Source organism: Anguilla anguilla, chromosome 16, assembly GCF_013347855.1.
Source record: "Anguilla anguilla isolate fAngAng1 chromosome 16, fAngAng1.pri, whole genome shotgun sequence".
NCBI classification, from domain to species: domain Eukaryota; kingdom Metazoa; phylum Chordata; class Actinopteri; order Anguilliformes; family Anguillidae; genus Anguilla; species Anguilla anguilla.
In genome coordinates this window covers 25,349,161-25,452,206 of record NC_049216.1, presented here as the reverse complement: position 1 = coordinate 25,452,206, position 103,046 = coordinate 25,349,161, and the positions used below count along the sequence as shown (strand labels likewise).

At 41.0% G+C, this 103,046-nt stretch overlaps 1 protein-coding gene across 1 annotated transcript; it reads left to right on the top strand.

Annotated features, from left to right (window-relative positions):
* Positions 1-64,439: 64,439 nt before the first annotated feature.
* Positions 64,440-100,503, top strand: LOC118214877 (inhibitory synaptic factor 1-like). Its single transcript, XM_035395153.1, has 2 exons — positions 64,440-67,094; positions 98,472-100,503. The coding sequence occupies exons 1-2, from the start codon at positions 66,951-66,953 to the stop codon at positions 99,261-99,263; spliced, it is 936 nt and encodes a 311-aa protein (XP_035251044.1). The 5' UTR covers positions 64,440-66,950; the 3' UTR covers positions 99,264-100,503.
* The last annotated feature ends 2,543 nt before the right edge of the window (positions 100,504-103,046 follow it).

The following is a 103,046-nucleotide window of genomic DNA, read 5'->3' as shown; positions in this document are numbered from 1 at the left end:
TCACCTTTAGCTTGGCATGGGCAGATCATTATTTTTCACGATGGCTGGTGCACGCTGTTAAAATGTCAACCCCTCAGTCACAGAGGGAAGGTATTACAGGTCGGCAGTAATTGCCATCAATTCATCCCTTTTTAGTTAACAGCGGGGGCACACAAGAGAGTTAGACCGGTTATGCTTTTATCTTACCTTCCCGAATAAGAGTGCCTGTCACTCCGCTGCGTGACACAATGTCATTTCCACTCTCGCTACATACGAGAAAAAAATTATCTCATGAAATGTATCATTTTCTTAATAAAATTCTGATTCGACAGCAATGTCATAAGGCTTGAACTGGACTAAATTAATCATTTATATGTATGTGCCACAGAGGATAAGTCACAAAGGAAGCATGGATGAGGCTCTTTTATCTGTGGGTTAAGTGCCTGAAACTCTGCAGCTACAAGGTTTTGTTAGAGGGAAATGTAGGTAGTCTGTATACTGTCCCACTCACTCACCCACAAGTCTTAAGTCACACATGTTTTTAATTCCCTCCTTTACATACAAGCAGCATTGTAATTTGTTCAAATTCGTGTAAAAAAAACAAAAAACAAAACAAAACAGGCCTGTTTCACTGACTGGGTTCCATAAAAGGAGAATGGTTGCTGTTTGTGGGGATTTTTTCTCTGGCAGGAGTTCTAAGTGCCTTCGATGATTCAGTTAGAAAAAACAAAGTCGACCACAGCTGTCCCATTGATCCAAATTGCCAACAAAGATTCATGACTAAATAACGTATGAGGGTACGTTGTAATTAGCAACAACGATGCTAAAGACTGTAACGTAACTCCTCTGGGCCTGTTCGACTGGGCCCAAGTGTCAGATATGCCACACCCCTTCCACACATTCCTTAAAATTAAGTTTACGTCAGTAAAAAGCAGAATGACACTGCACTTTCTCCTTGGCTTCTAATGAGGTGAAATGAAACCAAGAAAATGTCTCACAAACAAGGTCTAACCCTTTTTTCTAGCATTAAAGTGATTTAGTACTTTAAGGGTAGACAGGTGGACAAGAGTGAATGTCAATTCTAAGTCCGTCGGGAAAGAGCAGTCAGTGTCCTTCCCATTATGGTGTCTGTGACATCTTTGTCCCTGGCAACCTTCAGCACGTAACATTGTCTGTTTTACATAAAATTATAAATATTTACAGAAGCAGGTTTTAGTATCTCCCTCAATCTCCCTCCACTCCGACCCATTTGGGTTACAAACACAGCTCCCACTGGACTACACTCACTGACTCACTCAGTTACTCACAGACAATCCCAGATGGCCATTCATAGAAATGAGGGTAATGGAGTTTACTGTAAGTGTTAAGTTGTTAAAACATATTTACTCCGCAAAAATGATGCTCGATAGACCAAAACATTCCCTAAATACCCCCTAAATTAATTACACCCCAGTACGAAGATCTTTAATTAAAATCATTGCAGTAGGAGGTCCTTTTCGTTCAGATGGAAAAATGTGCAATCTACGGGACGGACGCTGCGATGCAGATCGTTGTGATCGATATAGGTTGGTGTGGGGAATTCGGGGGGATGATTTGATGGCAATGGGCTGTTACAGTGACGTTACTTGACAAGAATGAATGGCGCTGGCTGATGGTCTTGCACACAAGAGGGCAATTTTCTTCGGTGGAGTGGTATCATTTCTGAGCTGCGAGGTAGAGGGGAGTTTTCAGTGTCCTGAATCCATGCAGGGACTGCGGTAGTTATGCCATCGCAAGTTAAAGGGTAAGTTCTGCATAACAGCATCCCCTAAAGATATTCTTTCAGTTTTTTTTTTTAATTCTAGAGGTATTCTTAAATTTTTATTCAATTAAGCTGAAATTGCTGTTAGTATGGCTTAAAATTTGACAAACTGATCACTGCTGATGCTGACACCTGAAGTCACACCAGAAAATTACTTCTGTGATGCGTGATGTCACAAGTGGAGCACAAGCAGCTCAGCTATTATACTTTAGGTTGAAAAGATGACAGAAATGGACAGTATTTGGTTGAAAAGATGACAGAAATGGGCAGCATTGACATGTCAGATTCTGTATCAAAGAACATCATGAGTGACTCACATGACTCTGACGAGTCTGTAGATGACATAATCGCTGATCCTGATACCACAATTCAGCTGTTCAGATTTGAGCCAGAGGAGTAGGGATCAGAGTCACAGGATTCTTAGTTGTTTTAGAGGCAGCTACATTCGGAACTATAAATTAATTGCCGAATAACTATCCTTCCGCTTGGCACAAAGCAGATGGATAAAGGGTCATTTGATAGTTCTGAATGTAGCTGTCTCTTAAACAAGCACCTCTAGTATCAAAAGGAGGGGCTTTTGATACCAGAGGTGGTTGATTTAGAGGCAGATTGTTTCTGCGTGCATTTTCACCCACCAAACACTTTTGGCCCCCCTCCCAGTCACCCCTAAACCCAAAAAACAAGGGGAGACCAAAAGGTCTCCACTTCAGTCTATGTCTCTTATCAAAAGGCGACTGAACTTCTCCATCTGTTTCCCAAATGTGGAAGTTGTTAACACTGAGCATTTGACAAACTAACACACGTGCCAGTGGTTTTTGCCCCTGAGAAAATAAACACAAGGAAAAGACTAACAAAAACAACACGTGAGCAGTAACTGTTTGTTTTGTTTATGGGGGGAGTCTCAAAACTTTGCTACCCTCATGTGAAGCCAGGCAGACGAAGGCACCGGGGCCAATTCTTTTCAGGTTTCTGCCCGATTGTGACCTTTGTGCAAATGATACGAGTTCTTGGTGGCAGGAGCTCCAGACACAAGCAGAACACAAATGAGAATATAACGGAAACTGAGGCCGACATCCTGGCGATGCATAAAAAAAGAGAGAACAGTGATAACGATGAGGTCAGCTGCAGGCCACAGAACAGAAACCTGGATTTGAATATTAATCAGGACTTACCAGGACAAATAGACACGGAGTCAGGGTGAAAGTAGAATAATGGTTCTGGAACTGGATTTGCAACACCATGGCTGTAGGTTTGTTTCCCAGGTGAGACACTGCTGTGTCACCCTGAAGCAAAATGCATAAGTGTAACTTCAGAGGTGACACTGTAGTATAATGGGTAAAGAACTGGGCTTATAACCTCAAGGTTGCAAGTCTGGTTCCCATGCAAGCCACTGCTGTTGTAATTATATATCCAGCTGTATAAATGCATACCATGTAAAAATGCTAAAGAGTTGCGCAAGTCACTCTGCATAAGAGCATCTACTAAATGCCTGTAATGTAATGGTTGACTGGAATGATAAAGTCTGGGCTGTGGTTCGATGGCCACAGAATTAAACACACCAGGGTCTCTGCACAACCAAAGCTAATGGAAAAAGAATGCATAACAAACAACTGGAAAAAACACATGTTCTTCCACATCTTCCAACACAAACAAATGTACAGTTGATGAAGCGGTCCTTTCAATTTGTTGCAGACACAAACAGCTGTCCCCGGGGAGCTATTAACGCAGATGTTGAGTTTTCTGTTGTTTTCGGACTCCAATGAATGAATCCCCCAGCAACCCCCCCCCCCCTTCCCCAAATCACACCTTATTTTCTGCCCCAGATAAACATCATAAACAACAAAACATGGTCTGAGCATGGCCGCCAGTCTGGGAGATGCTGGGGCACATGCACAGTTACGGACTGATCACTCATCTGAATACTCAGCTCTGTGGGGCTCTGCCCAGGTACTGACTCATAGATATGGTAAATGGTAAATGGACTGCATTTATATAGAACTTTTATCCAAAGCGCTTTTATCCAAAGCGCTTTACAATTGATGCCTCGCATTCACCAGAGCAATTAGGGGTTAGGTGTCTTGCTCAGGGACACTTCGACATGCCCAGGGTGGGGGATCGAACCGGCAACCCTCCGACTGCCAGACAACCGCCCTTACCTCCTGTCGCCCCTATCATAGATGAGAATGAGCAGGCATTTCTCCTCAAACACTGGACCACACCTAATGCACAGTACAAGTAATATCATTTAGAATTAAAACAACATGGGATCAGAGAAGGTTTTCTGCATAGATATGTTTTTCCTTTCTTTCACCCATTGAATTGAGGAAATACACATTCATCTGGGATCTCTGGAATTTTGGTATCCTATGGCGATCCTTTTAAAATTATAATCCAATGAAGAATGACACGTTCTTGCCATTGCACTTCATGATTTTCATAAACAAAAATTCACAACATGCACACACGCACATTTATGCACAATCACGCACATACACACGCACATTTATGCACGATCACGCAGATCCACACGCACATTTATGCATGGTCACGCACATGCACATACCCATCTTGGTCTCCTGTGATCATGGGTCACCTGGTACACATCTGGCTAGTGTAAACAGACAACACAGTTCATGTTCATGTGGGGTCCTCCACTCCATTATGCAATATTTTAATAGTTAAATATTAGAATAAATAAAAGAAGTTAAATATTAGAATAGATTCAAATATTCAGCATTGACTTTATGGAAAGTAGTCATATGTTCATACAGAGTGTTTGGTATACACAGAAAACAATTTCTTACATCAAGCAGAAATAGCATGAATAAATTACAAAACATATTTGCCAAGACCCTGTTATTACCCACACAAAGATGTTCATAGTTCTATTGTCAGCACAATCCATTTATAATTTTTCCAGAGTACATTAGTTTCTGTCGCAGAAACAAAAGTGTTGAAACTACAGTGCAAATTACATTACGTCCTGATTTTCTGGAAGAATTTACCTAAGCTATGAAACCTGCTTTCTGAATTAGAGCATTTTAGACATATCGTTTTAGTGTTGAATGTGGAGCCCTTTCCTGAAATTCCCACTTTTAAAAGCCAGGATCCTGAGAGGTCAGGGGCATCGAAGGATTGAGCAGAAGACGTCAGCCAGCCGCTGAAGTGCAGCAGTCAGCAGAGATGGATCTCCAAGTGCAAACAGCCACTGACGTGACTGACGGTAGCTGCGCCACAGGCCATTGCTTGCTTCAACTCATATGTTTGGATGGCACATTCATTCACACAGCAGCTTACCTGAGCATTATGCTTTTCGCAAAGAATAGACTTAATGGAGATGCTGTACTGCATGGATGAGAAGATGAATTGTACAAGTTTAAAGAAATTTTAAAGATGCAAGTGTAAACAATTTGTCTGAAAATTTCACTTTTGGCTTTTTTGCGTTTTTTCTTTTAAACAATTTGTTTCAACAAATGTTAAAGATTGACCAATGACATACACAAAGGAATAATGTATAAGCTATAACTATTTGCAATGAGTTGTGTAGCTATTTTTGATTGCGAATATGAAAGAGAACATAAGCAAGTACACTGAAAGCTCAACGTGTGGGCAGCAACCAATGTTGGGAATATGATTTCATCGGGGAACCTAATGGCAAAAAAATCATAAACATATCACTAATAAAGCCTTTCAAAAATAGTTTTCAGCCTTGTTGTGTCAATTATACTGTAATGTATCAAACTAATGTTCTAAAACCAATCACTTAGGAATAATTGACATTTATTTTACAAAAATTATTTCATGCACAAATGTAATTTGCTATTAATTTACACCCCTATTCCGATTGACATCATTATATACTGTTACCATAGTGAGACTCATCAACACAACTCCTTCCCTTGCTGCCATTGACAACATCACTGAGGAAAGAAAGACACCACACAGAGATAGGCCCAAGCCTAAAGGTAGCATCTCTGTTTCAGTCAGTAACTTCATACGGCCTCTTTTACAGATCAGCAAGTATGGAGAAAGGCAATTGGGAAACAGCAAGTGAACCTCTCTGAATTATAGTCCAAAGTAATGTACCTTCTGAGCAATTACACTGGCTAGGTCAGAGATTTATAAGTAGAATGATGGCTGAATCAGTGAGAATGTCTCTAAATGGATTTTTTTTTTGTATTTAATGTGACCACAGTACTTGTTTCTATTAGTGCTTGGAAACTTATAGCACAGTGCTGTAAATGGCCCCTCATATTGGTTTACATTTCTTCGCGTTTTACTATTTGATGTGTCCATTATTTAACGTGGATCACATGCATTTCTAAATGGTGTTACTAGGCAGGCTATCTCATGATAATATCTCAAATACTTTAGCACTGGGTGTAATTCTCCAAAATGAAAACACTCTTGTAATGTGATTTTTGTGATCTATGGCAAATGCCTTCTCTGCATGTTTGATATCGATTTTCACAACACTATTGGACATGGGCGTGTGATGAGAAAATAAGTCATGCACACACACACGCACACACACACACACACACACACACACATATATATATATATATATATATATATATAAGAGGGAGACAGAGAGCTCATTAGCTTTGAAATACATTGACCTCATGCATGCAATGGCATGGAAGACTTTTTAGAGAATTGAATTGAAAGAGAAGGACAGAGAGAAAGAAAAAAAGGGGGTATAACACCCAGAGCAAAGTGCCTGATACAGCATTTACCTTTCATATTCTAATTAACCACTGGTCATGACTCTGATTAAGATGGGCAGGTCAAAACACTTCCCAGGCATTTTCTGATGACATGTCTCACCTAAACACTTTGTCTATCAGACAAGCCCATATACTTGTATACTTGTCCATATACTCCAAATAGTGGTACTGTAAGCCAAAATTAAGTTCATTTCACAGAACTGCCAAAAACTTGGTGTGTTAAGTCCAATTACAATTACCCACAATAACATTGCTGAGAGCAATTTTGTTGTGATTTTCTGTGAAATAATCTATTTCTGCTTCAATATGTATTTATTTCAATAGCAATTCTGATTTCATATGTTCTAACCTGAAATTAAATAGATAAGCATTTCACACCCAATCTGTGGCCTTTGTGAAAACAGACACTCGAAACAGGACACATTCTCAAGCACGAGTGTAAAACAGCCCCGGCTCCAGATATAAATGCCTAATAGTCCTCCTACTTCCTTTCCCGCTTCCTCAAGCATTGGCACTGCAGAGACACGTCCCAGCAGACTCAAGAGCTGGAACTGAGAGGGTGTGCTGTCAGGAGCTTGGCTGCTGGTCAGAGGAATTGCTGGGAAGAAGGGCTGGAATGCAATGAAAGACACCATATGTCTAATGTAAAGCCAACATCGCGCTAATATCCCTCTGTCTCATAAAAATACACTTTACGCAGTCCTTTAAATCATTTACAGATTGATTTGAGAACATATTAGCTATCCACAATGATGAGTGGGCACAACAGCGCAAGTTCACTTTCAGCTTAGCAAATGGTTTTAGCTTACCGTTTAGGAATCCATTACCGTGGTCTTAGATGAAAAACCAATCAATGGGAAGTTATGCATCCCGAGTAACAGCTATGTTTCGGGTCTCCTTTCCGGGCATGGTGACAGCAGTAACCGAGACTGCCCTCAGCTCTTCATCTTAATTTACACTCTTTTAAAATGCATGTATTCATTTTGCCCCGGATTTTGAACCCATTTCTGCTTTCAGAAAACATCTGTAAAAATTGTAAGCTGATGACGGAATAAGGGCTTGGCCTACCATTCCTTTCAGGCAAGCTACAAAAATACAAAAAAAATACAAGACTAGTTGGAGCTGCATTAAATATTTCAGAAAGAGAGGTGAACTAGCTTTGTCGGTAGCCAGAACTGAGCAGTGTTGCCATCTAGGGGCTTGGTTGCACTCTGTGAATGCATACACTCCTTCCCCAGAACATTAAGCAAGCGATAAGTGAGCATTGAGGTGGCCTTAATATTGACGTCACTCTGCCATAATACCTGGGCATGAGTAAAATACTAATGAAAGCATGACTGTCTTCTCCTGTGTGGAAGGTGATCTACTTGGGAGTTCTTTTGACTGCTTACATGGATGTTCATAGGTGAGATTTCATCTATTCACCAATTAAAATAAATCAGGATAGTTGAATTATGGATTTATATTCAATATTTAGATAAAATCTTGAGATTAGCATTTTATCCTTGTCATCTTAAAGCCCAATGAAACACTAAAACCCAGCTTGTATAATAAAAGGAGTCATAAAATCAAACTGTGGAGTTATCTTTTCATAAAGGAAGTAATATAGATTGTTCAGATTAAAGGTGAGTGCACACCATGTTTCTCATTTGGGGTCTTTTGTATTTAAATATAAACTACAACAGTTCAATCCACCTCACACTAACTACTCCTAAATCACAGGTAGACAGGAGCTGGAAAATAAAAAGTTTTGTCAGAAAGGTATGGTGTGTCCTATTTCAATGTGCCCTTCAAGAAAAAAAGGTGATGAAATAAATAAATGAATGAATCAATAAAGGACAGGTATATTATCCTTCTTGTGCTGAGCTTCTCCGGTTCCCCTCCTCCTCCCATTACCTATTCACTATTCGCTCCCCCTTCAGAGGCTTGTCCTCCAGCTTAGAGATAAGAGGAGTGACCTTTATTCACCAGAGGACTGCCGTAAGGATGATAAATAATAATTTGGTGTACGTCCAGGGGTTAAATTGGGGGTGGACGTGGGTGGACGGTGTACACCCACCTTTGGTAGCCTAAATAAATAAATAATTTTGACCGGCAGTTTTACAAATAACTATGACAATCCAGTCCATTTTCAGTACGCTCCAGTCCATGTGTTCCCTCTAGCCAGTTACTCGCTCAACCAATCAAAAAACTGAAGGAAAAAAACTCAGGAGGAACAGTCATTTATATAGACAGGCACAGAAAGAAAAATATCGTTGATTGTCTTGATTGTTTGGAAGCGGACGCGGTAGGTAATTTCATTAATATGTAATTTCATCTATGCAACATTTTAAAGAGAGGTGAATAAACAGCCCCCACGAATGACGGCTATTATTAACGGCAACTTTGATAGCTTCAGCAAAATCAGCAGGTTGCTGGTCAGCAGCTAAGCTAGGATTGAATATTTCCCACATACATAACGTTTTATTCAGAGGCGACTGGTGAGCTGAAAATTGGTGGGGCGCAAAACTTTCCTTTCAACTAATCATTGATCTCAAACTGTTTTCATTAGTAATTTTCCTTTATTATCAAGCGTGCCAACGACTAATCAAATAGCAAGTGGCCTAACACACGTCTTCATACCATGTTAGGGGGATTAAATCATGTATTCAATTTATCCGTTAAAAATCTGTTTTAATCACCAAGTAGTCTACACAAACGAGATACACCAGTCTGTTATCTACCGTGTTAGCTTCCAGAATAACCAGCAAAAACAAAACCTGCACTTCAATTTTGTTTACAAACTACGCATTGCAGATATTTTCCATGAATACCAGTACGGACAAAGAAGTGCATGTATCCGCAAATAATTTTGATTAAAAATGTGCACAATTTCGTACTGCAAATGAAAATAAATGTAGGCTATATGAGGCTTTGGCTACTCGCTAAAACTGCCTATTCGGGGAGAGCTGGCTATATATGACAGTATTCAGTAGCATATTTTGTAGATTAATTGTATTGATACTCAAGGAAAATCAGGGGAAGATTCCATTACTGCTTAGTGATTAAAACGGATTTTTCTAAATCACATTTATCATTTAATCTCCCTAACACAATGCGAAGAAGCTGTTTGTCCCTTTCCAATCGATTAGTCAGATGTTTGCGTGCTTGTTAAGCACTGAAAATTTGTTAAAACAGTTTGATATCAATGATTAGTTTAATGGAAAGTTTCGTGCCTCACCAGTTTAAGAAAGATGGATAAAGGAGGAAGAAAGGGAGGACAAAAGAGGAGGATGACCGATTATTTTCGTGGGTAAAAAAAAGAAATCTCAGCATTATGACACTCAATAAACTTGAAATATTTTATCTGAAAGCTTGCATCAATAGTATACATTCTTTTTAAAACATTGTTTTCCTTAATTACAATTATGTGCACAATAAATTAAAGATACAACTATTTTGAGCTGAGACATTCATTGGTTTGTACCTTTTTTCACCCACCTCCCACCGGATCTCAGGGTGCACCCACCTTGCAAATCCCAATTTAACCCTTGTGTACGTCCCTCGTGCTGGAGAAAGCAAGAGTTTTGCATCTTCACCCTGACATCATGTCACCCTTGCGACAAATCATGCAACGTTCCACGGTTGGTGCTCCACACACAATGCTGTATTTTTGGCATCCTTACTTTTTCTATTTGTCTGTTTAGGGCATAGGCCTAAGGGCAGACTTACATTATATGATATTGTCTTGGGTTACGACGTCGGGACTTTGGATGCCCTCTCACGCTTAACGAGGTTCAGATTGTGAAAACCAGTCAGATGAGAGCATAGACCATATGAGCTCCCAACCAAAAGAGATGACATTACAGTCAGTAAAGCACAGTGGGGGAAAAGTATTTGATTACGATTCTCGCCTAGCTCCTCTGCTTTGTTTGCTGTTTGAATTTTGTGTTTGACCATTCCCTCTTTCTTGACCTCGTCTCTCATTTTGCCCCTTGTTCACCGTATAGTGCTCCAGTTAGTAAGTGTGTTCCCAGCTGGGCTACAAATCCTTCCATCGGGACACAAATTTGTTTTTTTGTATTTTTGAAGATTTAACACTCCGTTGGGGGTACACTATTCAGACTTTTAGTTTCAAACTATTGGCTAACTGTCTGATGTTTCACGTTCAAAGCCATTCTGTGCCTAGTAGTCTTTGAAGACTAGCCAGCTTTCTGTTAGATTTGGGTAGGCAGATAGGGAATGGAATTACTGGTCAATTTTCAGTAAATTACCCATTCCCCACTCATTTCCCTTATCATTCATCCTGTTACGGTCTGACCCTAGGCCAGGTCGTAACAGTGAGGATTAAATGGGTGGAGTTCAGGCTATGAGCTGTTGCGTCCAGGTCCTTCATGACGTCATGAAGAACCTTATGCAATGGTCAGTAAATGATGTAGTCTCATTGCATATCTCCTCCCATAGTTTGAGGCAAATAAAAGTATTCTGCCTCCTAAAACAGGCTCTTTGAGTCTGAGCAAAACTCTCCGTTGCCATAGAAAATCATTCTTTGCATTATCAATAGAGATTTGTAATGGTTAGCTGTAGATATTTTGCTATTTTTCTGCTCTTAATCCCTACCAACCTTATCCTTCTGCCACTCTCCGTCTTTCTTCAACATACTTTTTCTCCCACCTTCTCCATCCCTACGTGGTGGTGCTACCTAGCTGGCTGGCTAGCTAGGCTAGTTGTATTACCCTCAGGCTGATAGTTTTTGTTTAATTATCATTATTTTGTTTTGTTATCAAGCCTCTGTATTGCAAGTATGCTGAATTTATCCTATACAGGGGCGTGGGTGGGCCTGGCTGGGCCTAGGCCTTCCCACTTCTTGCCTAGGCCCATCCTAGGGTGCAACTCGCTTCTCGAGTCGCGATAAAAGCAACAAAGAAAAAACGCGGACTTGTCACCGTCGTTACTTAGAGCGTAATTTCCCTGCTGATATGATACCCCTCCCCCTACTTAGCCTAGTGAAAGCATTTTTATCTATTGAACATCTGTTCAATCAAGCTCATCCAAGTTCAGTGCGTGGATTCCACAAATACAGTACTAGGGAATGAAGCCGAACGACTAAGGCTACGGTTACACTACTCTTTTAAATTCGATTTCTATGTGTTTTTTAATATCCGAATCAGGCGAGGCTGCATTAAGTGGCAGGTGTGGACGCGCACAAATCGGATATTGCTCGCATTCAATTCGGATCTGACAAACCACTCGGCGAGGTGGTCTCGCACACATTGTGATCGGAATTGCTTGTAGTCTGGACATAATCAGGCATCTCAAAACGCTTTCACCGGAAAAATGTCATGGAATAGCGCAATAGCCACTCGTTTGCGCACAGACACGGGGGCACGGAGATGAGTGTGCTGGCGGTGGAGACGAGGCTGCAGCTGATGACAAATGTGGTCCAATGTATGCTTTCGCATACGGAAATTGACAAGCCAGTCGGAATCTGTGAAGTTGTGGACAATGTGGTTCCACCAGTGCTGGCTGCGTTCGCGTATCCACACCCTCCTCTCGACCGAAACAGTGGATGCAAACAGTAGCATAATACTCGCACTAACAGCACGCCTCTGCTGCTGCCTCCTGATCAGTGCACAGCTGGTGCGGGCCCTACTTTGACTACTTAATAGTTTAAATATAATTAAAAAGAACACAATCTCACGAATACTGAAAGCCATTGGAATGTCTTTGCCGGTTTTTTTTTTTTTTACATATTGCCTGGGATAATGAAATCCAAACTGAGATCTCATCACAAGAGCTCGCATTGAACTGTCAAATGTGGACGCAACTCAAATGTGGCCTGGTGTGATCGGATGTTGAAATTTCGATTCCAGAAGTCGCATGAAAATACTAGTGTAACCGTAGCCTACGTGGAAGGGATGAAAATGCTAGCGAGCTTTGATTGATCCCCCTAACTTTCAGGTAAGGAATTCTGGTAACAATTTTGGTAGCCTATATAGCCTAACAAATAGCAACATGTACTTTTATATTTCGACTCAAATTTTCATTCATTTTCAGCAGCTGATTTATGAGACTTTCTCAAGCCGATATGTTTTGAGGACATCGACTAGTTTACGTTACCTGTAATGTTGTTGTTTAACATGATCTTTAAGTCTAATAGTAATGACAAATCTGCAAATAAACCTGGCAAAAAAAACATCCACATAAGTAGGCAAACTAAATAGATAAACAACAGCAGTGTAACACAGCAGGCCAACGCATAGCAGAACACTTTCGCGCTTGTAATGTACTGTAAATGCTATTGAGCTACTTATGGAATGAATTGTGTGGCCCACCCACTTTTATTCAGGCCCTGCTGCAATTTCATTTCTGGCTACGCCACTGATCCTATGTATTTGCCCTCCCTGGGATTCAGAAACATATAGGAAGAGGTCGAGGGGAACGTTATGGTGTCATTTTTTTCAGTTGCTTAGGTATGCTGCAATTCAGAAGAAATTAGTGACTTTTGGAAAAGCTATGTCTACACTGGCACTCCCCAACCACAGCCATACAATCTTGAGGTTTTTTTTTTTCAATACAGACTTTATGTCTGGCTTGAAATGTACGTGACATTACAGTACTTTGAATAGATATTGTTGGATGTGCGGTGGATACATCCCTCTGTGATAATTAATGGTTATTTTCAGCTCATTAACACTCACTTTAATTCAGATGATATCAGTTGCATTCTCGTAAAGTATGCATAATGCATTCAAATTATTGGTCAGAAGTTAATGTAAATTATTCAGCAAAAAAATGGTCTAAGTCAGTGTGCTTTAGAAAGTGTGCCCTACGTGTGTGCTTTAGAAGGTACTTGTACAACATAAAACAAACTAGCAGAAATTACGGATTCAAACAATAAAACTTCAATAACCTTTACTTTCATTTTAACCTTAACCTTTAACTATCCAAGAAAAAAAAAAAAACCACAGTGCCCAATGGGTGTGAATGTCACCAAAATAATATAATCCAACATATTCTAATATTAAGATTTTTTTGGGTGATCAGGGCGAAATGTGCATGCTCAGTACAAGTGATCAACATCAAAATACCTTTTAATGTAAAAGCTGGCTTGATGTAAAAATTAGGCTACTTTATTTTTAATTCAAGTGTATTATTTTTGCAACTCTCCAAACTCTACTTGCAATATGTAATGTAGAACATTACATATTGCAAGTGTAACTCCAGATACCAAAACTAGCTTGTGTAAAACTGCATTGTTTACATTTCCAATGGCACAGAGTGGAATTTGTTAGTTGTTAGCTGCGTGTGGCTAATGAGTGCATGAAAAACCTCTTTCGAAATTCTCGAAATCGGTGGCTGTGTTTCCCAAAGCCAGTGATTTTCCCGATGTTTGAGGCAGGTGGGAGGAGTGGCTTGCTTGCCAGTGGCGCTGATTGGGTGGCGCTTGCTTGATTTGACTCACCTGTGCTTGATCAGCCCCAGGTTTTAAAAAGCCTGACTTTTTTCTTTTCTTTTCCCATTCGGTTGGCAGTGAAGTTGGATGTGAGAGTTTTTGCAGAGGTTTGCTTTGCACTTTACCTGGTAATTTTGAAAATGGGAGCAACCAAAGAAAATGTTATGTTTAAAACAAGAAAGAAAACTGACTTAAGATAAAAATACATCTGTTAAAGAAAATATTCAGAATAAATTTTATGCTTCTGACCTTTTTTTATTTGGAGAGCTGGATTCTACCAGTGACCAGGTGTGTGCAAATGTGACAACTTGTTTGCTTTCTACCAATTCACCAAAATCTTGCTGTCCTACAAGCTGTTAAAATTATCATAACTGAAGATTTTTTTTTTTTTTGATCCAAAAGCCAAATGTGCATGCTCAGTTTGTGACCAACATCATAGCTGAGAAAACGCTAAGCACTTTATTTTTAATGGATTCAGAAACATTAGCATATCTACAAAAGCACTGATTTGAGCTTGTGAGCCTGGTTTTCACTGCTCTCCTGTCCAGGAAGCTGACATGTGCAGTGAATGAATACATGCTCTGTGATCTTCACCTGACCAGGGTAGAATCCCTCATCAGACCTGAATTCAAATGGCATTCTGGCCTGGTGGATGCACTTCATTACAAGCCTTGACTGTGTCGTCTCCTCCATTTGCCTGATAGAAGAGACATGGCTGTCAGCACGAGAATGAATCTTCTCCAGGAAATGTCTTTAAATAATTATCTGCGGGAGAGGTGTGATGAAGACCCTGCAGAAAGCATCAGTCATGGGGCTGTAGAAGGGAGCAGGGCTTTCTACAGGGAGAACGTAGTACTTTCTTGTCCCCTTAAAGCTTGGAATCTTAACATTAAGATATCATGGGCTTGTGAACCACGTGCCTGGTGATGGTCAAAACACATCGTTTTTCATTATTATTCATTGTAATTTTTCTCGTTTTCTTTCTGAAAATGGCCCTGTTCCCTGTGAAAGTGGGATTCTTCATCAGTTGACTTTAATGAGCAATGCCTTTATGTCCCCCCTGCTCACTGTCTATGAACATTGTGAGCTGCAGGCCCAACCTGGGAATGTTTAATAAAGACAGATCGTGTCCCACGGTAGAATGCCTCATATGCTCATAAGTTCAGTTCAGACACACTTCAGTAACGATGCTGCATCATTATGCTTAAATCAAACACTTTTGGTTTGTCTGAAAAGAAAGCACGGCTCATGTCCTTGTTGACTTTGCTGCTCACAAAATGGGTTTCCTCTTGTGTGCCAGCAACATGGACTCTGGTGTGTTGCTCTATATTTTGTGAGTGGTACATTGAAAGATATCTAGTGGTTTGATGACCCAGTTGTTAGAAATCCTCTCCTTTGTTAGTGTCATTGACATGAGCCATGCAGTTCCCCAAAGGAGACTGATTTATGAAACCATATGGCTGAAATCTCAAGGAGCTTTTTAGATCAAAAGGACCTTCAGGATAATCACTTACATGGGTACTCCAAAAGGCTTCTCCAAAGGGTAAAACCCCTGCACACTGTCCAGGAAGTGAAGATTAATCAGGCAGTTGTCTTGATATCTTGTCATATTTTACATTCCTAAAGAAGAATGTAACAACATATCAAAGGCACTTCTTCACCTGCATGTTTAGTACTTGGACCATGATGTACATTTTTCCTGACAGGAAAGAAAAATGATCACTAGTTTTCTGCCAGCAGTCAGCAATGGCACAGTCATAATTTGATTCTGGATCTCAGGGCGCTATGATCAAGGGGCAAGCGACTTAGCTCGGTGCCCTACCCTTTACTCTTCAAGTGTGTTGTGAATGTAAATCTTGAAAAAAATGAAAGCAATGTAAGAAACTCCAACCAGAATAGAGACACAAGACTCCCACTCCCCAAGCCTGCACTGTAGTGTGTTGTAGCATTCTTCACTCTCATATGAATAAAAAGCACAGTACCATCAGATTTAGTTTTTACTTCTTTTTTTTTTTTTTTTTTTAAGTTCTAAAATCCCCATCACTCAGGAATGGCGGCTGCCCCCTAGCCCTAGAGTGTTTCCCTGGGCACTGACTAATCACAATCCCATCATGGCCAGTAGATGGCGTGGGCACCTCAACTCTGCTGCTGCATGTGGCTAAAGGCAAACATTTTTTCTTCCACTCTTCAGTGTTCCATGATTCCCAGAAATGAAACACTGGAGCTTGGTAAAGAAAAGAAATTGTACATATTGGGATTTGATTACTGACTTAATTACAGAAGCTACTGATGAATATAAACACTCGATACGTTGTGCAAGTGAGAAAGCGGAAAGGGACCTCATGTAATACTTTGATATATTTATTTAATTTCTCTATATATTTTGGATTATATTCTCAATGTGTCTAAGCTGAGAGGCAGAACAGCAGTAAACCCTAGCAGGTGAGATATAAGGAGAAACTGATGAAAATACAGAGGTGTGTGTGTGTGTGGTGGGGGTGGAATATAATTCCCAAATAACCCTATCTTCCTGGAGCCTGTTCCACACACCGAAAGGGATGAGCGCTCCTGCAGATGTGGCTCCTGTGCATGTATGCACTGCAGCCTCTGTGGATAAAACTGCTGGCCTTGGAAAATAAGGCCTAACTGATCAGAGGTTCACTGGGCAGCACAGACACTGGTTGAATATGAGGAGCACACAGTGCGGCAGCCATGATGTTTGCGGATTGCTTTGTTGTGATACTACTTTACCTCTCATTTTAAACTGCCATCCCTACTTAAAGCCGGGAGATCCCCTTCGAAAGCACAAGTGGATCTGGTACAACTCTGTCTGAGAAGACTGAGTCATACAGTTTATATTGGTGCGATGATATGATTTGTTGCAGCCGTCTGAAGCTACTGTCTAAGAGCCCCTTCAAGAGGCACTACATTCAAAAGTGAATACACTTCTGCTCAGAGTAGATACTGAGGCTAATGTGAAATGTATGAATTAAAGTTTTTTTTTTTTTTGATGGCTAGTGTTGGGGCAGTGGATCTGAAAATGAATACAAAGCATTATTGGAAGGAATCAGTCCACTGTTCGTCCCTGTCTATTTCCCCTATATATATATATATATATATATATCATTTTGGTGAATCCCAATATTAATAGTCCTATCTTCAGACAATGATCACCATGCACTCCAACCAGACCTCTCCATTCATCCTCTCGCCAGCTGGCTGTCCCGTCTCTTTGAGCACCTGGCAGCTGCTCATTGCTCTGGCTCTTTTCTGCCAACCTTCCCCATTCTGCAGATGTCTACAATATACCTCATATGGATATACCTCAATGTTTTTATTTTTTAAAATATGATACGGTGCAATTTGCTTCCCTGGTTTCTTTTCCCATCCTTTGCCGAAACAGCTACACAATTTCATATGAATGATCTATGGATTATTAACTATTATTCTCTCACTCTTCTAAGTGACACTTTATTTTGAGAAATAAAGGTTAGGTTTTAGGACTTAGGTCTTATTCTCATTTACAATGCTTGTGTGAGCTGAGCTGTGTATTAGTTCAGTGAGTTGTGATTGGCTGAGGGACAAGAAGTGCCACACCCACCATTCCTAGGTACGTGGAGCAACTACTGTAAATCCTACTAAAATGAGGATAGAATTTAATACAATCACATTTTCTTTTATAAAACGAAACTAGAAGCAGTTAAAGTCCTCCTGGGCCCTTTCAGAAGAATTTTAGCCTCAGACAGACCTTCTCAGGACCTGGCTCAGTCTTAGGTATTTGGTTTTGAGGGGAACTGTGATTGACCAGGTACCAAAGTGCAGTAATTCCTGAGATGGGGAAAATACATTTCAGAGATGGCAAGTGCAAGAAGTGAAGACTCTTGATGTCTACAATATTGAACTTTTAAACTGTTATAAAACAATAACAAATCTACCCTAATGTGAATGTTAAAGTACATGAAATTAATCACTGAAACAAAAAAGGTTATACTGATCTGGGCTTGGTAAAAGTTCTAGAGAGGGTAGAGGTACAGTACTACCCTGAGAAGTTCATTGCATCACTGAGCAGACAGCAGACATGACGAGGAAGTGTGGAAAAACTGTCCTCAAATGATGAAAACTGGTCACTTACTCAAATAGAAAATAACTGAAATCTTATCTCTGACAGAAATCATCATTCACGCATGACTACATTCACTCCAAAAAAGAGAAATACATAAATATTTTCTTATAATCAGAAGGCAGAAGAAATGTTCCTGTCGGAGCACAGCCGTGTTTATGAATCTCAAAGACTGTCATCTGATGACGGTAATGACATTTTCTGCTAAGATTTGCATTGCTAAGTGGCAGCCTTTCACCAGGAAGTTAAACAGCAGGAGTCTGATCCTCTAGAAGGAGGCCTGACAGGCCTCTTCTCCCAAGGCCTTGTGTGAAGTTCCCTGCCACTCAAAACTGTAAAGGAGAGTTGGGATCAAAGGCCCTGACTGGCCTCATCCCACTTAACCTCTTTGAGAGGACTTCAACCTGAAGCGGGGGGAATCAGCTGAAGGTATAATGCCTTCTCTGCCATACTTCATCCACCCTTATGTACCTGAGAAAATGTTTCCATTCAGTGTTTCCTACGTGAATGCTTTAATGCATTGCTTATTGTTTCTTAAATGGGGTCTTTATTTATGCATCAAATTAATGCAGCTACTGTATAGCTGCTGTGTGGTAATCTGATTGTAAATTAAGCCATAAAAACTAAAGGTTGATTAGTTGAATGGCAGTGTTAATTCGCAACTCTGCCAGTGTGCAAAAAGACAGTTCTGAAATTACACTAATGCATGGAGGATTCTTTACAGCAGAGGTGATGTCATTGGTCAAAATTTGCTTGGTAATGTTTCCTAGAAAGTCCAACATTTGGTGGGGGGGGGGGGGGGGGGGGTAGGAGAAAGAAACCCTATGACAGTGAGAACTTAAACTTATGATGAATGCTTCTATAAAATCCAACTTTGATACAGTGAGCTGTTTTCAAGTTTAAGTGCCAATACTGCATATAAAAAGCCAGGGCTTTCAGCTCAACCATTACAAAGTCAATACCAGCTTATGAGTTTAATTGACTCGATAAGCAGTGGACCAGACTTAATTAAACCTCGGGAATAAAGTAATGGAGCACAGGAGCTACTTCAAAATCTCACATTCTGAGAGTACCACTTACTTCCTGCTCCACTTCATGTTTTTTCCCAATGTGACCATCTGCATAAATAAAAAAATAATCAAAGGTTATACTGCTTAAATGCAAGTATACTGCAAAAAAGGGAATCCCTAAAAAGGGGCATAATTTCAAAATGAAGGGGGTGCTACATTAAGAGCATTTCTTATTTGATTTTGGGTCTTATCCTATTTATTTTGTTATCCGCATTCAGAAATGTAAACCAAGTCTGAGGTATACTGTACTCTTAGTGAAGTCAGTAGCACCTATTTCTTCAAAATACAGTGCAGTATTTTAACAGTGACACTATTTGTTGTTTTGGCTCTGCATTCCTGCACATGGATTTGAAATTAAGCTATGATTATGATGTTAAAATGCAGACTATCTGCTTTAATTTAAGGGTATTTACATCCATATCCATTGATCATGTAGGAATTACAGCCATTTAAATACATTGTCCCCCCATTTTAGAGGTCCACAAGTAATTAGAAAGATTAGCTGCCTTAAAGAAGGTCATCTTATTTAACACTTGGTTGCAAATCCTTTGCATTCAATGACTGCCTTCAGTCTTGTCTTCACACCAGTTCAACATGTTCAGTTGGATCCAGGTCGGGTGATTGACTTGGCCAGTCAAGAACATTCTACTTTTTGGCCCTGAAAAACTCCTTTGTTGCTTTAGCAGTATGTTTTTTGCAGTATATGGTCATTGTCCTACTGCAAGGTGAAGGGCCATACAATGAGTTCTGAGGCATTTGGCTGGATCTGAGCAGATAATGTTTCTGTTCACTTCAGAATGCATCTTGCTGCTGCTGTCAGCAGTCAAGTCTTCAGTGAAGACAAGTGAGCCAGTTCCAGTGGCAGTCATACATGCCCAAGCTATAACACTCCCCCCACCATGTGTCAATGAGGTGGAATGCTTTGAATCATGAGCATCTCATTTCTTTCTTTCTTTCTTTGTTTTCTCTTTAGATGGCGTTCTGTGAACATATAAAACCAAAAAAAAACATTTGCTATAGCGACTCAGAAGCGGTAACTAAGAGCTGAGCAATACAGTTTTTGGTCACCTAGCATCCAATCCCAGCAATAATACACTCCAAAACCTTTTCAAGGTCAGAGTACTTTTTAAAAAAAAATGATGTATGATTTCATTTATTGAAAATAAAAATAAAGCCTTACACCGAACCAAACCTAAAATGGCTATGGTAGCCACTTTGTAAATTAAATTATTGACGTGTTATATTTATCAAGCGTTACATTTATGGTGACCCTCCCCTACATTTGTTTGAGGAGAGAATTATTTTAAAATCTTTATAAAACTCCTGACTCCTACATCTTTAGGAATAGTTTCTTGTTCGACAAATTGAGAGATAGTGATTATGGGGATGCTTGGCTATTAGGTGCAGAATTAAACCACTTTGAACTGTGTTTGAACGTGTTAACATTTAAAGGTGCCAGTGCCTATCCATTGTATGCATGGATCCTGACACCTATCCAAAACCCGACTTCACCAGTGATGGAGCTGTACAACAATGCTTTCCTGCCGTGAACAAGATGCGTCTTAGCTCTGCCGGCAGTGCACTAACTGCAGTTCTGCTCATTTACGTAACCAGTCACAGTAAATATCCTGCTAAATTGAAAACATACAGTGACACAGAAATTTGCAGCACTGACAGTAATTTGTGGAACGCTTAGTAAATGTGGCCCCAAATGCAAATGCCTCACCTAGAATGAACTCTAGACCTCCTGTTAACTTTTGTGTGGATGATCTAATGATGCAACAACATTGAGTTGAACAGCCAATTGTCCAATTAGGGCAGCGATTTCTACCTTCAGCTCACCTGATATGGATGTACATTCCCACAAATTAAAGCCGACAATCTGCAATTTCACCTCATTGTTTCATTTCAAATACAACGTGTGAGTATAGAGCCAAAACGGGGGCGACATAGCTCAGGAGGTAAGAGCGGTTGTCTGTCAGTCGGAGGGTTGCCGGTTCGATCCCCCGCCCTGGGCGTGTCGAAGTGTCCCTGAGCAAGACACCTAACCCATAATTGTTCCGCACGAGCTGATTGGCACCTTGCATGGCAGTCTTTCACCGTTGGTGTGTGAGTGTGTGTGAATGGGTGAATGAGAGGCATCAATTGTAAAGCGCTTTGGATGAAAGAGCTATATATATAAATGCAGTCCAAAACAAAAGATTCACGGTCCAAATACTTAAACTGCATTGTATATTCTGCCTTATTAATTAGAAATAGTGCTTCTTAACACCCTTCAATGCTAAATCCTTACATAGTGAGATGCAATTGGAAGTGCTCACTGATAGCTTATGCACTTCCTGAGCCACATATACCTGTTCCCATGGAACCACTCTGTATATACATGTACTCCTAAGTTTGTGTCTTTGAGGGAAAGTGAGAAACAGTATGGATGCATGCATGCGTGTGAACTTGTACCAGCGCTCGTCTCTCTGTGAAAACAAAGCTCTCCTGATATCCAGAGTCAAGCTTTGACTGATTTTTCTGTAATTCCTCTTGTCAGCTTGCATCCTCTGAGCCACAACTGAACAGCATGGAGAGCCTTATTGCTTTCCCCTTGTCACCGATCAGCAGTCTGTCCAAACTCTGTCGTGCCGGAATGCCTTTGACTGCTTCAACAGCAAATATCCCCTGATCGTTGACAGAAAAACAGAGAAGGCTCCGAGTCAAACTCCCTTTGCGCTGCATTTTTAATCGATTTGCGCTGCAATAAGTGATGGTTCAAAGCAGTTTTTCAAAAAAAAAAAAAAAAAAAGTGTTTCTTTAAGGTAACATGTCAGTAACATTCATTTGGCTTTCAGTACAGAGACTTCAGACTCCTTAGACTCCTTTGAGGTTCGTGTTCAGAGGGAATATACATTATTAAAATGTGAACATTACTAGTGTAACGGCGTTGGAGGGTGCCAGCGGTGGGTTTATTTACTTTCACTTTATTTTATCTTCACAGGAAACTGACTGCGTAAATGAATCATAATTTGAGCACTCTCACCACCCTAAGATTAAAAAATTGATGTGATACCTTGGCAACAGCTCAAAAACAGATCACAAAGAGAGCCTTAAAAATATTACAACATAGGAATGCACTGCAAGTTAATCCCAGTGTCATTAGTTAGATATGTAGGGCAATAAAAAAATGATTAAACTTCAGACATTTGCTTTTATGTGCTTAGATCTTCAGCTAAGCAGCAAAAGCGAGATGCTTTTCTCTTTTAGACAATGTCCTGAAATCCAGTAATTAGGTTATTCAGCCATATTGTATGTGCAGCTGGCTATGAAAATATTTTCTACCGTTCTGTGTTCTCTACCTCAGCAGTGGATCATTGGTTTCCTATAATAATGTGGGAATCAGTTAATGAATTACATGAGCAATTTAGTTTGTAAGTAATGGAGTGAAGAAAGCTTTACCTTGTTTCAAAAGGTGAGTCTAATGTACTATACAGTCTTGTAATGAATGGTTCACCACATGGATGAAGCCGCTTTTGCCAGTACCTTGGAATCTGTTCTACTCTGGAACAGAGTAAGCAAATTGACCTGGAAGTGTGTCCCACAACCAAAGCCATTGGTCAGCTGCCACATCCTTCAGAACAGCCCTAAGATTTTTGGGGAGTTTACCTCATGGACACTGCACAAAACCACAGTAAAAAGAAGTCTGAACTACACTGACTTTTGACCAAAAAAACAAAACAAAAAAAAAAAACAATCAAAATGTGGAAGCTTTCCAGAGAATTACAAGTGCTTCTGAATCATGGGGGTGGATGAAAAGAGCTTATAACTGAAATTGAACCACCTGCCAGACTTGAATTTCCCAGCCACACAGACAATAGAATTTAAAAGCTGTTCTACATCGGCCCTGACAGAGCACACAAATCTCCAAGGCTCTTGAGATATCTCACTGACTTCTGCCCCTCAATCACTGTATCAATGGCAGGGCTCCAACCAAGCTTTTAAAGTTTTATTTATTTATTTATTTATTTAAATGACTGCCATGAAGATCATTTTCGCATCAGCATGCCCACACCTCTAGAAACTGTCACCTCTAAAAATTGGTGTGAAAACATGACTCACCAGTTCTGCATCTGCTAGGGCATCTTTCCATTGGCAGCCAGGAGCCAGCTGCTGTCAAACTTTATCATAACAGCTGCATCGCTGAGCATTAATAAGCCAGTTGAATTTACTGCTTTTGCTCTTGTAGAATTTGTGGTCATAGTGTGTGCGTCTTTGCGCGTGCCTGCATGTGTGTTCAGTGTTTGAACTTTTAAACTTGTTCATAATTTTGTATTGTTATTGTGGTTAAAAGGTAATGAATTGCCTTTCTGGCTCCAGTGATTGTCTTATTTAAGCAACAACACAACTTTGTTTTAGTTTAAAGTAATAAATGTCAATGTCAACAACTGTTACATTGTACCTGCTTATGTAGCATAATTATACAGGTATTAAGGATACTTGCATAAAGGGGGAACCAATTGAGACATACAGGAAGTGGAAATGTCTTTCAGTTAAAGACCTTCCAACAAATGAGCAGAGGTTATCTCCAGTTGAACACTAACTAAAGGCATTAAACAGAATGTGTGTGTAGAAATTTTTATGGTCAAATAATTTAATACATTTCAACCTCCACAATAAACCAGTTCATTATCCCGAAACGATGGTGTTCGATCTGGACAGACGCTGACCAGACATTTTATCCTGACATGAACTCACCTCCATTAATCACCATTCGGCGCAATGAGCCATCCGGCTGTGCCTGGCCTTGGATGCATCCATTAGTGTAATATGATAAATAACACACAAATTGTACCCAGAGCATGATGGCCCCCTTTAATGTGGCTCACGGTCTCATTTGGAGATATCGCTAATCTTTACGGCGCTCTCTATCTCCATCATGGCATCTCTTATAAACCCTGTCAAGACCTCTCACTTCTGCGCTATTGACATTCCCATTAGGGCAATCACACTGATGAATGCAGCGCGGGATTCCAAAGGGGACGCGTTAATTTTCACATCTTCTGCAGGCCTTGAGACGGCTATAATCTTTGCTCTCTGCCTTTAAATTACTTCTTATTTCTCTGCACAGTAAACTGGGAGCCACAACACATGAATAATTCATTAATAAAATCAGGACCTTCCACTGCCCATAGAAAGAGATTGATATATACCGTACTGGCTTAGGTGTAGGCTACAAAACAAATAAATCTCTATATCCCATTTAAGTATATTTATAATCTATGTAGCCTGTGTCATTTAAATGGTTATTTTCTACAAAGACAATATATGCAGAAAAGGTACACAAAATTGTGTACATGATAAAGGACTCATGAGGATGTTAAGACATCGATGGCTCCATTACAGTAAACCAGATGATTAATGGCTGAAAGGTCAGCATCATTTCCTCTGTCATTCAAATATATTTTTCATCATTGCCTGTGAAGAACTGCATTATAAGGGTACAATAGTGCGCTTTATGGTAAGATGGTTTCTGAGTTAAACCATCTTACCAGTTCTGATAAGTATGCTTTATTGGTTGTGTTGGGGCCAAATGGGGTGAAACTGAGACATTTTTTTTGTTTGTTTTTACATCTATAGCCATTTTTCTAGCAACAAGACCAATAACTGAGACAATGTTTTCCTGTATGTTTAGTGATGTTAATGTTCCCTCACAAGCTAGTTTTCTTCCTTGTTTTCATTATCTTCTTAATCAGCATATGTAGCCAAGATGCATCTCAGTGAGCTTACTCATTTGCCAAATGTCTGATGGCACATGTCTTGTAATTGTATATTTGTATAGGTCAGGGGTATGCAACTCCCAGGTCCTATGGGTATTTGCTGGTATTTGTCTGCAGCTATTTTCTCCAACCATGACTCCAACCTGAATAAATGAGGTAAAATAATTAGGGAAATTAGCTGATGTAGAGCATGCTTGGAGCAAAAACCTGCAGACACTGTGGCCCGCTGGACCTGGTGTTGAGTAGCGCTGGTCTAGATTCAATACAAGGTTAATTGCTTTTAATCTTACTCCTTGTGCACTTTTAGTGCGATTAAAAAAATTTTAAAAGTCATTATCACAAACCCATTTCAGAACCCATGTATGTGGGCGATCGAATCTGACTGATCAGAAGTTACCCAAGCTTAAACCGTACACTCTCAGGTCATGCATTTTGTTACTTCTGCAAGTATTGACTTTACTGTATTAAAAAAAAAACACACAATGGTAATTCCAGACAAAAATACTACAGTGAGTAGTTGACAATGCCAAACAAAAAAAAAGCACCACATCACTTATTGCGGCACTATGTGTGAAAAGTGGCCTGTGTTTGAAAAAAGTCATTACATAGGACATTACAGCAAGAGTACCGTAGTCTCTTATTTGAATTTCCCTGCTTCCCTGCTTGGTCAGCTCTTACTCTCATTTAGAACATAGTTTCATTGAGCTACAGGTAACTTACCACAAATACACATTTATGCAAGTACCTTGTGTGGCTAGATGGATGGATAGACCGATAAATATTGTCGTTTTTGGATCATAGAGAACTACCAGTGACAGTGTGGTGAGTCAGCTGATCAGTCACAGTGCAGAATCCATTCACCCAACTGGAGTAGAGACAACCTGTTATCAGTGTGACCGACACCTCAATTGTAACGGTTCTTCAGTGAGGATCAAAGATTATTCCAAGACCAAGAAAAGGCTTAGAGGCATGTATTTAACTGGGCTTACAGTGTTCCATTCTGAAACAGTTCATAAAGGCGTTAGTATTCACACTCCATCAAATTAACTGGCTCTGACCTGTGATTGTTCTCTCCATAATGGACTTTGAGATGGAGCCTCAACTGTGGAGGTGGGCATTTTATGCTTTGAGACTCTTATGCAGTTATACTTTTCAGAGATTTAAAGGCCCTACTTCAGTCTTTTGTCTCCTCGGTCAACACAAGCATAACGACACACACAATTAATTGCTCACAGTAAGCAACTCTGAAAACCCATTAAAAAATCGGAAAAGAGAAAAGTTCATGTTTAAGTGCTGAATAAATGCATTCCATTGAACAGGTAGTGGTTCTAGGCATAGGCGATATTACCAGGGCACCATCCGTGTAGGTACGCCCACCCTCCCCAGTCCGCAATCACATCCTATCCCCAACCACAATTGATTGCAGATCTCATTAGGCTTTTGAAGTAGTTGTTAAATTGTGTCCTGTCAATAATGATTTGGCAGCTGGGCTTGTAGCTCTGGAGTTGTAGGTTCAACCCCCAGGAGGGGCAATGCCATTGTATCCTTGAGCAAGGTACTTAAGATCCTTACCTAAATTGCTCCAGTAAAATTTCCAGCTATACGGTATAACTGGACTGTATGTAAAGAATGCAAGCTGTGTAAGTTGCTCTGGATAAGTGCATGTTACATGCCTAAAATGTAATGTAAATGTATGATCAGCATATTCATGAGTAGTGAATATTTATTCAAGAGCTTGATTGGGTTCTTCTAAATGAGCATACTAACTGTCACGCAGGCTTATTCTTATCAGAACCTTCTTCTGCACTTAGTTTTTCACTTCCCATTTAAAATCACTTTATTGTAATGATGAAAGAACAGAGGTCTGCAGGTCTGCCAATTGTTATTCTGCATGTAGCACTTTTTTTCTTTTTTTTGCTGAACAAGGCACTTTGACTGAATTTATTCAGAAAATATTGAGCCCTATAAATGGATGTTAAGTAAAAGCATACATAAAATAAATTTATAGTGTGGTTCTACTGAGTAGATACGATAGAGAAAAATGTGTCTATTTTGTTACTACCACCTTTTTTATTGGGATCTATATCATTTTGCTATTTTCTGTCACGCTGGTGTGAGCCAATCAGCTCTTAGAAGCTGCCCAGCCTTTTAATGCCTTGAGTGAGAAACATGGAGGCAAAGGTACTAAAGGCTACTGAGGTGATAACAGACCTTTCCTCTGAGATTCACATCACGCGGATGGGTGAGACACAATTTTCATGCAAATTCCAGGCAGACATAAATAGAACAGTGCAACATCAGTGCATCCATTTCCGCCATCAGCAGCTAGCCGCTATCTGTTTTTTTTCCCCATTAAATTTTTACATTGTCACCCCCTGTCTTGGCTGTAATTTCATTCTCATCCCTCTCTGGCTCTGAGCTCTGTTTGAGGCACACCATGCGCATCAGGGTTTTGTTATCCATTCAAAGTGGCCCTTTTTATTTATTTCCGATTCAGTGTTCAAACGGGAACAGATAGCGTCGATAGCAGTCACATTTGGGCTGCCCAAACGCTGATGGTATGCCAGGCGGTCAGACAACACCATTAATCTCTCTTATCAGCTGCTCAGTAGAACCAATGTCCCCAGTGTTATGCACTTTGCATCGGATCTTTGTCATCCACAGAGGAAGAATAAGCCACTGCATTAACTTGCTGATTTAGCTCCGAGCTGAACACAGCCCTTGTTTTTGAAAGAAAGGCCATTTTATAATTCCTGCTGTTGCCCACTTTGTGATTGTTATGTTCTCCAAAGTGTTTCTTTGTTTCTTAAACTTATGGCTTGACAATTTTTGTAATTGTGCTTCATGATAAAAAAAATAAATAAATAAAAGTTAATTAACTTGTAGAAGACTGCTTATCTATTTTTCACCAAAAGTAACAATTGGATGCCCCAGATAAAATAACGTGCAAAATACAACTTAATTTTTAAAAACTGCAGTGATCTATGTGGATTTGGGTCTTTAGTTTCCTGAAAGTGTTGTGGAAATGTGGATATGGTAATTTGTTCCCCTTACAAATCCAAAATAAATCTACAACCACTTCACTGTTAGCACACACCCACCTTTTCTTTATTTCATTGGGTTGCTTGTGCAGAGAAGAGCAATTACTGTAAATGGCTTGTAGCCTAACATGCACCATTATTGGGAGTCCTATTCTGATACAATACCCATATTTATGTGTGTATTTATCAACTGTATATACAGCACTGGCGCAGATTATGGAAACACTGTGTGCAGAAAGTTTAGTACACTTAACTTTTATCTGTGCCCTTCTGTTCTTTCTCAGAGCCATTTTCACCTGTAAAAATGAAACAATTATAAATTACCTTTTCACATGGGTCATATGGTGTTTGATAACTTTTTTTTTTCTTCATTAAATGCATGAAACAATTTTAAATGGGTTTTGTTTAGTCATGTTCCCTTTGTTTAATATTGTATTTTGTTAGGGTCTGAAACCATTCAGTGTGACAAATGTGCAAAATGGGGGGAAATCAGGAAGGGGTCATATGCTAGTTCTTACAATTCACATGGTAAAAAAAAGGAAAAAAAACACCAAGAGAGTTACAATCGTAAGTGCCACAATGAAGGTGCATGCCTCAAGGCCTGTGATAAGAGTTTTTATTTTATTATTATTTTAAAAGAATTAAATAGAACTAGTGCAGTGTAGATCAAAAAGGTGAGTGTTTAGCTGTGTGTGAATCTGCTCTCCTGACTGTTTGAGGAAGGTTTTCCCACCATCAGGAGATGAATGCAGTGGAGAGCTGGGTCACAAAAAACAATATCTTTGTAAAACACTCCAAAACAGTGACAAAATGATGACATCTTGACTATATAAACACTCACTCCACATGTTAGAATGAACAAATGGACAGATAGCAAAATGAAGGATTCATTACATGAAAATTAAATTAGTTTTGTTTGAGGTTTGTGGTCCCCAGCAGCGTGCTGCAATGTTTTTGTTCTAAGGATACTCCATGTGATTCTGCAGTGCGGTCTAACTGAAGATCCTTGTACCTCAGAAAGGAAATAAACACATTACTTTATACAACATCTTTACAATTGTTAATCTGTTTTTCTTTTCCAGCAGAACAGACATTGAACACCAAAATGAGTCCTCACCAAAAACATAAATATAGTGTTTTAATGCCTGCACTAAATTGGTAAACCCTAGGTGTCTACATGTCTTGAATGCTACTGCAACTTTAACACCAAGGAAGTCAAATATTGCTTCTGAAATAATGGAACAAGGGCTGTAAAGCTGGGGCTAAATACCCATATCAATACTGAATTTCTTTGCTGGGCTTGAATAACTCTATTTCATCTTGCTGGGGATATCATTCCAGGACAGTTTAAAGAGTAAGCTTTATATATGGAGAGCTGGTTAAGACAGAGAGATTAGTTTCTTCTTTTTGTGTTTATTTTTTTTTATTTTTTATATGGGGACAACATATCTGCTATTGTCCTCAGTGGGCTGTTTTTACTGCAAATAATCCCTTCTCTTTAAATGTGACTTTGGGAGGACATAGAGGACACACTTTATAGTAGGCAGTGCACTTGCTATGATTTTATCCTCCCCTTTCCTTTCTCAATCTCCACCCACTTCCATTTCAGCCAATAGGCTGTAGCTTTGTCCTGGAAAGGCAAGCTCTGATTGGCCTCTTTCTCTTTGACATATGCTACCCTGAAGGATGACTAGAACAAAGAGAAGATCATTTTCCAAAGTATCTGCAAGTGCATTTTAATGTACATACTCACAGGGATTTTTACTTCTTAGGTTGACAATCCTAATTGTAGGTTTGATGAGCTGCTTTGTCCAGTTACTATTCATGAACATGCCTGTTGTGTCCTCTCTGTGATACTACTGTATTCCTGATGGTAACACTTATGTTTTCCACTTAGTAATGCTCCAGACCTTGGTCTGCCAAGTGCTAATAATGTAATGATAGCAGGTGGTAAATTTTAGGGCTGATTATGAATAATTGGAGGGTAAAAAAAAGAAAGAAAATTAGAATTCATATGTAAAATAGTTACATTGTCCTGTAAGCTCATTTCATTAACAAAATATTCATCCCTGCGCTCATTTGCATCTTAGAAGCAGATCCACTGTAGGTAGACCTGCCCCAATGCTGGTCTGTTTTTGGTTATAGTGAACTAAAAACGTTGTGTAAATTACCTGAGTGCCACCAGCCAAAAGATAAATATAAAATACAATGTGCAGCTCTTTATTTCACACACAAACCTATTACTGTTTATTTGGTCATAAGTTTGCAGTAGTAAGCTTTAGAACCAGAAAAAAAACTTTAATTTAACAGTATAGCCCTTCAGTACTGTCAAATAAGTCCCTTCGCCATCCAGCACAGACATAAAGTAGACAACTTGGAAACAAGGAAAGCAGCCCACAGTGTGCATATGCCAGCTTAAAATAAATTAGGGGTCTGCTGTCTGTACAAGAAATACATTTTTGCCTGGGACTCCTGGTGCCTGGGGCAACCTGGTGCCTTGTTTACCAGCCAGTAGTTGGTTAATTCAGCAAGCTCCATCCAAAATTAAAGCCCCATTTGTTTTAGTTATTTGTGCCACACAGGAAATGTAAGGAACAAGCCAAGGACAAAATTACTTTTCAATCCGAATGGATATCTGCTTTTGCCCACTCCATACTGGGGAGCTTAATCTAGTGTGATAGGGCTAGAAAAAAAATCTTGAAACCAAAGAACAGATGCTATGAAATGGGGAGGTCTCTCTGTTGATGCTTGAAATATTGTGAAGAATCTTGTCTGGAGGTATTACACTGAAGTACATCTCATATTGCACAACGTATCAATGATCCCTCGCACTGTATGCGATTTGTTTTGTATAAATAATGCAAGGACCGTTTGGGAAAATGGACACAAGAACATGGTGTTCCTGCAACAGCTTTCGTTGTTTTGTTTTGAAATCGTATTTTAAAATGGCAGAGGAGGAGTTCCATTCTGGGGGTATGACTCATGTCTTCTTCCAGAGACAAAACTTGATTTGAGAACACGTATTAGGATGTCACTGTCAGCAGAAAGATTGGACTTGATGATTAATGATTAAAAATGATTATGATCAGAAAGGACATGGAAATATTTTACAGTGCCATACAGTCTGTCAGTGTTATTAGCTTTGCCATTATACCTGTGGTGTATAATCAAATGGGAAAATTTAATTTGCTTTATATTGCATAAGGCCATTGAAACCGTATCCAACCGGGATACGGAAATATTATATTGAAAAAAGGTCTAGAAGAGACAGTTTTGATGAAAGCCATTTTTGTATTAACATGCACGTTTTCCCTCTGCCTCTTAAAATGGGGTTACCTGGAAAATGCATTAAAGAGTAACCCTGTTGTTTTACAATAGGCTGAAATTGATTCTGACATTTATATGCAATGCAGGATTAATTTAATTGAAATCCATATCATTGCCATCGCAACTCAGTTACCATGTTCCAGTCAGAGCACTGCAAGATTCGACACTTAACAGTGCTGCTTGGCCTATCGGGAGCTCGATGGGAAATCCTACCAGCCTATTCACTACCTGGATGCGATTCACATTTTAATTGCTAGTAGTGTTTAGGATGTGGATTATTCATCACAGAGAAGGAAGGAGCTCCAAGGGCCTCTTGGCCACTGACAGATGGAGGATGGGAGAACGAGAGTGAGAGGCCAGTAATCCCTACATGTTACTATTGCCTCATTGTGATGCATCTACTTCCATTTCTGCATAGACAAATGAGTCAATAAATCAACAGAGTATAGGGCAAATTAAGTGCATATATGGAGAGCAGGTTCTGCTTCTACATTGTAGGGCTTCAGCCCCATTCTGGCAGACTGCAATGATGAGTCCATCGTGATGTACAGAGTGGAGCATCGGTCGGTACTATACAATTTGCTGGAGCGATATCTTTCCTTCACCTTTACTGACCTTTAAATATTTGGAAATATGTCAGGGTGTGACGGAAAACTGGTTCTGTGGAGGAACTTATGCACTGAAATAATATATATTACCCCAGCTGACTTAAACCTACCCTGCCACTATCACTGAATGTGCATTTTTGCACTTATAAGCAGCACCATTAGTAATGCAACACTGTGTGTATTTTTCCTATTTCTGTGCACTTATTTACAGAGAAGTGACATTTGGCCATTACATTCAGTTCAGATTCAGTTCAGATTATAGATGCCATTAGATGAGACGAGGGGTTTTTTTTTTTTTTTTTTCCCCTAGAAAGAGATGCCAGAATTTCAGAACATCCTCTGAATTTTTCTGAAAACATTCTCATTTTTCCGCAGCCTGAAAGTGATTAGGGCATTTAGACTATATGCAATGCAGGATGAATATAATTGAAATCTGTTGCGTCCAATAGTGCAATTTCGCCATCCCTTGCTGATTTAAGTCTTAGGATTCTATTTTGTAGTTTCTTAAATTATTTGAAATAGTTTTTACATTTCTTGACTTGCTTTACACTTTTTTACTGTTATCTGCATTTCTTTTTTTATTATGCATGTTTCATTGTGAATGAATTTGAACCTGTGTCCTGAAAAGTACTTTACAAGTTTTCTTTTTTCTTTTTTTCTTTCTGCCAAATGATGTAGATTGATTTTCATTTTTGGCATCACCAACTTGTTTTATTCTAACCTTTGTGTCCCTTTTCCTGTATTTTTTACAATAGAGAATTTATGGAATGCTTATGAACAGAACATATTAGTGGTAGTGCCCCAGTAACCAGTCCGCCTTTAAAAAAGAAGGAAAAAAAGAAAGCTATGAAGTTCTACATTGTTCTTCAACACCAAGTCCTATTTTAAACTGCTCTCTTGTTCCTAAAGCTGCTGACACTTCACATTTCTGCTTCATGGGCCTCTGTAAATCTAAGGCTGATAGAAAATTTAAATTAATCATAAAACAGTATAATGTGAAATTATAAAGCTGGTTAATTTATACATTATATACATAGCCATCAGAGAAGATTAATTGCCGTGTTCATTGCTTAATTAAATTTAACACATGAACAAAATTATTTGACTAAGCAGTACTGAAATTTACTGTTATCATGGCTGGGGCATTTACTCTGTTTGAATGTAGAGCATGAATATTGTAAAGCGCTTTCTAATGTAAAAACTTTCTCTTTTGTGGACTAAAATAAATTTAAGGAAATCCAAGATGTATTGGTGGGCAGGGCAGTCTTACATGACACAAGTAACCCGGGGGAAAATTACAATTAAAAAAAAAAAAAACTGGGTTGACATTTGGAATAGAAGATGTTTGGAGCAATCAGGTGGGCAAAATATGTTGGCATGTTTACTGCATGTTCATGCCCAGTATTGGACAATGACACAAATAGCTGCATTAAAAGCTAAAATAATCAAAAGAACTGAATACAAAAGACTACATGGATTCTACTAGATTAAATGCATTCTCATTCAACTGCTTCCAAGATGAAATGCAACTGCTCAGTGACTAAGACTTAAGGTCATTTCCTGCTCAGTGACTAAGACCTATGGTCATTTCCTGCTCAGTACTAATGTGTTGGCTGGCCTTTCAAGGACACATCATTGGCCTTTCTATGATTTACCAAATATATATCAAAGAATATATTTAAACATTTATTTATTTTAACCCTTTTATTAGCACATTCTACCTTAACAAAAGGCTTTTAGCATTTTAGACATCTATCACATTGGTAAAATTAAATTTACTTCAGTAAAAGAGCTTGACATTATTGCCGTTGTTATTCATGACTTCAGTTCACCCCTACTGCAAAAAGAGTAATAATGCATCAGTCAGGTTTCAGACTGTGCTGTGAATTATTTGAGTGGGGCGGATATCTTTGCATTGTTCTGAGAGAACCCTGGTCAAGTCCTGTCCAGATTGATCGCTTCCAATTCCCTGCAGTGTCTTCATGCAGAATTTTGCATAATGCATTCATTTCAATGTGCTTCCTTATCTCCTTGTATTTTTATCATACAGTATATCACATTGATGGTTAGGTCTTATTCATTGGCTTGAATCATATTGGGAAATCTGCCAAGTTGCTCTTGGACATGTTATGTCATATTAACAGTATGTGCTGTGCTATGTTTTATTAAAAGTACCGTCTCAGAAATGTTGAGTGAGAGCCCTGCACTGTAATGTACTTCACAAAGTGCTGTACAGTATAATTTAACAGTGCGGGTATCTACTATGTAGTATGATTATGCGTGTATTATACCATGAAGCCTGCTAAATACAGCATGCTAAAGCAGTGCCACTGAAATATTAAATGTGATTCCTTAAAGCTCCAAAAAAAATTGATTATAGCAGCAAACATCCTTTTTTGATGTGAGCTGCTGAGCTGCCACATGCCTCTTGCATACCAAAACCTCCAAATCACAAGAGTGTTCCCATACCCAAAGCTCTGAATTAATAAGGAGACATTTCAGGCAAATGCAGGCCATGCAGATATGCACTGTATAACCAAACGCCAATCATTTACACTGCAAAGCCAATCATCATTCCACACTTTGAGGGATACACTATATAACCAAAAGTATCTGGACACCCCTTGGTCTGGGTCTATTTGTTATGGCTTGTGGTAGGCCTCTTAGTACCACTGAATGTAAATCTTAATGCTACAGCATGCAATGACATTCTAGATGATGGTGTGCTTCCCCAACAGTTTGGGGTAGGCCCTTTCCTGTTTCAGCATAACAATGCCCCTGGGCACACAGCAAGGTCCATGTAGAAATTATTGGGTTGAGAACAATGTGGAAGAACTTTACTGGCCTGCAAAGAGCTCTGACCTTAAACCCATCAAATGCCTTAGGGATTAATCGGAAAGCCAACTGTGAGCCAATCCTTTTTCTGAGAAAAGCACGTAATGGGGTGTCCAGCCAACTGCAGAATATAGAGTAGACACACAATTAACAAAAAAGGAAATATGGACAGCGTATTCATTGTTACATCTATCACAGATACATTGCCTTAGAGCAGGCTTTTTATGTGGTGTCTGCTGAGGGCTAACACTGCATGCAAATGTCATTCGAGCTAGTCAGGCTACAGCTTTTGAGTGTCGGAAGCGTTTGATACAGTGAGGTGATTCAATAGAACTAATGAAGGCATTGGCTTTCTGCCAATCACTGCAACAAGTTGAAATGAAGCAAGTCCCATGAATCGCTCATTATTTCAATGCACTTAGTGATGATGATTATACTCTACACACCATGGTTATTTCAGATTTTTTCCATCAGCTAGCCAGTTGATTGCTATGTTAATGTACAGTGATATTCCAACTTCTGTCATACATATCGTGATGATATATATATATATATATATATATATATTATAATATTAGGCTGGATCGTTGCATTTTTATTAAATTTATCCACTTAACTGCAATTAATAAAATGCAGTGATTTGATTTGGTGATGCTGAAGATAAGAATTGAATCATTGCACAAGTTCATATTTTAATGACAAAATTCTAATATGAATGTGTATTTCTATCTTTGTTAAATAGCATTTTTAAAACACGCATGTTTGTCATGTTAATGTTGTTTACATTTTATATTTAGGTTCCTATGATTGAAACATTGCTTGGTATCTTTATACCATTGTACATATTTCCTGAACATTTCCCTTAAAATTTAGTTTTTTTGTTCAAATGCACTCTGTACATTTCTGAAAGCATTAATTGCTATAGCAGGATCAGAAACGCACAATATAAATACACCCTGAACAAGCTGCCGATCTGTTGTGGGGCACACACCATTCACTCTCATACTCATACCTATGGGCAATTTAGAGTATCCAATTAGCCATCCTGCATGTCTTTGGACTGTGGAAGGAAACCGGAGTACCCAGCGGAAACCCACACAGACATAGGGAGAACATGCAAACTCCTCACTAAAAGGCCCAGCCTGGGATTCGAACCCAGAACCTTCTTACTGTGAGGCGACAGTGCCTACCCACTTGTTTGTTTGTTTGTCATAACAACTCTAAGATAAAAGTAGCCATCCAGCCTCAGGTCAGTAACCATTTGTTTGACTGGCAGCCGATGCTTGGGAAACACACAATCAGTGAGCTTTCATTGATTTTAATAATAGTATACCTAGATGCAAAGGTATTAGAATATGATTTTAATTTAAGGGATTTAATTTACAAAGGACAGAGTTAAGGACATAAGCACATAACTCGTATAGTGCTGTGTAAATAATTTATGTTTATTTTGTAGTTGTCATTATTTCTCTGTCTACAGTTATTACCCTTTGTCTTTCAGATTAAAATCAAGTTTAGCACAAAACCATATTTACAAATCACACAATGAGTGCTGCTGTGACGTGAATAGATTTCTAAATAAGGTGCTCTGGACATTTGAACATGTCTTTATTTTTGCTAGGAACAGACAGTGGACTAACTTCAGCAAAAAATAATGGCAAGCAAGAGAAAAACCAAAGAAAAGAGATACATATGTTTAACAAAAGACATTAATGAAAATATACTATATATAGGTCACTGTATGGTATGAAGAGCAAGCATTTTGCATGATTAGAGAGCATTCTTCTCCCTAAGCATGTTTACCCTAAGCATGTTTACAGATAGATACACTAATTACACACAATAATTTACTGTGATAGTCTTTCCCAGCATGTCATTCTTTCCTTATATTCTATTAGCCCTTTCTTTTCCTTCCATACCATAAAGTCTGCAAAATAATAATAACAGGGCAGGAGGCAGGGTGGTTACACATCAATCAGTCTGGAATAAGCAGTTGTTAATTCCATAATATTGTCTTGCCATTTGGTGCATTGAGAAGTAAAGTTGAACATGGTGCAGAAACTTCTCTCCCCAGTCCTGTTTTTTTTTTTTTTTTTTTTTTTAAATCCAGGCAGACACTTAGGCTTTCATTGAACATTATAAATGGCTAATAGGAGCCTCATCATGGATGGCTAATGGAAATCTTAGATGGAGTGCATATTCAAATATAAATATGTACATTTATGGAACATCCATATGGTTGTGCATTATCTCTAATTGCAGTTAGGCAAAGCTCAGCAACCCCACTCTAACCCCCCCCCCCCTCCCCCCACCCGCAGCCAAAAGTGTGTTAAGTAGCCTGGTGTTACACACATGGACCTGTAATCAATGGAGTACATTTTGGCCATTTTCAAAAAACAAAAAAAAAGTTCAACGATGCAGATAGATGAATGGCCTCGTTTCCGTGGCGTTATAACCCTTATTATGCCTAATTGTCATTCCTGTGAGGCAGCCGAACGGGGCCTGGGCCGTGGCCGTTCCTCCGAAATGAGCTCTCTCCGGGGTGCCCCTTTTTTCATCTCAGCAGTTTCGCACCTCTCCAAATGAAAGCCTGCAGGAATCATTAGTGCTACTCTCGGCATCGGGCTCCTCATTTGCTGCAGTCTCTGCTTCCTTATGATGATTCAGATTGGGAACCTCTGCACGTTGTCCGCTGGGAAATATCATCCTCGGGCGGATGGAAATGTTTATTGTTATTCTTCGTAGTCTGATGGGCTGTGAGCACTGCTTATGTGTGCGCGCGGATAAATAAATGATAATCTCTGCAAATGGACACTCCAGGAGCACAATCACTCATTATCGATTTGAAATTTAAAGTCTCCCTCCCCCTCCCCTCCCCCTCTAGATGTAGTCATCTTACTGCATAATTCAAAGCGAGTCCTGCATTTTCTATTTCAATACTGAAGAAAAAAACCTAATTGACATTGCTGGACATAACAGGCACACCGGGGGTGAGATTTCTGAAATTGTGTCCAGAATGTGTAAAGGTAAATGCATGCAAGAGAAAATGTGATTCATGAAGTGCCATCATTTTACTCTTAGACTAGCTGCATCAGGCAGTGTAATGTGCACTATGGCTCTTTGATCAGGGGGTTGGCTTGTTTCCAGTAATGTGCATGTGCAGGTAAAACGGTTCCTATTGTGCTGTGAGCAAGAAAGACTTTCAGGTGTTGCGACAACACAAACGGTTATACATCATTGGTTGATGGGTTTTTTGTGCTTATGAGATTTATAAATAGCAGACGAATTAATTCTCAAGAAGTAGGCCATTGCCTGAAATTGCTATTAATGACCACATTGGCCATGTACTACCAAGAGACAGAATCAAGTGACAATAATGTCAGATTGAAAAATATCTGTCGAGATTTGATATATGTTTCAATGCTGGTAATCATTCTTTATGGAGCAAAATTTGGTTCTGGTTGATCATAAATTGTGCTACTTATGAGCTTTGGGGCTCGATGGTGAAAGATTATCCCCATGATTCTAAAATATAATTACCACATACATCTTAATATTGTTTCTTTTTTTCTTTTCCTTTTCTTGGCAGATTTTTGGAAATATCCGGGTGCTTACTCACATGTAGGGTGTCAGATGTGTCACAGAAGTGTAGACACAGTTGCTAGATGATGCAGAAATATAGCACATCCACAGGACCTGACAGAACCCACCCCAGAAAGCATTCAACCTGTCTTATCACCTGTGCATGTGTCTTAACATTGTGATATTGTCAGAACCCTGTTGAGCCCCATCTCAGTGGGGTTTTCCTGATAAATAAATAATGGGGGTTGCTGGGGGATATTTGAATATTAAAAGTACCATATTTGACTTAATAGAATGCCAATAAAAACAGAGGAATAATGTTTTAAAACATTGAGTGATTGCTGCTACTCTGAAGTTTTTTTCCTCTCCTACTGTATATTAATAATGGTCCCTAGTGGTGAAATAAATCAGTGGGTAGGAAAAATCTGAGTAGGACTGGGCCTGAATAGGTTGCCAGATTTATGACTTGTCAAAACTGGACAGCATGCACAGCTGGCAGCGTTATATAGTAAACAACAATGGGAGCTGTTGGACCTGAACCGATGTCGAACCGGGGAGTCCCTGGCAGGTGAATTGATAATTCCTTACAAACTACCGGTAATGTCTACTCCGAGTAGCTGTTGGAAAACATTATGTTGGTTGGCGGGGACCACTAACCGGACATGTGCAAATAATTTCAGAAATTGGACATTCTGGTCAAAAACCAGACATCTGGCAACCCTAGACCTCAATGAATTACCAACAATTTCCCATCTGCGTGACAGTAGAAGCAAAGGGCACTACTGAACAGTTCAGAGAAGGGCCACTGTTAGGCTTCAGAGTAGGAGCAGTACCATTACTGATGGTCTAATGTTATCAAATTTTGTTCTGAAAAAAAAATTACAATCAAACAAGCTGCATGGTTTATTGCAGCAGTAGGTGAAAAACGTTGCCATATCATTTGGCATGGAACACAGAAACAATGTTCCCAGCTAACATTAGTACAATCCCAGCCATTTCAGTTCCACTTAAACAAATTCTTAGAGTGGTAGGACAAATGCCGACTTACCGACTCTTCTGGTACAATGCTACTTGTGGACACTGATCTCTGAGACATGAAGGAAAAGAATAAATTGGGCTTGTGTCTGTGTGAAGTGTTGATGACTCGGAATCTCAGACTCAGAAATACCATTATGTTATAAAATCAAGATGAGTCATGTTTTAAATTCATACCACAGAAGTAAGTAAAAAATTAGACTCTCAGGATGTAGAGCATACATAATGATGGAAATGGACTTCCTCTTTCGATCACTCCCTTCAATTTACAATTAGCGTAGCATTAAGAATCCCAGTTAATGCAAAGGTTATGATGGAGTACAATTATTGTTAATGTCCGCTAATGTTTGAGGAAATGTGGTGCATAATCAATTTATTTTATAATCCCCATTTAAATCGGTAATCTTCGTGTTACTGTACCTGAGTCGTGTATGTGCCTATGAATGTTTTTTTTTACATATATATATATATATATATATATATATATATATATATGTATATGTATGTGTGTAAAAAAGGCTTAAAAACAACTGAGTAAAACAAGACTTGTAAAAAGGACTAATTTATTTTAAAAACACCAGCAGTACAAATGTTAGTGGCTCACCTTCCTTCCTCCTGTCTCTACTGACACACTCTTAAATAGTTGAGCCAATCAGTTGCACCTGGTTACAATCACAAATGAAATTAAACAATTAAATAATCAATTAAACAATACACAATCAATTAAAATTAAATGCAATCGATTAAACAATTAACGAACTAGTGAAGGGCCACTCCTTCACAATATATATATATATTGATGGTTGGGATCTTGGGTCACTGCTGCTATTTACTTTGGTCTGCGTGCCAGATGCCCTGGCCTCATTAGCCGAATTACAGAGATCAAACGCGGTGGCCGAGGAGCAGAAGAAAGGGAAAGCGCTCGCCCTTTTCTGAGAGGGCCTGGATGAAAGGGACACAGACAGTGAAGTGGGAATAAGTAAAGGCATTGTACAACTCCAGCACAGTTCAAGACGGAGGGAGCTTTGATTCCCCCTGTCTATTATACATGAAAAAACGCTCAGCCTTTTGATGGTCCTGTGCAGGTCTGCTGAATCCTGAAAATGAAAGGCATTTTTAGCTGTTTGAGTATTAAAGGTACTATAGTGCAGCTTTGCTACATCCAGGAAGAGTTTGTCAGTTTTGTTTACACATAGGTTCATGGGGAAGCCTATTTCTAGCAAAGGCACACTAGATCATGTTACATTCCTTGTATCATCTCATTTCCTTGTATCTATCTTTTTATTCAATGGAAAATTCAAGGGAATTGTATGGAATCAATCTGGAAGCTGTTTGAAATACAGGTCAGAGGTCAGCCTGAGATGTAGAGGTTGTACGGCGATGGAATGAAGAATGTGGGAGTGGGGAGGGGCCAGATGCGAAGAGGCAGAGATCGAGCCGCACACTTTAATGCAACGGGCACAGAAATACGGCAGAGGACAAATCCGTTGCACTGCAATAGTGCCACGTTATGTATTTAACGCATTCTTGATGTGATGACACTCCGACACCAAGGGGGTGGGCGGTACTGTGACATCACTCAGAAGCGCTGGCACACGGCTATCCTGCAACATCATCAGGCTCCATTCACGCCTACAAGTGTTGTCTCCGCTGGCAACGGCAGCCTCGTTTCTCACCCATTCATTCATCGCTGACAGCTTGCTCATATCAATGCTGTGGCATCAAGGGTATTTAAAAAAATGATTACATTAATTTTTCTTTCAGAGACCGGGTGGAAATAAAAAATAAATGTCTCATGACAGGATTAGTGGTACTGATAGACTGCCACTGCAATGGATTATAATGACTTTTAAATGCTAATTACACATCTATTTCCAGTTTTCAATCACTTTTTCTAAAGAGTCACCTGATCAGTTTTCATTTTTACCATTTAGCATCAAATGTTTTTTTTTTTAACTCTTGTTATGAATAGTCAATTGTAAAGAATACTGTGATCATTTGTTTCTGTGATCAAAAGCTTACTGTTTTTACTTTTGATGGCACTCTACACCTATACTGTGCTTGAAGTGAAAAAATAAGTAACAAAAATAATATAAGTGCCCATACTCATATGAGCCAAACATAAAAGTCCCAGTACGGCATGCCGGTCTGTTTTACTGTAGAAACTCCAATTTTTGAGCCAAGCTAACATGTTGAAAAGACAGGTTTCATTGCAGCTGGCAGCATTTACAGAAATACTGTTGGGGTAAGAAAGCAATAACATTTTAGTGGAAATGAGGGACATGGTAGGGCAGCAGTGTGTGAGACTGGTCTGGAAGTCTGGAACTATGTAAGGTAACAAGGTGCAGTCTGGGTAATTAAGTCCATTTGTATGATATGTCAATGGGTGGGCCCATTTGAACTAATTGTGATAGTCTACAATACAAAGTGAATTCATTGTGGTAATGAGAGAAAGAGAATCTCAAGGGCACATAAGGCCTGTGTACATAGCGCTTATGAGAACCAGTAGAAGACTAGAAATAAGTGCTGGTATTCTGTCTATGAGCAAAACAGAAGTCTCATATTGGTCTTTTTTTTGGTCCAATTCGAGCACTGCATCTACATACATCTACTGCTGTAGCACTGGCTAAGGTTGTAGAATTTATTAGTAAACATACAGCTAAGCTTGATATTGAACCATACTGGCCAATAATGCCTTTTTTCTTTCTTTAAGCATTTAAAGGCCAGACTGTCTTGAGCCCAGATTTTTTTTTTTATTCCCAAAAGTGATTGCTCTCTCTCTTGGACTTATCCATTTCTCTATGCCAGCCAATGTACTGCAAGGAAAATACCGTTTCAATGAAACAAAATAAGACTGACCTCCTCAAATCATTAATGTTGATTTTCATGTTAAGATTGTATTAAAAACCAATGAAAACCAATGATTAGAGATTACAATCATTTTAAAGGCTTACATTGATTAGAATTAACCATGTATTAATCCAATTTAAAAAAAAGAATCAAATAAAAACACATGCAGTACACACACGTTTGAAAATGTGCACAAGCAATAATTGTTGATGTGCGTTCAAATGAATGTATCCTACTGCATAGAAATTGTAATGCTTGGAATTGTATTTTATACTTTATTGTTTGTAACACAAACAATATTTTTAAAAAAAAAACATATGTATGTCTATGGATTGTAGAACTGTGAAAATGGAAGAAATCATTATTGCTGGAAGCAAAGAAAAGGAAATCATTTAATCCATTTTTATGTATGTATGCAGTTGTTTGTGGTGTGCTTTAAGTAAACTGGTTTTGTGAATGTGGAGGAACAGCAGCTAGTTTGCAGTGGAATCAGGATTGTACTGAATCCTAGCCTGCCCCAGGCGAGTTTCCCCACTATCCATGAGCTAATTAGTCTAAGACTCTCTCCCCTATCTTATTCTCCATATTGCTGAGCTCAGAATTCCCACTGAGGCCCAACAGAAGAAGCCATCCACAAAAAGCAATAAATAAATGAGAACACACAAAAATCTGTATTTACAGTGCATTGTATCACTTTTCATGACTCGCAAGGAAAAACAGACTGTAAATGCCTCAGAATAATGACGTTGGGGGGTAGTATGATGAGAGGGGAAAGGAGGCCTCATCTCCAGAGGAACGAGAGTGATGGCTGCTGATCTGTTTCTTCTGTGAGGTCAACAGCATTAGGGTCAGAATGCAACTAGCACAGACCCTCCAGTAATTAAGTCCTGACTTGGGTTTAAGATCTGATCGTTGCGAAGAGGTGGGTACTGTGGCTGACTAATTATTTCTCCTGGTACTTGGTATGGATTGAGAGGTCAAATCATTCTAAAGCGCAGCTATGTGGAAACTGCTATGAGCACATAAAATCAATTGATTGGTAACTAAACAAAAGGAAAGTGAGTGTTTGGCCAAACACAGTGTAGTAGGTGACACCAAGAGTTAATTAAAGCCAAATGATTCCATTGAGTTACTGTACAAGTCCTTCAGCATGGTTCGTTCACACTGACAAGTCTCCGGTACAAGTGCCTAACAGATTTATTAGTTTGAGGAAAAGTACAGGCAGAGAAGAAGTGGTCATATGAGACTTAAATAACACTAAGGAGCCATTCTAGTACAGCAATTTTGTTATTCAATGTCATAGTTAAATGCAGATCATATTTAATTCAGGCACAGTGATCTTCAAAAGTGTAATGGACAATAAATTCAAATGAAAATGGACATACAATGTGTGTTTTTTGAAGTAAAACATGAGATTCAAGAAGTATGTTTAGAATAGATGTACTTGATTGGGGGGGGGGGGGGTGGAATGAAGCCTTCAATAAGATGCATTGAAAAACAAAAAATGATAGCAAACAATACTTCTATTTTAAATATACAGTACATGCTGTGTACTTGGATATGTGCATTATATAGTATGCCTCTGTCCAATTAGACAACACATTTTATACACACTAAACAACAAAATATTCATCAGAATTAACCAAATAAAATAGATATATTTAGTATATTTGACTCAAACTGTTAATTAACACTGAATAATATAGGCCCATGCACAATTAAGAGAGACTGGTCTGTATCCCTTTTTTAAATTTTGGTTTGGGTTACATGATGACTTATCAAACTAATGATGTAAATAATCCTAATTCAGCATTATGAAGTTGATTACCATTGCTAGGTTGGAGTTTGGGACAGAGAAGTTAAGGCTATTAAGAGGCTATTGATTCATCGTTCTGTTGAGAGAATAGGTAAGGCAATAAATGCACCATTTTACAAGGCCGGTAATACTACCCTGGTCTTTGCTTTGCTTGACTCTACCTGGCCTGGTGTGGGTTGAAACAGATTAAATGTTTTCTCCTTGAACAGGGACATCAAATCCGTAGAGCTTTCTCGATCGTTGTCTGTAGCAGGAACTTGACTGGCAGTTTCAGGCCGTACAGTTTGTGCTTTTAATGGCGCGGTTCCAGCACACTGATACAATCCGGCAAACACGAAGTACAGTCTCCATGCCGCAACATTGTGTTTAATAGCAACATTGCAACGGTACCATCTGAGACTTACTGGAACAGACATGACAATGAGAGATTCTCTGCTAGTGCTTGTGTATACAGGAAGGATCAGTGGATGGAATAGAGAGGATTGATTGTTAGAGGTTGTTTTTCTGTTATGTTTTTCCAGGTTTTTATAAATCAAGGAGAGCTGAATAGAGTTATCTGGAATTTTCTTTATTCACGTGATGCCTGAGCAACAATATGCACAATGGATTCACGCTCCCTTGTGCATATTGTTGATAACTGACTCAAATTCAATCTTTCTTCTATCTTCTATCTATCCCCGGTGTTGGGAATTTAATTGAGTTTCATGGTATGAAATAGTCACACTTTGCTGTTTTTTAAACAATCATTGCATTAGATACTGAAAAATGCAGTTAAATTGTAAGTAATCATCAATGCCTCAGGACTAATGTGTGTTGCATGTAATGAATTATTGAGCGCAGAAGGAGCAAAGAAAGGTTTTCATGAAGTACTGTGATGGCAGGATAAACACTGGCATAATTGTCAGCGTGCCTGCCACTGCACTGAAAGGCTTCAAAGGTATTTGGAAGCTGTCGCTCACTTACGGGGAAAAAAGATCAATGAGTTAATCCGTAACAGCATTACTGACGCCATTAGACATCCTTCTTATTTTGTGTTATCTTTCCTCAGCTACAGTTTCTTTCTTCCATTACAGGGGTTTCCATAGCTGTGTTACACCGCATCACACATCTCAAGGAATGCAAATGCAGGCTTACCTGGCATCCTGCTGGTGGATCCATTTTGATGTTTCCACTCAGGACAATGCTACCCAGGGGGGTCACTTCTCCTGCAGCATAAAAACATAATAAATCTAAATCGGATGGGTGATGGTGCTCCTTATGAAAGTTTCATTAACAACTCGACCACCCTTAATGATACTGCCTCTGTGCTGCCTGGCTGGTCAGTAGATTTTGATCCCCGTTTATTATATTTCAGGGAAATCCCTCTCCCTCCATATGTCTGTATGCTGTGCATACCTGCTTTAAAGCAAAATACCCTCTGGGAAAGAGACGTTACATTGACATTTATGTGCTATAATATATTTCCCTTGTAAATGGAATTTCTTCTTTTATTGCACCACATTAAGCCCAAAGTAAATGCATGGTAATTTGTTCCTTAACACTTCTAAGCCCTTGATCCAGGTGGGAGTTATCAGTGGGATATCAGGAGGATGTGTGCGCCAGTGGCAGGAGAGGGGAGGATTCATTGCCGCGCTTTCCCATGGAAAAGCTGACGAGCACAAATGCAGATGGGCTATCGAGAAAAGGGTGGAATCACAGCTGGGGAACTTAATAGAAGACAAGACCCCAGGGAGATTGAAGAGCCTCTAATCACATTTTTTTTTTTTTTAAATCAAAAAAAAAAAAAAAAGTGCATATAGTGTACACAGTGCAAAACCTATACCCCGCTAATTGCAAACAACGTGAAAGAACACCTAGAGGAACGGCTGACCCCTGTAAAAAGGACTCGGGCATGAAACGGCGAGTTCTCCATAGTGCTGCAGCCTGACTGAGGAGAAGGTCCTTTGGCATAGTGGGCTGCTCATTCAGAAGGAAATTATGCAGAAGTGCTGCACAACACTGCAGCACTTCTGCTGTTAAAATAAATAGCCCTCCTGAATAATTTAATATACGTTCATTAAAAAAAATAAAAAAGATAAATAAAAACATGCACTGCTAAGCATATCCATGTCTGTTTGAGAAGCAAGTGCATAGTGATATAAAGTGATGCAAAGGAAGCATGATCAGTTTTAAAAAGTATACACACTTAAGCACTTAGGTTGACACTGGTGCACTTTGAACATTTTCATTTTCTCTCTTAACTGAGCATGGAAGTGTCATGCAATACTTTTACCCTGCCCACACTGCAACTTAGTTTGGCAACCATGCTCGTGTGTGTCCAATCCTATAACCCAGTGCTCCACACTTTTTTAAAAAGTCTAACTGGAAGAGGATGTCTGAAACTCTGTTAACCTAACTGACTACATTTCTTGGTAAGAATAACAAAGGGTTTACTACGTAGTTTCTAAGGAAGCTTATAAAGACATGAATTAGGTCCCACACGCTGAAGCAGCCCATTCACAAGACCCTCAGTGACCTTGGCTTTGAGTTGGGGAAAAAAATAATTTCCTCACAAATCAGTCATCTAGTCATTCTGAACAAAAAAAAAGAAAAATAATGGTACACAGAATTAACAGAAATGTTGCATTAAGGAGGAAATGGTCAGAGCCTATACAAAATAAAAAATAAAGAATCACTAAGAAGTTCCAAAATTCAGACTTCAGGCGTAGAACTGTAATTTGGAAAGCTACGTTCCCCACAAATTTCATAATTCCAGAATATAAAAACAGAGCTCTCTCAGCAGAGGCACAGTTAACTAAAGAAACCACATTTGAGGGTGGGGGCAAATCAAGCTTTCGCCCTGTTCCTGCTCTACAGATCTGTGCTTGCTTTTCCTTGACCCATCCATTATCAGGCCATCCTACCTTACGCTCTTCCTCGCTCTGGATTAATGTCTCTTTTAATGGAGGAGAGTGAAGACAGATAGGTGTGCACAAGACCATGCTGTTGACTGCGTTGCAAGGTTCACTGCTGACAAGTCAATCTGATTTTTTTTTCAGGGACGTGCGACTGAGCCTTAATATGAACAGCGAGGGAAAAGCAATAGCACAACATAAACCTGTGTAGCCAAGAAGAGCCTGTCTGCAATGCCCTATTTAAATTCAGTTTGATTTTAACCCACTGTCTCTGACTAATGTCAATGCATTCAATGGTTGGAAGTGCTGATACGTCACTATGGGTAATCCACCACTCCACAGCTATAAATTCTCAAATACCGCTTCTGTTATTATATAAATTTGTAGCTTACATTTAAGTCATTCAGCAGCAGCTTTTAGCCAAAAAATTACAATTCACATGCTAAATAAATATCACATTACTATCAATACAACAATCAATAATTGTTGGTAATTTATTTTTCTATATTACAAACTATATAGAAATATATAGTTATGCCTAAATAAAACAGAGGATACAGTATAGTCAGAAACATCTCACGGTGGTGAACAAATTCTTCTGTTCTAAATATTAGGCCTCAGGACATTGCACCAAAGCAATCTTTGGACCCCAAAATAAGTAGCGTAAGCTTCAGTCATCCATCACAATAAATGCCTGCTCTTAGTCTTTACAAAATGCTGAGGGAGGTGGAGCTCTCCAGTCCAGTTTGTGTTTGAGGTGGGGAGGGGGTTCAGAGGTAGGGGGTGTGGGAGAGGAAATGTGGAGGTGCGCTAGAAACAGAAGGTTCACCTGGTAGGTTTTGGTAGAGGACATAAATCTCAAATTCACTGTTTAATATGGCTTTCTCTCTTTTTCTCAGTGATACTGTTCTATCGGTGATCTAGTCCCTCTAAGTATGAAATGTCCAGAAACCTGTTTGGTGCCCTGTAGAGTGGATCCACTTGGAACATCACTGCATTCCTCACTCAAGGTAGTTTAAAAAAATGTGCTGACAACCAAGGTTTTCTTTTTTTATTAATGCAAAGGAAATGCATATGCAGCCTAAAACCAGCAAAACAGTTTTATGAACCATAAAACGGTTTTATGAACCATCATCCATTGGCAACAGCCAGTGGGGTGTAGTTCATATGGGGTGTAGTCGGGACAAAATGTAAATCTGAATTGGAGGGGAAGAGTGACACGTTTACCAACATGCCAATTTCTGTTTATGAACCTACTAAAAAAGTAAATCCACAGAGACATCTGTTTTAGCCTCAGTAAGTGTGTCAAATATTAGTCCCTTGTGAATGGCAAGGTGTGGCAGAAATTCAGGTCCGGAGTGACTAGGCTCTTTAAAGCTGCAATTCGCACATTACATGCATCCATTTTCTTACTGTTGCCATGGTGCATCATAATTATGGATGATTTTACCAATGTCAGGTCTATGAGCTTTTTTAAGCCACTGTGTCCCGGCTGTATGTCAATGAAACGTAGCCTTCAGCTGACTGTTCATTTCTGTCATCATCTTGATCATTGGCATAATTTCATTGCAATACCATCATCGGCACTCCAAAAAAAAAAAAAAAAAAAAAAAAAAAAACCTTCAATGTCATAAATATTGCATTTCAGTCACTGTACTTTGCTGGGTCTATGCATTTTCATATTATAGTGTTTTTTTTTGTTTGTTTTTTTTTTTTCTGCGGAGGCCCTCTACTGTATGTTTAATATATTCCGAGCACTACACACAAATCAAACTTAAAGCATTAAAGTTATCTTCATGATTCAATGCTTACATTGATTGTTCCCTCTTGTTACCAGGATTTCATTTTTAAAGATGACACCACTTGATAAGTTATCAGCTCAAAACACAATTATTGCAGCCTCCAAAAGCACACGTGTACAAAAATGTATAAATCAACCCTAGACATGGCTAGATATGAAAATGTAAGATCTATACCTTTACATGTACAGAGGATATACATAGCTCATTTGATATAGGAGATATGGTATATCTTGAACAGAATATGCACTCAGTTATATTTATTTTGATTTATTTCTCTTTGAGCTCTGTACATATATACAAAAAAAAAAACATCAAAATAAGATTCCTCTACTTACTGCAGTGCGTTTATCTGTAGCATAGCTGATGCACAGTGCTGTGAAACTATTTTCCCCATTCATACATCCATCCATTATCTATACCCACTTATCCTGTTCAGGGGCGCAGGTGGTGCTGGAGCCCATCCCAACACGCACCAGGCAAGAGGCAGAAATGCACCCCGGACAGGTTGCCAATCCATCACAGCACACCCACACCATTCACTCACACACTCACACCTATGAGCAATTTAGAGTCTCCAATTAGCCGACCTGCATGTCTTTGGACTGTGGGAGGAAACGGGAGTACCCTGCAGAAACCCAGGGGGAGAACATGCAAACTCCACACAAAAAGGCCCAGGCCGGGATTCAAACCCACGACACCTTTTTTCTGCTACAGTGCTACTTACTTGATTGCGGCATAATGTGCTTGTAGAAATTTTGTGGTGACTACTGATGGTAAGGTTCAATATGAGTGCGGTTTAGATTCAACAGGGCCTGCTGCAATCAAGCAGAATCTAATTATCAATTAAGTCTGGCTTATTGCTTGATTGAGTGACTAAGGGGGCAATTACTTATTCACATGGAAGATATTGGTGTTTTTCATTAAATAAATGAAACAATCATTTTTTTTTAAATGTGTTTTGCATTTACTTTGTTTCCCTTTGTCTAATATTACATTTTCTATAGATCTGAAACCACTCTGTGTGACAAATATGCAATAGAGGAAATCAGGAAGGGGCAAATACCTTTTCACAGCACTGTATGCTGGTAAACGAATGAGTGAATTTTGAACTGTTTGCGTTAAAACTGAATGGAAATGGATAAAGCTTGCAAGCATGGCTATTAATGATTTGTAAAGCAATGTATGTGGCCCATAGAAAAAGAAGTGAGCACATAATATAAATTTCTCTTTAGAAATGTACCATTATTTTGAATCACAATGAGTGAAATTGCCCAGATGGACCATACATTTGGGTAATCCTTTGTTAGCAGTGATGAAATATAATTTTGCTCATATTCCTGAAATTCCACTGCACCACCACTCTGAGGTGTTTCGTTTAGAATATCAAAGATTATTATTACTTTTTTTTTTTTTTTTTTTAACAGACCAGTTGCAATTATGCAATGATCTCATGTTTTGAATGAGCACAGGAGCTGATACCTCTACCAGCAGGGTCATGTGATAATACATGGAGAGCTACATACTGTAAAAACATGCAAATATTCATCCACTGTTAACATACCTATAGGAGCATCCATGCACAGACCAATATGCACAAAACAGCAGTCATTACCACCTGCTCTCCTGCAACAAATGAATTTCCCACACCTGCGTCTGCCAGTCCCATTTGAAATCCAAACGAATGCTAATCAGATTAGACCTAAAAGAAAGTGATGCAATAAAGCGGTTCTAATCTCTGATGCACCTTGGTTCACAGCCATGAAGGACGTGGGTCCTTCCTCATCTAGATGAGGTGAAATGTCCTGTTAAAAACCTTGAGGGCCACGTGCTCCCCCATCTGTCATCAAAGTTAAATGACAGTGAAAATTGTAACAAAATTATTTGGTAAAGTGGGTACTAGGCTCTCAGCCAGCTCTCAGAAGACAGTTGGAGGAAACAACAGGGCTCTGTTTCGTAATGCACTTCCAAAGTGATGCATTTTAAGGGGAGGCACTTTATGCAGTGTTGGCCATTACCCACAATTCCATCATGCATTTGCAGCATTATGAGAGATTGAGGTGAAAGATTTCAGGCTTTCCCAAGTGAATGTCACACTGTACGGTTACTGGCTACCGGCTACCGGCTACCGCCAGCATCGCCATTATGACTGATTTTCTTCTTTCTGCAGATTCAGCTAAGATGCAATGCCTATCCTTTTTTAATGCAACACAAGTATGCATGCATATTGAGCGCAAGCACACTTGCATATCTGTTGCAATGCAATAGCCATGTTGCACAGCATATTTATTTGGCTGGTTTGATAGCATTCTTATGTAAATGGTTTTATTTACAACGAAGAAGCGATTGTCAACCAATTAGAAAAAAGACAATGACTATTAATTGATGGATACAATTTTACTGATTATAGGACTATGCCTAGCCTATTTGTAATTTGTAACTTCAGTCCTCACCTGACATTAACTGACATACTTGTTAACGTCTAACTTCAAAATGGGCTTAACTTAAAATCCACCATAATGTTGCATGGCAGAGATTGTAATGGCAAGAGATATGACATTGTAGCCTTTGTGGGGAACTCCAATTCTGTTGCTATACTGCTTAGAAGGATGAGGGGGCAATCATATGGAGAATGGCTGTATGTACACCATACGGTGTAAAAAAGGCATTATTTACTCCTAATTGATCATTGAAGTGCAGCTCTAATTGGTTTAAACTTTGCTATGACTGTCCTGGGACCCAGGCACTTAATTCCAGTGAAATGCCGATATTGATGAATCTAGTGTTTTGAGAAGGAGCAGCTGTAATGATCTTAGGCCCCTTGTCTCACATTACCTTTGAAGGGAGGAAAAAAAGCACCATGGAGATGGATAAAGCTGACCCCGTGGCCACCTCACGCAGGGAAGGGCAGAGGAGAAGATTGAAATTTCAAGCACTGCCAGCCCACGCCCATTTTTTTAATTGCCCTGGACCTCTGCCAGCCCACGCCCCTTGTCAGTTTTTTATTGCCCTGGACCTTTGCAAAATGAGGTCAGATTTTCATATTACAGCAAACCAACTCTTTTTGGCTCAGCTGACTCCAGTATACTCAAAATAGTCTTAATGAAATGGGCAGGCTGTAGGAGGGGGAATACAGGGGTGGATTGACAGGTGGCCATGACACAATGAAACTGAGAGAGAGTGTACGCCAATCAGGAAGGCCTTGCTAGCTATTTTGCATCAGTATGATGTTCTCACTGGAGTTCAACCACAGCGAGCTAAGGATAGTGTACAAAACTGTATCTGTACAAGCTGTTCAAGATTCAGAGAAACTGAAGCATGTCTGCTTCCCAAGGGCTAGGGTTGCTGCTAGTTTCACCTTGCACACCAATTTGTTTTAAGTGGAAAACTTTAATTAGTTGACAATTCAAATCTTTAAGGCTTTCCAGGTGCCATTTGCAGATACGTTTGTCTCTGTCAAACTCATCGATGAGTCCTACAAATAACTGTGCAATCAAATAATGGCTGGACAATTAGCAATTATGTTGAAGAGCCATTCTGCCTCAGGCCTAGGTGAGAGATGGTCTGTACTATCATTAAGTCCTTTATCAATGTGGATTAACAACTTCTTTTCTTGTACCCATGTCCTCATAATTGAAGAAGGCCCCAGTGTTACAATCACCAGTTCATGTTTTTTAAGCTTTTCTTTCAGCTTCTTCGATCAAAGAAATTAGTAGTTCACTCATAGGCCTTGACAGAGGAACACTGATTGGGTAATCATCCTGTATTTTCATCATGCATCACTGCGTACACCACCTTACAGATGAAAACTTACTGTAATTAGTAACCTTCCACTGGTCCCGATGTACAACCTGCCCGGAAATTGGTTTTCATTGCAGTCTTTGTTATTGCAGGTATTTAAAAAAATATTTGCAATTGCTGTTTGCCACACTTCCCTTTGGAATGATCTACACAATGAATGGAATAAATGCAATGACAAAGTAATCAACTGCCTTGCATCTTCTAAAGAAGCTTTTTGAAAATGGCGTCTTCAAATAAAGCGCTAGTCTTAATTATAGGTCATTGCTCCTCAGAGCTCCTGGAACGAACACAGTAATGGGAAGTTTTGAAGGGGGAAAGACAGGCACACTGACATTTGGATTATCATTATCTCCTCTGTGCACTGTCCAGTGCTTGTGAAGACATGGCTCTGCAAGGTGAAGAGATGGTCAGGTATGTCACAGCGGGTTGACAGTTTGACAAGCCGAGCTGACAGGTATAATTAGACAAGGCCGGCACAGCTATAGTTCCCCAGAGACACACGCCTGTCCTGTTCATCTCTGAAAATGTGTCAGAAAGGTGGGAAGCAGGAGGAAAGAAAAGAATGACGGCTGAGTCTGTTTTTTTTTTATTTTTTATAAATAAGCATTTTCTTTAACGAATTGCCTCTGTCTGCTTCTCTAATATGTACTGTGCTACTGGAAAACCATGTGTGCAACTGTTGAAATAAATGGGATTGAAACATTTTACTTTCAGTAGGAAAAAAAAAAGGAAAAAAAAGGCCTGGCTTTGGATTCAACACCTACGTCCAAATTTCACCCCGAAAAGCGGCACATTTCAAACCTGCTTGAAAGCGGTTGTCGCAGTTGCTTTGAAAGCGGAGGAGAGCTGGGCACCGAGGCGTGTGATGCAAATTAAAGTCCTCTCACGGAGAATCAGATTGAAGTCAGGGAGGAAGCGGCCAAGCTTATCACAGACCCCACATGCTCCTTTCCCCTCCGATTCCCACTCAACGGACCGCGGCGAGTTGCGCCTGTCCCAGAGCCGCAATCGTGCGCTACGCACGTTTGAATCAACCGCAAGGGAACATTGTTTTTATTTGGGAATGAAAACGGGCAGTTTATATTTGAACAGAGCAGGCCTCGGCAATTCATTACGAATGTGGTAAGGGAAACCCCATCGCACAAAGCAGGTAGAATAATTGCTCAGACCAGAGTAGGCGTCTGTAAACACAGTCAGCTGTCGGCGTTGGTGCATGTGGCAAAGCGAAAGCAGCCAGCGTTCAGGGGAGCTGAGGTGGTGCCAGAAAGAGGCATGCGCCCGGTGTGACGGATAATGTCTATTTCTGAACCCAGAGGTGCATTAGCGCTGCTTATTTAAACAGCCTGGAAAAGCCTGACTGAAAATGGCTCTTTAAATGAAATAAAACGGTCCCATCAGAGATGGTGAACTGAACTCCCCTCATCCTGGCTCTTCGCCCGTCAGAAACTATGAGGTGTACGCAAGCCAGTTAATGAGAAGCAGAGCTGACTCCCTGGTAAGGCAGAGACATTGTGATACAATGGTGAAGAACCTGAGAAAGAAAACCCGCTGCCCTGTATATAATGTTAGATTTTTCTCCTTAAATCGAAATTTGGTATATATATATATATATATAGATAGATAGATAGATAGATCTCATTTATAATACCTGTATCTTGTAATAATATAATATGTGAATTTTGCTGCCCCCTCCTGTCTCTTTTGGTATTTTTTACTTTGTTCTCCCATTTCAGGTAATTAGGTACACCTGTGTTGCTGTCTATAAAAGCAACCAGTGCACCTGGGCTTTTTCTCTCATATGGCTGTAGTCCTTTTTGGTTTTGCTGTTGGTATTTGGTGGAAGCTGGGTGCCTCAGCCATTCTTGTTTCACATTTATTATGTCTAAACTTTATGTCTGACCAACAACAGGGGATAGGTGTAACATAAAACGAAGCCTTTTTTGGTAGGTTTTTCCTGTATTCAGGACCTGTTTGGGTTTTCTGAGAGTCTCTCCTGCCCTCTCTGGAGGAGCTGAACACGCAGCGCCAGTTTGGGGTTGGAGTTTTCTCTCTGGGATTCCAGATGGGTTGCCTGGAAATTGATTTTTTTCTGTGTGTAGTTAAGAGTTTTGAGGAACTGCTTGATCAGCATTGCATAGATCTGAAAGTGCCGCCATTTTACTTGCCTGTGGAGGTATACCATCTAAGGCTTCGGTTGCCTTCCTTTTATTTATTTTTTTGGTAACACCTATGCGAAATTCATGAGAGAAAATGAATACTTATTTGATAGGTAGTATACCTCAAAATGTTAATACAAGGGGAAAATGTTACATTTGGGGAAAAGTAGTGATGTTGCATAGGATTTCATTTGCAATTCTTATTTTTCAAAGCTTAGTCCTAATGGTTCTATATTAACAAACACCAAAAACTGCACAATAATTTAAAAACGCTGGAAGAAAATATCTACTGGTATTGCCTTGTCTGGAATAGCAATTGGCTCACTAAATCCATAAATTGGTAGTATAAAATCATAAGTTAATTAAATCTGCTAACATTTGCATGGGCATTTCGGTTATAAGTTAAAAGGAGAGTCAAACATGACCGTAAAAAACAAAGTGCACTGTGTCTGCAGTGTAAATTGTGTAAGGGTGGTGTGTCTAGTTTATAATATCACCTGCAAGAAATGCATGCTTTCATAGCTACCTTTAGCCGGCTAAACAAAAACGGTGGTGGGCAAACCTGCAACAACCCTTCTGACTTAGCTGGACTGGCAGAAAATAGCACTAAGCAAAGGTCTCTAGGTTCTAAGTCAATGACACTCCGTGCATCAAAAAAAAAAAAAAAAAGTCACCAGCTCAATTAGTGTGTATTGCATTGAATACCATGCCAAATAATATGGTCAGGGGCAAAGAGTTACAATGGAAGCAGTCCTACAAGTAGAATGGGTTCCAAGGAGTAATTACATTAACAGGCTTAAAGTTTTTCACAAATTGAACTTTCAGCAAGATGGTCATCCCCAGCACCATGCGTACCTCAAAATGAATGACCCAATAAATTAACTGACCCCAAAATTGTTTTGCAATGACAATTTCAGTTTTCACATAAACCTGACTGAACATTAGTGGTTTGACCTGGCCAGCAAGCAGAGAACAATGGATCTTGAAAGATTCTGCATCGGGGAATGGTCAAAGTTCTTCTCCCCGCCATGAATTATTCCCTCATAAAAGACTAAAGAAAGTGAATCCATTTCAAACTTCTGAAATTGCACGTTAAACAATTTAATTCTCTGAGCTATTGTATAAGTATAAAATACAAATTTCTATTTTGGGCATACACTCTCGCCATAGATTTATTTTGTACAGCCTCTTGTACTTCATATAGTGTGTGTGTGTTACGCACACACAAGTGTGCGTATATACTTTTTTTCCCCCCTATAGAATAGAACTCCACCTCTGTGCCACAAAAAACTGCTCCCTTACATATTTAATTTTTTTTCCTAGTTTCCTTGAAACCACTTTCTTTTATGTGTTTAGAAACTGCACATATATTTGCTCTGAAATGCATTACAACCAATAACACCAATTACTCTGGCTTTTACAATTGTGCCTGCTTTTAAGAATTCACTTATCCTGGGCGAAAACACAACATTATGCAACCATTAAATAGATCTGTAATTTTCCTTCCAGAAACAAACTTATTTTCAAAGCATATATCAATTATTAAATCTTTTTTTTTTCTCTCCCTTTTTCATCTTGCTCAGACAATGTATTTTGCATGCCTTCTTCCTTCAGAATCCTGCCCTGCATTGTTTGCTCAAAACTGGGCAAACCCAGAGCTTCCTCATCATATCACTTAAACATGATCTATGTTTTCATTAATTATGCATGCCATGTTGTTCTAAAATGTCTCTCTACACTCTACAAACAAAAACAAGGATGTTTTCACCAATAAATCATTTATGGAACTAACAAGCAATGCTTCCTTTGCATATTCCTGCATAGTGTTTAATGAATGCTTTCCTCTGTTTTTGGCACCCAGGAGAACAAATTAAACTTACAGCATTAATTAAAACCAATACATCTCTTAACTTTGAACTGCAGTTCACTGTCATGTTTTTCAGTTCAGGTTAAATAGAGGTGTACAATGATTTCCTTTTATTTGTTTATCTTAAAATTATAGAGGATGCTATATAATTAAAGAAAAATATAACCCACATTATTTTCAAATATTGCTTTTCTGAATATTCAATTTAATCATTTTAACCCGTCACTTAGAACTCAAATGACCTACTTCTCCACATAAAGTGGTTCCTATAAATCACAATTTCAAACATTTGATTTATTGATTTGAAGCCAAAATTACTCATTGAAACATTTTCCTAATTCATACCCTTGAATAACTAACTATAAACTTCAGTTGAAATGTCAAGAGTGGAAATTATAAGGATTCAGAAGAGTAAATCAGGGAGTTTCTCTCTTTGAGGTATTTTCGTAATAGTGTGTATGGAGTCTACCTCAGTATCTGAATGATTCCTACACTGTTGTGTATATATCTGTATATATTCAAATATATAAAGTTGGTTCCAGGTTGTGATTGTTCTTAACATAATTGTTTCTAATTTTCTGATGTGTAAATGTCTGTATTTTAATTTGTCAAAGCTGTCAGAATATTTTTTCTGACAATCTTTGACAAAACCCTCAAATGGAAAGTGAGATTGTTTAATGACATCAAGTTTCAGACCAATATTTCAGACAAATATTTGTTGAAGTTTAAGTCTTTTCTTCAGACTAAGAAAGTCTGTTTTCATTATATCTGAAAGAAACCCAGTACGGTTGTTGTAGTGCATACAGTGAGCCTCAGCAATTCTGATTGAATTAATATACACGGTCGAATGATAATCTGAATAGGACTACTGTGTGCTGCTGTCTGGACGTGGTCTGTGCTTGCAGAGTCTCTGTGTGAATGAAGCAACAGTGGCACAATCGGTGCCGTGAGAGCGGCCTCATTTCAGTGCCGCAGGGCTAGAGTAGTCCTAGGAGGGATGGCGAATAATTCTTTAAGAGTTGGCTCCTGTGTATTTTACTCCTGATTTAAAACGGAGTAAGGACTAACGTCAAAAAACCAAATCCCCATTCAATCCTCCTCTGATTTTCAGTTGCTGAATGCAGTCTGAATGTTAGAGCCCCCTTGTGGCTCCCAGTTAACACACCAGTCTATGGTCTATGGAAACGCTGTTCAATTTATGGCACGGCAGCTAGGAGCTCAGTCGCTTTTAAGCCCCAGATATCCCTGGCAGGTGCTGGTAGGAGGGCAGTGCGTGAGCGGGAAGCGGACAGTAAGATCTCTTGGTCCGGGCTGTTTGAGACAGCCGCATGCCGCCTGCCGCCTGTTAAAGATGTGCGGACAGCCCTGGGATCTGGGCCGGCTGTTTGCGCAGCCGCGGACGGCTCTATTCTCTCCTCCGCTCTGATTGATTTTCCTGACTGCTGTGGCCTTGACGCGTTTATGAGTCATCATAGGCAGCCTTCAGCCGTCCTATGTAATGAAAACGCTTATACGTCCTCTCCCTCACTCGTTCTTTCTCCTTTTCTCTATCTCTCCATTCTCTCTATCTTATTTTTCACACACGTATGGACAAGTGTGCTCTCCGATATATTTTGCTCCAGGTCCTGTTATCAGGTACATTTTGTACATATATTCATTTTTGTACAAAAGGCTTTCACTGCCAATAAAAAATGTTTATGGTATGTCTGTCAAACTGTCTATGTTTATGATTATTTAATGCAGTATAATGCTAGTGGTCAGGAGGACTTGTAGACATATGCATTGTCAACCATGCTGCTCCCCTGCAGTACAGGCACATCGGTGTGTTGTGTGTGGATCTGAGATCTTAGAATGAAGAAATTAAACTGCCATAGCCCAAAATAGAGGTCTCATTTTCAAGGGCATTGGTTCTCTGGCACTATCTACATTGTATTGGAAAAATCTGAACCTAACTGATCCTGCAAACTGATCCTACAGTACAGACATCAAGTGTGCAAATCCTGCATGTAGCCCATGCCCACCTTTTTTCTTTTTTTTTTTTTTTTTTTGGGGGGGGGGGGGGGGGGCGTAGACCAGTCCTCTACTCTTGTAATCTTCCCCATTGCTTTCAAAGCATACCTTGTGTTTCAGAATCCATGAATATCTGAATAAAGTAATTCTCTTGAGGAATTAAACAACACTGCAGTCCCTGAAAACCACATCCAGTGTGCTGGTGGAACGTGTTTGCGCAAATGGAAAAATGACATTCAAATTAGGCTCATTTCTGCTCCAAATCATGGAAATGGATACTTTCATGTAGACATTCGTGTGACATTGAGAATACCTGAGTGATGAAAAGCAAATGGGGGCTCTGCCTGCATGTTGTTGTCCGCATCAATTTAATGGAAAATATTGTAGTGCAAATACATAGTTTATTTTCAAGAAAATTGAGATGAATCAATGACTTAAGAAACATCTTCCACTGATTTTCTTATGTCAAATATAACACGCAAACTAAAAAAATATATATATAATCAACACAGGCATATAAGAACACTGATATAATCAATGGGGTCTAAGGCTCGAGGAACAGCAATAGATGGAAAAAATGTGCACAGTACATTGTGTGCCGAAGAAATGAGTCGTGTAGCAGCAACACATGCCTGCTGACAAGTTCGGTGAAGGAAGCGAGTTACATTGCTGATCCAGTCAAGGCACATACCACTGAGACTGTAGATCAAGCCTTCTAATCATAATCAAATAAGAAATCACTGATTCATAAACATTTAATGTATTCCCCAGTAAGTGTCATGGCCACATAGGGTCTCATTCAAAGAGAGATCCAAACTGCTTAAAGAGCCATGGATTCACGTTTAATAATGCCTAATATTTATGTCCTACTCATCCATTATGTCTGAAAAAGCATTTCTTGTCCTGCACTAGCACTTCTCTTTATACAAAGCACATGTCAATAAGCCTTTTGAACCCAGCTTAAAATATTTAGATTCTGAAATGTTTTAAGTTTTTAAAGATATCTTTTTTTTTATTTTTATGATGGCAGTTCTGCTTGAAGCTCTTGTGCAGATTGTAGCAGTGTGTCCTGTGGCCTGAATCCAGTGCCAGCCATAGCAACAAGTCCTGCAGGTGTGGCAGTGGTAGGACAGGTCAACAGTTGCAATTGGCCCTTCCAAATTACAGTGAAAATGGGAGAAATGTTTTTTTCTTTATTCTTTGAATAAATGGAAAACAATGCTTGTAAGGATTTCAAACTCTTTGTGAAATCTTGTAGGCTGCGAGTGGCCATCTGAACAGTTTTCTTTGGGTTGCTTACACACCTTTTGTCCTAGAAAGACAGTTGTTATATTCCAGTTTTAAATTTTAATTTATATGAAATTCCCAATATTTTCTCCGGGGAACAAGTGTGTGCACCCATGAAAACCCACACACAAAGCAACACAGAAATTCAAAGAGATGGCTGGGATGCCACATCACCGGATGCAGGTGTGCTTTTCAGCAAAGTCACCAAAGGGAATGAAAAAGTCACGGGGATAATGAACGCTCAGGAAGACAAGCGAGCGAAAGAGGAAGGGAAGAACTAGCTGACTGGTGTGGAGATGACCTACATTGACAAGACTCTCTTTGAATTCGCAATGAAGTGGCCCAGCTCGTTAGTACTCTGGTGAGAAGGCGGGCGTGATCAGAAATGCACAGTCGGCTATCCTGGCTAACCTCTCTGCAATTCTATTACACTTGTTTATAGCTCTTGGCAAACAGTCCCAAATATACTTTAGCAACTGAGGCAATGGTTGGGTGTTAAAGGGAGGGAGTGGGTGCTAATTAGCATTGTGCAAGGAGAAACCGGAGATGGGGGGGAAAGCCAGTCCGGAAAGTAAAGGGGGATAGAGATGGAAGACAAATTAGGTGGAGAACATGAAGAGGATTCAGAGAGAGGGGGAGAAAGAGGGGAGGGGGGAAGAGATCAATAGGAAATGCATACGTACAGGGCTTGATCACAAAGACAGAGACGTGCTACAGAGCACCAACACAACCACACCCAACAAAGTACTCTCTTCCGTAAATGCAGATCAATATCTCCTCATAAAGTATATTCCCGTTCCATACAAAAGAGGCTGGAGCACAAACAACTACAGAGAAAAGCCTTCCATATTTAACTCCTCTTAAGATGGATGCATCTTGTCTGGAGAGAATAGACCCTGGCTTCAGACTCAGGCATGATCCATCACATGGCATTTCCAGCTTCCTGTCCGCACCCTGCTCGTCTTCACAAAAAATGGAGAGATGGAAGAACAAGGGCAATCATTTGCACACAGCCAGCAAAATATCAAAAGGTCAGAAGAGGTGCACACCTGGATATAATTATATGACAGTGTGCTCGTATAGATTGAACCTTGGCTACTCTGAGAGGTCAGGAGGATTGCAATAACCCTTGAGTGCGTCACCCGTGAATCTGTGCCATCCATGTAGAAGGCAGTAGCATGCCCTGTCCTGGCCTTGACTATTTGAAGAAGCATATTGCCTAATATACCTTTGCTCTGCCGTGTGCATAAGAAGAAACTAACACAGCCATGAACTGAAAAGGGGCTACTACAGTACCATCAATAAACAGAGATACTGAGGTCATAGAAACTTTTAATCGAGTAACCATCTCATTAAAAACTGGGCCTCATGAATGGCAGTTTGGAGATACTTTTCCACTAATTGATGCAAGGGAGTCCATGTATCATGTGCTATTTATTTAAAGAGATGGGAATTCATAGTTGCAATGTGCCTAATGCATTGGGACCAAGGAACATGATGTACTTGCAAACTGAAATATTGTTTGCAGTGTTAGTGCAGACATTTCCAGTATATGCAGTTCTCCCAATCTGTTTTCAAATGCGGCAGAATATAGCAGGTCATTAATTATTCAGATGAAGCTCATGCTGTTTAATTACTCCAATGATGGTGGCAATGATGACTCCTTCCAATGATCTGCACACACTCAAAACTTCATACTAATCCAGGTTGACTTTTCCTTTCCTCATACTATTATGTACAATATGATTTCATTTCATTTCTAGATGTAAAGTATGCTTTTTTTGTTGTTACTGCCATGCCCATGCTACAGTGCCTCACTGTGGGAAAACTATGGAATCACACTCTGGAAAATTTCTGAATAATCTTTATTAGGTAATCAGCAAGGTATTTTTTTTGTTTGTTTGTTTCATTTTGTTTGAACCTGTTCTGTTATCATCATAATGTCAGTGCTATTCCAGCGCAAATGTCTCTCAATGATCCTTTGAACGTCAGACCTGGATGTGTCCTAACACACCTATCTATCAAATTCCTGAATCCCAGCATCCATTTTGACATAACTGACAGCTGTGAAGAGAATCAATAGGCTACCTGTATTGATTTCTCAAGTTCATTTTCCTCAGTTTATTAGAAAAATAAATCCAAAGCTTCCCAGGTTATTGTGGATACAGTGGATGAAGAATAATGCCATGATAATACAGTGATAAAAGCATCCTTGAGTCTCATAGATTCAGATATCCTATGTATGATTACTCAAAACTACATAAACACTATGACGCAAATAAACCACAGCGGCGACAACATTATGTGTCCACATTAATGGGGCAATTTCCTCTTATAATATGAGTTCATATAGAAAAAGAAATATATAGCGTCGTATAAACTCTCTCCATAAAGAGGCAGGCACAATAAATCCCAGGTAGAAATGGTATGAAGTGGAACCAATATTTCTCTGGACTCTCTCCAGAGCCCTAGTAAAAACTGCTAGCCTGGATGACCTCCCCATTAAAAATAGATATGATGGAGGAAGAAACATGTAATGCAACTGATTTTCAATGAGAGCATCTCATGGACATGTGCAGCTTCTGATCCCGATGGAGCCAGCCCAAACCAATGTGTGTCATAAGTGACTGCTTAGGGCCCTGTGACTGCCGAGGGGCCCTCAAATTATTCCAAAACATGTATATTATTTAGTGGGTGGAATGGGGTTGCCCCCAAATAAAATCCTGCTTGGGGCCCCTCAAAGGCTAGGGCCAGCACTAGGTCCAGGAGTCTGATTTCTTATCAGGGGGATAAAATGCTGTTAAGCACTTTTGCCTACTGCTGTTATCAGTAATTTATTCAAAACCCTTCACAACTGTTCACGGCGAATCAAGCCTCGCCTGTCCGCACGTACGCTTGAGTACACAAACTGTGACGCTTTAACGCGGTCAAGGGCAGGCAAACGATCGGGTTCGTTGACAGGGGAGCGTTGGGCGGCGCGTGAGTGGGGGTGGATTATGGCTGCAGTAGCATCGTCCTGCCATTGTCCTCCAACTCTCTCTCAGGCACTCTTCTGGTGACATCTAATGTTGAGGGCACGTGCATTACCTTATCAAGTTTCTCATCTAATGTGCATTGGTAAATTCGGTAAATGCCATTTTCCCTTTTTTAAAATTTTTGCATAGCTTATACTGTATGCCATAATGTTTGTTTACTGATTATCCATGGACATAGAAAATTTACTAAAATCTACATAGGACTCAAGCCTAGAGCACAGTGCTGTACTTCTCATATATAAAGACTATGGTGTAATACCTATAACTAGACAGAGGTATATGAAAAAATTAATAAGCTTCTACAACAAATAGCATTGGTAAGCACACGCATGCCCACACACACACACACACACACCCACACACACACACCTTACACATACATGTACGCAAGTATATACATATATGTATGCAAACATAGCCATTACACATACATTTAATGAACCAAAATAATGGTAACTTTCACAAGAATAAACATGAGTCCAATAATGTTGAAGAGGGCTGACAAATGCTGTACATTCAGTGATTTGCAAACAAACAAAAAAATCAAAGAGAAACATAATCATGCTGTATATTGCATGTTGTACAAATCCAATTAGGATCATTTTTATTTTTTCAAAAATTCCATACATGATGTTTTATTAATAAACGAAAACCCACAAAAGGGAATTCTTTATACAACAACATTTCCCCAATTAGCTGTGTAGGCACAGTACAGCATTGGCCCTGGCAATTAGGATCACAGACGAGTCCTCAAGGCAAGCTATGATCTAGATTCACTGCAGGCACTCCACCCTTGTATACATTTCAACAAACAATGACGCAGAAAACCCTGAACCATCCAAAAGCTGGTGGATTTTGCATTTAAGGGACAGAGAGTTGCAATCAAATTTGGGAATTTATATTAATTTATTGATTAAAAAAAAACTTTTCTTGTGCATTTGCTTTCACATTCTGGTAAATAATTTCAAAGGGGTTATTTGTGAGATGGAACTATACCTGAGACACATAGTTATGAGCTCTAATACTTTGCGTTTATGGTAAACACTTTATAAATGAAACTTAATCATCAATCATTTATTAATTTATTAATTAATTAATTTATTTATTTCCATACATGTCAACAGCATGGTCACAGCATACTGTCACTGATAACTACTGTAAAACCAGAGCAAAGAAAATACTTGAAAATGACTTGAAAATGAATTTGATGTGTCAGATGCAGTCATCCATAGCCAATACAAAGGACCAAAGAGGACACCAAAAAAAAAAAAACTAAGAGCTTTTATTTGCTTTCATTCTTTATATTCCGTACTGCCTTACCTTTTTCTAGTTACACACATTCTACACAGTTTCTTAGTAGAAATGTTAGAATGTACAGTATATTGCATAACATTCTAACATCAGCTAACAGATAGAGAGAACCCTGTATCCCATAGTTTGGCTGTGGAAAAAAACGTATCCCTTCTGTTTTGGATTTCATATTATACAGCACAGGCTTCCTGTCTGGGAGGGGACAGTGCTGGGGAGCAGCGTTTCTGGGGCGCTGTGCCTTTAAGCAGCCAGGCCCCTCCTCCACAGTGCAGCCCAGCGCCGAGCGCTAAAGCACAGAGCCCCCATAACTCCGCTAACACCCTTCCATCATCCGGCACTCGGAAAGAACACACTGGGGTGTGCGGGCAGAGAGGAGGGGACTGGGGTAAAGGACAGACACACCAGCAGGACGGCACCACTGAGCGCATTCCACATCTTTTTTTCCCCCCCTGTCTCTCTGCTAACTGCGCTCTTTCAGAGACCGACATCCCTGCTGAGGAGGGGGGAGCATTTCTCCTGTACCACTGTGAAGGGAGAGAGAGGGAATCAGCTGTGCTAGTAGGATTCAGCTTTAGTTTAGTCTTTCTGTCTTCGTTTTTTGCCCTTCTCCCATCCTTTCATTCAGTGTTTTCTGTGAGACGACTAGCTGCTGTCATCTCCTCCCACCACATCCCTGAAACCTTCACATTCACATCCTCAATCTCTCACGTGTTCTCATTCCACTGAGCTCCAATACTTAATTCTCTCTCTCTTTCTCTCTCTCTCACTCAGACTCTCTCTCACACACACACACACACACACGCACGCACGCACACAGTGAAGCAGTTCTGTGTGAACAGACAGTGAGTGAAAGGGAGAGAGCGCGGGAGGAGTGTGAGTTTGTGCGTCTGTGTGTGCGCATTTCTGAAGGATCCAGTGACAGAGGCTGCGTCGGTGCTGGCGGATTGCGTACGGCTTGGCTGCTGCCGTCTGCAAAGCCGAGCGCTCAGGAGCCGGGGACACGAGCACTGAACACGAGCACTGAACGCGACTGCTGATCTGAAGAAGTGCGTGTGCATGGGACACACAGGGAACTGAAGCGTCACTACAGGAAGATATGCATTTTTACCGGAGCTAAAGCTTTAAGTCCCAGCACTGCAGCACACTGCATCTCTCTCTCTCTCTCTCTCTCTCTCTCGCTCTTGCTTTCTCTCTCTGTCTCTCTCTCTCTCTCTCTCTCGCTCTCTCACAGAAAAAAAGAGGAAGAAAGCAGTTGCTTTTGAGTCTCCCCGTGTGTCACACAGGATTCGCTCCGACAGTATCGCCCTGGATTCTGCCCGGATTCATCACTTCCCCTCTGTGCCGCTGAGACCTGTCTCTCAGGGGAGAAACGCATACTGGATTTACCTCCTTCAACTGGATTGCCATTGGCTTTTTGTTTTGTGAAAAGCCTCTAACTACATCCTTAGGGAAAGCTGCGTTCAGTAACACAGCAAGACCACGCTCACTGGAGTCCCTTAGCAACAGCTGAAGGAGTTTATTAATTAATTTGCGTTTTTATTTAAGCTTGTATTTATTTGTCCTGCTGCCCTGGTTTTGGCGTAGGCTCTTTGGACATATGCGAGGAGATGGATTGGGAGCTCTGAACAAACATGAGAGAGGGGGGCGACAGAAACGGTGAGGACAATCAGGTCTCTGTCGTCCTGGGCTCTGGGGTCCTTCACTTCCCCTTTCCTGTTTTCCTTAATATTTTGCTCATCTTTGCAGCAAATGTCAAAGACGAGTCTCAGAGTCTCCACCATTCTTCAGAATTTGGTCTCTTCTTTTTCTTGGCTGTAAAAGCTGCAGTGCTGATAGTGTTGATTCCTTGTTACCCCCTTCCACTGTCCCTCCTCTCTGAGTGAGAAATGAAGGACACGTTTCAGATGTCCCAGAAGAAATGATCATGTGCAGAAACAGCTTTTCATGTGGTCCTTTTGGAGATCACTCCATTTTTAATCAGATCTGAAGGAACAGGAGCAGGATGTGTGGCACTACGTGTAGCATCTTCTGAATTCATTACATTTTTTTTTACATTTGTTTTTTTTTTTTGCGTATGTCGATGGAAAAGCTTACCCTGAAGACAAACAATGAAAAACAAATCCAGTCAAACAATTGAGTTACTGCTGGGATCTCTATTTTTCTATTAGACATGGATATTCTATTTCTTTTGGACAGGTCATCATGAAAAGCTTGTGCCTGTCAACAAATGATGTTCTTCTTACTTTTAAAAATAATTACTTAAAATTGATTTTAAGGGCAAACATGACATGGAAAATGACAATTTCAAAGTAGACTAGTGCCTCTGCTGTAAATCTCCAGACACACAGACGCACACACAAACACGCACGCACACACATACACACACACACACACACACACACAAACACATACACACACACACTCGCAGTGATGAGAGGGCCATCTGTTTCATCACTTTATCATACACGGTTTTTCTTAATTTCTGCTTTTTATTTTCTGTTTTAATGAGCCTGGTCTAGAGTTGTTTGTTCTCATTGTTTTGTTGTTTTTTTCTACATATAATTTGTTTCACTGGTGAAAACCCATGGATCTACACGAGTAATACACGCAACTACGCAGGCAAGACGAGCTCTTTTGGCTGCCCAGGTGCTTTTAAGATGTTGAGATCTCCCTGCATCCCCGGGGCTCCTGTTGGGATCAGTAGTACCGTGGCTCTTGGTGGCCAGAGACATGGACCCCGAATCGGCTCCCCCCCGACCACAGCGTGCCGCCCCTTGGCCCCACGTCACCCTGTGAAGGATGTCCCACAGTGCAGCTCCGGTCCAGGATATCTCTGAGACCCCCAGCCAGAGAGAACGAATCCGCAGCCACATGAAGATGGTGATTGACAAGCTGGAAGGAATTCTCACTGAGCTCAAGGATGTGGCCAAGGAGCTTCGGGAGGTGAGGCACACAGTCTAACAAACCTTTTTTAGCCACATGTGATCGAGTTCATGGGCTTGAAAGCAGGGGGGGGGGTTGGGTTTAGGGTTTGCCCTCGAAAGATTACCCTAAAAGAGTAATATAGCAGGGTTGTTTTGGAGGTGCTATAGTGCTTACGGATTGAGGATGTAGGTGTAATCAATCCTTGCCCTCTGCCTATGGAAGTATAAGGAGCAAACTATTTAATACAATTTTGTACTTAAAGGCATGCACACAACTGCTAATCATATGCAAATGGAGTCAATCTGTGTTGAAATGCTTTGCCACAGGGAAAGCCAATCTAGCTAAAAATAATAATTAAAAAAATACAGAGGTTTTGCTTAAGAGGGAAGCAGGACTTAGTGTTGCCGTGGTTATATAACCAGCTTGCTATCAGATGGATTTGCACTGTATGTTCAATACTGCCATGGTAACAAGACAAAGCTGTTTTAGTCAGAGACATAAGACTAGCGTTAGCATGGTGTGTGTTTGTATTGTTCTGGAAGCCAGGGGAGCTGTATATGCTTAACTAAGACAAGGGTGTAGGATTATCCTGGCTGTCAAAGAGGTTCATGGTCTGAGGGTCGTCCAGACTGTTGGGCAGCAGGCCTTTACTGGTTGGCCACTTCACCCAGTCCGCTATGAGCGCTGGAGATCGCAGTGGGGGAGGGGTGTAAAAATATCTTTTATCACATCAGTGATTGTAGGAGGTTTTTACAAGATCTTTCTGACATATACTCCCAACATCTATGTGATGTGCAAATGTTATAGAAAAGGTCATGTGTGCAAATATCGCAGCTTTTGCAGAGTTTGCTTCTTTAGTTACTGGCGTGGAGGAAACTGCTGTAACAGGCACGAGTGAGTGGGTGGTGCATGTGTGTGTCTGCGTGCATGTCTGTAAAGATAATCCCACGGTCTTGCCTCTCAGTCAAAGGGGCTCAGTCTCTCCCCCTTTGCAGCATTCTGCCTCTCCCTGTTAATACCTCTTGTACGGCCCTTAAAAATGATGAACACATCAAAAGCAGCTGTAATTAAACCCCAGCGACCACTGTGGGCTTCTGTATGTCACCAGCAGCATCCCTCTACCCAATCAAGGAGCTACAGGCTTCCAGGAGCCATCCCGCGCCTCCAGAGAAACCCACAGGGGGAGGACCCCAGGCACTGATGGGGGGGGGAGTTGGATGTCCGTAACTCATGCCAATGCTGCTGAGCCCCTCCCCAGCTCTCCCCGTCCGTTACTTTATTTACCCACACGGGGTCAAGGTCACATGCTAGGCTGCAACCTCAATGTGCTGCTGAGGAAAACCGGTGAATGACAATTACATGATGCTCTCAACTAGAACGGCATTATAAATATTATCTCTTCTAATGTCTGCTGTCCCAGAAATCACTTTTGGTAACTCTTATATCCTTTGATGGCAGTTGTAATAATAGTTGCAGTGGTGGTGGTTGTATTTCTATAGTAGCAGTAGTCGTAGTAGTAGTAGTAGCAGCAGCAGCAGCAGAAGCCTGTATTTTATATCATATCCAATTTTATTTCAATTTCAGGATATTCAGCATAATCACAGAAAATGCATTAATGTGCTACGTTGCACAGCCACATTTCTGGCTCGGCTGCAGTCCAGGATGAGTGACATCATTTGAGAATGTTTCTGATATCTTAGAGAGTGGATGATTACTGTGGGATGGCAGAGATACAGAGGGATTATCTCCTGAGACCATTGGGAGCGGTGCTCAGCTCAGTGCTCAGTGCAGTGAGAGTTTAAACTAGCTCTCCGCGGCCCCGAGCAGCCAGAGCTCACATCCGCTGGGAGCCCTCACTCCACATGGCACCGGCCCGCTCCCTGTCTCTGCCCGTCCCCGATGTTCTGCTTTCTGTTCACAAGTTGTCACCCCACTCCCGTTTTCCATAAACGGCAAACATTTTTTTACGCGAGCAAAAATAAATAAGTAAAAAAACAAAAACGAAAGAACATCGACAGCAAAAGCAAAGAGAAGTTATGTCCTCATCTATTGAGCACATGCATGCTGTAGTTCTGCACTGTGTTGCCCTCTCGTTGGACGCGAGAGCAGTGGACGTTAGCATGCGGTGACAGCTCCAGCTCGTTGCAGAATAAATGACATTGAATAAGTCATCACAGCTGTCAGCCATCAAACACAGGGATTCCTAGCTGACATTCATTCTGGCGCTCAATATATTTTTACAGCAAATACCAAAGTAAAAATGCTCCAATGCATGCATGTGTCCATGCGTCATCGTCAGCGTCTTCCATTTATTGATCCATTCATCATTCCTTCTTTCTTAAATTCACTTTTCAGATGACTGTGTAGGGCCAATTTCAAAAGGCAAAGCAGAAATTTAAATAAATATGTTACACTGTAGATTACACATTCTATATAGAAAAAAAGGACAATTATTTGGCAAGTGACCTGTCAGGTACCCAGCAGGAAGGCAATAGCTTTACCAGGATGTAACTAGGCAGAGCAATAATTTGAATGAACAGAGCCCTCTTTTCAGAGATCAGAGTGTGTGGCAACACAGAAACACACATGTCCACTTTCAGTACAAGAGGCTTAACAAGATTGCATCAGTAACATAGCCCTTCTCATTGGGGTGAATGATGGTTACCTGATGCTCTCAACTAGAACGGCATGCTGGCTTTATAAATAGCATTATAAATATGATATTTTCTAAAGTCTAACTGTTTTTCTGTCAGTTAAGGCTAACTAGACCTCTAGCCATTTGGACCCAAGCCTTACAGAGCTCACACAGCCGAAATATATTCAAAAGCTGGTTTTCACTGATTTGTGTGCAGCACCAGGAATCTCACCACTGTGAAAGTAAGTGGTGCACAAACCATATGTCTGTGAATCTGCCAGTGCCCTAATAGCCTAATTTATCCCATTACAAGAAACCTGAGACCTCATTAAGGATCACTGCTGATCCATGACTTTTAGATTCTCAAAACAAGAAAAAAGAGGGAGCGAGAGAGAAAAAAAAAAACACTCTTGGGCCATCTTAGAATAACACAGCACCATACCACAGACAAAATGTAACCATAAAATTGGTAAACATCCAAATTCAGCATAGTATTAGCTACATAAATCTGAGCCAAGTTCCCACAATGCCATGTGCTGCTTAGGGCTTTTCAAGCTCTTGTTATGCTCGGGCCTGGACTGAGGCACCAGCGCTCAGCAGGGGGGCCTTCGCACGAGGCCCCACTACAGAAGGATGTGGCTTTGACACCGAGAACGCCACAGGGAGGCTCAAAGCCATAATCAAAGGCTTCTGCCTCTCTTCCCTTATTTATCTATTTCATATCCAGGCCCGGCACACATGCTGCAGGCCGCCGAGCGTTGCCGTAGGCAGCGCGGCGATGCTCAGTGATTAGGCCGCGCCGCTGCTCACGCCCGGCGAGCTGCAGATCAACCGATTCCGAACGCTCGCTCGGGCTCCGTCTGCAGATCCGCTCGCTGTCCGTCACTCCCGACCGCGGGCCGTCGAGGGACGCGGCACACCCCGTCTGGACAGCGCGTATCCGTCTTCCTGTCTCCTACTGGAGAGTAATGAATATAATAATATTGCACTCTTCATCTTCCCTAGCCCTGCTGTGCGTCTCACTTGCTGGGAGGGCTGATCTCATACAAATGTTGTGCATACAATAAGGTTTCAGGGTCATATACATCCATAAACAGACAGTTGCTCAGTTATTGTATCCTAACTGTAATTGCTTCAGAAAGTATCCTGCTATGTAATATGTAAAATGTAATACTTCTTGCTTCCAAGATTTGGGGGCATGATTTGCATGTAATACACAGAAAGCGATTAAGCCATCATAAGAGAACTGTTGCTGTAGGAGAGTAGGACTCTTTAAGGGTCAATAATGAGAATATGTGGTCCACTTTGTGTTCAAACCCAATTCAGCTCTCAGATAAAATGTATTGACTGTGGAAACCATTCAAAACCAAAGTTATAGCAACAAAGGTATAGAGGCTACTGTAACCCAATGTAAAATTCAGCTGCTTTTTGTTCATTAGCAATCATGTGCTGGAACACGTATGCCAACTGCCTGTCAGTAATGGCGGATTGTTTGTGAGCAAACCGTTATCCTGCCATAAATGTGTGTCAGTGTTGCTATGTCAGTGCATGTGTGCATACTCCGTGTGTGTGTGTGTGTAATTATGTAACCTCTTGAGCGTGGATTTACTGGGATTTACTGGGATGGATTCCTTTGATTCAGTCAGGTGATTATAGGATTGTTACAAACTGGGCTGATTCATAATGTGATTGCTCTGAGAAACCAAAGGGTAACACAATATCAAAGTCTTAATTAAACAGCCTGCAGTCATTCCATATGACTTTTTTTTTTTTACAAAATAAAAAAATTAAAAAAAAAATATTCAATCAACAAATGCTGAATCCGTTTTTGCTACTGAGAATGATGGAAGACTCTTTCATTTCATAAAATAGTTTGATGTTTTGATCCAGCATTGATTATCTGTGCACTGACATTTCAGGAAAACTAGTTTGTCACAAGAACAAAGACTAAGACCTTCAGCATGATGGGAATCTCTTGGATTAATTTGATTTGTTACTAATCTGTCTAATTAAGAAAGTCAGGGGTTCAGTTTGTGTTTAAATGTGCATTAATTCAGTCTTGCTTGGACAGCCCCTGTGTACCTGAGAACATTCTGGAGCAGCTCCGGACAGCATGAAACACTGATATAGACCTCAGCCATTCACTCATAGATGGATATGACCTCAACACCCTGTGCCAATGTAACATCGCTGCATCTGTCGCCATCCACCTGGTTCAACACCAACAGACTCATGGCTTTCCATTTTTTGTGCAAGTTGCATGCAGATTTCAGACACCAGCAGAGAAGGTGACTGATATCCATGTATAGTCACTTGACTTCTTTTTTTTTTTTTTTTTTTGTAGGAACACGTAGTTAAAAAAAATCAATGGACATAAAAAAGATATCATTGTGTGTTTGAGCAGTCAGTCCTTTCACACTCAGACCTTCATTCATACAGTATGAGTTGCGTTTGATGTTTTCTGCTCCTTCAGCAAAGCCATCCCTTCAGCATGCATAAACATGCCGCCCATCTGTGTGAACAGCAGAAGTGTCCCCAAATTAAAACCGTTTGGTTGTCTCAGCTGCTCAATGGTCCATGCATTTACACTGTGTTGTAAATGCACTGTGTGTATGTATGTATGTGCTGATAAAAAAATTTAAAAAAGAAAATCATAAAGTCAGTATGTGACGGTTCGGGTGCTGGGACCCAGGCGCAGAGTGGGAAAAAAAAACACGAAACTCAAAAAGGGGAAAATTAACAAAGACTTTACTAACGGGTAAACAAACAGGGAACAAACAAGGCCACAATGGGCAAAACCACAAACTCAAAAAATAACTAAACAAAGCAGAAAACAAGAGGGACTCACAAATACAGGCAGGGCAGAACACGGTCAGGGCAGAACGCAGGCAGGCAGAGCACAAGGGTAATACAAACAAACAGGTAGGTCAAACAAATACAAATCAGAAACAAAACACAAACAGGTAAAAAAACACAGGCAGGTACAAAGGGTCTGAAACAGAGATTGGAAACAAACACAAGCAGGCAGGTACATGTAAGTCGGGTAACAAACACAAGGAACCAGCACCCGAGTCAAGGGAACAGAGAACTTAAATAGACAGGGGTAACAAGACACAGGTGAACTCAAAAAGCAATCAAACCAAAAGGAGGGGATAAGACACAGGTGGGAACAATGACGGGATAACGAGACAATGAAACAATCATACAATTAACAGGGGGGGAGCAGGACACAAAACAGAAGTGCCGCCATCTGGCGGCCCAACAAGGGAAACACAGACAGGAAAACAGGACCATGACAGTACCCCCCCCCCAAGGGACGGCTCCTGACGTCCCAGGAGGCCGACCCGGGGAGGGAGTCAACAGAGGATGGGGGCTAGAGGCAGGACAAGACAAGAACAGGGACAGAACACGGGAACAGGACTCAGACAGGAATAGGGACTGGACACAGAGCAGGAACAGGACTGGGGCAGGAACAAGACTGGACAGGACAGGGACAAGACAACAACAAGACTCGGGGCTGGACTGGGCAGGACAGGAACAAGACAACAAGACTCGGGGCTGGACTGGGCAGGACAGGAACAAGACAAGAACAAGACTCGGGGCTGGGCAGGACTCGGGCGACACGGGGAGACTCAGGGCTGGGCAGGACTCGGGGAAACTCAGGGCCCGCACATCGGGCGACACGGGGAAATTCAGGGCCCGCACATCGGGCGACACGGGGGACACTCAGGGCCCGCACATCGGGCGACACGGGGGACACTCAGGGCCCGCACATCGGGCGACACGGGGGACACTCAGGGCCCGCACATCGGGCGACACGGGGGAAACTCAGGGCCCGCACATCGGGCGACACGGGGGAAACTCAGGGCCCGCACATCGGGCGACACGGGGGAAGACTCAGGGCCCGCACATCGGGCGACACGGGGGAAGACTCAGGGCCCGCACATCGGGCGACACGGGGGAGACTCAGGGCCCGCACATCGGGCGACACGGGGGAGACTCAGGGCCCGCACATCGGGCGACACGGGGGAGACTCAGGGCCCGCACATCGGGCGACACGGGGGAGACTCAGGGCCCGCACATCGGGCGACACGGGGAAATTCAGGGCCCGCACTCCGGGCGACATGGGGAAATTCAGGGCCCGCACTCCGGGCGACATGGGGAAATTCAGGGCCCGCACTCCGGCGACACGGGGACTCAGGAAACCAGGGGGGACTCAGGAAACCAGGGGGGACTTGGACAGGGGCAAGGCAGACATACAGGACAGGACTGAGACGAGGCACGACAACACTGGACTGGGTTGGACAAGACTGAGGGGGAAACAGACTGCCAGATACTGGCACAATCGGGAGACCTACAAGGACAGACACAGGGACAAGCAGGCGGGGAGGCACACAGCGACACCGACAGACACACAAAGGGACAGGCAGACAGGGAAGGCGAGGGGGGAGCCCAACAACTGACATAGGGACTGACACACAGGCAAACAAGACAAAACACACGCGGACTGGCACACTGACAGACAGGCAGACAGGCGGGCAAACACGTTGGCCGATGGGCTGACGGCTTGGGGGGCAGACAAACAGGCCAACAAACTGGCTGACACACATACGGGTAGACCAACAGACAAACAGGCGGGCAGACAATTAGACAGGGGGGGCCGGGGAACACACGGACACACGGTTGGGAGGACGAACACCAAAGGGAAAATGGACACCAGGGGGAGCGACGAGACCGGGGGAGGGACGACCACTGGGGGGAGGACGGACTCCGGGGAAGAGACGATCACTGGGGGAAGGACCGACACCGGGGGAGAGACGACCACTGGGGGAAGCGACGACACCGGGGGAGGGGCGATCACTGGGGGAAGCGACGACACCAGGGGAGAGACGATCACTGGGGGAAGGGCGAACACTAGGGGAAGCGAGAACGCTAGGGGAAGCACGAACGCCAGGGGAAGCACGAACGCCAGGGGGCAAGGTGTGGACACTAGGGGGAGCGAGAACACTAGGGAAAGAACGGACACTGGGGGGCGTGAGAACACTAGGGGAAGCACAAACGCCAGGGGGAGCACGAACGCCAGGGGGAGCACGAACGCCAGGGGAAGCACAAACTCCAGGGGAAGCACGAACGCCAGGGGGCAAGGTGTGGACACTAGGGGGAGCGAGAACACTAGGGAAAGAACGGACACTGGGGGGCGTGAGAACACTAGGGGGAGCACGAACGCCAGGGGGAGCACGAACGCCAGGGGGCAAGGTGTGGACACTAGGGAGAGCAAGAACACTAGGGGAAGAACGGACACTGGGGGGCGCGAGAACACTAGGGGGAGCACGAACGCTAGGGGGAGAACGAACGCCAGGGGGAGCACGAACGCCAGGGGGAGCACGAACGCTAGGGGGCAAGGCAGGCGGCTTAGCCTGCGGGGCGGCCAGAGCAGTCTGCGGCGGCCCCTGCGGGACAACAGATGGGACCGTTGTCCTCTCCGGGGCTCTGGACGGCTCTGGAGGCCTCTCCGGAGCTCTGGACGGCTCCGGAGGCCCCCCCGGGACTCGAGGCGGCTGCGGAGGCTCCCCTGGGGCTTGAGGCGGCTCCGGAGGCCCCCCCGGGGCTCGAGGCACAAGTAGAGCCCGAAACTTGGGTGTAGCAGGCGGCCTCCGCGGAAGGGTCAGAGCAGGCGAGGCCTCCGGGGCTGGAGGCGGCTCTGGGGGCCTCTCCGGGGCTGGAGGCGGCTCTGGGGGCCTCTCCGGGGCTCGAGGCGGCTCTGGGGGCGTCTCCGGGGCCCGAGGCGGCTCTGGGGGCCTCTCCGGGGCTCGAGGCGGCTCTGGGGGCCTCTCCGGGGCTCGAGGCGGCTCTGGGGACCTCTCCGGGGCTCGAGGCGGATCTGGGAGCCTCTCCGGGGCTCGAGGCGGATCTGGGAGCCTCTCCGGGGCTCCAGGTGGCTCTGGGGGCCTCTCCGGGACTTGAGGCAGAGCAGGCCGTGAAGGCCGCTCCGGGACTTGAGGCAGAGCAGGCCGTGAAGGCCGCTCCGGGACTTGAGGCAGAGCAGGCCGTGAAGGCCGCTCCGGGACTTGAGGCAGAGCAGGCCGTGTAGGCCGCTCCGGGACTTGAGGCAGAGCAGGCCGTGAAGGCCGCTCCGGGACTTGAGGCAGAGCAGGCCGTGAAGGCCGCTCCGGGACTTGAGGCAGAGCAGGCCGTGAAGGCCGCGCCGGGACTTGAGGCAGAGCAGGCCGTGAAGGCCGCGCCGGGACTTGAGGCAGAGCAGGCCGTGATGGCCGCTCCGGGACTTGAGGCAGAGCAGGCCGTGAAGGTCCCTCTGGGACTTGGGGTGGAGCAGGCCGAGGGCCCTGCCATCTGGGCTGGGCAGGGGACAGGAACACAGACCACAGCTGTAGGGAACCCGGCTGGGCAGCCGGACGGGACCGGCGGGACCCCCGCAGGCCGGACCCTGGGAAGATCGCAAGCCGAGACCCCTCAAAAGGGTCAGGATCCGCCGGCTGATCAGCTGGAGGTCTGGCCGACCGGGAGGCAGCCCGACCACGGCGCCTCCGCGACCGCCCGCCCCGGGCACTGGGAGGTTCAAGCTCCCACCAGCCCGATGGCATGTTAATTTTCAAAAAAAAAAAAAAAAAAAAAAAAAAAAAAAAAAAAAAAAAAAAAAAAAAAAACCTCTGCTGGGTCCCAAACTGGCTGGTTCCTTCTGTGACGGTTCGGGTGCTGGGACCCAGGCGCAGAGTGGGAAAAAAAAACACGAAACTCAAAAAGGGGAAAATTAACAAAGACTTTACTAACGGGTAAACAAACAGGGAACAAACAAGGCCACAATGGGCAAAACCACAAACTCAAAAAATAACTAAACAAAGCAGAAAACAAGAGGGACTCACAAATACAGGCAGGGCAGAACACGGTCAGGGCAGAACGCAGGCAGGCAGAGCACAAGGGTAATACAAACAAACAGGTAGGTCAAACAAATACAAATCAGAAACAAAACACAAACAGGTAAAAAAACACAGGCAGGTACAAAGGGTCTGAAACAGAGATTGGAAACAAACACAAGCAGGCAGGTACATGTAAGTCGGGTAACAAACACAAGGAACCAGCACCCGAGTCAAGGGAACAGAGAACTTAAATAGACAGGGGTAACAAGACACAGGTGAACTCAAAAAGCAATCAAACCAAAAGGAGGGGATAAGACACAGGTGGGAACAATGACGGGATAACGAGACAATGAAACAATCATACAATTAACAGGGGGGGAGCAGGACACAAAACAGAAGTGCCGCCATCTGGCGGCCCAACAAGGGAAACACAGACAGGAAAACAGGACCATGACACAGTATCCATCTGTAAAGGTCACACAGATATCCCCAAGTGTATATTGTAGATTACATCCCCCTGCTTAAATCCCTTCAATTACTTTACTGGCTTGATGATCCAGACATTTACGCTGTGCCTGTAGGTGTACTGTATATAACATGCAGTCTGTGTGTCGTGGGGTTCAGCTGGCAGATAACAGCACACAGCATCTGTACTCTCCAGAGACGAGTCTGCCTGCACCTTGCAAAGATCACACTTGTGTTTATTCATGCACTGCTTTTTTCAAATCTGTGTGTGTGTGTGTGTGTGTTTGTATGTTAAATGTTTTTTAAAGCGCAGTGGCGAGACTGCTAGGTTCTCTGTCCACGCAGTGTCTGTGACTCACCCGTTCTGTTATACCAGGTTTTGGCGCAGGGATAATTCACTGAAATTAAATAGATAGCTGATGAGGAGAGGGTGCCAAGATGAGATGTAAAGTCACTTCCATTAATATCACTCTGAGGCACAGAAGGAATGCTGGATTCGAGCAGACTGCAGCATCACTGGACTGCTGTAGATGAGGAGGAATGGATGTAATTAAAGGAAAATAATAAAAAATCATATTTTCTGGTTAATTAGAATGTAGATATGAAGGCCTCCTGCTGCCAGTCCGCATAGCAGTAGATGCCCCAGCTATTAATCAGTACACCAAAATTAATGGCTGTGACTGAATTGTAATTGAAATTGGACATGCGGTGGCACATAAAGAACATGTATGAGGAATGTGAGGGAGTGGAGACCCAGAGTGTCATCGGCCATCACCCACAAATACCTCAATTCTCCCTTGCTGTGACATAAATGATGGTCAATGTGGAGCCGTTGGTCTCTGTGAATTATTAATGCTGTGTGGTCTTTGATGCTGCCAAAAGGCAAACCAAGACTAAACTGGCAGAGTGTTTAATGCATGTCCTTGTTTGGCTAAGAGCTCCAGTTGACATGGATTAAATATAGAAAGGGGGGAAAGTGCTGAGACAATGACCTCCAGCATTATATCCAAGGTCATGGGTTGAATTGCACCACTGAAATGTGTGCTTAGCGCTGGCATAGATGGAGCTGTCTGGCTGCGTATGGGGGGTGGGGGTGGGGGAGGGGGATGGGGACGGGGAGGGAGGGATGGTGTCGATCGAAGGAAGTGTCGGCGTGCAGAAACAGGACAAACAACAGCAGGAGGACACAGGGAACAGCGAGTACAATGTGTACAGGATGTCTGCAAGTGTTTCAGCCTTACCTGAAACTAATCCCTGTTTGTGTGCATGTGCATCCTTATTTGTACGTGTGCGCGCGCACGCGCAGCAGAGAGAGAGAGAGAGACACACAGAGATTCACTAGAGCTTATCTCAGGGGCTGCAGGCTGCAGTTCCTTGTGGGATGCAGGAGGAGTAATTTCTTCTTCTTGCATAACCTGGAAGGTCAGTGGCTCAGCCCACATTTATATCGGTTTGACTCAGAAGCAGATGCGCTGCATTGTAAATAGGGGCATGGCTTTTAAATAAATGCCTGTCAATCCTGCTTTTTCTGTCAGGATGTGAACCATATGGGGACGCAGAGACTGGCTCTGGAATGAAGGATGTCTGGAAGTTTCATGCCTGGGACATTTGAATTTTTGAAATTGTGGTTTACTTCTGTTTTGTCTTTTGTATCATATATACGTCTATATATATCTTTGATCTTTGACTGCAAGTGAACTATAGCATATTCTGTTGAAAAACATAATCATTTCCTATATATTAAATGAGTGTTTTAGATTTTTTCCACTGTAACCCATAATCAGACAGTGTGCATTGGCTGAATGAAAGTGATCAGTGTCAGCCATCCAGAGTTAATGCAGTCACCTTTCACACTTTTAGCATGTTAAATTAGAGCTAATGCATAAGTACCTGTGCTGATCCTGCCAATGCTTAGGATTACACAAGACAATGAAAGGTCTGTCTGAAAGTGTTAGCCTGTCTTAAAAAAGTAATTGTGCTTGGGCCACACCTATCACAACTGTTTTCTGGAGGATCAGTGTTAAACAACCCCTTTTAAAAAAAATTTAAAAAAATAAGTGTTAACATCAAAATACATTGTTTTCTTCGGCCCTAATCAATGGAAGTTTGATAATATCTAAACCTGTTCAGTATGAATCAGTGTCAGGCTTTTGTATGCAAGACGCAGAATACAGCAGTGTCCATAACACCATAAGTTGTCAAATGATTCATGCAATGCCAGGATTTAGAATTTGAAATGAAACCACGTCTAAACATGCACATGCCTGTTGCTCTGCTATTAAAAAGGCGTTCATTCATTCAGAGATATGTTTGTAAATGTGCCACAGCCAACGCTTTAACCTGAACATACAGGAGAGGTCCTGGCACAACAAATACACATGCTGAATTTGCTCCGCAGGAATTATGTATTCAGCGATGTACTCGCTTTTCCCACGTTAATTAAAGTGTCTCTTAACAAGCCTTGATGTGAGCGGTAATATTATCTTTCCCCAATTGCTATGTAAATTACAGCCTCATGTCCCTGCTTATCATGGTACACTGGAGAGTGTGATGTCTCCTCCTACACATGAACTAGTTTGCTGTGCTCAGGATAGTCAGCACAAAACAGAGAGTCAGCACATCGGGTTTCTCTTTAAAAGATTTTTAAAAGATCAAATAACATTTTCGAAAAGAGAATTTTCTGGGCCAGACTGAATGGACGGGGCTATGGGAGGATGTGAATTCTAAAGCACGTTGACGGCATTTTACCTTGAGAAAGAAACAGGAGACATTGTAACAGCGCATAGAACAACTCTGAATGTGTTTCTCACACTGTTCAATGCCAGCACTGCTCAAAAAATATGCTGTCTGCTTTGATTCCTGATGGGGGTATTTCAAAGTAGATAAGGTACTGAAGAGCAGAGTGCTTGTGAAGTCATTTGCAGAAAAATATGACACTTTCCTCATGGACTATGTGCCAGACATCTGTTAGAGAGCAATACATTTGCTTGACATTACACAGTGGTCAATATATAACATGGTGTTTAATAAATTATTCTGGAAAAAAAGAAGATTGAAACTTGTAACCCAGGCTTGTGAAACTATGTTCTGTGAAGTGCTTCTCTCTGATCACAAGCAGGTTGACTTGGTAGGTATGTGAATGTTGTGATATTAAAAAATGGGGATAGAGCATGTTTACCTTAATCCCACTGCTGTTGGGATCATGTGTGGTTGAGGACTAGATCTTGTTTGAATCAGACTAAAGGGACTTTACAGGGGAGCATGGCATCCATCAAAATAAGTATGTTTTTATTTTCAATGCAAGATGGAACTGATATTCACTGGCTCTTCCTTTTCAAGTGAAATTGGTGAAAAAGCCTTTCAATATTCAACTGAATCAAATTCAGTATTTCAATAGTATTTCACTCAGTCATGAGTGAGAAATCTTTTATAGATTTGTCGGAGGGAAGGTGATTTGCCCTGCTTTTAGAAAAGTTCACGAGCGGATACTGTACATCTGAGCTGTAAAACCAGAAATATCTGAACACTGCACGGTACTCCAATCTATGGATTTTCTGCTCATGTTTAGATTTGAAAAGCTAACGGTTTCATCAGGGAGCTACGTGTGAAACAGAGGCACTGACAAAATGGGGTATTTGACATTGGGGAGTTCTTTCTCACCACCCTTTAAGTGTTTTTCTTCCCACTGGGCTTTTTTTTATTTTTTATAACCTTGCTTGCTTTTTGGGGTTCAGGCCTGGTTTTTGCCCAACTTCCCTTTACGTTTCCTCAGTAAAGCATCTGTGTGTCCCTGTTAAAAGCACTATACGAATAAAATTGAATTGACATCTCACACAAGTGTCTTATAGTGTATTGAACAGTCTCATTGCCAGAATGGAATATGCAGAAACACATCAATACATTCTACATATTATTTAATGAATTATTGCATTCATTTCTTTGTGCACTGGAATAACACTTCTAACTCAGAACAGGTAACTACTGTATTATCTATCTTTTGATTTTTCAATTCACAAAAACGTTCTTTTTATCTTTAAAGTGAAGGCAGGCAAAATATCCATTATTGATATTTGACTGTAGGACATTGTTGAATATCCTTGAGGGATAATAAATTATTCTGAAGAGCAAAAGTTTGATTCTAGCAACAACATCGAAAGCGACTTGGTAAAACACTGGAGAGATGACCAAGCAGCTCAACTTTGAACTGCACATTAAGATCCACAAACTGATGATCAAGCACATTGCTAAAGGTAGCGGAACAGACCACAGTCAGCATTTAATCGGCACATTAAAGTGTGAGAGAGTGTGTGTCTCCCCACCCCCCACCCCCCCATTCTGTTTAGGGTTTTAAAGAATTAGATTGATATATGGTAAAACAAAAATGGAAATATATATATACAGATAACCTAAAAAAAATCTTTATTAAAATATTGCCGCTTGCCTTTGCAAAAGTAAATTAAGCATACATATATCCAACAGAGCAAGCATAGTCAAACTATTGGGCAACAGATACAAGTGAAATTGTCAGAATAGTTCATTCACCCTTTAAAATGTCTTACATTCAGGTGTGATGAAACATAATATTTCAGTAGTAGTATCTTCAAACATGCAGTGAAACAAATTCAAGTTGAGAATAACCAGAGCATACATTAACACATAAAATAATGGCAATGCCATATGAATAGCCAATCTACGTAAAAAAAAAAAAATAAGAAAGCTGCAATAATTCATACCTCTAATGCCATTTTTTACTGCTTTGTATTGCTTTCATGACAGCATGAAACCCCCCTGCATATTTTCATGTCTTTTATACAAGAACATTTGTATAGTGTTTCTTCTGTCAAAATCCATTTAAAATGTAAGGGAAAACATTTTCATGTTCTGTAGGGACCTGGTTCGATAATCTTTTTGGCTAATGTCTTTGGAAAAGATTTTATTATACCAAAGGCATATGCACCTCCTGAATCAGAGCACTGACTGATATGGAAGTGATACGGAGAGAAGACCACTTTTCCAGGCCATGTTCCTTATCAGAACCTTGCCTCTCAAGTGTCTCGCTGTGCTTGCAGCAATGGCATATCAGCCCGGAGGAACAGCTGTTCATTCGTTGTTTGTAGTCTTTTTTTTGTCTTTTTAAATGGAACATAATGTCAGGTTTTAGTACCAACGCCTCCGAGCAGAACCAATAGATGCACTTGTTCATAGTTAGCTCAAAAATATTCTGAGCACAGTTCTGATAATTCAAGAATTTGTCTTGCATCAGCAAGAAATTACATTTCCCTTGCCCTTGAGTAGCTTGTGTGCTTTCACCAAAGTGTCCAACAGAAACAGCAAACCAAAAGTCTATAAAATATCCTGCCCAGGGATTGACACAACACTTAAAATATTAATAAATAGGCCTCAATTAGACTTGTTGGGATTACCCATACAGAAAAGTTATATATTTAAATATATGATGGAAAATTTAAATGTAATTATTGGAATATATTATGCAATGTACATATGAAATACATGCATTTAAATGTATATATGTATTAAATATACGTAAATACATGTAATAAAATGCAGTCAATTTAGAATATTTTTAAATACTTTCACTTTTAATATATTTGAAATGTATTTAAGTATATGATGTAAAAATATAATATTAGCACACATTTTTAAATGTAATTCAACTGTAGTTTTCATATATTTTCATGTTTAATTTTTCCATATGGGTATATTTTTATTGTAGTAGTCCATTAATGAAAATTTGGTCTTAGTCTGAAATATATACTTTCACAACAGTCAAAATATAAGACATCAAACCTCAGCATATGGAGCAAAACGTGAATAGTAAGCAGTTGTTTTTTCTTTCATAGGTCTTTTAATTACTGTAATTGAAAGTCTTGAGCCTGAACAAGAGATGACATTTCTATCATTTTTTGCTGATGAAAGTGAAAGTATTTATCATAGCTAATTGAATTATATGGATGAGAAAATTTTAATCTTGATTAGAAGTCACTTGTAACAGCGGAATTATTTTTAACGAGTTAAGCTGATGCTAGCTGTAAAATAATATAATACATATGTGTCTCTGAGTAGAGGTAACCATTAGTGTTGCTTACGCATTCATATGATTTTGTGTTCCTGAAATAGAGCATTATTGATGCATAGACCATAGCTTTATATCATTTTTCATAAAATCTAAATATATGTGAGTTTTTTTTTTCCAGTAAAGGATGACACCTTCCTAAAAATGAATGTTGATAGACACCAAATCCCAGAAAATATAGTTTTAATCAGGTCCGATCACATCATTACGTCTAATTCACCATGATTATTCATATGGGCCAAAGAATAAACAGGCATCCACAACAGTGTCTGCTGCCAAAGCACTGATTCAAGGCCAGGATGAACCCTTTTCCATTAGTCGACTGCTGAAATTGTGAGCTAGTACGAGGTGGCACTGATGTGTGATGTTTTTATTCGCTATATTTAGGACCATCTGCTCCAACAGCAACAGAATACTAATGCAACTACTCTAAAGCCAGAGTGTTCACTGAGGATATCAGGAGCTGGTGTCCAGGCACATTCTTAATTTCGGAGAGTGCTGCATTACCATGTTCTTCTCCTTTCTCAAATGCCAAAATGAGTCCTATTAAATTCTGTCATCTCTTGCACTTAAAAGAATGTCAGCACTAAAGAATACAATCAAGTAATGCAATAATACTGTGAAAAATTCCCTTTTTGTTGTTATAAGATATGATATAAAGACATTATACCTCATTTTTAGGTGAATTCATGAGATTGTTCATGACCAATACGTTACTTCTGATTGTGGCACTTGTTGTTTATGCATCCCATTGCATTGCTCTACCGATCATGTTTTTGTACTCCATTGTGCACTGGAGTAAATGAGCACTCCCAAAAATGTCAAAGGATAATTCATAACCTCTTGCAGTGGACAGTAAACGCGGATATTGCCAGAAAAGATGACCTAACCTAGTTTTTACCGTTCTCTGTTGCTGAGCACCTGACCGCCATTGCACTCTTCGGTTCTGATCAGTGGTTTTTCATCCCGCACAGGCAGGGCCGGTTCTAGGCATAGGCGACATCGGTGGTTGCATGGGGCACCAATCCGGCTGGGGGGTGGGGGGAGTGTTGGGGTGGGTGCCAAGTGGGTCCACAATCACTATTTCCAGCACCCACCCCACCTGCCCACTCTCCCCAACCCCAGTCCGCAGTCTCGCCTACGGTGGCTTTAAGGCTAGAGCCGTGTCTGCACAAAGGCACTGCACAGCTGTCCTCTCTGCTTACAGGAGCACAAAGCTCAGTCCCCTGGCCAGACTCCCTGTGAAAGCATCGGATACAGTAAAGCAATACCAAAATGAGAACATGCTCACGCCAGGAGCTCTGAGGCAGGGACGTGCTCCAACTTAATCAGCAGGAGCTAAATTATATTCAGTATATGTCCATTATATTACATTATTTATTTCCTCGACAGGGCAACATACCCAGGCTGGAGTATTGCACATTATCCGTTATATATAGCTGTATATAGCAGTGCCCCTCCTTAGAATTGATCCAACCTTCTGGCTACAAGACAAGTGAGCCAAGTTTTTGTAATCTGCCTCCCCTCTGTCCATCTTGTATGAAAAGTATAATGGCATGTTTATTACACTTTTTAAAATTGCATTTACACAGTGAGGTTCCTCTGGAAGGGCTGGTGTTGTGTATTGAGATACATCTCCAAGAGATACCGCCTTCTGACAGTTTGTGTTCTCAATGATTCTCAAGGTTCTCTACAGGGTTTATGATAAAAAAAGATACATACTCCAACAATTATCCCTATGCCCCTGCTGTCTCGGTGTCCTTCAATCCCCCAAACCCTGTTTAATAAACAGACTCTGAACACTGGGGTCAGGGATTGTGACGGGTAGCAGAGTCCACATTTATTCCTCAGTATTTTCTCCAGCATTTTTGACTGGGGTAGGCAGAAGCAGGGAGAGGGAGGGAGTGAGAGAGAGAGAGAGAAAGAAAGAAAGAAAGAAAAAGACTTGAGGTGATTTATCATGCTGGGCGATGTGCAATCTGCAATCCCATGCAGCCTGCTGCCAGCGGTCACTTTACAGATGCCTGGCAAACCCCTCTCACAGCAACAGCTGGCTTTCATCCAAGGGAGTGCAGTGTTCTTAATTGTGCTTAGATTACTTTTACATTTTGATCATGATCAAAGCGCCTCTGTACAGATGGGTGAAGTGCTCGAGTGTTGATGGGGGGGGGGCATCTTCTTTCAGCCTCTTCTCTCTCACTACAACGTCATCATTTTGAGTGAAAGCATCCATTCAAATAGTAGATTTGTTGCTTTCTGAACAAATAAGAACATGAACAGAACTCAGCCATTATACTCCTCATTTATTTATTTATTTATTTCTCCCAGGGTCATGGAAAATACATAATATATATCAACCACAGCGTATTAAAATATGTACTAAAGCCCTCATTTCCTGTCTGTTCCTGTGCTTCCTTTGGAAAAGGATGAAAATGCATCCTCTGCTCTCCCTGCACATGGAGTAATCATACGGGATTTATGTTTGGAGCTTGTACCAAATTAATCATGCATGCGGAATGCAGGGTCAAAACAATGCCTAATGGAAATGGATTTCCCCTGTCGTGCTCTTAATTGCAAACACTGAAAACATCTCAATATTTTAGATTGATGTGTTCCATTGATTTTCACCAGATAAGCCACAGTGAATTAAAACTTTACATGAATATACATGTACAGATGTACGGGGTCTATGCCCGCAAATCCAGGCAGGGCTGAGCCAGAGGAGGAGATTAATCACAAAGGAGGGCGTCAGAGGCCATGTGAGACTGGCGCAGCGGTGGACAGGCCGTCCAGACGAGGATCCGTTTTATTGTGCCGCTCGTCACACCTGATGGTTCGTAAAAGAAAAGTCAGCAGGGAGAGTGCGCTCACAGCTGCACGTCAGCAACAGACACACACAAACACACACACTCGTATACACACACACACACTCACGCACGTGCACACACACGCACGCACACGCTAACGCTGACACCGCTGTCATTCCATCACCTGAGCACATCCCGATTTTATCATTTTAATTACTTTTCTTTGCGCGTTCCAGCTCTGTCTTTACAATTCCATGGTACGCTCTTCCTTCTTCTCCAGCGCGCAGCAGATGGCGGCACACGCACAATGGGGACCATAATAATAAAGGATACACTTTTCTGTGTTATGTTATTGACTGCAAATGGCTTTAAATTCCGATTCTTTTCACCGGGTGAGGAAACATTCAGTCGCAAATGGAATAAAATGGCAAGCATTAATTATACATTTATGGCCCGCATTAGACCCACTGCAGGTAAATGGGGGTTTATGGGTGGTTTAGATACTTTTAAGAAGCAGGGATCTGAGAATGGCAGTGTGCTGAATAATCACTGTTTGTTTACTGGGAGCTTGCGCTGTTATGTCTGATGCATCAAGCTCAGGTTTGTCCTTTTGCCTACGGAGGGATTTGGCAAAGGGGTCCAGCATGCGCAGAGCATGCAGTTGTACCCACATGCATGGACAGAGGGTGGGATCTCTCCTGCAGAAAAGAGTAACCCTTCGGCCATTGTAATGCTGGCCCGAGACTAAGCCCAGACAGACTGTAATATAATGACTGTAATGAAAATGTCACTGTGAAGGGGACATACTGTACCATGAAAAAATAAATGACAATATGGGAAACAGGAAGGGACGTGAGATGGAGGGGCGTTCAAACGGGAAGTAAAGAGAACCGGTTGACAGTGAAACCTCATAAATCCACTGGGTTTTTAAGACATGGCAGCAAAATGGAACTGACAACAGCTTCAGGGGCCAGAGTTCCACAGAGCGAATACCACGGGGGAGGAATGGGGGAGGGTGGGGGGTTGGGGGGGTGGGGGGTGGGGGGATCGGCTGTGGGAAATAAATAAAAAATATGTCAGCTAGTGGGAGAACGCTCAGAGGTGGAGGCTGTCAGAACTATGCCACCGCCTGCTGATGATATCTGTGGCTATTTAAAGAGGGATGGCACGCTAAGTACAACGGCAGCTTCGACATTGTTCCGCCCCTCCGACGCCCCGATTCCGGTAGTGACGTCATCGCTGATGATTACCCTGTTGTTGAAGAATTGTGGAGAGAAAAATCTTGTAGGGTCTTTTATCCTAATGATTTTGTTTGAGGAGTATAATAAAAATACCCCCTTGGGCTCATCTCAGTTTTACTGCCGCACAGCTACTTAAGCTAATTGGACAAAAGCCAAGGAAGGTAGACCAGTATGCTGTAGGTACACTGAAGGCAAAGCGAGAGCAAGCCTTGTGCTCTCATTGAAAAGGCCACTGCAAAATTGTCTGCAATAGAATATACTTAATCGATCCTTAGGGGAGAAATGTTACTTTTATGGTTGTTTTCTTTTGTACACACTTCCTCCATGAAGGTAATCTGCGGCTATCCGTCTGACACAGAGCCAGCCTCAGTCAAGCAGCCAGATACTGTCTGTAGGAAAGCACCGCCCACACTGTGCGTATGTGTGTGCCAGCTTCGTGTTCACACACTGCTAGCCTTTCCTTCCCTAGCAGATTGATTGTATAGCGTGCCGTCAGTATAGTGCTGGTGGCTTGCCATACTCGCCTGCCCCCAACAGGTAGTTCTGGGTCTGTGACGCCACCCCAGGTTTCTTACCACTGCCAACTTGTTTAGCCAACACGCATACCTACCTACACTGTACTGGCATGCTCCAAGTTGTGCTGTGACACTGTGGCTGGCAGTGTGAAGTAGAAGTGGAAAGACTTGAACTGTATTTGAAATGTGAAGGTTGCAGGTTCAGTTCTAACTCCCAAGCAAAAACCACAACTGAAATGTGTGTGTGTAAACATACAGATCTGTTTATATGGGTGTTTCACCAAGGGCTGTAAAGATGAACATATTTATTGGAGTGATTATTTGACTAATGCATTCGTCAAATAAACTATTTTTATTAGTTTTGTTATGCATAGTAAATTAATGATGTGAAAGTGTTTGGTGACCCATTTGAGTTACCAGCACAAAGACCTCTTAAAGAGAATTTATATTTTGACTGATTTTCAGGTAGTTTACTTCAACTAACTTCAAAATATTAATTTTTTTTTTTTTTTTAATTGACTAACAATAACATATAACCATTTAAGCATAGTCACCCTCATAAAGCATTTTCAAAGAAAAATTGAAAATGCTGAGGATCTGTGTTCCTACATAAAAATGCAAGGCCTGAATTTTATTCTATACAACTCCCTCTTGTGCCTCCTACTGCAGTGATAATGCTTTGGGCTGGATTGCTCACGCTAAGCATGTTCCTTCAACTCCTACCTGTGGAACCATCTGTTTCCATTACTGTACATCAGGATGGAATCATTCTGCCAAAGAAGGAGTGGGAAGCTTCTACCTTTGTACAAATACGGCCTTCTGCTTTAGTCAAAATCGCAAATACTCTTTATCCAGCAGTTTTTCACCCTTTGCCAAATGCCCAGCTCAATAGTTGTATTATTGTTAGCATTCGCCATTGGAGGATTTAGTCAAACATTACAGAGAACAACGTTTGTTTTTGGAACACTAACTGCAGTGACAATCATGATTCACTTGTATATGCTTTGGGTTTAGAAGAGAATTTAACCAAAAGCAACAAAAGAGTGCAAACAAGATGCATTTTTTTTTTACAGCTGAGAACAGAATCAACAGGACAACTTTGTTAAAAAGATGGAAAGTCTCTGCTCCAGGAGTAGAAGCTACTGCTCAGATGTTTTTTGAAGTCTGCAGAACTGATACACCTGACAATATACACCTGATGATACAACGTTGGTTCTGACTCATGACTCATGTCTCATAGTGATATGATGCTGGTTCAGTCTCATGGTGATATGATGCTGGTTCAGTCTCATGGCGATATAATGCTGGTTCAGTCTCATGGTGATATGATGCTGGTTCTGTCTCATGGTGATATGATGCTGGTTCTGTCTCATGGTGATATGATGCTGGTTCTGTCTCATGGTGATATGATGCTGGTTCTGTCTCATGGCGATATGATTCTGGTTCTCACTCATGGGGATATGGTTCTGCTTCTCACTCATGTCCATACAATGTTGGTTCTGACTCATATCAATATGATTCTGGCTATAACTCACACCTGCTACTGATGTTGAAAACAACAGAAATTACACTTTCAAAAATGGATAAAATAAAAGCAAATGTCAACATTTTGAAAAGAACAGATCACTGGTGCCACGCCTTAAGTGTTTCAAAGCACTTATTTATCAGTTTCCTTAAAATGGTGCCAGCTAAGTTTCCACCATTTTAAGTTTACAACACTTAAATGGCATTTTGGTTTCTATTGTGGTTTGATTTTCAATGTACAAGTGAGGAAATTAAGCCTTTGAAACCTATTACCACTGTAATTACGAAATGAAGATTAGCTGCAATCCACTGAAAAAAAACCCTTTCTCTGTTCCTTTTACCCTCACCATGAGAAATGTTACAAAATGAACATGGCCATGTTTGCATAAGCAAGAAGCGATTTTTCACATGCATCTGTAAATCTGCATCTTAATGTCTGCCTCTATGCATGCATAAAACATTTTCCTGCAATACACTGTGCTCTCCTTATAATACAGACTCACAACTACTTTTGGACAGAATTGCCATCTCACTGCAATTGGAGCCCTCAGGCATAACATGACCTAGAGATATAGCCTGGTAGAAACTGTACAATCAATATGGAACTACACATCTTTTTTTCTGCACAGGAAAAGTTAGTAGTAGAAGATAGTAGTTTATCATTGTCTCTCTCCAGTGATTTTGATTTTCAATAACATTGAAAAAACTCCATGATGCATATTGTTGTTGAATAGTGATGTAGTGTCATCATAGAACATCTGCTCTAGATGTGTATAATAGCTTATGCTAGTTTCACACCTGCCTTATCCCTATTTCTTTTTTGTTATGTGTATTCTGTTGGCATGTTTGGACTTGACCCAGTTTGTATTAAATATCACTCTTTGTTTATTTGTGATTTGTGTGTGTGGCATTTATATGGTGGCTGTTTAAGAAATAAAGGAGAAGAAATGCAGTGAACTAGATAGCATGTGAACTTGGGTGCAGGTCCTGCATTAAATATGCTTATTACCCATAACACCAGCCATCTAGCTAGCTGACTCTTTGATCTTTGTTACATTGTTAATGAGCAAGAAGGCAGATTATGTTTGCTAGTACGGTAAATAATGTTAAACCATCAGCAAGGTTTCTATGCTGCCAAATGCATAAATGATCGCAAATGACAGATTTAGTCACAATTATGGAGACAACAGCTTTTAGCATTGCAGAGATATTTACAAGTGCCAGACAGAACCAGTTCTGACCCATAGATAATTGTTTTACAATTACTGCTACTCACATTAGCAGACAAAGCTCCAGACAACAGTTTTTAGCTTAGATAGCATCCGAGGCATGTTAACACTGTTCTACTTGCTAACCAAATGTTTGAATTTATTGTTATAATGTAAATTTTGCTTGCTAGTGAGCAACATTACCTGGACTTTGGTTTCAAACATGAGGCAAGCCCCAGGGTGGTAACTAGCTTTCAATTGTGAGATCCATGCATTGCACACAACTTTAAAGCCAAAGGGTCGTGGTGCAGAGAGAGGCCCATTCAAAGTGCTACTTATGGTTAACTCAGAACAAAATGGTTAATGGTTAGTAAAGTGGTTAACTCGTGAAATGTTGCACAAATCCAGTTCAGAGATGTCAAAACATTTTCTTACCCCCCGGAGCTTAAATATGATTTGTTTGATTTGTTTTGTTTGCGGAGGGCTTGCAATCTGCAGCAGACCTACCCCCATTGTAATATTGCAGGACCTAACTCACTACATCCCTATAGAATGTACATTACAGAACTCCCTCACCTTGTAGTGGCACTCTGCCTGAATTATGTTACCAAAAGCACTGAAACCCCACTGCTGCAAAGTCATGGAGGTGTTGTTGGAGCTTTATTACTTAGCGTGAACTCATTTCAAACAATAAATCCAACACAATCTGCTTCCGAGTGATCTTGGTGTAGTCTAATCCGTGCCACATCACAACGTGGCAGAATTCTGCTGCTTATCATCATTGTTTTCTGATTACAGTTTATAAACAGAGACTTGTACAGACACTACCAATACAAGAGAACAGCAAAAATAAGGCTTGGGTGCAATGCCATGTCAGAATATACTGTACATATGCCAGAGAATTATCCCATTAGGGGAATTTGGAGCTGTGGCAATCTATTTGAAGAATTGAGCCTCACAACTTTCTCTGTCAAGGAATGAGTGGCATTTTTTTTTTTTGTTTTTTTTTTTTTTAACAAACTGAATTCACCAATATTCATTACATATTTTATATACAGTATATAGCACGGTTGTGCCTCTGTCCCTCTCGTTCTGTCTCTGTGTTCTCCGTGTCTTCTCCCTTTCTTTCCATGTCTCTGTGTTCTCCCTCTCTCTGGTTTCTATCTCTCCGTGTTCTTCTCCCTTGCACCTGTAGATGTCGCCTTGTCCTGCCCTGTGACTGTCATCTCCTGCATTGCCTCCACCTGTGTTAATCAGTCATTTTGCTCACCTGTGTCTTGTTAGCCCTCTTTGTATTTAAGCTCTGCTTCCCAGTCACTCTCGGCTGGATCCTACTGTTGCGTTCCCTCATTGGTTGATGCCTGTGTTTCGAGTATTTCAAGTTCCTCTGCGTGCTATCTTGTTCTGAGTCTTTTGAGCGTTTTGAGTTCCTCTGTGTGTTTATCGGTTACAAGTATTTTAAAAGTTTTTTTGGATTTTCCCGTCATGGCCTTATTTTGGTTCTGTTTGTTACTTGTAAGTAAAGTCTTTGTTTGAATATTACCTTTTGGGCCTCCTGTTTTTTTACTCTGCGCTTGGGTCCTACCACACAACAACTCTGACAATATATAGGGCAAAATTACATGTAAATAAAAATGTGCAATTGAATCATTATTGCAGAAGGAAGCTTAAATCTATGATGTGGAAATTGCGTGGACCTGAATTAATGTGTCGCAAAGAATATTATGCACACTATGATGTGTTGTCATGACAAATCCTGAGTCACAGTCTTAGCATAGTATGACAACATAATCAGTGTCAGACATGAGTCGGTGTCAGAATATTGCTCATTTATAATTATGTTCATTTGGCTATTGCTCAAAATATGTCTAGAACTCTAGTGGTGGCCAAATGTTTGTGTTTCCTTGAGACAGTCTGTCGACAGATATATATGTTTGTATACCATTTGGTTATTACCATTATTAGTTATGCTGAGGTATATCATAGTTATGCATGTCACACCACAACATATTTATGCCTCTGGGGATATTGGAATATCTCGTATTAATGTTATGGGCACTTGGTTCGGTTCAGCAAGGGGGCTCGCTAATACCCGGATCAATACGTCCCTTTGACCATAACCTTTAGATGCTGCCTATGATGACACGGCTGTCAATAATTCCTACAGAATCGCACTCATTATGGCATTGTTTGCGAGCGTGCCTCGGGGGAGGAACGGACAGGGTTTCAATGAGGTTGAACCCATTTTGGAGACGAAAGGGTATGCACCGCCGCCCACGGAGCACTCCGCTTTTCGTACCCATTTACGAGAGGGTAATTACAGTAAATCCTCGCATGTAGCGGTTCAGACGTCTAAGCCCGACGTTCAGAGATCCAGCTCCCCGATTATGCTTCTCACCCATTACACGGTCATAGATAACCTATGCCACGGTCCCCATTTATAACACATTCATTATTAATCTCATTCATTATTTGTGAGCATGCAAGCTCGGTGTCATTATTTTATTCATTCATTCGCAAGCAAACACAAAACATTGTTGCTTCCACTGCTGGCAAGCTTTAATAAGTAACACAAAGTAAAACAGAATTGCATAAGGCAAGGAACGCACCAGAGTGGGGGGGGGGGTTCATTACTTGTGATGGTCTTAGTTTTTTAAAAGGACATTTAAAAAGTTTTAATAATACACACAGAATGAAGGTTATGCAAAAAGGCTACTGGGACAAACCTTTTGAGTTGAAAACAAAAGCATGTTACTAGCATTACACAATAAAATGCTCAGTGTAAACTGAGTACTCGTATATAGTTCATGTGACTCCTATAAGCTCTGTTGCATTTGCACTGAGGATTTAGCATCTTTGAGTAAGCCTAATCACTTTTCTTTTGCACCCCTGAGCTTGATTGATTATATTGTTTCTTTTATCATTCACCCATACAGTTTGGTGTGTTGTCTGGCATGTCATATGAAATATACTAATGAAGATTGATTTTTGCTTGTTCATTAAGCTTTATTATAAATGAAATGAGAATCATTATTTATATATGACTTTCAATGTTTTTCATACAACTTTCATTTTCATCATTCACCCATACAGTTGGGTGTGTTGTCTGGCATGCCATACAAAATATACTAATGAAGATTGATTTCTGCTTGTTCATTATGCTTTATTATAAATGTAATGCGAATGCGAGTGTTCAATTTCATTGAACTTTTAATGGTTTTCATACAACTAAATCTACTCTAAATTCTTTTTTTTTTTTTTTTTTACATAATATCAGTAAATCAACCTCCTCTTATCTTATTCTGGCACAGAGACCTTTAAATGTTTTTGTGGGGGACCATTGGTGCCATACATAAGAGATATTGCATTCCAAAATGTTAAAACAGCATTTGGATAATACCCCTGGGAGTACAGACAAAATCTCTGGCAAATTCTTGTCTTCATTAAAACTGCACTTAAGGTAATATGCCCATTTCAAGGTGCCCAGTGAAGCTCTTAAAAGGATATTCATCACTCATGAATATGCAGATCACAATATTTTTTTTTACTGCGCATCCTACACTGACAGGGCAAAAAAAGTCCTTCACGCTTCATAACCCAAGTCAGATTCTTCAATAAATTGGAAAAAAAAAAAAAAAGTTTTCTAAACACTTTTCACTTAAATGCTCGAAATTGGTGGAAGCTCAGCTGACAATTTTCTTTTGCTAGCATCCGGCACCCCCATGGTGCCCTTGAGCCAGATAGCCGAGATGCCCTCATGAGTATTCAGCTGTATAAACAGCTGATATGTAAAAAAAAAAAAGGTGTTGTGTTTATATTGCCATGGGAAAGGGCATCTGCAAAGCAACCAACAATAACAACATGCAGCATGCACAGTACATAATGTTCATGTGGGCTACATAGAGAGCTAACTGCTATAAATGTGCCATCAGAAATGCCATTACTCAAATGGCTTTAATCCATTTGATACCTATGCCCCAATGATGCATTTAATGAATTATGGGACTGGCTTCCATTTTTGTATTTGTAAACTATAACCCAAAACGCGAGCTAGCAAACATTACTGACTCCTAGTTGCCTGGGCTGCGCTTTTAAGGATGTAGGAGTACAATTTAACTTGCTTTAAGCAGGGTGATGTGGCCATACCTCTCCCATTTTTCATTGATGGATGGGAGGGCAATGTGAAATTTTTTTTATCTACTTTATGGATTCTGTTGCTAGTGATGTAGAGGCTATGAACAACCTGAAAAGTTCACTATCCTCATAGCAACAAAGTCGGGCATGTACTGATCAATGATGTAGGTCATGGTCTTGTCTTTCTAAAAGCCTAAATTGAGCCAAGTCTAAAGTGCCTAAAGGCCCCCCATCATCAATCCTATGTTTTAGTACGAATGTCAGACAGAGGTACAGGGAGCAGGGTGCTCTTGAATCCCTGGACAAGACTGCTCTTCTAGCCACACAGCCTACTCTGCCTATTATGGAAGATCAGCGTAGTTGGGCATATATTACGTATTATGTATAGCGTATAGTATGCATATTGTGGATTATGTGTAGTGCAGGCCTATTGTAAGATTTTAATTACTGCTTAGCTATCACTGTTTCAACACCCCATTATGTTTTTCATTTCCTCACCTGGCAAACAATGGTAATTATACCATTGCTGATGACAACAAATTGCCTTAGTCTGTGGTTTAAGATATAGATTTATATTTTATGGGTTGTAGCTACAAGCACAAACAACATAGGTTGTTCCTGCATTTCTTAGGGAAATCTTCAATGGGATAGATGAGTCATATAGACTATTGTCCATTGAAATGTTAGGCAGAATGCTCTATTATTTTCTAGATGCTACATCCACTAATTGAAGGTCTACAGTAACACACAAGAAAATATGGTGGATAGAGTATTGAATACCCGGACTGTGCTCACAACCATTTCTTTTTTTCAGTTGCTTTAATAGTATGCTCACAAATTGTACACCAAAACATTTTCCATCCTGACCTGCAATTACCCCGTCCAATCATTCCAGATGGAGTTCCACAAGTACACTTCAATGACTCAACAAAACACTGACAAAAATGACCAAATATGCTGCCTAACAGTAGAGTACCATTTTACCATTGATGTGTGATTACATCACTGATACGACTGCACAAAATCACCAAAGGCTGGGTTGACTGTAGTATTCTTCTTCTTCTTCTTTCCTTATTCCTCCCCCATTTTACTTTGATACCCCAAAAAGTATTTCACCTTACAGCAAATGTTGAGACTATACCTGAAAACAGCACTTATGCTATGAAATAACAAAAGCATACAATCACAAAATCTTTTAATTATAAACGAGTTGATGTTACTGGATAAGTATATTTTCTTCTCTTTGTGATTGGTTGATCTAATCAAGAAGATAAAACAGAAAGTTAGAGTATCATATAGTAAACACTTTGAGAGTAATGTTCAGCTGGTTGGTATGCTCTTTTACATAAATATGGACTGTGCTTCACAGATTACTGTTGCGATGCTGATTAGGGTGTAGGGGGTGTGACTTAATGTGAAAGTTTTATTTGGAAATTTATAAAATGATGTGCTTTCTGTAATGTTGACCAATGAGATTTAACCTTCTATCATTGATTGGTAAATTGTGAAAATCTCATGTTACTTCAGAAAATAATTTTTGAGATACAGGTACATCTCTGCCCACCCCTACTATGGTGGGCCGTGGATCACCACAATGAGAAAAGGGAACTGCGCAGCCAAAAGGGTCATGTAATAGTGGGACAATTGCCAGACAGGGGACCTTATTTGGTTTAACCTCTACTCCTGTGTTTGAGTGGTAAATTTTAGCAAACATTTTGAGCCTTTTGTGCAGTTATGAATGTGTTGGGGGGAAATCTTAGTAAAATTAGTCTTGCTTTAATTTATTACTCCTTCCAAATAGACAAACTGCATTCGTGCAAGATTGAGTGTGTTAGACACCTCTTGAAATGTGGTCTATGGTACATAGATAAAACAAAATGCTGCTTGCACCACTATGACCCAATGTCACCTGACCAAGAAGCCTCAACTGTGTCCCACATCCTAAGCATTTAAATGCTAGTAACCTATTGTCAAGGTTATGCCCTACCAGGTTTAATGTGAAAAATTGTGTTTTTGCCTAATACTGCCAAAGCAGTTTACAGCCTGGACCTTACTTCAGTTCTTCTAGTAGGTATAAGGGTCCAGCTGAAATCTCCTCATGAAATTTTGTGGAGTTAAATCAGAGTTTGTAGCCTGTAATAACAGTGTAATGGGCCTGTCTCCACTGTGCCTTCTGCCCTTCTATAATGGCCTGTTCCCAGTGTGTTTATTTATGTCTTCCACTGCTCTTCACCTACCATTTTAGTAGTTGTTTTGTAAATTATTAACTTGATAACTTTCCAAAGGCACACATATTGCTACTCATTATTTTATATTATAGTCCCCTTCTGACCTGCAAAGAATTTCAAAATCTTACTTGCCGAGACTGTTATGGAATTACATTACTTAGTGAGCTAAATCAACAGTGCTCAAAAAACATGCACGTATACTATTTATTCTCTATGTCAGGGGTTCTTAAAATATGTCCAGTGCACAAAGACATGCCATGTGTTAACAAAGTCAGTGTTGTTGTTTTTTTTTGTTTTTTGTTTTTTGGTCAACCAGTCTCTTTATGGTTGTCCTTATTTTGCACATTTTGATACAGGTCACAATTTTGCACCTTTTGATCACACAAAATGCAAAGTATTGGTCACTTGGTCACTAAGTAATTTGTTGCAATCACACACCCACACGCATGCACACCCATGCATACACACACACACACACTCACACAAACACACACAAGCAATCAAGATGAAACTGTAGATGAGTGAGTGGTGAGATGTGTTCAATCAGATGCTCAAGTGCTCAGAGTCAGGCCCACAGACATTATACCATATGGGGGATTATGAATAAGCCCATTTTGGAATGGTTTCCTTCAGCAGCAGCTTTGTCCAGCCCACATTCTTGTGTACAGGCTTCCATATTCAAGGCCATTCTGGCTGAGTTTCTATGGCATTGTGACGTCTGTTGAGATGGTCCTTCTGTCTGTTTATACGTCCTGGCAAGAAATACATTCCTAGGAGCTTCAGGGCGGTTACAGCTATGTTGCAGCTCTGTTGTGGGTTATTTATTCTGCTTGTTTCCTTTGCAAAAAATAAAATGAATGAATGAATGAATTAATTAACACTAACAACAACAACAACAATAATAATAATGTCTGTGTGGACTATCCATGTCTGGTCTGGCTCAAGCATTTATTGTTATATAGCGTTTATTGTCAGCTAGTTTCCTCTTTCTCTTTTTTTCCCATCTTTCTTCTTTTTCTTTTTAGCCTAATTATCAAGACCAAGTAAAACATTGTGATTCATACATTTTTCCATAAACCAATGGCATGTGTTTCTTTATTGATAGTGAAGTTAGCAAGACAGTATCAAAGCTTCAAGCAGCCCCTCCCCTCGCCTAAATCGCCTGTAGGTGTCTTGGAGACAGCGTGGGCTAGCGGCTGCAGCATTCACATACATTGTTACTAAATTAACCTGCTAAGAATAGCATGAAGATGCAAACACGATATGTAATCTATGTTTGAATTGTGAGAAAGTATTTGATTGTGACATAAGTAAGTAGTAATACTTGGAGCATAATTGCTATAGACACTCCTCATTAGCAGACAAGCAACACTTTCCCTGTTTCCTGTTTGAACCAAGCCCACTTCCAGTTTATATCAAGTTACAAATACAAAGACTTTTATCAGTTGAACAAATAATACAGATACTGATACAAATAGTCGCACCTCTGCAAACACCTAGTGTGTGTATACAATGTATGCTGTGTGTGCACATATACTTCCACAAACTCACATACTTGCAGTTTTACAAGTTGATTATTGTTTACTCTGGATATAATGTGGATTCCAGTGCATTAATTTTTTTCTTTTTCCTCTTCCTGTCCTCCTGTTTCCCTCTCCTGCTTGTTCAGGTTGTGGGTCAGATCGATAAGTTGACGGCAGACTTTGACTTTGACCTTGAGCCGGATGACTGGACAGTGGCCACAGTGAGCAGCACGTCCAGCAGTGAACGGGGGCTCAGCGACACCTTCAGGCTCGACCTCTTCAACCCAGATGTGCTCTCCGACAGCTGGGACTTCTCCAGTTTCCTGGAGACCCCATCTTTGAGTTCCACCCCAACGCCAAAGCCAGCATCGCGGCCAGGGGAAACCGAGCCAGGGGTGGAGCCCGCGACCAATGCAACGGCTGCAACACCTTACTCTCAGATGAACGGGGGCCTCCCCATCCCCAATGGCCCCCTGATTGTAACACCAGACTCATCCAGCGAAGAGGCCACAAGCTCCACCTACAGCCACAAGACCTCTCGGACCTCCGGAACCAGGGAGCGAGTTCGATTCAGCGACAAGATCCTGTACCACGCGCTGTGCTGCGACGATGATGAGGATGAGGGGGAAGAGGACGGCGGCCAAGCCACGCCCGACAGCGAGCTCAGCCCCCCCATCACCTCACCCACGCCCACGCCCTCGCCCCCTGAACATGTTCTCCACAACTGTTTGGACTCCTCTTCGCTCCCAACTCCCGTAAGGGCTGGGAGAGGTCAGGGGGCCACAGGGACCCCCGCACCCCCCAGGAAAAGCCTCCTTAACCCTGGCTGCCGGAAAAAACTGTTGCGGAACAGCAGCACACAGACTGTCTCAGACAAAAGCACCCAAACTGTACTGCCCTACATCCCTGTGAAACAGAAAACTAAGGACCAGCACTGAGAATCAACAAAAACAAAAACTTTAACAAAACAAATAGAGAAAACAAACTCTGTACTATTTAATATTAAATACATAGATAATAGATTAATACAAAGAAATACGTTACTTACTAAATAAATAAATGATATATGGGAAATTGTTTGCCTTCATAACGTCATTCTGAGCCTCAGGGAAACAAAGACAACGAAATTATTTTCTGTAGTAGAACACTATTTGCTCCCAATAACAGGATTTAAACCATGGGTGGAGTGTAACAACGTAGCACATTTCTACATATAACAAGAGGCTCCTACCTGAAGCGTCCAGCATTCACTAAAGCACTGTCCCTCACACTGTTCACTATTCACAAAATATTAGCATAGAAATGTGAGAATTTTTTCCATGTGCAAACATATATGCTGTAAGTATATATTTTGAGTATGTGATTGCATAGCATTTTCTTTACAAAATCATGCATACATCATAGCCAGTTTCTTAAAATATCACAGTGATGCCTTGCAGTAAACATAAAAGGTTGGGTTCATTTTCGCTCCAAGAGAGATCACACTTTACACAAAGAGTACTGTGCAAAATCTTCTATCAAGCATGTCTATCCCTTTCATTAAGATGTTGTGATATCATTATAGATCATTCCTAAATAAATTAGATTATTTAGCAAGGATGATATAGCACATGCTATATTGTTGGCCTCATTCTCAGAACACATGATGTCATATGACCTAAATCCTGCACACATTCATATGAAGAGTTTATTAATGTGTTTCGGAGTTCCTCATAATTGTTAAATAATTTCAATTTGATGGAACATGTTTTTTGTTGTCCTGTACCATTTTTACTCTTTCCATTCTTTGAGGGGACAAGGTCATTGGATGAAATATTTTAACCTGCACTGTACACAACAAAAAGTTGCCTGTCTCCTCTTTCTAAGTCTGGGGTTTGACTCCTTAGAGTTGTATTTTCCTGGCAGAAGTTGCCAGTTGATCAATATATACATTACAGGGAACACCCAGTCTCCATCATACCTGTGATAGAGGGATGAAAAGACAGAGAGTGAAAATGTGAGAAAGGTCATGCGGGAGTGAGACAGAGGGAGATGGAAGGAAACAAAAGATGGAAGGAGACAAAACATTAATGGATGCAGAATTGCCATCTCCAGACAGATTGTTCTTAATTAATCCTCCATCCATGCTGATTTTCCACAGAACTGCTCCCAGCCCTCATGGCTGACTCATCCCCCTGATACCTACACCACAGTGGGGGGGGGGGGGGGGGGAGCGCGGGAGTGGTGGTGAATGCAGCATGTACAATTCATTCCTGCTTCTTCTATGCAACGCCCTCTGACTTAATATTACGCCACCCCCCCTCCACCCACCCTCCCTGGATCATGAATTCATCACCCTTCCGTGTCAAATTATGCACACCCTAGCCCCCCACCCCAGCTCCCTGTATTCATCACCTTTTCATAATCCTATGTTCAACACCCTCTGGGTTTTTTCCACATATCAACAGCCCTCCTCTGCATCTCGTGTTAAACAGCCTCTAGCATTCCAATATCACACACTCCCTTCATCTGCCTCAGCGTTCCCCATTTCAGTCTCTCAGTTTCCAGTGCTCCAGCCCGGCGCCCCATGCCGTCGCAACGTGAGAGGCGTCGGTAGCCACTTTAATTCTGCAGCCAACATCTGAAGCTTCCTGACGTTTTCTCCGCACCAAATGTGACGATGGCTTGTCTTCATTTCAATTATGTAGAACAAGGCAACATAGAAATGAAAATGGAAATGTTTAGTACTCCCATTTCAGTCGTTTGGGTTAAAAACAGAGATTGATAAATGATAGAATTCATGAAACAAACTCATGAAAGATCTTCAAAATGTTTCTTTATTTATTTATTTATTTTTTTAGACGAGGCAAAAAGATGCAAATGTTTCAGCATGTCGTCTTCCTTTAGTGAACTCCACAGGTGAAAAGCTCAGTAGAGAGGAACTGCCAATCTGATGCCAACGATTGTATTTCTTTGTTCAAAGCATCTCTGTTTTATACCAAAGGGCTAAAATAAGAGCGCAATCCATTTCTCGTTAAAATGCATATTATTTATCCATGACTATCCATAACTTTCCATGAGTTGAGTATTTCTTAATATTTCACCAAGAAATGGAGGGTCTGAGCCAATATGCCACAACCATTTCATATTTTAGGCTCATCTTCTCTAATGGTGTAGAGGCCCTTGTAGACTAATGGCCCAGTGTTCCTATAGAATAACAACAGAATTAGCATTCATTGTTTTTTTTTGTTAAGACACAATCCAGGTGTAATCTGTGAATGAAATAAACACTTATTGCACCTAAGTGTTCCTACAAATTCAGAGGTGCTGTTTTTGTGAAAAACTATGATACAAAAACCCAACTGTATTTTCAGAGGCAAAACACAAAATATATGCACACTCCTTAGTGCCATGCAAATGGAAAGGTACATAGATTTCTGTTATTATTTTATTTTATTTATTTATAATGTTTTATTTATTTTACCCTTTCAACCAAATTGCTTCTAGGATAAGCAGAGGTTTTTTTTGGGAGGTGCAGTTTTATGAGCTGGTCACTTCTACCTCTGACTCTTTCTACCCATCTCTATGTTTAGGCACCAATCTATAGTGTGAAAATACCCTGTGGACAAAAAAAAACCCCTGCAATAACTCAATGGAGTTTCCTCTCCAAAAAAAAAAAAAAATCCTTTGTCACACAGAGTAGAAGTGTCTTGATTCATTCCCTGAACTGAAGAAAAAGGATGAAAAGCTTGGCGAGAGGTGGGTCGAGGTGTTTCCTTTGCAGATTGGAAAGGGTCCATGAAGCAGAGAGCTCAATGTGGTCATGCTGATTGGAATGGATCTGCTAACAGACCAGGCCACTGAATGTTGATTTGTTTTGTCTCTGTGCCATTTATCTCCTGCTGTGACCTGAAAGAAAAAAAAAAACTGTATTTATTTCTCCTTGCGGCCTGGATTTCTTTTGCAACCGTGTCCATTCATGACCTGTGTAAATGGCATATGCATTCACAGCCCATGTACAGAGCAAACATACATCTGTATGGATTCAGTAATTGGATCCATTGGATGCTTGTGGATGAAGTAAGGGGGAAGGGCTAAAGATGGATCAACCGACAGCGAATACATGCAATGTTAAACTATGCACTGTACATAATTAGTGCTTATGAGGCTATCACCATGAGTGCAGGCTGGGCCCTATAGCTACAGATTCAAGGCTTGGATGTGTCATTAATACTATACGTACATAGAGTGGAATTAAATTTGCTAGGGTTCCCTGAATTGGCACTATTTGGTTACCACTGTATCCAACTCTGACTTCAGGCATCCGGAAGCTTCCGGTTGATGTCATTGACAGGTCTTTCCTCTGGTCAGTGGCAGCACTATGCTGTAGCAGTCTTTGACCTGTAGGGTGTAAAATAGTTAATGCCTCACATATGAGCTTAAGAGCTGCTGCGCTCTGCGAATGTGAGTGGTGCAGAGCTGACTCGGGAGCTACAATTTCCATTTCCAAGTTAGAGAGAAAAACAAAAACCAATGGGTTAAAAAAAAATTGCATTCACTGCAATTAAAATTTCACAAGCAACCGGTGCACCTAAGTATAGAACTCTGCGCCCCATATCATTGCACGTATTCCCCCAGTGTGATTAAGTGGTGAAGATGACATGAGTCACTGATCCACAGAGAGTTCCCGTGACGCGTGTGGGATGAAACGGACGGCTGAGTGCCGTTGTGGGGATCACCGG

What these genes read in the sequence shown, in the direction of transcription:
- LOC118214877 (XM_035395153.1), top strand. Translation starts at nt 66,951, where the DNA reads ATGTCCCACAGTGCAGCTCCGGTCCAGGATATCTCTGAGACCCCCAGC. An exon ending in TGGCCAAGGAGCTTCGGGAG is followed by an intron (nt 67,095 to 98,471) that starts GTGAGGCACACA and finishes CTGCTTGTTCAG; the next exon opens with GTTGTGGGTCAGATCGATAA.